The following is a 144,179-nucleotide window of genomic DNA, read 5'->3' as shown; positions in this document are numbered from 1 at the left end:
AGCGGAACGACACGCAGCTGGAAAACAAGCAGGAGAATCCACGCACAGACCCGGGACATCTGGTAATCCCCGCGACCCATAGAAGGAGACGGTCCGCGTCCTGGAAAACGATGCACGTCTTCCCCGAGTGAAAAATAACGACGCAATCAGTGTGTGAAGGGGCGCAACCGACGCACACAACATTTTTCCTCCCGTAGAACGACACACGTCTCCCCGCGTGAAAAATAACGACGCAAGTCCATGCATCTCCTCTTCTGCGAACCTCTGCGGAGATTTTCCACCAGAAACCAGGTACTTTGTGCTTGAAAGAGACTTTGTTTGCTTTTTAAAGACTTAAGGCACTTTATATCACTTTTCAGTGATATCTTTACAAATTCATATTGCAACTTTGATCGTTTTGACCTGCAAATACCCAGATAAATATTATATATTTTTCTAAACACTGTGTGGTGTATTTCTATGGTGTTATATTATGGTATTGTATGATTTATTGCAAAAATGCTTTACACATTGCCTTCTAAGTTAAGCCTGACTGCTCGTGCCAAGCTACCAGAGGGTGGGCACAGGCTAATTTTGGATTGTGTGTGACTTACCCCGACTAGAGTGAGGGTTCTTGCTTGGACAGAGGGCAACCTGACTGCCAACCAAAAACCCAATTTCTAACAGGAACCATATTATTTAATTGTGATTTTAGGGGATGAACAGCTGAAAAACATGATTTGAACCATGACACTATAAAGTTCTGATGTTGCACATCTAGACTGATACAGTTATGTAATTAGAAAAGTGTAGTACTAATTGTCAAGCATTTATATATGTTTATCAACCATACCTCTGAATGTAATCCTTGTAAGTTTTGTTTTCAAGAAGAATTGCATAAGCCACAATCAGTCCTCAGGAGCCAGCCCTTAAAAAGAAAGGAAGAAGGGACATAAGGTATTCAAACTTGGATTATATAAAATAGAAGAGTGAATTATGAATTCCAAAAATACTAAAAGTTGTTTTTTGTATTTCTAAAAAAAAGACACCTAACATTACCTAATGGAAGCTTGGCCTGCTCCTGCTCAAGGTTTGTCTCTTTGACCCTGTGGGACAGGCGTGATTCCTTTTAGGAGTCTACTTTGTTTCGCAGGGAAGCTGGGAACTACATCGGGTCCATTTCACTCACGCGGAAAAGGTACAAGCCTGATAGTGTATTGCCTAACACCAACACAGGCACCCTTGCACCATACTGTAAAGGGTGCCTGTGTTACAGGCAGAATTGCTTTTGTGCAGGAATGGACACCATACTGCAAAAAACAATCCTAAGAACCATTTCCTTGAGAGAGCGTAGCTTATATAATCTATATTAACAAGAAATGTTTATTAACTAATGTACAATAATGCTGCATAGAAACTGTATTAATATGTTTTGCTAAAACGTGCACTTGAAATGTGCCCACAGGGAGTGACCACCAATGTTTGCGGGGACTAATAAAAATGACTAATGTTGATGAATTATTACATTTGAAGATGGTTTTACACTAATTATTAATGGTTATGTTATTAAAGTTTTGCTAATACATCTTTTAGGCCTTAGTTAGCATGAGTTGAGGCCTAGCTGCCTGACTCTCATTTTAAATGTGTTTTTCTCTAAACGTGCAGTGTGCTGACTTGCTAAAGGACATGAACTCTTGTTTTTTTCCAAACTGGAAGCTGAATGTAACTATAGTAGATCCGTTCTCATGTAGCTCGTCTTGCTTGAAGAAATATATTAGCTAAATGCAACAGTGTAGGTTAATGTTAGGTACAAGGTTGCCTAAACCGGTACAGACAATGGAGCCACTGACCGAAGATGCGCAAAGAATTACAAAAGGATGAAATCATACCAGACATTCTACCCCTAAAGACGTCAATCAAAAGGACTAATAAAATGCATGAGAACTGTTATGGAGTGACAAACCAAATGACCTAATGTAAAGTTAATTGGTTAAAGATAGTGGGGTGCAACCTTTTGTCCAATCAAATTTTGGGGGAATGTACAACGAAAAGGGGATAAAAACCCTTGACACAAGGAAGTAAATCAGAACTGGGGAGTAGGAGACTAGGAGAGGGAGAGATGCTGATGCGATTTGCTATCATCCAGAGACCTTGTCACTTTGCTCGGTGACTTGATACATTTAGATTAGAACCATCCTTGTCCTTAGATTGCCCATTTACACTTTACCTCTTTATGAGGGAAGTGCCCCTCTACCTGAGCTGAGTTCCTGACTGATGGCGAATCAACTGATGTCCTGAAGACGAAGACCGCACCTGAGTGCTGCCCAAACTTGGAGGGTAACTATATGACAATGAAATTGTGATTGTCTGTTTGCTTTTCCTTTCTAGGTACCAACTGCTTCTTTTGACAGAGACCATAGTTAGATGTTTTCCAAATTGGTGTTACTAAATTGTTTTGCATGAAGCCCAACATGCCAATGCTAATTCGAGGATAGTTAAGGGGTTCACCAAACTGACGCAAATAGACAAATGACTGAATCAATGCTTTGTTGAATAATATACTAATGTTACTCTGCTAAGGATAGCCTATGTTCACGCCTTGCTATGTTCTGATGTTCGTGATTCTTGCTTTGATGAAATCTTACCAGAGTTGCCATATTGTGACTATGTTAATGTGTTTCTTGGTTTTGAGACTAATAAACTTATTAGGAGAATTGTAATTAATAGGGAATAAATATCACAAAACGTATACTAAACTGGTGTGGTTATTCATGACTGAAAGGTCATGGTGGTGTCTTGAGTTTAATTAAATGTCATTGACTAAGTGGAATGCATTGTGATAAATATTGATGACATTATTGACGTATTGATTGATATGTTGATTAGCTATCTCGTTCTAAGGTGTCTTCAATTAGGGTCAAAAGATTCATTGGCCTAAAATGAGTCCCAATGTATAACAATTAGTCATAAAGGGACGCGTTAGCAGTTCTGGTAGCAGAGCGACGGTTTAGGCCCTTTGGGGCCCTAGGACGGAGGTCAATTGTTTTAAATTGTTTTTTGAGATAATACAAATTGGAGGTATGATGTGTTTCTAAATTCCCCATGACTTTCCCAGAATCTCGGAGCCTGCCTAAGTGAGTTGGGTATGTTTTCGGCGTTTTAGCATGTGTGGTGTAGAATTTGCGCTTGCTCAGCTTATGCATATTGCAGGTGATCTGTGAAGTCTGTGTGTTTAGGCCAGGTAATGTTTTAGTAGGAGTGGGCGTACTCCGTAGCATGAGAGTAGGGAAGTCAGTGTACTTCATGTGAGTGTGGCGCTTTGTGCTAAAAAATTATCCACGTGGTGGGTTGGTGATATACGGACCCGTCGTGGTCTAAGACTCCGGAGTATATTGACAAGTGTAGGAGACACTTGTGTTTATGTTGTAATTTGTGCGGTTTAATAGGTCAATCGGGCGTGATTGACAAGTCGAGTTTGAGTCAAATTGTGTGAGTGAAACCTTCAGTGGAGATTTGGAAAGTTCTAAAGTGCACTAGAACAAACCATTGACAAGTCGAGAGTAGGATTTGCGGGTCGAATTCTGTTTGCGGGTGCGGGAGCTGAGAAGGAGAGAGTAGCGGCCGAGGCTTCAAGTAAAATTTCTGTAAAGTTCTGAAGCAATTGTGTACCCTACCTGTAGTAAACTGGCAAATTTGAGTTATTGTTGTTGTTAAAGGTGCTCGCAATATATTGCATTAGTTTGGTGTGAATCCAGTGTAAGGAGGACAAGCCGCAAGACTTTGTCAGCCGCAGTGTGTGAGTGTGACGTCAGTGGTGCCGCGCTGGGATAGGTCAGTTGCCGAGAGGGGTCGCGCACGGATTGGCAGCCGTCCGTGAGAGGCAATAGGTTGAGATAGGTGGGTGAAGAGTGTTCTGGGAATTAAAGTCACTTTCTGATTAGATTCAAAACAAAATAAGAGACGCAAAAAAAAAAAAAAGTTGTTCAAGGCTTTAAAGAGTGCCTGGACGGGAGATACATACATTAGATCGAGTGAAGGGGAGCCTACACCGCCAGAAGGTACTCCAGCTTATATTGTAATGGAGGAAAAGGGAGTCGTGCCATGTCTTTGGATTAAGCAGTGGCAAAAATTAACAGAGAAGGAGGGATGTTTAGTGTTTCCAGAGCATGAAACATTCAATACAAGAATTTTAGAGAACTTGAGGTGGATGTTAAGTGTACAGAAGCCGCCTCCGAGACCAGCTCAGTATGAGGCATTAGCAGTCTGGGATTTAATGGCCATACAACAAAGACAGCAGAAATTTGAAAAGAGAATGAAAAGGGCAGAAAATACTTTAGCCTAGGCTAGGTGGGACAATAAGAGCAAAAGGTGGAGAAGGGAAATAGTTGGCGGACTTAAATTGTTTCCGGCAATAACCCAGGAAAATGAGACACAGGGAAGGAAAGCCACCTGTAAGACAGACAAGGGCTCTAGCAAGACAAAAGAAACTCAGAGGTCTTGGGTGGATGAAGATGGTTCAGATGATGAGGAGTTTCTTAATCAGTTATTACATGATCACCCGCCACCTTATGCTATAAATGACAATGCTCTGAACACTAGTACGGGTCCTAACGATTCAACACAAAGTAAAGGAATTACAAGTACAGTGCAGACAGACGATACAGTTTTGATACAGAATGGTGTCAGTGTACCCACTGCACCAGACATGCAGACACAGTTGCAACCTCTGTCACAGATACAGAGTATTTATCCAGATGTCCCAGTACTGGAGACAAGTACGAGTCTGATGGTGCCGCCTTATCCGATATATACAAGATCAAAGCTAGTGCAGATTGAGCCAACTCCGCAATTGCTGCCCCAGCCGCAGCAACAACTTATTCCGGGTTACAATCCAGTGGCAGGACCTCAGTCAGTACCTGCACCAGCCACAGTGATTCAAGCTTTAGGAGTTACTGCTCCACGGGGTTTGGGACCAGGTCAGACACCAGCTGCCATATCATTACCAATTACTGTTGGTCCGCCAGTACCGCTGTATGCGCAGGATAAGCCTGACGTATGTGATCAGGGGGTAAGAACCCGAGAGGTGATAAGAGGAGGGTTCACAGGAACTCCTCAGCCAATGACACCAAGGGAACAAGCAGCAGAAGGACTGAGGACTTTGCTAGACCTCAGTCCGATTGGGGCTCCCTTAGAGGCAATGAGACAAGCAGGACTAAGTGTGCTAGCCCCGCAGACACTGAATACAAATACGTCACAGTCACCATTGATGCAGTCAGGGAAAATTTTGTTGCAAGGCTTTTCTGTGCAACAGCTGAATGAGTGGTTGGAGAGGACTAGCGCTTCACAAACTACTACAGTGACCGCAGAGAAGTCAGAAAGAGATGAATACCTACATTTTGTGAGACTGGGTGTAGAAGCTGCAGAACTAGTGGAAGGAACAATGGGGGTGAACAGATTAGAGTCATACACAGAAGTAGAATTGAGGTATCTGTGCCCCAAAATCACTAAAGAAGTGAGTAAGGTGCATCAGAGGTTGGCAAACCTGGCGGATGAGTACAACATTGATATTGAAAATACTAAACATTTGAAAAGAAGCTACAGATTAGACTTTGACTCTAAAGATTTTGATCACATGAGGTCTGCTGGAATGAAAGCACATCTTAAAGAAATACTGCGAAGTGCGCAGATCTGGGGTGCCTTCGAAAAATGGGAAAGGAGATGGGCAAAGAAAAGAGATAAAGAGAAAGGCGATGATCCAGAATCAAAGCAGGCTAAAGCCGCACCGGACACGGGGACAGTAAAGATGCTACCAATGAGAGAAACAGCTGGAGGAGTTTTGGTCCCAGTACCGTGGTCTAGAGGTGACATTCTATCATTTACAAATGATTATCCCAGGTTGAGGGAGAAGCCGATAGAGTGGTATCAACAGACAGACAGATTTGTGAAACTTACAAAATGTCTTTGGGAAGACTTGAATACCCTGTTTGAGATTATAGTTCCACCGGATTTATGGCTTGAGTGCAAGAGAGGTGTGGATTGGCAGACACAAGAACCGGCAAGGGATAAGGTGACTGGAGCACCATCTGAGGAGGTGATGAAGTATTATCATAAAGTGATTGAGTTCTTGAAGCAGAAAGTGTCGCCGAAAGTGACTGATTGGCAGAAAATCGATTGAACCTCACAGGAGGCTAAGGAGTCGATTCATGCTTACTATGAGAGATTGTTGAAAGCGTACAAGCACTACAGTGGCACTGAAACCATAGAGCCGAAAGACATGAATCATCTTGTGTTCAGATTTGTTGAAGTGCTGAGACCAGAGATTAGCCAGATGATTAAGAATCATTTGATCTGTTGGCAAGCAAAGCCGATTGATGAGGTGTTGCAGTATGCATGTTCCAGGCACAGTCGCGAGGCCGAGGTCGAGGTTATGTGAACCGCGGTCCAGACTTGAATACTGTTGTGGTTCAAAATGACGTGCAGGGGATGAAAAAGGTGTCACCATGTCACGTGTGCGGGGGCGTGGGGCATTGAAAGCGGGAATGCCCAATGGTGGTGCAGGATGGTGTTGTTCAACAAAGCAGTGATGTCAGTACATTTCAAAATGTGAGGGGTCCAAAGATGAGGGGCCAAAATCAAAACTTCCAGAATAACATGGTTCAGATGGAGAGGCCCGTGCAGCAAATGCAAATGCCGCGTGTCCAACCAGCACAAATGCAGCAGGTACAACAGCAGGTTCCCATGGTACCTAGACAGCAAATGCAAATGCCATTGGCTCCAATGGGACAGCAACAGGTGATACTTCCTCAACAGGTCACAGGCCAAATGATGAGTCAAAATAACACAGTGCAACAGTTCCCATTGCGTGGTGAGGATGGATTAAACGATGAATGGTCGGATGATTGTTCAAACAGTGAGGATTGCAGGCCTGCAGCGTCCCTAGAAGTAGATCAGAGGGGACCCTATGTAGAGGGAAAGGTGATAGGTCACAAGGTTTCATTCCTGGTTAACACGGGAGCTACACGCTTTGCAGTCAGAAGTGCAGAGGTTCCGAAATTGCCACTTTCGGGGCGTACCATAAGGGTGGTAATAGTGGCGAATCAATATTTGACAAACCCGATTACAGACCCGGTTCAAGTTGAGATTGGAAACTTCCAGGGATTACATACGTTTGTAGTCTGTGATTCTAGTCCAGTATCCCTACTGGGAAGAGACTTACTGTGCAAAACGAGATGTTCGATTACCTGTTCCAATGAGGGAATTGAGGTACAGACAAACAGTGATGATGGAGGGGACGACGGTCAGTCTCTAGAGTTAGAAACGGAGACTGCAAATGAGGAATACCCTTTGATAACTCTATTCCCGATGCGTACAGTGACTGACTTGCCAGCTGAGTTGCAGGGAACAGTGACAGAGAAAGTGTGGGACCTGACGGGTAAAGAAGTGGGACTGATAAAAGGAGTAGAACCAGTTAAATTACAGGTAAAGCCGAATGCAGTGTTTCCCCAGGTGCCGCAGTACCACATGGCACAAAACGTCCTCATTCAGGTATCACAGATAATCGCTGACTTTGTGAAGCAAGGGGTTCAGAAGGAGTTATTGAGCAGCCCATGTAATTCGCCAATAATGGGTTTGAAAAAGCCTTGTGGGAAGGTTCGAATTGTGCAAGATTTGAGAAAAATAAACAAGATTGTAGTAAAATGCTGCCCCATAGTATCAAATCCAGCAGTGATCATGTTTCAGGTTCCGTGTAATGCAGAGTGGTTCACAGTTGTGGACTTGTCTCAAGCAGTCTTTTCAGTGCCTCTTCATGAGGACAGCCAATTTCTCTTCAGTTTCAAATTCCTAGATAAGGTGTACAGTTGGTGCAGAATTCCTCAAGGGTTTTCTGAGTCACCTTCCATCTTCAATCAGATATTGAGGAAGGACCTGGAGTCGTTGGAACTGCCTTTCAGTTCGACCCTGGTACAGTACATTGATGATTTGCTGATTGCGTCCAGAACAAAAGATGACTGTAGGTATGACACAATTGCCTTAGTGAACCATTTGGGAAAGAATGGACATAAAGTGTCCCCAAAGAAGCTGCAATACTGTCAGAAAGAGGTAAAGTACTTAGGTCACTTGATTGAAAAGGGCTCCAGGAGAATATCAAAAGAAAGGGTGATAGCCATATTGCAGATGAATCCCCTGACAACCAAAAGAGATGTCAGGATGTTCTTGGGAATGATGGGCTACAGCCGCCAGTGGATTCCTAACTTCTCGATTATCTCTAAACCATTAGTGAAGTTGACAGGCAAAGAAGTTCAAGATGACCCAGGTACCAAAATCTTGTCCGAGAAAGAGATGGAGGCAGTTATGGAGTTCAGGGAATGTATATGTAGGGCACCAGCTTTAGGTATGCCTGACTACACGAAACCTTTCCTACTGTTTTGTCATGAACGTGTTGCTTGTTCTTTGTCTGTCTTAACACAGGTCCATGGAGGTGCAAACCGCCCAGTAGCAAATGTTTCAGCTACTTTGGACCCAATTGCAGCAGCCTTACAGGGTTGTTTGCACGCAGTTGCAGCAGTTGGTCAAAGCATCACACAGTGTGAAGGCATAGTGATGGGACATTCCTTAACAGTAATGGTTCCACATTAAGGTGAAATCCTGTTAACCCGAACAAGACTCAGCACATGACAAATGCTAGGCTGACAAAATACGAAACAATCATTCTGGGGTCACCTAATGTTTCTCTCAGGAGATGTACTGTATTGAACCCGGCAACTTTACTTCCTGTTGAAAATGCTGAGATTAACAATGCTGAGGAAGTAGAACATGATTGTCTTGAGGTAACAGAACTATGCACCAAACCCAGACCTGACATCAAAGATGCTCAATTAGAAGAAAATGACTACATTATATTTGTTGATGGTTCGTGCTTGAGAGACTCATTAGGAGTACTGCCAGCTGGGTATGCCGTGTGTACAATCACCGGTATCGTAGAGGCTTCCTGGCTCGAAAGAGTGTACTCTGCACAAGTGGCTGAATTAAGTGCACTTACTAAGGCATGCCACACAGCTGAAAACCTGAAAGTCACTATCTATACTGACAGCAGATACGGATTCGGAATTGTGCATGATTTTGGCCAATTGTGGTCACAGAGGGGTTTCATTACCTCCTCTGGTTCACCAGTGAAAAATGGCAAAAAGATTAAAGATTTGTTGCATGCGATTCAGTTACCTCTTGAAATTGTTGTGGTGAAATGCAATACTCATGTTAAGTCACAAGATTTTGTGTCAATGGGAAATGGTTATGCAGATCAAGTGGCAAGGTTTTGCGCATTGAACTGTATATCGTTCAAGGATCAGTGGGAATTGTTACCGGACACTGAAAATGAAACTTGCCTAAACTTTGCATTAAGGGTGGTTGATACATTAGATGAGTTAAGATCACTACAGGGTCGTGCTAGCAGGGAGGAAAAATGTTCCTGGCAGAGAATGCAATGTATACAGAGGTCTGACAACTTATAGGTCTCAGAGGAGGGGAAAATGGTTTTGCCAAACAGTCGCTTGTCACAGTTTGCAAGGTTTTACCATGGTCAAGCACATCTTGGCAGAGACGCAATGATCAGGTTGTTTAAAATCGACTGGTTTAATCCGAAATTCAGACAAGCTGCAGAGGTTATCTGTCACAGGTGCATCATCTGTCAACGGATGAATGCAGGAAAAGGGACTGTGGTGACTTTGAGCTACATAGGGAGAGCTGGAGGTCCATTTAGCAAAATGCAAATGGATTTTATTGAAATGCCTATGTGTGGAGCCTTGAGGTATGTGTTGGTGATTGTGTGTGTTTTCAGTCATTGGATTGAAGCATACCCTACACGTAGTAATGACAGCCTCACAGTAGCAAAGCTGTTGCTCAGAGAACTTAATACCACGTTTTGGATTCCCGATCTCTTTAGAATCAGATAGAGGCAGACACTTCGACAATGAGGTGATAAAGCTCTTGTGTGCTGCATTAGACATTGAACAGAAGCTGCATTGTAGCTATCGCACTCAAGCATCAGGACTAGTGGAACAAATGAATGGTACCCTGAAGTCGAGAATGGCACGAATGTGCGCAGCTACCAATCTGAAGTGGCCAGATGCATTGCCCTCAGTACTGATGTCAATGAGAAACACACCTGACAAGAAAACAGGCTATCTACCCCTGAGATACTGATGGGTCGAGCTATGAGATTGCCCGCAGTGCCTGCAAATGCTCTTGTGAATATCTCAGATGATATGGTGTTGGACTGCTGCAAGGGTCTGGCTGATGTGGTCCGCTCTTTTTCTCACCAGGTGGAGGCTACCACATTGCCACCGATCAGTGATCCAGTTCACACCCTGAAAGCCGTCGACTGGGTGGTTGTCAAGAAACACGTGAGGAAATCATGTTTGAAGTTGCGTTGGAAGGGGCCGTATCAAGTAATACTGACAACAACCACTGCTGTGAAATGTGCAGGCGTTCCAAACTGGATACATGCCAGTCACACAAAGAAAGTGACGTGTCCAACTGATGAGGAACTCGAAGTATCCAGAACAACAACTGCAGAAAAGGAAGTCTCAGGGCCGGAGAGTATTCAAAGGCGAACTAAGACTGAAGGAGAGCCCACTGAGGACGTCTTAGTCCCTCAAACAGTAAACGAATTCGAGAGAGGTGACAGTGAGCCTATCTCAGCGGAGGCAGCAGGAGAACCGAGGCAAAGAGAGGTTCTCCCAGAAGTAGACAGACACAGGTTTGAAGTCGAGCCCATTTCAGACCCTGAAGACGAGGGGGAAGAAGCAGAGGGAGGCCAAAGTGCACTGACTCCCCCTGAGCTACTTGCAGGTCCGTCAGGAGAAAACACCATAGCACAAGAGGAGGGCACTGTTCAACGTTCTGAAAGGCCAAGCAGGAAGAAAACACATAAAGGAGACAACTGGCCGAAGCCACAAGCTGCAATAGAGAAAGTGGTCCCTGGTGACACAATAAAGGAAGAAGTTGATACAACCAGAAGGGAGGATCTTAGTGAAAGAGAGTTGCAGAGTGAAAGCAGACTGAAAAGAAAGAGTCGCAAACAGAAGTTACGCAGGTCCTGAATGGGCGTACGCAACATCAGTTGAAGGGCAACAAGAATTATTGGCATTCTGTTTTGATCGAGAGGTACCAGGCCAATAATGCGGCACCTGAATTCAACTCTAAAAAGAGACTGTGTTAAATTGAAATTAAAATTGAAAGCTGAAAGGCTGAGAAAAGAGACTGATATATTACCGGATGTGCCACTATTAACCTGAATTGACTCTGAAAACCAATTATGACAAACTGAAAAACCTGATTTGACACAAGGGGTCCTGGAGTGAGTGAAACGGTGTAAATACTTGCAAGGAGAGAAAGAGACTTTTGCACAAGAAAAAAAAAAAAGAGTTTGATATCATCCTCAAATTAATTGTTTGTTTTGTGTTTTTCTGCTATTTGATTCTTTACAGATCATGAGTTACATGAAGAATAAAAAGAGTAGGATGTGTGGTTGGTTGAGTGTCATTCTAAGTATTGTATGTGCAATAATAATTATAGGTGTGATTGTGGGAATGCCAATGGAATGACAAGAAAGTGACTAACAATGCTTCAAAACCTGAGACTGCTACACTAACACCGTGGGAGAAGTTTGAACAGGATGCAAAATACTTACATGCAGGAACTAATTCAAAGGGCGAACTGTCTTCTAACGTCTTTTATCGCTTGCTGAATGAGTATGTTGATACTATGGATGCGAGAAACTGTTATGTGTGCACAAAGATTCCTTCATCGGTACAAGAAGGGGTTACTTATCACAGTCTGTCTCTAACATACGGGATAAGCTGTAGCTTGCTATTAACAAGATTCTATGATCAAGAACATGTGCAATATTTTTACTCTAACTTAGATGTAGTGTTTTCTTTTGTGCCTGTGATTGAGTCTCTGAACAAGTTAGCTAAAGAGCATAGCATAAAATAAGTTAGGGGTTTCTTTGAGCCAACACTGATATTTGGGACAGCTTATGCACACCGCAACAATCTAACCTGCTTACTAATACCTGTAGAAAAGAGCTTCTTAGATCCCACTGATGATAGACGCAAAGCATTGAAAGAAAGGCTAGAAAAGGGGTTAGAAAAACGCACAATTGTAATTGATTATGATTACACCGCAATAAAGACACAAGGCAAATTAGCTATAGATGAATTACATGTAGGTAGGCTTTGTATATGTAGGCCGAAATCCGAGCATGACACTTTATTTGTGGGAACAAGTGAATGCAGGCATGTGTTTTTGTTGCAGAGTAAATGGACATTCATGTTAAATGGAAAGGATCCAGCGATCCCTGGGATCTATTATATATGTGGGCTTAATGCTTATTACCGTCTCCCTGAGGGAGGGTACGGGACATGTTATTTGGGGATAGTATTCCCAAAGATTTACCAGATTGATGACTTAAAGCAAATTCCTAAAATGTCTGAGTTACGCCATGCTAGACAAAAGAGAGAGACAGCGGCTGCTGTCGTTGGTGACATATTTGGAGCCATAATTCCTTCAGTAGGGGTTATCTTAAACTCCATAAAGATTCTAAAGTTGTCTACTATTGTGGATAACATGCTGTCAAACTTCACAGGGGCTATACTCCTGATAGATACTGAACTTGCTGCCGAAAGAGCTATGACTCTTCAAAACCAGCTTGCTTTAGACATTCTTTTAGCAAAGAGTGGCGGAGTCTGTAAGATGCTTAATGAGCGCCATTGTTGTGCGTTCATACTGGACAATAGCAAAAAGATTAGAAGTATGCTTACTAACCTAACAAGAGACAGTGCAGATTTGAGAGATTTGAAGGAACCTGGAGTTTAGGAGAAAGTTGGGAAAGGGATTACCAGAGTAGGGAATTGGTTTAGTAATATTTGGAATGGGGTTCTTGCAAAAATATTAGGGGGTCTATTGATTGTTCTGGTTTGCCTATTAGGATTATGGGGATCATGCAAAATTAATTAAAGAATTAAAAGAAATTTGACAAAACTAAATAAGAGAAATGAAGAAAATGAAAGGGAGAAAATGTTTAATGAAATTTGGGAAAGTTCACACAAAGGGCAGGATGTTGACATGCGTGTTATGAGGAAAGTGAGAGGTTGACATGGGAAAGGTTTGTATGATGACAAAGGTCATCAGAGGAGGGACTGAGAGAGTGTAGCTTATATAATCTATATTAACATGAAATTTTAATGAACTAATATACAATAATGCTGCATAGAAACTGTATTAATATGTTTTGCTAAAACGTGCACTTGATATTTGTCCACGGAGAGTGACCGCCAATGTATGCGGGGACTAATAAAAATTGATGAATTATTACATTTGAAGATGGTTTTAAACTTATTATTAATGGTTATGTTATTAAAGTTTTGCTAACAAATCTTTTAGGCCTTAGTTAGCATGAGTCGAAGCCTAGCTGCCTGACTCTCATATTAAATATGTTTTTCTCTAAACGTGCAGTGTGCTGACTTGCTAAAGGACATGAACCCTTGTTTTTTTCCAAACTAGAAGCTGAATGTAACTATAGTAGATCCGTTCTCATGTAGCTCGTCTTGCTTGAAGAAATATGTTAGCTAAATGCAACAGTGTAGGTTAATATTAGGTACAAGTTCACCTAAACCGGTACAGACTAAGGAGCCACTGACCGACGATGCGCAAAGAATTACAGAAGGATGAAATCATACCGGACATTCTACCCCTAAAGGCGTCAATCAAAAGGACCAATAAAATGCATGAGAACTGTTATGGGGTGACAAATTCATTCACCTAATGTATAGTTAATTGGTTAAAGATAGTGGGGTGCAACCTTTTGTCCAATCAAATTTTGGGGGAATGTACAACGAAAAGGGGATAAAAACCCTTGACACCAGGAAGTAAATCAGAACTGGGGAGTAGGAGACTAGGAGAGGGAGAGATGCTGATGTGATTTGCTATGGTCCAGAGACTTTGTCACTTTGCTCGGTGACTTGATAAATTTAGATTAGAACCATCCTTGCCCTTAGATTGCCCATTTACACTTTACCTCCTTATGAGGGAAGTGCCCCTTTACCCGAGCTGAGTTCCTGACTGATGGCGAATCAACTGATGTCCTGAAGACGAAGACCGAACCTGAGTGCTGCCCAAACTTGGAGGGTACCTATATGACAATGAAATTGTGATTGTCTGTTTGCTTTTCCTTTCTAGGTACCAACTGCTTCTTTTGACAGAGACCATAGTTAGATGTTTTCCAAATTGGTATTACTAAATTATTTTGCATGAAGCCCAACATGCCAATGCTTATTCGAGGATGGTTAAGGAGTTCACTAAACTGATGCAAATAGACAAATGACTGAATCAATGCTTTGTTGAATAATGTACTAATGTTACTCTGCTAAGATAGCCTATGTTCACGCATTGCTATGTTCTGATTTTCGTGATTCTTGCTTTGATGAAATCTTATCAGAGTTGCCATATTGTGACTATGTTAATGTGTTTCTTGGTTTTGAGACTAATAAACTTATTAGTAGAATTGTAATTAATAGGGAATAAATATCACAAAACTTATACTAAACTGGTGTGGTGATTCACGACTGAAAGGTCATGGTGGTGTCTTGAGTTTAATTAAATGTCATTGACTAAGGTGAAATGCATTGTTGCGATAAATATTGATGACATTATTGACGTATTGATTGATATGTTGATTAGCTATCTCGTTCTAAGGTGTCTTCAATCAGGGTCAAAAGATTCATTGGCCTAAAACGAGTCCCATGTGTAACAATTAGTCATAAAGGGATGCGTTAACATCCTCTTTCTATGTGTGCCGTACATGAAGCACATGTGGAAAGAGTGTGTTTAGGAGCAAAAAAATATATTTCTCTTAGCTATGCCTCAGTGGGAAGGCATAGCATTTTGATGTATTCCCAGGTTTACAAGTCTTTGTAAATCTGGTAATGCCCCAAGATCCATGGGTGGATGCATGGGAACACCCACACTCCACCCCTGTAACGCCTTCGCAATGCAAGGTAACACAATGCGGATTTACTAAGTCATGCAAAGCCATGCAAATGTGACACAATCCTAATGCAACATTTTAGTAAACATTCCCCTGAATGTAACTTGATGAGGTCTGTTATTCTATTCTGACTTGACATTTTTCTTTCTCCCTAGCTGAAGCTTGCCAAAATCATTGCCTATCAATTTTAAAATTCAGGAAGTGCTAAGTTTAAAATATTCATTTCTATGCATTAATCTAAAACAGAATTTGTCAAGAACACAAACAGACTTCTTTGCTATTGAATGATTTGTCAATGTGCACCTCTTTGACTCATGACTCTGTGCAATGTCATTAGATTCTACAGTCACTATGAGCTGGTCTTCTGAGTAAACTGGATGTAAGCAATTCAGGGAGGCTGTTGGATTTTTTGACCTTTCATGGTTCCATTGCATGCATTGTTCTTTCATCTTGCACGTGTCTCTTTGGGGAATTGCAGGGGCTTGATAATGTATGTGTTTCTTCTACTGCTGTAGTTATGAGGTTTTCCAAATAGATCTGTAATCTGCTTTGTTGTCTGACAATGAATCATTGCATTATTCTCCACATTTCATTGACTGGTAATAGGAAATGCTTACAATTGTTGAATAACCATGGAGGGAAATGTTCCCGATTTTGTGTCTGACAGTGGGACATGTATGCCTGTTGGCTCTCTTATGTGATGTTGCATTGATTTCTATGGACGGGAGCTTGTGGGTTGTTTGTGAAAACTTGCACCTGTTTTAGTCTTTGACCTCGTTACAGTTTTCATGTGCCTCTTATTCAGAGTACATCCCCTCATGTTATCTTACTGGTTGCGATCATCTACACAGTTGCATGGAGTAAAATGACTACAAGGAATATGGTAACCCCTTGTTACTTCTTTGAATTACAACCACCTTTTCCCTGTTTCTCTGAATAACGTATAACTTCCCAGTGTTCTTTAACCTTCTCTGAAACTCATCAAGAGTCAGCAACCAGTCCTTAGATTCAGAAGGCTCTGTAATAATCATCCAAAGAGGATTTACTCAGACTTAAAGTTAACTAAGGAGGTGCAGCTGGGTTGTACCCAAGATGGTCACGCCCTGATTGAGCTCTGTGAGGGGTTGTAATACTAAGCCCAAATTCAGCACACTGAGGGACTGAGGAGAAAATACCACATACTCAGGAGGGCCTGATGGGAACTGAAGAGAAATTTTGATTGGCTGATCTGTGATGATCAATGATGCTAGCCATCTTAGGATGTCAAGGCCTCAGTGCCTATCATGGTGGCAGCAATCCCACAAAGCTCCCCCATCCAACCCCCAAAATTCAAAATAATGCTTCAGAACTCTGTATTACATTAAATGAAAGAAGATTTGCAGAAATATAAAATAGCATTATCTCACCAATTTGCTCCTTTGGTATGCTGTCAGGAGTTTATCATATTGTACAATGGCAAAAGTGGTTCTGTTGGATTTGCCTTGCAGGAACACAGGGCTGTTACTCTACCTCAAGCATTAATCTAACCCTGCGTACACAGGTCAATGAATCTTTGATGTTGACAGAGAAGTATGGAGCTGTGCTCAATAATCAATGTAATCAATCAACATTTCTTCTGTTCAGTCAATAAAGAGATTTTGTAATGTGTTAAAGGGTTTTATTTTTAATACCTCAGTTATTCTTCTTTTATTGTCAAACAATCATCATTAGAAGTTCACATAATCAATCAATCGATATTTAATGATGATGTAACTTAGCACAATTGTAATTGATGCCGTCAGTAGAATAATAATGGAACAAATATGTTCCATAACTAAATTCTCTGTTCTAAATTAAATCAAAATCACATTTTAGAAGGAAAAAACAAGGAGTTCTGATGAGAGAAATCAGTAGCATAAGTATTAAGCTTAAGCAAAATAGTTGGAATGCCTTCTTAACTAAAATAACAGCAGACCAAGAAATGTACTAACACGTCTCATAAAAAGATGTCTAAGAAACTTAATAAAGAGTCTCCTCTCATAGATTTGGGAAAGGAATCAGGGTCTGAGATGCTCTAAGAAAAGGAATGGGTTTGATCAGATTTTAATCAGGCTGGGTCTCAGCTAAAGAAGAGAATGGGGTTTGAAAACGTCTGGAAATATGCAGTAATATAATTACACAAATTCTAAGTTGAAACATTTCTGCTCTTTCTTCTTCATGTTGACCAATAAGACTTCAGCATATTCCTCAGAACAGATTTACTCCCCATCTTTTTTTTAAACTTCTGTTCTATTGGCAACATGCGTAAACAGGCATGATAGAATAGACATTCAGGAGAGCCTGTGTTAATTATGCAGGGATACAACAGCTTTATCAATTCTGCACATTGTTCTCATGTTTCTGGGTTTTGGCTAGTGCTCTATGGATTCATCTCACACTTTGCTTCTGAGTTCATCTCAAGTCTGTGTCTGGGTTACTCCAGGGCCTAGGTGCAGAGAGGTACAACCGGTCAGGAAGTTCTTTAGCGTGTAAAGTGGTGTCAGGATATGAGAACTGTCCAAAGTGGCTGAGTCCCTGGTTTGTGTGTCCTAATCTATCATACCCTTGTGCTGGTCATGGATATGACTGCAGTGCCAGAATGGTATAACCACAAAAACACTAAATAAAAGCAAACCTACAAAGTCAATTGAACATTGGGCAATTGAAAACTTCCGTCCTGGGAGGTGTCACAAAGGCAGCAGGGAAACAGTGGGGGGGATGTATGGAGAGGGCCCATGGGATAGGTGGTGGTATCTGACCTGTAACCTTCAGCTAGTGAGTAAGCAGTGATTGGGTGTGCAGATCCCCCAGTTGGTCAGGGCAGTCTCAGTATTATATCATGTCGCCTAGCAAGGACAGGCCTTTGCCCCTTGTCCCACTTGATCATCATTGGCCTGTTCATCTATGGTCATGGGAAACTTCTTTCATCAACCACTTTGGACCACAGGTCAGCTATCGGCCTCTGTCAGACCCCTTGTGCCTCTTCTCGTAGCAATGGTAGCTCTTCAGAATGGGCCCATAAAGTTACATCTTTAACTTAAGTGTCTACATTGGGACCTACAGGAGACTTCCATGTCGTGGCTATGCACCTTTTTGCTAGGACCAGTGCCAGATCAAGGAACATGTATCTTGCCTTCTTGGGTGCATGTTGAGGAAAGGCATTCAAGAGGCATGTCTCAAGTGTATTCTCAAGAGTCCTGACCAGGTTTGTGTTGAGTTTCAAAAGGACCTCCTCCCAGAAACCCTGGGCAACCCCAAGTCATATGCCCCAAGTCAGCATCAAGTGTCGCACAGCAGGAGCAACCCCTAGGGTCACCTCCATAGATAGCCCTGATCCTGGGTGGTGTTAGGTATGTCCTGCATGTGTAACTATATTGGATGTTTATTTGAGGCGGGTGTAAGGGGATACTTTCTGGGGTTAAGCTAGTGCTTTCTCCCATTCGGCATCTGACAGTTCTCAACCCAGCTCTGTGTCCCAGTGTGCTAAAAGAGGATATAAGGGCGACCATGCCAAGCCATTTAATACTCTATAAAACCATGCATTGAGGTGGCTGCCGGTGCCTATGGTCAGTAGAAGTTGGAGGATGCCAAGTGTTGCAGGGTAAACATCTCTTGTTCCCCAGAGGTCTCAGAACATCGGAGTGAGCACCTCATAGGTGAGGAACTGGCCCTGTGTTAGACCGTTCTGTTCCAATAACTCCAGAGGGGGGGTAAGATTATCTGCTTGAAAGCAGTCGCTTGTAGAGACAATCCCCATTTCAGTCCAGTGGTTTATTTGCCCTGCTTTAAAAAAGGTTATGGAATCACCGTGAGGTAGTCCCACGAATAAGAGCTCAGGGGCTTAGGGTGTTGTCCCCTCCCTGTCCATTTCATGCACCACCACCAGTGATATAGTGCCTAGACAGTAAAATGCCTGGCCGGGAAATACTCAGGGCAGGATTAAGCAGCTTTGAGAGGAGTATCCCCTGATTAGGTTCTGCACCTACCGGGCCAAGGTCTGCCACTCCAGCCTCATCTGGCCACCTGGTGAGCCACTGCCATTGCCCTGCCAGGAAATACAATTCGAAGTTTGGGACTTCTAGTCCACTGTCAAGAGGAGGGCGGGTGACAGAAAGTGTAAAGTACAACTCTGTAGTTGCCACCGTCCCAGATCAGCTCATGAAGGAGGAAGTCCAATTGCTGGAACCAGGGCACTGGAACCTTCACAGTGAGGTTTGCAAAAAAATCAAAGAGCCACAGGAGCATGACCATTTGGGAAAGCGCTATGTGTCCCATGATGAGTAGCTTAAGTACCTCTAAAAAGAGACAAAGACTTGAGTGAACACAGCACCCTCCCCAGGTTTCCCTCACACAGATCAGTTACGTCATGGAAGATCTGGATGGCCAAGTATTTAAAGGTACGTGGTGCCCAGATTATATTGGGAGGACAACTGGCAGGGTGAAGGGCCCAGACAATTACTGGAAATACACACGTCTTTCCCCAGTTCTCTCGCAGGCCTGAGTAGGAGCCAAATTCTTTGAGGAGTTGCAGAGCACAGGGGATGACTCATTCACCATTCCACAGGTAGTTCAGTAGATCAGCTGTGTAGAGGGAGATGATGTGTTCAATATTTTCTATAGTAGCGCCCCATCCTGTTCCCTCCATACAGAACCACTCTGCCAGTGCTCTATGGCAATGGCAAACAGTAGGGGTGACAAAGGGCACCCCTGTCTCATACCCCCTAATATCTCACAGGGTTCTGAGATTGTGCACCCCATTTTTGCTCTTGCCATTGGATAGGTGCATGACAATCTCACCCACTTTTTCCATTTGGCACCCAACCCCATGGTCAGCATGGTGGCCTCTAGGAAATCTCATTTCATCATGTTGGAAACCTTTTGCAGGTCTATAGATGTGACTATGGCAAGTGGGTTACGAGCTAGGTCTCGATTATAGATGATGTTGTATAGCTGGCAGAGATTATGGCAATTATTGCTGGTTGGGATGAACCCATTCTGATCCATGTGGATCAAGTCCTGTATATGAGACAACAACCTAGAGGCAAGTATTTTGCTTAGCATCTTACAATTAGTATTAAGCATGGCGAGCGGCCTAAAGTCAGTGACTGTCAACCTGGAGTGCTGGATTTGGGTAGGGGCACCACCACGGCCCCCCTGGTTGTGACAGGGAGAAACCTAGCCTTGTATGCCTCTGTATACATCTCCTTTAGCCTTGGCTCCAGCACTCCAGCTAACATCATGCAGAAATCCGAGGGGAGCCTGTCTGAGCCTGGGGACCTGCCCATCAAGATGACTTTGAAAGTGCTTTGTATTTCTTGGGTTGTTATCAGACTACCCAGTGCTTCTGCTTCATCCACAGGGAGGCACCTATGGGTCAGTTGGTCCAAAAACCTATACATTTCCGCTGAATGGACAGTCTCGAGTGGCCAGTAAAAGGAGATGTAGTAGTCTCGAAACACTCTGTTAATGTCCTGAGGTGAGAAGATTGTCACCCCTCCTGGGTTCAACATATGAGTAATGTGAGCCCCCTTGCTCTTCGGCAAACAAGCCAGGAACCATTCCGACTTCCCCTCCTGTTCATGAGTACGACTCATGTAGTCCTTGTAATTGTGGCACTGGGAGCACTTCTCAGCCACGTTATATTGTTCCCTAGTTCCCACGGCGCCAGAAGGGCATCCGAGTGAACGCCCTGCTCGTTGTCTACCTAATGTAGGGGATTTTCCAACTTTGTGATCTCATTGTCTAGTTCCCTTTGGATACCCGCCGACTGGCATAAGCAATGTCCCCTCACCACCGCCTTAAAGGCCTCGCACTCCATCCAGTGGTTAGAGGCTGACCAGGGCTCGTAACGAAGTACTGTGCAACCTGGTAAGGGCGGTCCATCCGCTATGGCAGAGGAGTGTTGTCCCACTGATAAAGGCAGAAAAATAAAATGATAATAAAAGTACTTTATTATCATTTTATTTTTCCACTTACAGAGGGTGGGGCGGAGCCAGCAACACCCATGTCACCATGGAGAAGGACTAGTCGTAGTGCACGCTAAGGGCCATATTTATACTTTTTGACGCAAAACTGCGCTAACGCAGTTTTGTGGCAAAAAAATTAGCGCCGGCTAACGCCATTCTGAAGCGCCATGCCGGCGCCGTATTTATTGAATGCCGTTAGCCGGCGTTAGCCGACCGGCGCTGCCTGGTGTGCGTGAAAAAAAACGGCGTACACCAGGCAGCGCCGGCGTAGGGAAAAATGGCGTTTGGGCGTCCAAAAATGGGGCAAGTCAGGCTGAGGCAAAAAAATCGTCTTAACCCGATTTGCGCCATTTTTTTTGGGTGCCCAGACGCCATTAACATGACTCCTGTCTTAGCAAAGACAGGAGTCATGCCCCCTTGCCCAATGGCCATGCCCAGGTGACTTATGTCCCCTGGGCATGGTCATTGGGCATAGTGGCATGTAGGGGGGCACAAATCAGGCCCCCCTATGCCACCATTTAAAAAAAAAAAAAATACTTACCACAACTTACCTTTTCTTCCCTGGGATGGGTCCCTCCATCCTTGGGTGTCCTCCTGGGGTGGGCAAGGGTGGCAGGGGGTGTCCCTGGGGGCAGGGGAGGGCACCTCTGGGCTCATTCTGAGCCCACAGGTCCCTTAACGCCTGCCCTGACCCAGGCGTTAAAAAGAGGCGCAAATGCGGGGTTTTTTGCCCCGCCCACTCCCGGGCGTGATTTTTGCCCGGGAGTATAAATACCACGCACATGCCTGGGAGTCATTTTTTAAGACGGGAACGCCTACCTTGCATCTCATTAACGCAAGGAAGGTGTTCACGCCCAAAAATGACGCTAACTCCATGAACTTTGGCGCTAGACGCGTCTAACGCCAAAGTATAAATATGGAGTTAGTTTTGCGTCGAATTTGCGTCGAAAAAAACGACGCAAATTCTGCGCAAACGGAGTATAAATATGCCCCTAAGTATGCATGTCAGTTTGGCTGGCTGTCCAAGGCCGACCAAAATGACATGCACACTTAGAATGAAAAATTGTCTAGCTTACGCGTCAAGAATTTTTCAATTCTACTAAGGACACGGAGGCGAGGATTATGCTATCTCTTTCCTAACTGTCTTAAAATAGCAGCCAATCAAATACAAGTAAATAGAAAAACTACACATCCCATGATGCTTAACATAATGTCACATGGTCCAATCACCAAGCATGACCTCTGTCCATAATACTGTTGACCCTCGACGTCACTTCCTCTTTCTTTGATCAATCAGATACAGTTCAAATTGAATACAAAACTTCTTACATCAGATTAGTATTTCAGGAGTCAGGAACATTCATTCCCATCAGATAACGGAACTCGAATATTCCAACTTGAAGGGAAAACAGTCCCTGAAGAAACTTATGCCCGAAACTTGTCATTAAGTTGTAAGAATTCAGGAGTTCTTCTGATCAGAACCTATAAATAATAAAACAGATAGGTAATATCCAAAGTAATTTGAATACATTTCTATAAAATTGACATCCATATAAAAAACGGGAGGGTAAAAATTAATAATAATTCAATAACTTTAATACTTTAAGTATTTATTAAATAACAAATATTCTAAGGTTGGGATAATCCTCGCCTCCGTGTCCTTAATAGAATTGAAAATTCTTGACGTGTAAGCTAGATTTTTTTTAATTCTATGTCAGGAATGGAGGCTCCGATTATGCTAGTTTAAAGCTGTTCTAGTACTACAGAGGCTACATCCAACACAGGTTTGTGGTAAAACTTACGAAGAGTATTCTCAGAAGACCAATCTGCAGCCTTCATAATGTCTTCCAAACGGGAACCCAGAGCATATGATTTAGAAGCCATAGCTCCTCTAGCAGAATGAGCTCCAAATATATTGGTATCAATACCTGCTTCATTCATTAACCATCTCACCCATCTAGCTAAAGTAGCTGAAGTGACTGGTTTAAAAGGCTAAATTGGATATGATACTGACCTGTAATTAGTTTTAGTCCTTCTTGTCACCGTAAAGGTAACACCCTCCAGGGAATATACTCTACCAGCTAGGTCTAGTGCTCTGACATCTGAAACTCTCTTACAAGAGATGAGACATAACAGCATAGTCAACTTTGCAGAAGACTGATGGTCCAGTTCAAATGAGACAGAAGTACCTGGGGGGATTGAGCCGTCAGAAGAATATCGTCTAGAAACATTATCAGACGGACTCCTTTGGATCTCAACCATTCCATCACAGGTCTCAGTAACTTTGTGAAGCACCAAGGGGCTGATGATAGGCCGAACGGGAGAGCCAGAAACTCCAGACACTGGCCTTTCCACTGAAATTGGAGAAATCTCCTGTGAGGGGGAAACTTTGGAACTGACAGATAAGTATTTTTTAGGTCCAAGCGAACCATCCAATCTCCTTCTAAAAGAATATCTCTCAGCATGTGGATGCCCTCCATCTTTAAATGTCTGTAGAGCATCCAATGGTCGAATTCCTTCAAATTTAGGACAAGACGGTGTCACCCTCCTTTTTTGTCTACCACAAAAATAGGACTGAGAAAACCATAAGGGTGAGGGGAGGAAAATTGAACGACACCTTTGTCTAATAGCACCTGCACCTCTTTGCCTATAAAAACTTGATTTTCTAGGGAAAAACACATCTGAGGAGGAGGAAAGTGCTGTATGGGAGTACTGATGAACTCTAGGTGAAAACCCATGACTGTTTGGAGGATCCAAGGATCTCCTGTGATCTTTTTCCAATTTTCTAGAAACAAAGCCACTCTGCCCCCAAATACAACGTGAGAAAAGTGAATAATGCTCACCTGTAAAATTTGCATCTTGAATGGCTCCTTGTTGTCCTCTGCGAGAGCCTCTGTGGTAGCGGGGACGTCCTCCTCTGTGATGAGTGGGATAGAAGGTGGAATCTTGTTCACCGTACCATCCTCCCCTGCCTCTGGGGTAATAGTTCTGGGGACTATTGAAAGTTCCTCGGCCGGCCATGCGTCCTCCGTAACGACCGGCCCTGACAAAAAGGCCTTGTCTAAAAACTTTTTTGAGAGACATCTGGGCTTTGTCTAGTGAGGAAAAAGTGGAGCAAAACTTGGCCAGATCCTTGATAAAGGAGGAGCCAAATAGGAGTCCCTCGGCGGAAGGACCTGCTTCCGAAGATGCTAGATCTGACAGTTTAGGATCGATGCGCATCAAGATAGATTTTCTACGCTCCGAGGAAATAGCGCAATTAGTGTTACCTAGTTGACAAATGGCTCCTTGAGCCCAGCCAATAAGGACATCAGTTTTAACAGGAGACCCTGACTTTTTAGCCATAAAAGCCATCTCAAGGATCTTAGTCAGGGGACCGGAAAGGTCTCAAAGTTTGTCCTGGCAATTGCACCATGACCTATCTAATCCTTTTTTAGGATCCTTAGTGAATTTTCTCATGAAAGTAACCATAGTGCAGTCTATATCCGGGGTATCAGCAACTTTACCCTCAAGATCAGGTCTGGGGCATTCTGCTCTCAATCGAGAGCGTACTTCTTTGTAGAAGCTTTTCCTAAGGTTAGACTGAACATACTGGGCTACTTCAGGAGGAGGAACCCAATTGGAAGCTCTTGGGTGCATAATTTCCGTGGGGTCAAAGTCCAAAACCTGGCACTGAGGAACAGTCTTTTTTGCCTTCTTACTGGGAATCCCGGTATCTGAGTCATCTGAATCCTCGGAGGAAGAATCTTTATCAGATGAAGAAGGGGAAAGGGATACATCCTTAGAACTATAATTATGTTCCCCACTATGCTTCTTTCGAAGCTTCTCGAAGGCGTCGGCGTGAGGATCACTAATGTCAGCATGAGACTCCTCTAAATTTTTTGCCTTAGCTTTAGCCTTTTTTCCTTCAGGTTGAAGTTGTTGGCCTTGCACCCAACCTTGGGAGCGAGCGTAATTAAAAAGCTGTCCAGAAAAAGGACCCAAGGCCCTCACTAGGGCATCATTAACTGACTGCTGAACCCTAGTATCAAGGGCTTCTACTAAGTTAACCTCCAGCTGGTTTCCCAGCTCTTCAGTGTAATATTCTGCCTCTTGGTCATCCCACCGAGCCATTATGTAAACTGTTATGGAGTAAAGTAACCAAGTATTGAAGAAAAATATATATATATACTTTTGTCAGTTTTTGTAACTTAATTCACAAAGGGGAGTGCAAAATCCCCTAAACAGGCACAATAATCAGAGCCAATTAAAGTGTGGAGGGAGCTGCCTGAAAAAAGCACTCTAGGCAGAAGCCTCATATAGATTTTACAACCCTCACTATTTTATAGATAGTGGGGCGTTCAGGGGCATGAATGAAGGAATGAAGAGAAAGGAAAGGCACACGCGCGCGTCACACCCCAAAACGAGCCAGCTTACAAGAAGTTCCGCTCGTTACTGGACGTGCGCGCGCGCGTCCTAAAGGGAAAAGGAAAAGAGACTGCGCTATGCTCATGCAGCTCTGCCCAGGCATCCACTCCACCTGCAAAATGGGCTAATGTCGGATAAAAAAGATCCGAACATCAGATAACGCAGAACGCATTATAAGCATACATAAAGCGCGCACAATCGCGACGCTAAAAATACAATAAAAGGCAATTCACAGTACAATAAAAACATACAATATTGAAGAGAATAAAAGTGGGTTACTTATCTGCTGCGAAGCAGCAAAGAAAGAGGAAGTGACGTCGAGGGTCAACAGTTTTATGGACAGAGGTCATGCTTGGTGATTGGACCATGTGACATTATGTTAAGCATCATGGGATGTGTAGTTTTTCTGTTTACTTGTATTTGATTGGCTGCTATTTTAAGACAGTAAAGAAAGCGATAGCATAATCGGAGCCTCCGGTCCTGACATAGAATTCTCTACCCAAGCTGTATTTAACAGATGGATGGAGAGCAAGTGCAGGCTCCCACTCCCTCCCTGAGCATCATTTCAGCCTACTCAGGACCATCCCAATGCTTCCCTCATGGTGTGTGACAGCATGAGAGAAGGGTCTGGATTGGGTAGGGAGGGGAGTAGAGAAGCTCCGAGGCAGTTGGAGCGGCGAGGCGGCGGTGGGAAGCTCAAGTGTTTTTTTATTTTTATTTATCATTCCCTCCTACCACCCACTGCTCTGCGCACTGTCCCTCTGGCCATCCCTGGCAGTGGCTGCCACTGCAACCTGGTCCACCAATGAGGCTTGGAAGGTAAAATCTGCAAGACCGGCTGAGTGGAGCCTTTAAGTAGGTATGGTCTGCTGTGAGCTGGAGTGCCAGCAGGAGTGGACTGTGGTCAGAGGTGGTGTGACCAATATACTCCTTGTAAGTTACACAACTACTCCATGTTATGGAGCAAACAAAGAGGTCAATTCTTGGGTGAACTTTGTACAAGCCAGAGTAGAATAAGTAATCCTTATCTGCCATGTGTTGGGTGAACCATGTCTAAATGAGACATCAAGCTTTGAAGAGTTGCAGATGCTCTATGGGATGGAGCCCCCAGCAGGAGGAGATTGAGCTATCGAACAAGGTGTCAATCACACAATTGAAATCTGCCCCCTAAGAGCTGTGTCCCCCTCCCACCAGTCAGCCCAGCCGAGCAGAGAGAGAGTGCAAGAAGGGGGCATGGTCTTGGTTTGGGGCATATATATATGCCTAGTAGTATCTGCTACCTGCATAGATGTCCCTCAACCAATGCGTATAGGCCCTCCTTGCCAGGGCCTCAAAGCGGACCCCTGTCCTCATACAGATCAGTGCCCCTCTTTTGAAGGCAGGGTGAGCCATGATGTATAGTTGCCCCCACCAGCGGCACAAAGTTGTTCCACTTCAGAACCCGTGAGTGCATCTCTTAGAGCATGGCAAACTACAACCCTACTCTTAAGATACATCAAAATTTTGTGACACTTGGTCACTGACCCCATCCCACTAATGTTCCAAGTCATCAGTTTGTAAGTTGTGTGTGTGGAGAACATGTTGGATGCAGTGACACAAGCAAGATCATGACAACACCCCAGCCCATGCCACCCTCCTGTCTACCCCCCACAGCATACAATTACCTCCAGGGAAACAATACACAGCAAAAAAAAGAAGAATCCCAACCCCCAAACCCAGTTCAGCCCAGCAACGGCTAGCCAGCCAAACAGTTATGTTTATAAGTGCATGAAACCCACTTCACCACCACTCTGATACTTCTGAAATGGCAATAAGGGGGGTATCAAGAACTGGATGAGTTCACAGCCTCAGCTAGCCACACTGGTATCAACACAGTACTTGCTGACCACACTGAGAGATGAGTTAATCCGGTGGAGGGGGAAAAGCTACATAAGGCCCTCCACTGTTTGTGAGGTCACCTTTAGCAGACCCCCACCCACCGTTCTCAGGATGTCAGATCTAGAGTCCTCAGTGCAACTCCCTGGAGACCAGCTTTCATCAGAGCCAGAGGCCCTCGCCTAAGTGAGTGCCGCTGCTGCCTTCAGCGCAGCCCCTTTATCTATGACTGTCTGCATGAGTGTAGGCTTTGTCTAAGCTCCTTGTTGGGACACCAGTCACTTTCGGTGCTTTTGTTGATGCCAGGGCCGTTTATTTCCTGTGTTTCCCTGTGGTCCACCAGCCCCAGCCCAGGAGGTCTCTAGCCAGAACCAGGTGTTGCCCAGGCCTTGAAAAAAGTGTTCTTTAGTTTAGCTGGGAAGATGAGAGAGTAGCAGACCCCCTCCTCACAGAGTGCCTTCTTCACTTCCAAGAAGGAGGCACTCTTGACCTGAATAGCAGCAGTAAAGTCCCGGAACATGGACACCTGGCCGTTCCCTACCCTAAGCAGGGCCAACTTCCCTTGCACATCCCTCTCTTTATATTGCAAAAGCTTGTCAACTACAGGCCTTGGTGAGTGGCCAGGGACCGGTGGCTAAGCAGGGACCCTATGTGCTCTTTCAAGGGCAAAAAACTGTGTGACCTGTGCCAGGACCACTTCTGGGTACATCTGGTATTCCAGAAAAGCTACCATGGCTGTCTGTTGTGTGGCCTAAGGCAGGCCAACAATACACACATTATTATGCCGATTGCTTTCTCTTGCATTTTCAGCTTTGTGTTCTAGCCTGTGAACTCGGTCTATCAGATTTGCCTGCTGCTTTTTCATTGTTTGATGTGATGGTTGTAGGTGTGTTAAAATGGCTTCAGTGTCTTTGACCCTGTCAGACAGTTTATGGTGGTCTACTCGGAGCAGGCCTAACTCCATCAAGACCATTCCAATCTCTCTCTCTTGAGGGTGGTCTTCATATCTGCTATGGCCTCTGGTATGTTATCCAGCTGTGTGTTGAAGTCAGTGAGGGGTGACTCAGGGAACAACTGCGCTTCAGACAGCTCTGACTGTGTGGCATGCAGCCCCTGCTGCGCTTTTACTTTTAGTTATCCAATGACACTTCATAGCATGGTTTCCAGCCACCAGCAATCTCCCCATACTGTATGCAGGGCCTTACTCTGTATGTACCTGCCCTCCAGCCCATCTGGCATGTGCACATCCCGAGGGACTCCTCAACTGTCAATGTGGGTTTCAGGGCGTTAGAAATTGGGTCTCTAGTGGCAGAGGTATGCACCCTGTCCAACAAGGCACCACAATCCTATTCAGGGTAAGTCAGATACACACTTTAAATAAAGCTGTGCTCACATCTGGTAGTTTGAGCAAGAGCTGGCAGGCTTAGTCTAAGAGGCAATGTGTCAAGTATTTGGGCAACACACACACACACACACACACACACTATAACAAAGGGAAATACCACACAAGACTTCACACCAATTTAGAAAAATAGAAGATGTTTATCTAAGCAAATTAAGATAAAAACATAAAAAATCCAGCTAGTAGTTTACAAGTTATTCACTTTTTTATTAAACACTTGAAATTAGCTTGTGCTCACCCTCTGGTAGTTTGGGCAGAGCAGGCAGGCTTAACTTGAGAGGCAACGTGTTAAGTATTTGGGCAACACACACACACAAACACATAATAACACAGTGGAACACCACAAAAAGACTCCACACTGATTTAGAAAAATAAAAGATGTTTATCTGAGCAAATTAGCCCCAAAACAATAAAAATTCAATAAGTATATTATGAGTTGCCCAGTCTTAAATACATCAAAGTAGTGTTTTTTTTAAATATATGAGCGTTTTAAGGTACATGTATTACGGTGAATCTAGAAGTCGGCTCGCTTTTATTAGGCAATTTATGAGCTTGCTGGTGGTTCGGTCGCGCTCTACTTCGTAGAGCATTCAGCTTCTAATGAGTCTCTTTTGGAGGAGTACCAGTACGGCAGTGAGGAGTGCGGCAGTAGAACAACGAAGACTCTAGGGCCTGGTCACCACACAAGGATCGTATGGACATCAAGCAGAGGGAGGAACGCAGCATAGTAACTGAGACCACTTGTGTATAATTGCGCATCAGGGCAGTTACAAGCATGCAGCTGTGAGGAGAGCAGCACAGTGGTGAGAGCTGCTCAGATCCAGCTGCACACCAAGCAACCGTAGGCACACAGCTGCAGGGGGTGCGGTAAAGTGGTGAGGACCACATGGGTCTGACTGTTCTTAACACAAAGGGCCTCATTCCGACCCTGGCGGTCTATGACCGACAGGGTGGAGGCCGGCTGAAGCACTGCCAACAGGCTGGCGGTGCTTCATGCAGTATTCTGACCGTGGCTTTGAAGCTGCGGTCGCCCAGCCGGGTCCGGCGGTTTCCCGCCGGATTTCCCCCGGCTGGGGGAATCCTCCAAGGCAGCGCTGCTTGCAGCGCCGCCATGGGGATTCCGACCCCCTTCCCGCCAGCCTGTTTCTGGCGGTTTTCACCGCCAGAAACAGGATGGCGGGAACGGGTGTCGTGGGGCCCCCTAACAGGGCCCCATACAGATTTTCACTGTCTGCTTAGCAGACAGTGAAAATCGCGACGGGTGCAACTGCACCCGTCGCACCCCTGCAACTCCGCCGGCTCCATTCAGAGCCGGCTTCCTCGTTGCAGGGCCTTTCCCGCTGGGCCGGCGGGCGCTCTTTTGGCGGTCGCCCGCCGGCCCAGCGGGAAAGCCAGAATGGCATTTGCGGTCTTCTGACCGCGGAGCGGCCATTTGGCGGTTCCCGTTTGGCTGGTGGCGCCCGCCGCCAGCCAAACTTGGAATGAGGCCCAAAGTACCTTCAAAGCTTTAGGAAGAGTGGTCCCCGGTACTATGCTCCCGCTGAGGCACTGAGGGACAGTGGGTCAGCTTCCATTGCAAGATGGAATCAGTGAGGTTTAGCTGGGGGGAACACAGCTCCCTGATCTTGTGGCAGTCGGGCAATGCTGCAGTTTCTCAGATGCAGGGGGGGAAATCTAGAAGTAGGTCACAAGGTCTTTGATATCCCTAAGATCTCAGGAAGAACAGGGGACACGCCAGCAAGTCTGTGGAGTCACTCTGGATGTAGTTCCTAGTTCATTTTGGCAGGACAGAAGTCAGCAGGCACCAGAGCAGCACAGTAAAGCAGGGCAGCAGTTCCTGGGAACAGTCAGGTACAGCATAGTAGCAATCCTTTCAATGCAGCAGCCTTTACTCCGGCAGCATTTGAGGTCCAGAAGTGTACTGAATTCAGGGGGTCAGAGCCTCACTATTTATACCCAAAAGAGCTGTTGATGTGGCTAATTACCTCCAGGGACCTCTTTCAAGTGCATAGGTCCCCCATTTTTCCCAACCCTGGGTCCGGACTATCAGTAGGGGGTAATCTGCCTTTTGTGTGTGGACAAGCACATCCCTATTGAAGTGTTAGCATGAGCTCCCCTCCACCCTTACAGCCCTGGAGGACCCATCAATATGCAGATGAATTTAGATTCAGAGTTCCCTGTGTTGTGGAAGGAATGCACAAATGTAGCTGTCAACCAGCCCAGACCAGAAATGTATTGGCAACAGAGGAGCACAGAGCAGTAAAAGCAGAGAATTGCCCACTTTCTAAAAGTGGCATTTCTAAAATAGTAACAATAAATCTGACTTTACCAGTAAAGAGGATTTTTCTTTACCATTCCAATTATATGAAACATGATTCAGCTACTCCTTTCCGATCAGGAATTACAGCTTCAATGTATATTAAGGAATTTCCAATGCTGGCCTATGACAGGAGCAGGTCTCACAATAATGAAAAATGACTAGGAGTTTTTCATTACAGGACATGAAGAACTTAAAGTACATGTCTTGCCTTTTACCTACATGGCACTGTGGCCTGTTGGCTCTCTAGGGCCTACCTTAGGGTGACGTATATGTAAGAAAAGGGGAGTTTAAGGCTTGGCAAGAGGTTTTAAAGGCCAAGGCACAGGGGCAGTGAAAGTGAACACACAGGTTCTGCAATGGCAACCCAGAGACATGTTTAAGGGCTACTGAAATGGGGAAGTCAATGATGCAGGCCCTCTTGTAGCATTAAATGTATGTATGAATGCAGGGTATACCACTCCATAGGGGATTTACAGGTAAATCAAAAATACCAACTGTGAACACACCAATGATACCTTTTTAGGGGAGAAGCACATGCACTTTAGCACTTGTTAGCAGTGACAAAGTGCTCAGAATCCTAAGGCCAACTAAATGATACAGCAACGGAAGAGGAGGTTAAGGGCAGAAAGTCTGTGCAAGACCACCCTAAGGATGCTAGGTCTAACACAGGGGCACTGTGCAGCATCACCTACTGCTATTCTGAGCACAGCAGTGAATTCCCAGCTACCTTGCTGCACTCCAGTGTCCTCACATGGATCCAGCAGCACAGGCGGGCCCACATTAGCACAGGAATCACCAAGAATGAGGGGGGAGAGATGCCCCCCTTGTTTTTAACTAGCATACAGGGAAGGGTGTCCACCGGGCTGTTGTTGGAGTCTTTTTGTATGCCCCCACAGCCACAAATCAATGTTACTACTAAGGACTTGTAGACAGGACAGTGGCAGCTAATACCACCCGTAAATATGGTGGGCCACAGGGGCCCCAGCAGATCAAGGCTCCACTGCTTCTGGTACCCAACGTGTATTGGTCAGGTGGTGAGTTCCGTGAGTTCTAGCACTAACAAGGATGGGAGGGCATGGAAAATGATTTCCTGCATGTGGGGGGTGTCTCACCTGTATCTCCAATGCAGGAACAAGGGGGAGGAGGCGGCCACCTCCCAGGCCAGAGATCTTGGCTGTACGCTAGTGCCCCAGGCCACCCTGGTCCACTGTGTAGGCCCAATGTGATCATTTCATTCCTGGAGGGGGGGCTCTGCTCGGGTGGGTTCCTTGAATATTGTGGTACATCATTATTGTTATTCACCAATTTCTTTCCATGAATCATCCTGCCTGTCTGTATCTTTTGCTGTGAGAACCTTATTATCAGTTGTTTAATACAAAACAAGTATCTAGTCACCAACTAATAAACAGCAACTTTCAAAACTGCCACATCTATAGCAAAGAGAAGAAATAAAGATCTTGCAGAGCAACAAAGAAATGCAAAAGAGGCCTTTCAAATATTCATGTATTCTTTATTTAATATAACAGTGTCAGTTAGACTATACTAAGGAAAACAATTCTATAATTCTATGAGGCCTATAGGATTTAAGTATGGTTACCTGCTACAAATTTTTCATTTAAAATTTTTCATTTTTAAACATATATTTTGCACATTATTTTAATGAAGCATTTTGTCAGCAAATATATTCACGGTTGCAGTTCTCCCCTCTGATGGTTTGAAAATTAATCACAATTTCTTCACAAATGAATCTCTAAAGAATTTAAAGTTTTTGGATTACACTTCCTTTCTATTTTGAGTCTTTCTTTTTGGTTTTCTGTTTTTTCAAGTTCCCTTCACTTCTTGGACTCTCTCTTCTTTTTCTCCTCCATTTCTAATTCTTCTCTAGTCTGTCAATTTCTTTCTCTATTCTCTCTTCTTGTTAAGTACCAACTGTATCCTATATACAAAGCATATAAAGTTATCAAAAAACACCTATAAGTAGTGCAGGTTTCAGAATGACTAAATAAAAGTCCTCCTATTGTTACAAACTAATTACCAATAGCAGAAGTCCTTTCTCTAAATCTCATAATACACTAACAATTTCTAAGAGTTCTAATTCAAGTTCTGGGTTAGAAATGTTCTTTGGAAATCGTTCTATTTCTTTGCTCTTGTCTGGAATATATGAACAGCAATGTTGAACATTCAACATCTTACAGACTCACCTTTCTCCCCAGCAACATATCTAAAACTAATCGATCTTGCAAAATCATTGACTTAATTGCCACTATTTCTGTGTTAACAGCCAGGAAAGCACCAGATGGACTATTATCCACCACTGTTGAGAACTACAAATTTTCTTGTCATTCAAAACTACTCCTACATGTGGTATGATTGCTCCAAAACAGTCTCCAATTAATTGTGTTCAATCATAAAAACTACGTGTATGCCTGTGTAGTGGTGTCATTGTCAAGGCATCTATGACATTTTGAATAATGATCCCTCTCCCAGTCAGCAGGTAACTGGAAACAAGCATCTTGTCCGCAAACAAAATAAACTCCTGAAGCAATTGTTTCTTCTTCTCGCAATATTTGCCATGCTTCTCCCAAAACTTAAAATATGTGTTCAGAATTACTAATCCCTACGGGTCCTTTTCTAAATTGAGTTCTTCTTTTATAAACACATCATTTCCCTTTTATAACGTTTATCTAAATTAAAGTTTGAGTAAATCTGCTTGGGCCAGATATATCAAAGTCCCGGTTGCATTTCCTAAATAGCGATTTTTAAGAAATCGCTATTTAAGAAATGCAAAACCGGATGTATGAAAATTGCAATATGGTAACAGCGATTTCTTAAAAATCGCAATCGCTATTACCGAATCGCAATTAGGGAATGGGACTCCATTCATCTCTATGGGCCTGTAGGGCCATAGATGCGAATGGATTTGCATTACCTAATTTGCGAATTCCTGTTAGGAATTCGCAAATTAGGTAATGCAAACCTCAGGGTGCAGTGTTTATAATGCATTTTTTTAAATTACACATGCTTATTGCATTTCCGAAATGCCCATTCGCATTTGGGAAATGCATGATGCATGTGCTTTGGAAATCGCAAATAGGAATTCCCTATTGGTGATTTCCTATTTAGAGAATCACAATTTGCAATTCCCTAAATGGAGTCACAATTTCAGAGAATTGCTATTTTAGAGATTCCTTGAAATTGAACTGCAAATGCCTTTCACAAATCTTGAAAGGCATTTTTGGATTTGCAAATGGACATATTTTGCGATTCGCACCATTTGCGAATGCAAAATTGTTTGATACATTTGACCCCTTATTTCTGATATAATTTTCATTCTTTTTTCAAACATTTTTTAAATCATCTTCCCCTTTATTATACTATACATAATGTGTTCTCTTCTCTACTCTAATGTCGTAATGAACATCTTTTCTAATGTTCTCTTTAGGCAGGTCAAATTCAGTTCACAAGCTCTCACTGTATCTATAACTGTGGGTGAGCTAAAGAAGTACCAAGCGGTATCCATTTCTTTTGCCTGTGAATGAGGTTTCATGCTCTTCTGAAGAGGAACTTTCGAAAGAATGATATCATAATTGGAAAAATCATATTTAAAGCATTCCTGTTTATATAGCAAGCTCAGCAGAACACTACATGTGGTTGCATATGATAGCGGGATGTGGTGATAAGTCACTTTCGCTGCAACTGAAGAAGGTAAATGTGCGCAAACATAAATAAATGTCACATCTAATGCCTGTGTACATTTCTTTACTAATCTAGAGTATACATTCATCGAAAACACTTTTTGCAAATTTTTAAAATGAACCTTTCAGTTTTATTTCATCTTTTGCAGGTGTAGTAGATGTGGGTGTACACACAGGTATCTCTATCTAGGGTACAAAACTAATTCCTACTAAAAGTTGTGTTATCACTATCACTTCAACTGTCAGTGTAGTGCCTACAATGATCTGACATTTAGCCTTGGTAAGGAAACACATTTTTCTACAGTCAGACCTTAAGTAGTATATAGCAGCAAACAGAATCAATATTAAACTTTAACTTCTACTTGTGCAAATATGCATAACTCTTGATGATTAACTTACAATTATTTCATTTAGCTTATGTACAATGATCTTTTTGATTCCTCCCTAGCCCTGCTCCATCTTCTTCTAAATGTGTTATCTCTACTCTTCTACTGCAACCTCAGCCCTGAGGAATTATCTTAATTATTTTTATTGTGTTGTTAATAATTATTGTTTTTATTTATTTTATCGGGTTCAGTTACTTCAGTCTTTTTCACTGTTTGACTTTAAGCACAGTTCTGTATTAGTTGATAAAGTTTGCTTTCAGTCTCAAGTTCAAATAACAGTGTTCATCACATTCTTGAACGTTTCTTTCAAAATGTTTCTTATTTAATCAACATTGTGTTTCTGTGTGGCATATTATAGAGGTTCAAACAACTTAGAGCTCTCTTCATCTAGACTTTGATTTGAACCTCTTAGCACATTTCATGCATAGTAAGTCCATTCAGGTGCTGAATATTTCCAACAAGGTACTCTTGTACTTAGATCTCCTTGATGCCTCTTGATTCTCTTCTGTTTCACTTATACCATTAAATTCTGTTTTTTTGATGATGGTTTGCTTTATACGTTCTTCTGATATACGTGATTGTATTTGCCTTCTGCTACTTGGCCATTCAAAACACTCTACAGGTCTTTCTTTTTTCACACTTGTTTCTTCATCTGGATCATTTAAGGGCTTTGGTGGTACTCCAACAGTCCCTTTGTTCTGAGCTCTTGATTCTTATTTGTCTTTGTTTTCCACACCACCAGACCTGTACTGTTTGTGAGATCTTGTTGGTCTTCACTCCTCTCTTATCCTTCTGGATGTGGTGTCACAAGTGCCCTCTGACTTCGTATGGGCACCTTACTTTCTGAGTGTGTGATGCATGCACTAATTTTAGGTATCCCATCATATTTGACAGCAGTATGTATGACTGAAATAATCTGATAGGGGCCTTTTCTCCCTGGGCCCAAGCAGAATTTCCACACATGCTTCATCTCCAAAACCCAGTCATGGGGACTAAGGTCATAGCACTGCTCTTGAATTGGATTAGCAGTGACAACTCCAACTTGGGGAGAAACAGAACACACTGCATCAGTCAATCCTTTGCATGAATTGAGTATCAACTCATCTGTGATGGTCACAAGAGCATTTGCAGGTGTAGCAGGCAGTCTAATTTCACGGCCCATGAGGATTTCATGAGGTGACAACCTTGTTCCCCTGTCAGGACTATTCTGAAGGCTCATCAGAACCAATGGTAACACAACTGGCCACTTCAGTGAGGTAGATGCACAGACGAGACCTTAGTGTGCCATTCAACTGTCCAACAATCCCTTCAGGTCAGTAACTGCAATGTAATCTCCTTTCCACTTGAAGAACCATACACAGCATTCTAGGGCTTCATTGTTACAATGAGCCCCTCAGTCTGACTCCAGAGAATCTGAAAATCATAACATAGGTATGAGTTCCTGCAACAACAGTTTAGTTAAAGTTTAGCTACAGTGAGACTGTCATTTCTCTGTGTTGTGTAGGCTTCCACCCATTGAGGGAAAATGCACACTATAACCAGGATGTATCTTAGCGCACTGCAAACACACATTTCAATTAAGTCCAACGGAATTCTGTTAAAAGGACCACCTGATCTTCTTACGTGAGTCATGGTTACCGGTGTTCTCTTCCTTACATTCATCTGTTGACATGTCACACATAAATGGGACATCTCTTTTTGTTAAAACTCTGAATCCGGGATTGAACCAGTTCTGCCTGAACAACCTAACCATTGCATCCCTTCCAATGTGTGTAGGTCCATGGAAATGTTGTGTCATGGGAAACAACAAAACTGGCTGGTTTTCCATCAGCAGAAACTCAAATGCCAGTTGCATCTTTAACTTCTTACAGTGCTCCAATGATGCACTCTGGCTATATTTTTTACCAACTTCATGACTCTTTATGTCTGTGCGCTTCCTGGGTAGGTGAAATGCCTCTCTTCCACCTGTGGAACCTACATGCAAAATCATGTGCTGCCTGGGGGTCCCTTGTCAGCACCCAGGGGCACTTCGCTTAGAACCAGTGGGGGTCTTTATCCAGCATCCAGAAATTTGCTACACAATTGTTTTATAGTTCAACATGTTTATCAATATGTATAATAAAGTTTCAAGTTTTAACTTTGTGTAAAAAATACCAATTTTCCCAAAGTTATAAAGATTCAGCACAATATTCCAGAAACATGAAAATCCACAGTTGTCACTCCCTTGCACCATACCAATACATTTCGGGTAATATAACCCTTCATCAGGGGATCTGTGGATTAAAACATGAATTATTAATGAAGGACTGGTTCTTTTCCAGGACACTATCATTTAACCCCAATATAGAATATGACACATAATTAAACACCTCCACCTAAAATGACAGGTCTATGTGGGTTACACCCCATGCTATGTGCCTGAATATGCTACAACTATAAAATGTGTGCGTTTATCTCAAAAGAATATAACCTTCCAAAACGGAGTGTGAAAAAATCAAGACTAACCACACAGCAGCAAAAAATTGCTAACAAACCAATGTGTGCATTCTCCTCTAAACATTGAGTGTGTTCTTTAACCCCTTCACTTCCAGGCCTTTTCCCCCCTCAGGTGCAAGGCCTTTTTTTGGCCATTTGGGGCAGTTCGTGCCTAGGCCCTCATAACGTTTTGTCCACATAGGCTACCCACGCCAAATTTGAGTACTTTTTTCCCAACATCCTAGGGAGTCTAGAGATAACCAGAGTTTGCGGGTTTCCCTGAAGGAGATCAAGAAATTAGCCAAAATACAGCAACGTATTTTTTTTTTAAATGGGAAAAAAGGGCTGCAGAAGAAGGCTTGTGGTTTTTTCCCTGAAAATGGCATCAACAAAGGGTTTGCGGTGCTAAAATCACCATCTTCCCAGCTTTCAGGAACAGGCAGACTTGAAACAGAAAACCAAATTTTTTAACACAATGTTGGCATTTTACTGGGACATACCCCATTTTTACTATTTTTTGTGCTATCTGCCTCCTTCCAGTTAGTGACGAAAATGGGTGTGAAACCAATGCTGGATCTCGGAAATCTAAACATTTCTGAAAAAGAGACAACATTCTGAATTCAGCAAGGGGTCATTTGTGTAGATCCTACAAGGATTTCCTGCAGAAAATAACAGCTGAAATAAGAAATTATTGAAATTGAGGTAAAAAAATACCCAGCCAGTTTTCTCCACATTTTACTCTGTAACTTTTTCCTACGAATTCAGATTTTTGAAAGCAATATTCTGTTACGTCTGCTGGACTCTTCTGGTTACGGGGATATATAGGGCTTGTAGGTTCATCAAGAACCCTAGGTACCCAGAGCCAATAAAGAGCTGCACCTTGCAATGTGTTTTCATGCTATACCTGGTATACAGCAATTCATTTGCTGAAATATAAAGAGTGAAAAATAGGTATCAAGAAAACCTTTGTATTTCCAAAATGGGCACAAGATACGGTGTTGAGGAAGCAGTAGTTATTTGCACATCTCTGAATTCTGGGGTGCCCATACTAGCATGTGAATTACAGGACATTTCTCAAATAGACGCCTATTTTACACACTGTCTTCATTTGGAAGGAAAAAATGTAGAGAAAGACAAGGGGCAATAACACTTGTTCTGCTATTCTGTGTTCCCCCAAGTCTCCCAATAACAAATGGTACCTCACTTGCATGGGTAGGCCTAATGCCCGTGGCAGGAAACGCAACATGGACACATCACATTTTTACATAAAAAACTGACCTGTTTTTTGGAAAGTGCCTAGCTGTGGATTTTGGCCTCTAGCTCAGCCGGCACCTAGGGAAACCTACCAAACCTGTGCATTTTGTAAAACTAGACACCTAGGGAAATCCAAGATGGCATTATTTGTGGTGATCTCACAAGGTTCTGTTACTCAGAACCCTTTGCAAACCTCAACATTGGGCCAAAAAACACTTTTTCCTCGCATTTCGGTGACAGAAAGTTCTGGAATATGAGAGGAGCCACAAATTTCCTTCCACCTAATGTTCCCCTAAGTCTCCCGATAAAAATGGAACCTAACTTGTGTGGGTAGGCCTAGTGCCCGCAAAAGGAAATGCCCCAAAACACAACGTGGACACATCATATTTTCCCAAAGAAAACAGAGCTGTTTTTTGCAAAGTGCCTAGCTGTGGATTTTGGCCTCTAGCTCAGCCTGCACCTAGGGAAACCTACCAAACCTGTGCATTTTTCAAAACTAGACACATAGGGGAATCCAAAATGGGGTGACTTGTGGGGCTCCCACCAGGTTCTGTTACCCAGAATCCTTTGCAAACCTCAACATTTGGCTAAAAAAACACTTTTTCCTCACATTTCGGTGACAGAAAGTTCTGGAATCTGAGAGGATCCACAAATATCCTTCCACCCAACTTTCCTCCAAGTGTCCTGATAAAAATAGTACATCACTTGTGTGGGTAGTTCTAGTGCCTGAGAAAGGAAATGCCCCAAAACACTATTTGGACACATCAAAATACAAAACTACCTGTTTTTGCTGGGGGGAGAGGCCCCTACGTTTTTGGCCCTGGCTCAGCAGCAACACAAGGAAACCTACCAAACCCAAACATTTCTGAAAACTACACACCCGATGGAGTCCAGGGAGGTGTTACTTGTGTGGATCCCCCAGTGTTTTCTTACCCGGAATCCTCACCAAACCACAAATTTAGCTAAAAAAATGAAATTTTTCCCACATTTTTGTATGGGATCACCGCACCGGGATGAATTGCCTAACACCCAATGTTCCTGTCAGTCTCCTGGTAAAAATTATACCATACTTGTGTAGGTGGGCCAAGTGCCTGTGACAGGGAAGAGTCAAAAACATGTCGAAAATGAGGAGGAGCCAAAGCGGGTCCAAAAGGGCAGTTTAAAACAAAAACATTTTTAGGCTGACAAGTGTGGCAGAATTTTTAGCGGTATATGTGAGACAATGCTGGGTGGTAGGAATTTTGGAGATTCCTGCAGATTCCGGAGGGATCAAGAACAAAAATGCCCCAAAAATGTGTGATTTCCAGCAAAGTTGGAGGTTTGCAGGGCATTGTGGGTAAGAAAATGGTGCGGGTTGCATGTGAAGCACACCACCCTGGACTCACCCAGATGTTTAGTTTTCAGATGTGTCTAGGTTTTGTGGATGTTTCTACATGGTAGCGTCCCAAAGTCCAAAAAGTGCAGCCCTCACCATTCCAAGTAGGACGATTTAGAGAGTAAGCCAAGCTCTTGTGGCCAAAATGTAAAACCAAAACCCAAAATAATCAAATGTCCTCTTGCTTGCTGTGGGACAAGATCTTTTAGTGTGTGGAGAAAGAGCTGAAAGACTGTTACCCCCTTCAATTGGGGTAGGGGCATAACCAGGCCCATACTGGTTGGTAGCCACCACCCCACTATTTTTCATTTTTTTAAATTCCCTGGCATCTAGTAGGTTTTCTGCCCCCCCCCCCAGGTAGTGAATCAGGGGTAATTGCCCCATCTGCCCACCGGTGGGCAGAACAACTTTGGCCCCATTTATTTCCAAAAATAGGCCGATCTGCCCACAAGAGGGCAGATATGCCCAACAGTAATGTGTCCCCATGGAGAGCGACCCTTGCCCAAGGAGCTGCCCCCCAAACAAAACACAGAGATTCATACACACCATTCCCTGGTGCTTTTAACAGAAATAGGCCAATCTGCCCTCAAGGGGAATAGAAATGGCCTCAAATAAATTTTCCACCCCCAGGGGAGCTACCCTTGCCTAAGCAGTCGCTCCCCTTGCCTAAGCGGTTGCTCCCCTTGCATGAAATTGGCACAAAAAAAGTCCCTGGGGCCTAGTGGTTTCTGCCCCCCTTGGGGGCAGATCAGCCTAATAAAACTAGGCCGATCTGCCCCCACGGGGCAGAAATGGCCTAAAATAAATTTTTCCCCCAGGGGAACAACCCTTGCCTAAGGGGTCGCTCCCCTTGAGTGAAATTGATGCAAAAAAATAAAAATGCCCCCAGGGGGGCAGAAATGGCCTAAAGACAAATTGCCCCCCAGGAGAGTGACCCTTGCCTAAGGGATTGCTCCCTACATATAAAAAATAAAATAAAAAATAAAAAGATTTCTGGTGTCTTTAGGTTTCTGCCCCCCGGGGGCAGATCGGCCTAATTACAATAGGCCGATCTGCCTCCAAGGGGCCAGAAATGGCATGAAACAAATCCCCCAAATCAGGGAAGCAACACTTGCCTAAGGGGTCGCTCCTCTCACATGAATCTGCTATAAAAAAAATATCCCTGGTGTCTAGTGGTTTTCTGCCCCCCTTGGAGCCAGATTGGCCTAGCACAAATAGGCCGACTGCCCCCAAGGGGGGCAGAAATGGCTTTAAAACAATTTGCTCCCCCAGGGGAGTGAGCCTTGCCGAAGGGGTCGCTCCCCAAGTGTAATGAAGAAAATAAAACAAATAAAAAAGATCCCTGGTGTCTAGGGGTTCTGCCCCCTTTGGGGCAGATCGGCCTAATTATAATAGACTGATCTGCCCCTGGGGAAGGGAGAAAAGGCCTAAAAATATTTTGCCCCCGTAGGGAGCGGCCCTTGCCCAAGGGGCCCCTTCCTTTATTCAACAACATTAAAAAAACAAATTCCCTGGTTTCTAGTAGGCATTTCTGATGCCCAATCCAGCAGAAATGAAGAGACATGAATGGAGAGGAATGTCCTTTCCTCTCCTTTCATGCCTCTCTCACCCCTTCCACGTGATCTGAGGAGAAATGCTTTTGCATTTCTCCTCCGATCCAAGGGGGAAGCCTCCGATGACATCAGTGTGCAATAGCGCGCTGACGTCATCAGTCTCCACGGACGGGTCAGGGTGGATGCGGGGATGGAAGGGGAAGTGATTCCCCTTCCATCCCTGCCCAGGGGAGGGGGGTGCAAGGCCCTTAGCTTCCCCCCAGGTGCCATAGCAGGACGAGCTGGTCTTGTCCTCGGCACTGGGCAACCGTGGCCAAGACCAGTTCGTCCTGGGCACCCAAGGGGTTAAACAACACCATGAAACAAAAAAGATAAAAAAGATCCATGCTCATGCTGTTAATAAACATGATCATACCTCTTGCAAAGCTGCCGGCACTTACTTTGGTAACCATGTTGTGGCTCATGCAACTCATGCAAAATGGCAGCAGTATCGCTCATACCCTGTTGTTCTGAACACCATCAAGTGAGAGTGAACTTAGCATGTTAAATAGAAAATCCAGAAGTGTTTCCCTAACCTTCGATGTGTTTGTGACTTTAATCAATTAGCAACTATCAGATAAATAAAGGTGTAGACTCATCAAAACATGGAAAGTGAATACTATGATGATGTACGTCAAACAATATATACCGAAGACATGTGCATTGTGATCTGCGCTAAAAAACACAGACAAAACCAATATGAAAATGTAAACAATCCAGTGACAGTGGCCCTTCAGTTCGTAGATATGTCAGTGATCTATGGGATATAACCGGGAAGTCTGTAATCACTGAAAACATTTATATTCCAGCTTGTCCTTTAAACCATTAGGTTACAGAGAATCCAATTTTTGTATAAAAAAAAAATCAGATTGAGAAAGTATTTTTTGGATATCTCTGTCAGGTTGAATAGGGACTGCTTCCAGTATCTGAAATCTCACTTGTGAAATATTATGACCTGCCTCTAACCAATGCATATCTACACTAGACTTTTTGTTTTTGTGTTAGATATTACCCTAATGCTCAGTGGTGACCATCCTTCGAGATGCTTCTTTCTGAGTCTTTGTCAGCAATGTATTCTTGTTGAGTCTTTCTACCAGACTTAAAGTCTGATCAAAGAGGTGTTGGGGATGCACCAGCATCTAAACTCGGCGGTAAATGACTGAAATGACCTGGGAAAATCCTTAGGATCAGAGTTTATGTGTTTTAGGTGGCTGAACTGTGAGAATGTTAAATGTTTCTTTAAGGTCGGTTGACGGAAACTCTTAAAGTGGAGGCTGCTATTTCTGTCACTAGCTTTCAAAAACACACTGGTGTGTAGTACTCTTGAACTGATACTTATCAATATGTCCAGGAATGATATTTCGTGCTTTTGAATAGAACAGGTGAACTTAATGTGATGACTTCTCATGTTCAAAATACCTATCTTCCCCTCTGAGTTTTAAGATCTCCCTTCCATATTAAAAAAATATAATCAATGTAACGTTTGTACACCAGTGTGTCGTTGCCAATGGCCATCACTCAGTATCCAGTCAGCCTCAAATGTTGCCATTAAGATATTTGCAAATGACATTACCCCATGAAAGCCCATAGATATCCCTTTTTTTGCAAAAAAAAGGTGTCCTGCCATTGAACATAACTATGGTAAAGAGCAAAGTGCATGAGTTCCAAAAGAAAACCTTTGTTTGCACCAATATCATTCTGTTGTAATAACACCCATTCAATGGCATCCAACCATTCATTGTGCGAAATTGAGGTATACAAGACATTCACATCAATGGTATTGAACTACCAATCTTGCATGTCCTCAGTGGGTAAGTACCGCCTGATGTTCAAAAAGCTGTATTGTCTTTTATATACGTTTGCCACTTCTGTTCAAATAGTTCTAAAAATCTGTCCAAATAACGCCCGATTGATTGGAGTATAGAGCCACAAGCTGACACAATGGGATAAAATGAAGCATCTTGTGGGTGTTTGTGAATTTTAGGGAGCTTGTACAACTTGGGTCTCCTTCGAAACTTTGTTAGTAAATGTGCTTTAGTACGGTCACTGATCCACTCCATAACACCTGCTTCATTCAGGATCTCTAGCAAGGTCTTTTGAAGTGCTTCTGTGGGATCAGAATCCAGTGACATGTATACCATCTGATCATGAATGTATGAATTCGGCTTATCAATGTAATATGCACTGTCCCTTATTAGCTCCCCCCTTGTCTAGAGATTGAAACGTTATCCTCAAGTCATTGGCCAATTATCTCAAAGTGCTCCATTCTTTGTTGGATAAATTCCTTGATGCTGTAGAGGAAAAATTAATTTTTGACATGTCATTTTTTACCAACCTCTCAAAGGAATCCAAGGATTTATAGGTGACTGGCGTTATGAAGGAGGTTTTTGAATGAAATTCCACATATTCATGTTCGTTGCTGATTAATGGTGGTTCATCTAATGTTCTGAAGAAATATTTCAGCCTAATTGTGCACATGAATCTGAAGAACGATATCTCACTTTCCACGTTGTTGCTTCGGCATGGGGGGAAAAGAAGTACCTTTATTCAGAACTTTAATTTAAAATGGAGCTAAAGAAATGGAAGAAATGTTAATCACTAATGGCCAGATTACGACCTTGACGGAGTGGATTACACCATCCCAAACGTGACGGATACCCCATCCGCCGTTTTACAAGTTCCATAGGATATAGGGGAACTTGTAATACGGTGGGTGGGATATCCGTCACATTTGGGACGTAGTAATCCCCTCCGCCAAACTCGTAATGAGGCCCTAAGTCTTCTTGCTGTGTAAATTTATTCTGTCTTTTCCTTTTATTCTGGCTGGTCCTTGTTTTTTTGGTGTGTTGTTCCAGTTGATTGTTTGCAAATGGACTGATTGACAAAAAAGCAGGTTTTGTTGGCTTGTGAGGAGTACTGCTTGTCATGGGATCTTCCCTTTGGGATGCTTGCCTATTTGGAAGTAAACAGTCCTCAGTAATTTCTCCTTCAATGACAAGGCTTTCTTCTGATGACACTGTAATGGACTTTTTTTGAATTCCCTGTTGATAATACACCTCAGTCCAAGTATACACCTCTTCAAGTTTGTAATCTATGGTGTCCCTTGTGAACTGCATTTCTTTAGCTCAACTGTCAAGTTTTTTATTGACGTTGTCTCAAACAAGCCTCCATTCATCTTTGGGAATCCTCTTGTTGAGATCAGTTTTAATATTGTGAATATCTTCTTCCACTGATTTTAATGCCTTTCCCAGTTCTTCAGTAATGAGTAGGATTAAGTCTAATGAGCACTTGCTTAATACGACAAACTATTTATCTAAAAAGTGTTTGTTCGATTTACCTAGCATTGGTCTCAGGGCTATGTGAAGACCTCTCGGGATCCTTTTGACTATGTGATATTGAATTACTGTGGTGGTGTGCAATCTTTGGTTAATTTCCTTACCACAAGTATATTCCAATTGTTTCATAAGTTGAGTGGTAGTGCCTGTGTCGGTGCTGAATTCTCTTGTGTTTTGGAAAAAATCATTGATTTCATTGGCTTCTTCATGAGAGTAAACTAAGGTTTCAGCTCTGTTTGTGGTCAATAGTGCTAAGCCCTCAAAAGACATGTTTGGAAGTGGGTGTGTCGTGGTAAGGGAGATTGAAATCCACTGCTTACTGTGTTCCAATAATGCACTCTGGCTATGTTTTTTTTCCCAACGTTATCACTACTCATGCCTTTGTGCTACCTGAGTAGGTGAAATGCCTCTCTTCCACCTATGAAACCTACATGCAAAATCATGTTCTTGTCAGTGCCCAGATTAGAACCCATGGGATCCTTATCCAGCTTCCACAAATATGCTACAGGATTGTTGAACTGCTATACAACTGTGTAGCATATTTGTGGAAGCTGGATAAGGAGCCCGTGGGCTCTAAGTGAAGTGCACCTAAGCTCTGACAAGGGGACCCCACTGGCAGCACACAATTTTGCATGTGTGTCTTTAACACATCCTTCTTTGATCCATCATTGCTGTTCTGCTTTTGAAATATCTTCCTGTAATATTTTAAGCTCTTCCCAAGTATCAGCTACTGACAAACAACATAGAAATTGTAATGTCCTTATCAGATTAATTTGCATTTTCTCCGTTAAATGTGCATGCTACAAGCGCACAGCATTGAGAAACTTCATCTGCATATTGATTTCCAACAATGACATAATCATTGCCTGTTCTGTGAGCTGCGCACTTATCTACACCAATTTCCTGGGGCAACTGCAAAGTATTCAATCATTCTTTCACATATTCCCCATTCCTAATTGGGGAACCTGATGTTGTCATAAATCCACTCTGTGACCATAACTGTCCAAGGTCATGTACCACACCAAAGACGTACTGACTGTGTTTAAGTATAGTGACTCTCATTTGTGCTGAAAGGCAGCGTGCTCTTGTAAGGACAATCAATTCCGCCACTTGTGCAGATGTATCACCTTAAAGCCATAAAGCTTCTACCACTTCTTGAATTGTGCAGACTCCATAAGCAGCTTTCAAAGTTTCCTCATTGTCTCTTAAACATGAGCCATCCACAAAGATGACATAATCAGGCTCATCAAGAGGTTCATCTTTTATGTGTGGTCTTGGCTTGGTGCATAAATCTGTCACATCTAGACAGCTTTGCTTTACTTCATCCCATCAATTTCATTTTGAGGCAATGGCAGCATATTTTCCGAACTTAGCATGCAACATCTCTTAAGATCAATATTCACAGCTGGAAGTATCTGTTTTTCATAACTTGTAAGTCTGCTGTTTACATGTTTCGTTCAACAATATTTCTATGGAGTGAAGGGCCATAATTGTAAGAGGATGTCCCATCACTACGCTCTCACATCAATACTGACACTAACTGATGCAACAGCTTTAAGACAGCTGGGCAGTCCTGCAGCAACAGGGTCATAAGTAGATGAAAAATATGCCAGAGGTCTTCCAGAATCTTTGTGCATCTGAGTAAGCACTGGGAGAGTTTAGCCCTCCCTCTGACTGCAAAACAATGTAAACATTTTACTTAAAGAAAGCATTCAAGCAGTTGTTGTCCCATGGTAGTTGATCAGGCACATATTTGTACGCCAGCATCAGTAATGGCTTGGTCACAAGGAAAAAGTTTGTTATCCACTATCTACAGTAGCCAACCAGTCCCCAAACCATCGTGACTTCTCTCTGAGTTCTCGGTGGAATCAACTCAAGAATATTTTCCACTCTCTCTTCTTGATATGTCCCATATATTGGAATTATTTTGACAATACTGCAATTTACTGGGAGACACCTTCTGTCCATTCTCAGCCAAATGATTCAGTAAGGCAATTGTATCTTGTCTGCAAGCTTCTTGTGTACTTGATGGTACAAGTAAATAATCAATGTACTATATAAGAACTGAATTGTAAAGCATATGCAGAGTCTTCAGCTTCTTGTTGAAGATCTGATTAATGACTAAAGGACTCTTTGTATACCCTTGTCGAACTCAGCACCATGCCATCACTCTATCTGTGCACATGAAAGAGAAGAGGAACTGGCTACCTTCATGCATTGGAAAAGAAGATTTTGCAGAAATTCACAACTGTAAACAATTCTGCAGTGCAAGGAATCTGGAAAAGTATTGTTACTAGATTCTGTACCATGGGACAACATGAACAACTATGTTTTCACTCTTTCGAAGATCCTGTTCAATTCTGTATTTCCCACCGGGTTTTTGCAACCCCATAATAGGAGAATAGTAAATATATTTTTAAATCCCTTGTTTTAGCATCTTTTCAATTACTGGTGTTATTCCAGCCACTGTTTAAGGCGCTAAATTATAAGGTGGAGTTCTTAGAAAATTTGTATTTGATTTTACTATAATTCAGATCAATTCTACACCTTTGAATGGTGTGATATCTTTTCCTGAAAAATTCCATACTTCTGGATTTACTGTATTCCCTCAAGTCAAGAGGTGAATCTTCTACTGTTCTCAAAGGATGCAATCCTACAGCTGTTCCTTGGCGAGCCATTTGAAATTAACATCTTCATCATACATTTGATATTCACTACCATCTGGTGTGCAGTAAATAGTGCAATTTAACTTGCACAAAATGTCTCTTCCTAACAGATTTACAGGACTTGAATCACATACTACAAATTGATGCTCTTACTCAAATCAACCTAAAATGAACCTATTTTTACTGGCACATTCTCTAAGACAGGATTACTTATTTGTTTATTCATAACAACTACAACATGGAACTTCTTTGCCAAGAGAAGTACGTCTGGGACTTCTGCTGCTGTAACAGTGGAGTTGGTAGTTCAGGTGTCAATAAGAAATGAGACTTGGTGGCCATTAAGTTCTCCTTCTACAAATGGTCCACTTTGGTCTCCCTCTAAGATCGCACCAATTACACAATCTTCCTCTCCCCTCAGGCACAGTCATTGGAAATTATCAGAGTCAAAACTCTTCTTCTCCAACCTGAAGAACTGTTGAAAATGGCTTTGGGTTTGAAATAGGTTTGGATTTCCTCTTGGAATTTGATTTGTATTAAACCTAGGATTTCCCATATTTTGTTGGACCACTGAAGTTTGTGGAACCTGCATCATAGGAATTTGTGACGGTATTGGCATTTACATTCATTAAGCAGGCTCCTGAACTAGAACATTCTGAATTTGTGTCCGACTTATCCCCTGCATTTGCCCATTGACACTTAGGGGGTGATTCTAACCCTGGCGGTCGGTGTTAAAGCGGCGGCCAACCCGCCAACAGGCTGGCGGTCCAAAAAATGGAATTCTGACCCTGGCGGGAACCGCCAACACAGCCCGCCAACTTAACACTTCGACCGCCGCGGCGGTACAGACAAACAGCGCGGCGGTCACCGCCAACAGGCAGGCGGCAGACAATGTACCGCCCACACTATCATAACTCACCAATCCGCCACCTTTTCCGGGGCGGGAGCACCGCCGATAAAAACACGGCGGAAACAGACTACGAATGGGAAAACGCTCACCAAAACACACTCCACGAGTACGGAGGACAGCATGGAACCCGAATTAAACATCCTACCTGCTCTCGTCTACCTTCTCATCTACCACGAGTACGAAGTCCGGCGCAGACGACAACGGTGAGTACTGCACCTACGACACACGGGAGGGGGAGGACGAAAGGTTACGGGCACACACATATGTGACCCCCCCCCCCCCCAACTATGTACTCACCAATGCAGAGCACCAAGTCACAGTGACACCACCCAAACACCCCTGAAAAATGCTAGGACATAATCATATTTGGAATAAATATTTATGTACCAAAAAGCTCCAGAAAATTAGCGTACAACCATGAAAGATATCCACAACAAAACAAATGACATACACATCAGTGTATAACTGAAGTACCAAGTCCTGCACATCCTACGAATTCAGCATGTCCGTGGGCCAAAGTCTTGAGAAACAAGGGCAAAGCCCACACAGGAGACCTGAGTCCTTTGGAGAGAACACTGCAGGGGCATCAGATGTAAAAACTACAGGCACCTCAGGGGGAAGGGAAGGGGGGGGCACCACAGCCACATGAGTCCACGACACCAGATCCACGAGGAGCCACCATGCCCACTGGACCATCCTGGGGAGTGCAAAGCCACAGTCTCTCAATGTCTCTACAGTGGGTGGCCTGCCCACTGGACCATCCTGGGGAGTGCAAAGCCACAGTCTCTCAATGTCTCTACAGTGGGTGGGCTGCCCACTGGACCATCCTGGGGAGTGCAAAGCCACAGTCCATCAGGTGGATGACAGTCTCCACTGGTCAAGGAGGAGGCATGGTGGGCACAGTGAACCATCAACGGTGCTTGAGACGGCGGTGCCCTGTTCAGCGGTGCTTGAGACGGCGGGGCCCAGCGGAGCGGTGCTTGAGAGGAAGGGCCCAGCGGAGCGGTGCTTGAGAAGATGGGCCCAGCGGAGCGATGCTTGACAGGAAGGGCCCAGCGGAGCGGTGCTTGAGAAGAAGGGCCCAGCGGAGCGGTGCTTGAGAAGAAGGGCCCAGCGGAGCGGTGCTTGAGAGGAAGGGCCCAGCGGAGCGGTGCTTGAGACGGCGGTGCCCAGCGGAGCGGTGCTTGAGAGGAAGGGCCCAGCGGAGCGGTGCTTGACAGGAAGGGCCCAGCGGAGCGGTGCTTGAGAAGAAGGGCCCAGCGGAACGGTGCTTGAGAAGAAGGGCCCAGCGGAGCGGTGCTTGAGAAGAAGGGCCCAGCGGAGCGGTGCTTGAGAGGAAGGGCCCAGCGGAGCGGTGCTTGAGACGGCGGTGCCCAGCGGAGCGGTGCTTGAGAGGAAGGGCCCAGCGGAGCGGTGCTTGAGACGGCGGTGCCCAGCGGAGCGGTGCTTGAGAGGAAGGGCCCAGCGGAGCGGTGCTTGACAGGAAGGGCCCAGCGGAGCGGTGCTTGAGACGGCGGGGCCCAGCGGAGCGGTGCTTGACAGGAAGGGCCCAGCGGAGCGGTGCTTGAGACGGCGGGGCCCAGCGGAGCGGTGCTTGAGAGGAAGGGCCCAGCGGAGCGGTGCTTGAGAGGAAGGGCCCAGCGGAGCGGTGCTTGAGACGGCGGTGCCCAGCGGAGCGGTGCTTGAGAGGAAGGGCCCAGCGGAGCGGTGCTTGACAGGAAGGGCCCAGCGGAGCGGTGCTTGAGAAGAAGGGCCCAGCGGAGCGGTGCTTGAGAAGAAGGGCCCAGCGGAGCGGTGCTTGAGAAGAAGGGCCCAGCGGAGCGGTGCTTGAGAGGAAGGGCCCAGCGGAGCGGTGCTTGAGACGGCGGTGCCCAGCGGAGCGGTGCTTGAGAGGAAGGGCCCAGCGGAGCGGTGCTTGACAGGAAGGGCCCAGCGGAGCGGTGCTTGAGACGGCGGGGCCCAGCGGAGCGGTGCTTGACAGGAAGGGCCCAGCGGAGCGGTGCTTGAGCCGGCGGGGCCCAGCGGAGCGGTGCTTGAGAGGAAGGGCCCAGCGGAGCGGTGCTTGAGAGGAAGGGCCCAGCGGAGCGGTGCTTGAGACGGCGGTGCCCAGCGGAGCGGTGCTTGAGAGGAAGGGCCCAGCGGAGCGGTGCTTGACAGGAAGGGCTCAGCGGAGCGGTGCTTGAGACGGCGGGGCCCAGCGGAGCGGTGCTTGAGACGGCGGGGCCCTGTTCAGCGGTGCCTATCTCCACGGCGGGGCCCTGTTCAGCGGTACTCTTCTGCACCGCGGGCCCTGTTCAGCGGTGCTCATCCAGCAGGTCAAGGGAGCCAGACCTGGCCTGGACTCCCTGTTCAGTCGCCCTGGGACCGTGACGTTTCTGGACCCTTCGGGGACGGACTCCTGGCCTCCTTAGTGTCCTCCTTCCCAGCTGGGATGTGGCATGTGGGGTCCACCTTCTCCGCGCTCCTGCTGCCGTTCCGCTCCTTTGATGGGGCTCTCGGGCCCTTGCCTCCCCTAAATGGTGTGGGTGGTGAAGTGGCCGCACATTGCTCCTTGGGGGCAGCCCTGTCGGTCCTCGCACGGCGGTCCTTGTTTTGGCGGGTCCTCTTGCCGGGGGGGGGGCTGGACGTGTCCTTGCTGCTGATCGATGTGTCACTGCTGGCAAAGGGTGGGCTCCAGAACCCAGGCACAACAGTGACACCCGAAGCTGGGCTGGTGGTGGCTGCGGTGCTCTTGGGACTCTTTGAAGATGGATGGGGGAGGTCATCGGGGGGAAAGAGGTTAAGGTTAGCCAGGAAAAGTTTTTTAGGGCCAAGGTAAAGGGTAGGAGAAGTGGAGATGGAAGTGGAGGTAGAGGAGGTGGTTGTAGGAGAGTCAGGTGTGCTGTCATTGGGTGAAGGTGCTGGTGCTGTAGGCTGTCGTGAGGTGGATGGCTGTTGGGTGGGTGGCTGCCTGCGTTTGTGTGTCTTGGAAGAGGGGGTGACAGACACAGTGGGAGAGGACACAGGGGATGTGTACATGGCAGTGGGGGTGGTGACTGCACGAGTGTGGACTGTACTGGAGGGTGAGGTGGTGATGGAAGCACTGGCTGATGTTGGGGTGCATGCCGGTGTGAGTGTAGACGTCACAGGGAGGGAGGAGGGAGACGAGGAGGAGGGGGACACAGGGGTGGCAGTGGCTGTTGGCATGTCTGCATCTGGGTGTTGCTCGGGTGAGTGTTTGCGGGATCTGTGGTGCTTGTGTTTGGATGAGCTGCTCTTGGGTGTTGAGGTGTGTGCAGGCTGGTCTGATGGTGTGGATGGGATAGGCTGAGGGACAGGAGACAGAGAAAGGCTGGAGGCAGTAAGAAGAGGGAGGCTGGAAACAGGGACAATGGCTGCCGTCAGTGCTGAGGCCAGAGCAGTGAACGCTCGTTGATGGGCAGCCTGACCCGAATGAATGCCCTCCAGGTACGCATTGCTCTGTTGCACCTCCCTTTGCACACCCTGGATGGCATTCAAAAGGGTCGTCTGCCCAACAATGAGCGTCCTTACCAGGTCAATGAGCTCCGCACTGAGGGCAGCAGGGGCAACAGGGGCAGGGGCTGAGGTGCCTGGGGCGAAGGAGACGCGCGCCTTCCTGGGCGAACCGGCACGGAGCGAAGACTGAGGGGCTGCTGGGAGGGCGGGGCTGGTGCGCTGGGTGGCGGCTGTACCTGTAGAGGCGGGGGGCACGGATGTTGCCGCCACCCCTAGGGAGCTCCCATCCGAGGACGTGTCGCTTTCGCTGCTCTCACCAGCGGTCCCCGTCGTGGTGCTCCCCTCGCCCTCCGGATCACTGGTGCCCTCGGTGTCTGTTCCTGGGCCCACCGGGGCCTTGTGTCCTGCAGCTCCCTCGTGCTCCGATGCCAAATCTCCTCCGCCTGATGATGCTAATGCACACATGCACAAGAAGATGGAGAGAAAGGGTGGGGGGAGAAAAAAGAAGACCAGGTTGAGTGCATGCAATGTCAACACCGTTGGCGGAGAGGACAGACACAGGTGCCTAATGCACTAAGCCGCGCGTTCGGGGTACACTACTCAGTACTACTGACTAAGACAACAGGCCAAGAGACGTCAAACGCGCACATGGGAGATGCTGGACCTTCAATGGCTGTACTTGTCACCCTACCGAGGTGGGGGCCGGGGGCACAGGGCCATGCCTAAGGGAGAGGACTACACTACAGAAAGCGCCCTGGCCTAATGTCACCCACAGCCCTCCTCCCCCACCCAGATGCCTCCACTGCGCAGAAAGATAGGAGAATGTGCTGATACTCACCCCCTTGTGTCTGCTGTGATGTCTTAAAGCGCCCATCCAATTCAGGGTAGGCCACCGCCAGGATCCGGGACATCAGGGGGGTCATGGTGCGACTGGCACCCCTCCTAGGTTGGGACGCCATCCCCAGCAGTGTTTCTGCGGTCTTCCTTGTTCCGCGGCGGATGTCCTCCCACCTCTTGCGGCAGTGGGTGCCCCGTCTGTTGTGGACCCCCAAGGTCCGGACTTCCTTGGCGATGGCACGCCAAATCTCGATCTTCTGATGGGCGCTGACCCATTAGACATGTACAGGGTGGAAAGGAGGAAATCATCAATGGCCTGCATGTTAGATGTAATTGGCCCCCCCCCACCCACTTTGCCATATGGCACATGCTCTCATCTGTCGGGCGTTGCACTCCTCATTCGCCCCCCACCCCACCAACTTACATCCACCCCAATCCACACAGGCATAGCCCATTCCATTAGCACCCGGTGTACTCACTTGTTGGTCTGGAGGACCGTAGAGTAGCGCATACTGGGGGAGGACCCCATCCACGAGCTTGTCCAATTCTTCAGACGTGAAGGCAGGGGCCCTTTCCCCAGTCGCAGCAGCCATTGTATCTTCCAGACCGAGGTCACAGCAGCACTTGCAGTATAGGTCCTCTCCTGTGGATGATCAGGTCTCGAGTGATTAAGCAGATAGAAAATGGCGGTCACGTCCGCGGCGGTGCGTACCGCGGCGGTGCGTACCGCGACCGCCGGCGCACTTCGTTATTGGCTCCTGAAACCCATAGGCTTCAATGTTAACCAATGCGGCTTTGCGCCGCGGTCTTCGACCGCCTACCGCCACGGTGTGCCCCGCCAGCGCAGTGACCTCACATCCCATTGTCCCACTTCACAGGTCAGGCAGCCGCCATTTCAAGGGCCCACATGGCTTAATTTTGACTGCGACACACAGGCCTAGGCCTTGCATTGCCACAGATACACGCCTTTCAACCCATTGCCATTCTTTAACTGTGCAAGCTGTCTGTACGTACCTGTGGTTTGGCTGACTCTGTGCTCCATGTTGTCCTTCCTGGGCACCGTCCGCTGGGACTTGGGATGAGAAGGAGGAATCCTCACGTGTACCGACCGCTGGTGGACCTGTCGACAATGGAAGAACGCCATATAATACTTCGATACCGACTTGACCGTGCCACTATCCATGAACTGTGTGCCCAGCTGGAGCCAGCCCTGATGTCCCCCATCCGCCAACCCACAGGGATTCCCTCTCTGGTGCAGGTTTTGTCAGTCCTCCATTTTTTGGCCAGTGGGTCATTCCAGACCACAGTGGCCATGTCATCTGGAATGTCTCAGCCTATGTTTTCTAAGATTTTGAGCAGAGTGTTGTCTGCCCTGATGAAACTCATGCGGAGCTACATCATTTTCCCCGAGGAGGGTGACTTGCCCACAGTGAAGTGTGATTTCTATGCCCTTGGACATATCCCCAACATCATTGGTGCCATTGATGGGACCCATGTGGCTTTGGTACCCCCAAAAGACGATGAGCAGGTGTACCGAAACAGAAAAAATTATCATTCGATGAATGTCCAGGTGGTCTGTTTGGCTGACCAGTACATCTCCCATGTAAATGCCAAGTTCCCAGGGTCAGTGCATGACGCGTATGTGATGCGAAATAGCAGCATCCCCTATGTGATGGAGCAGCTACAGAGACAACGTGTGTGGCTAATAGGCGACTCTGGTTACCCCAACCTGCCGTGGCTACTGACCCCAGTAAGGAATCCCCGGACAAGGGCAGAGGAACGCTACAATGAGGCCCATGGGCGTACAAGGAGGGTGATTGAGCGAACCTTTGGCCTCCTGAAGGCCAGGTTTAGGTGCCTGCATATGACTGGTGGATCCCTAATGTACTCACCAAAGAAGGTGTGCCATATCATCGTGGCGTGCTGTATGCTTCACAACCTGGCTTTGCGACGCCAGGTGCCTTTCCTGCAGGAGGATGGTCCAGATGGTGGTGTTGTAGAAGCCGTGGAGCCTGTGGAGAGTGAAGAGGAGGAAGACTCTGAGGACGACACAGACAATAGGAACAGAGTGATACATCAGTATTTCCAGTAACACCCAGGTAAGAATCACCCACGCCATTTCACAATTGCTTCTAGCCTCCTGCATCTGTACTTTCTGTAGTTCCCCACAGATGTATTTTATTAATTTATGCCTTTCCCTTCCCTTCTCAGTGCTGTCTGACTCAGTACCTGACTTCTGCTTGGTTCGCCCATGAAATACAGCGTATTGACATTGGTATGTTGTCATGACTAATTGACAGAACAGAAATTGAACAGTAATATGTTATCCATTTGTTAATAATACAGCATGACTCAAAACAGGTTTGTGTGCAAAATGTGATTTATTTACAGTGCTAGATATCGGTACATGTGATTCTAAGGGTGATGGGTGGGGGTGGAGGAATATCCATGGCAGAGTCCAGTTCTCAGTCTCACAGGTGCATTGTTCTTTTGCCTGTGGAAGGATGGAGCATAGGCAGTTCATGGTTGGACAGGGTGGCAATGTGGGACAGTGGGAAGACTTGAGGGGGTATGTCCTGCTGGCGGGGGTCTTGACATCCTACTCTGTCTTTTTCTTTGGTCTCAGGCTCCTCTTACGGGGTGGTTGTTCTTCAGCAGGAGGTGGGGTTCTGGGGGGCTGTCGAGGTGTTGGGACCTCCTGTCCACTAGCGCCGGCGGAGGTGGTAGGCTGTTCCTGGTCCGGCCTAGTGACAGGGGCCCTGTGTGGTGCACCATGGTCCCGCAACGCGTCCTCTATCCTGTGGAGGGCCAGGACGATGGTCCCCATTGCGGTCCCGATGATTCTCAGCTCCTCCCTGAACCCCATGTAGCGTTCTTCCTGCTGTGCCTGGATCTCAGTGAACCTGGCCAGTACCGTCGCCATCGTTTCTTGGGAGTGGTGGTATGCCCCCATGATGGTGGTGAGGGCCTCTTGGAGAGTGGGTTCCCTGGGCCTCTCCTCCCCCCCCTGTCGCACAGCAGCCCTCCGAGCTGCCCGGTTTCCCCCGGCCTCTGTCCCCTGGCCGGTGTGCCCGCTCCCACTGCCCCCAGGTCCCTGTTGTTGTTGGGGTGTCGGGTTAGCCTGGGTGCCCTGTAGTGGCAGACACACCGCTGATTGAGCTGTCCTAGAGACAGAGGCATGGGCCCGCTGGGTGGGAGCTGTGCTGGTGTCGGCAGAGGGGGTCGGGTCTGGTGTGGCCTGTGTCTGGGTGAGGGGAACCGACTGCCCAGAGGTCCCCGATGGTCCGGGCTGGTCATCAGGTTCACTGTCGACAGAGCTGCTATCCTCAGTGTGGGCCTGTTCCGGTGGTGGGATGGACACTTCTGGACCCTCCTGGCTGGTGTGTTGTCGTTCGGGTCCTGCATGGGGTAAGAGAGTTTGGTTATTGTTTCTGTGTGTGCAATAGCATGCGTGTTGTGGGTGCCCTTGTCCCCCAGTTCAGGCATTCCCTGGAGGGAGGTGTTGTGAGGGTATTTAGTGGGGGGGAGGGGTTAGTGCAGTGGTCATGCTTAGGTGATGGGTGCCCATGGTTTGTGTTGGCATGCAGGAGTTGGTGTTGGGATGGGTGGGTTGTGCTGGTGAGACATTGTCAGGAAGGATGTGTGCTGGGGGGTTGGGGGTGAGGGTGGGGGTGTGGGTTGGCATGCTGGTGGGGTGGGGGGGATATAGTAGTTGAGATGGGACTTACCAGAGTCCATTCCTCCGGCTACTCCTGCGAGGCCCTGAGGATGCAGGATGGTCAAGACCTCTTGCTCCCACGATGTAAATTCGGGAGGGGTGGGTGGGGGTCCGCCGCCAGTCTTCTGGACCGCAATGTTGTGCCTGGAGACCATCGATCGGACCTTCCCCCGTAGGTCGTTCCATCTTTTGCGGATGTCCTCCCTATTCCTGGGATGCTGTCCCACCGCGTTGACCCTGTCCACGATCCGCTGCCATAGCTCCGCCTTCCTGGCTATACTGGTGTGCTGCACCTGCGAGCCGAAGAGCTGGGGTTCCACTCTTAGGATTTCCTCCACCATGACCCAGAGTTCTTGGTCCGAAAATCGTGGATGCCTTTGGGGTGCCATGGGGTGGTGTGGGTGAGGTGTGGGGTGGTGTATGTGATGAGGAGTGTGTTGGTGAGTGGTGCTTTGTGCTACTATGTGGTGTGTGTGATGGTGTAGTGTGCCTCAGTGTGTCTTGCTTTGGATTGTCTGCTGTGTCTCTCTCTCCTTCTCTCAGTAATTGGGGTCGCAGAGGTTTGTGGGTGATGTGGGTGTGTGTTTTATAGTTGGTTGATTGTGTGGGAGTGGTGTGTGTATGTGTATCAGGTGTGTGTTTTTCAAATTGTCCAATGTGGCTGTGTTTTGGTGATGTGTGTGTATTCTGACCGCGGCGGTGTGTAGCGCCAATGGAATACCGCGTTTGAATGACCGCCGTGTGGATTCGTGGGTCGTAATGGCATGGGCGTATTTCTGTTGGCGTGACGGTGGAGGTTTGGTCATCTCCAGTTTATCGCTGCCCGCCGATGTGGCGGGCTGCAGTGGAGGACGGATTTTTGGAGGTTTGGCCGTTGTAGGTCAGAATGACCGTGGCGGTTGACCGCGGCCGCGGCGGTGTTATGGCGGTCTTCTGACCGGCGGTAAGGGCATTTTACCGCCGAGGTCAGAATCACCCCCTTAGTGTACTGTGCACCATGGTGGTTGTCAGGGGACTAGCATCAGAATTTTTTACACTAGTCCGGTGCTTTGCAGGATTAGCGTAAAGATTTAGCAAAGCTCATTGAGGCCCATTCTAATCAATGGTGTGCCTCCTTCTAATGCCTGGTCTGAGCAGTCGTTAAAAGTGCTGAAAAAAATGACCAAAAGAAATCTCTCAGGCGGGGGAACCTCCTCGTTGCATACATTATACCTGGTGCAAGGATAATGAAGTGCAAAGGGTCACAACATGGTGCAATGCATGCATTGCACCACGTTGTAAATGGCGTGGGATTTTTGCCTCGTTGGGCCACACTAGAGTAAAAAAAGATGACGCTAATGTGGTGCAAGGAGGCGCTAGGGGCTCTTAAATATGCCTGTTACCCTATTGGGATTCTGTCTACACTCGCTCTTCCAGTGCCTGAGATTATTACAATAGTGTCAAAGAGTTGGTTTCTTCAATGTTGCAACATCTATTCCAGTATTCAGATCAATCAGAACATCTTTACCCTGTGAAACACCTACTCCTTCTTGAGCAACCTGACGTCCTGCCTGAAATCCAACACCTTGCATTTGACTAATGCTTCCTCCAAACAATTGATTCTGAAAATCCTTTTTATCCAGCTTCGTTTGTGCAAGCATACATTTTTCCTCAAGTCACTTCTGCTTCATCTCTTGTTCACCGTTACACCATTTTGAATAACTCAAGATCTCATCTAAAGTTTATGTCTGCCAGCAAATCACATTCTGTTGTATGTGCATACTGATCTCTCGTTGAAACCCAAGAACAAACTATGACACAAAACTCCCCATCTCACTTTTCTCAGGGTTTTCTTGCCCACTGTGTTTATTAAACACCTGTAACAATCATTTGTAGTAAGCGTGCACTGATGTTTCTGCTTCCTGACTAGTTCTGTTAATTTTCAACCAATCACTATCTCTCAATGGAACTTTTCCTTTCAAAAAGATATATTCTGTCATTAGAGGAGGTGAGAGTGCATGAGTACTCTCTTCTCTCGGAGGTTCAGAACTCAGCCATTGCACAGCTATTTTACATTCAGCCCACAAATCACTTGGTACCACAATATCAAAGAAGGTATAAGAATCGGTCCACAATACCTTCCAAATCTTAAAAAAACTGTCAACATGTGTATATTGCTGTGCAGAATTTGCGCTCAATTTCAAAAATTACTGCAAAGTACATTAACGTATCCTCCACCTTGTATTTCTCTCTTTGGGAAGGCTAAAATGTCATTTTCATCTGGCGTGCTGGTGGCTTACAATTGCCTTCTTCTGTATCTGTGTGTAACTTCTTATTTTCCCATTTGTTTGCCCATTTCTTCTCTAATCTTTCAAAATCACTCCATTTGCAGATGCATTTTACCAATTCCACCATATGTAAAGTCATCTCTGAAGTTCACTTTGCTGCAATAGCCTTAACATCTAATGGTGCCCTAAAACCCCTCTGTAGGAGAACACACTTTGAAAGAGCCACTTCATATTTTCTTGCCAATTCAGTTAAATTGTCATGTGTAGCAAGTGCATGCCTTCACTCAACTATATCAGTTCATTTTCCTGATAATGACACAAATGTGAAATATCTAAACATCCCCTAATAATCTCTTCTTCTGATTCCACCTTCAGTTTTGGGACATCTAAAGGTATCTGCCACTCTTGACTAATGGATGGTCTTTCTGCACCTAATCCTTTTATCTTCTGAGGCTTCTTCAAACCATGGGGGAAATATTGCATCCTTAAATGGTCTGTCTCTCCTTGCACAGCTGCTGTTTTAAAGACAATTCTCCCTTCCAATAATGATTGAACATTTTGCGGTGCTGTTCGGACAAGAATCTGTGAATTCTGCAATGTCTGGGTGAACCCTATCACAGCTACTCCTCCTACTGCATCTGGAACTACAGTATTTGGAACAATATTTATTGCTGCATCCCAACACGCATCTCCGATGTCATTGTTGATTCTACTTGTGACACTGAGGCAGGAACAGTCACAATTGAAGCATTAGTACCTGGAGTTACTACTGTAGGAATCACTTCAACAGGTGCTGATGCAATTTGATGTACTGGAAGTAGTCTCTCAATCTGAACTTTATTTGGGTCAACATAAGCTGTAGCCACTATAGCACTAGAAGTTATCCTACTACCGGCATTAGTCGCAGGGCTCACTTATGGTGGCGGACGCAAAGCCAACAAGCCATCCAAAATATCATCCCAAGTCAGTGTCTGTCTTTTTTGCTGCTTTAACCAAAATGAGAGAGAGGTCCCCTCACACCAAGGGCCAGGGCACTGTAATCAACAGAAAGTATCAAGAAATCTCTTCTTGGGAATGGACATCCCAACTACTACCACACAAACACACTTGATCACTTTTCACATGCTTCTCAAATGTACCATAGTTTTCACAAAACCAGGACCACAACAATATAGGAGAATGTACATCAGAATCCCACACGTTAAATTGCAAATAATTCATCATGTGATCAAAACTGCACACATAAAGATAGCAAGGATCAATTTAGAGAGTTGCTAATCATTAGGAAATACATACACATTTTAAAAAATCCAACTCCCCAAAATACAGCCCAAAATAAAATTAAACATCAAAGTAAAAATTAACAACAAATAATACTAAAAGTGAGAAAACATTTTAACAACCATCAGATACACCAATACGTTACTGATCTACTACCTCATTATGCCAGATACAAGATGTAATTCACAAACAACCTTCAATAGGACTGCTGGATTTGGGGCGGCAGCACCTCTGCATTGTAGGTGACTGAGTCACACCCACACAACTTTGCAGCTGTCGGCCCAGCCCTCCCGGCTCACTAGCAGTAAATCACCAAAACCTAACCAACAAAGGTGATTTGTGGCAGCCTTCCATGGAACTCTGAAAAAAACCCTCAGGGAAAATCGTGGTGAAACAAGTCTTACCCTTTTTCCTCCACATACAAGTCTCTTACACACATCGAGGCAAGAAAAGAGATGCAGGACAGTTTTCAACACATGTATTAAAGAGACTGCAATCCACAATAAAATGAATGAGTTGCAATGATTAGGATAATGAGGAATAACAAAATCATGATTGTGAAAATTAGAGATGTAATTACATACAACCCCAACATACTGTCATGACATGAGTAAACAATCCTTACCTAAAATCCTACTCTCTAATCCCTAAGCAAGAGCATGGTGATATAAGATAAATCTGTCTGTACAGTGTCAGTGAGAAGCACACCCCCCTCCGCTGCCTTTGTACAAGTTCAGGCAGCCAGCCTCCAGATCAAGATCCATGGAGACACAGAGGCAGAGGTCTATCCAAAACCAGTATACATCGTGGATGGAAATTCTGGATGGAACCCCCTCAAATGCCCTTTGTCCTAAAAGATGTTTTTATAGGGGACATGTTTATGTTCATGCAGAAAAGCCTGACCCAGGTATGTACCTAAGTGCTGGACTGTTTAAGCAGTCTTGGGGCCAGCAATACAAAATATTATTCTGTGTGCCTCGCATTCTGTTCTTTGAATTCAGAGGAAAAGAACATGATGCAAAGTATGTCATCCATAGCACTGATAATGACGCTTTCGCAGAATAGCAGCTGATAATTAAGTTAAAACACAATCACTAAAAGAAGCAATAATAAAATGATTACAATTGAATACAGAAATACAGAGCACAATTACTAGGTAAAAGGTCACAGACTGCTAACCTAAGCTAAGCCATCACTGTGCCAAGTGACCAACTAACATGGACACATGAGTTATAAGTCCCTAGTAAAGTCCACTATATGTGTCCAGGAACTGTACATTAAATGCTACTAGTGGGCCTGCAGCATTGATTGTGTCATCCACTTAAGTTGCCCCTTTAATATGTCTCAGTCCTGCGAATGCAGAGTCTGAATGCGCAGTTTCACTGCCATGTCAACCTAGCATCTAAAACCCCTTGCCAAGCCTTAAACTCCCCTTTTATTGCACTTAAGACTCCCTTGAGGTAGGCCCTAGCTAGCACATAGGGCAGGGTGTGATAGAAGTAAATGGCAAGACGTATACTTTTTAGTTTTACATGTCCTGGTAGCGATAAACTCCCAAATTTGTATTTTACTACTGTGATGCCTACTGCTCTCATACATCCTTAATACATTTATTGAGTGCAATGCCTGATTGAGAAGGAGTAAAAGCAGCCAAAGTGCTTTAGTAATGGAAAAACACATAGCCTGTTTTTTGCATTTCTTTATTTTTCATTTATCAGGGGTATGTATGAACATTTCCAAGGCAAAGTAGTTTCCCTCCAATGGCCTTAATGCTTTGCAATTATGGAGGTAGCCGCAATAATTAAAAGGATCCTTAAGTACCAACCAGTCATATACTAAAAACTATTGCGTGTGTTGAGTGGTTGTAAAGAGTGTTACTCAATTTCCAAGTAATATAAATGATCTGTTTTACATTTCACAACACTTCAACATGCGTTCACGTTGTCAATGGTGACACAGTGTTCAGAGGATGCAGGAACATACCTATCAGCTTTCCTCACTCTAATGGTTAGGGAAATCTGCCCCATTGAGCTCCTCAAATATATGAGGAATTTTAGATCCACTGAGGTCTTTGAAGAAAGGGACCTAGGTACCCCCAACAAAATATAACAATGTTCTCCTACCTAATAGGAGCAGTGAATTTATCATTTTGCCCTGTTGAGGAATACCTTTTAACTATTTTATCCCTGCAGTTGACTACAATATACACCACTCGATTCACATACTCCATTGTTTGCTACATATGTGTGCACTGCTTTTCATTACCGAGCTCATCTCCTTGGCAGGTCCCAGGAACACCCTATCCCACATGTTCTGTGACCACAGCCTTTTTTTGATAAATATATTTTTCACATTCATCCCAGATGCACAACACTGAAGATTTCCTTAATACACCCAAAACAGTTCTAACATATTGAAAGCTGAAATATTTCTGGTCAGCTTTTTAATGGTGCCTTAAGTGCACCTATGGCATGAAAAGTTAAATGCTGTTTGTGGCTGCTGTGTATAGTTACACCACCCTCATATGTGACAAATATATTTTTCTGCCAGGAAAACCAATGTGTTTTGACTAATCTGCAGTTTAAATGCACTGCAGTGGAACGTGGCAGGTAAAATTGACTTTGCTATGTAGGAAAAGCCTATTGTTTATACTCATATGTCATCCCTAAAGCATGCCTTGATAGCCCATAAGCAGAGTGGTAATATACAAAAATAGGGCATACTATATATTGGACTTAGTGTGTCCTGACAATAAATAAAATCCAAAAGATATTTCACTCTATAGGCCTGTCAAGACTTTTAGGCTGAGGTGGCATTAAATCATTATTTTCTAACCTGCACATAGAAAACCGTGAGAAAAGTAGTTCACAGTATTTCCAGCTTAGTTTTTGAAACGTTACTTAAAGGTGAAATCACATATTAATATCTTAATCAAAAAAGTCATTTTGTTGTAATGCACTTTTGGCTGCATGAGCCAGAACAGGCTTAAAACCTATTCTGCCACCTATTGTAACTCCAGAACTGAATCACACATCACCCAATGGGTGTTCACATACCTGCTTACCTGCTGACCACATAGCAGGGGTTAGTTATCTGTGAGTGGACAGGAGCAGCTGGTAGAACAAAGAACAGCTTTACCACTAGTTCTTTTGACTTTGGGATGCGAAGGAGAGTGCCTCCTGTTCATTTCTAGAACCCTCTTGAATTGGAAGTCTCTAGTCACTGTGAGGGGAGAGGGCGGGAAATGGCTCTGCCACCTATCACAATCTCCAGAGTGGGAATACACAATGTTGGCTTGGAGAGTTAATGACTCAGGCAAAGGGGAAACTGGCTTGCCTTTTGAAACAGGAAAGGTCAAAGGATGTTAACTGATGGCCACTTAGAATAGATTAGCTGTCTGTGACTGAACATACACAGTTGACAGATGAAAGGACAGCTTCAGCAATACGTATTTCAACTTAGAAATGTCAGTGAGGAATTCTCTTCTTTTCAATGAACTTTCTAGGCAGGCTCCTGCCACAGTAGGAGCAAAACCCAGTTTTGACCCTATCCGTCACCGGAAATGGGCAAGATACTGAAGACAAGCTTGCCTGGGAGCAGCTGGGTCTTGTCATGTTCAAACAGGAGATCCCAGGTAAGGCAAAGAAGAAGTGCTGAGAAAAGAGGTGGAGGCTGCAGAAAATTTGTTAGGATTGGGTGATGCTTTTTTCTCCAGTCACCGATTAATGCACATGATTCCACTACCCCTCCAAACATTTGTGGAATTGAGAAGACTACACCTGAAGACGAAGACCCTGGTTGAAAAAGTAACTGCTTCTGACTTTGGGCTCATGCTGGAAGAAGAGGACTCACAAAAGGATTCAAGGACTCCTGTATCCTGATGGCACCAATGAGCCCGAAGCACTCTCCAAGGTCAAGTGGTTGGCTTCCTGCTTACCTGCTTCAAAGACATAAAAGCAGAAGTACAAAAGTAGAAGCACTCCTGACTCCAAGAGGGCCCAGTTGATTACAGAGGACTAGACCTGGCTGGAGAGAGACCTTGTGCCCAGAAGCCCGTCCTGAGGAGATAGGGTGCTACAAGACTGACCAGACTAAACTTTGCCAGTAGAACGAGTTTAAGTTTGAAGGTAAAACCTATGACCGGGACAACTTGCTTGGTTTATCTGACTTAGACTCCATCGTTGCATGCCTGAAATTGTGCCTAGGTACTGGCCCACCACAATCTATTGTTTTCCATAGTGCTTACATTTTTCTATGTGCTTTTTGGCTCAAAACTTTCACAATATGGCTGTCTCACACTATAGCAATGAAAACAATATTGACACATACCAATAACACACCAAAAATATTGAAACCTAAAATGTTGTCACCCTATACCTAATTAGTAAACACTAAAATATAAATGGCAGAAATATGGTGTTAAAATATATAAAACAAAATAAAAAAAGCTGTAAATAAAGCCTACACCATTTTTTTCCAGTTTTTACAGTTAACAAACAGGACCAGATTTATTAAGGTTTTGCATCATCCTTGCGGCATGCTAGGGGTGCAATAGTGATGCAAAATCTAAGTGAGATTTATCACCCCATGGAAGCCCATGTTGTGTGGCCCTGCATAGCTTCATAAACCTTGAGTATGCAATGGCAGCACAAATCACTGACTTGTTTTATTCTGCCCCCGGGAGGCATTGCACGGGTGGATTGTGGATATTCCCACTCATCCACCTGTGTATTTTAGTTCATTCTCATATTTGCCATTAGTGGTAGGTCTGGAAATGCTTCAAATTCCTATGCCTCTCCATGAGAGGTATAGCAAGAAGAAATATGCTTATTTCTCCTGATTTTTCATCTTTCTACATGTGCTGAATTCTGCAGCACGCGTAGAGACAGGGAAATACCTCTGAGGATTGTTTTTATGCAGGAAGGAGTATCCTCCTGCACAAAATCAATCCTGCCTACAATGCAGCTACCCTTGCACCATGGAGCAAGGTTGCCTGCATTGGGGCTAAGCAACCAAAAGAGCACCAGTGATGGGAAAGAACAGGAATGCATTGTGCAATGTTAAATGTGGCAGATTGCTTCCCTTTCACGCAGCACATCACAGTAAGTTGGCTTGCTGCATAGCATTGTGTTAGAAATGGGGCCTCTAGTTGGCAGTCAGCTTGTACCCTGTCCAACTAGGGACCCTCACTCTAGCCAGGATAAGGGAGATAACCCTTGCTCACCCCCTTGATAGCTTGGCACGAGCAGTCAAGCCTATCTCAGGAGCAATGTGTAAAGCAGTTGCACATGACACACAGTAACACAGTAGACACACTACAAAAGGACACCACACCAGTTTTAGAAGAATAGCCAATATTTATCTGTGTAAAACAAGACCAAAACAAGAAAAATCCAACATACAATAATAAAAATATGAATTTGCAAGAATTAACTTTAAAATAGAGTTCCTAGAATTCAATAGCTCCACCTTGGGCTATCACGGCATCGTAATCAACAAACCGAACAGTTCAGGCCGGTCGTGGTGTCGCAGGTCAGCTACGGTGTTGGGTAGCCCCACAAACAGTACCTTGGACTTGCAGGGAATCGTGATCCTCGTGATGCGATCCGGAGAGCGGTGTCGCTGGCGTAGCGGTGTCAGTTCTATAGTCGGTGCGGGGGTCATCGTGCCCTTGAAGTCACACACACACTGCGGATCCAACTGATGAAGTCAGGCGTGCTGGCGTGGATGGCATCAGGGCTTCGGTGCAAAGTAGGATGATGCGACGTGCGGTGCCCACAGGTCACGGTGCAGGCAGCGGCTCAGTGACATTGTCCAGCAGAGGTGATGAGACCAGAGTTACAGTGTGAAGCAGGGCGTTGCAACATGTGGTATCACCAGGTCACGGTGCAGGTAGTGGCGTTGTCATTGCTGAAGCGCTGTCGTCGGTAGGCCCAAGTCAGCAGTGTGGGACCGGTTCCGTGTGGCGTCCATGGGTCGCTTGCAGACAGGGACGTCTGTTGAGGACACTGGAGCCAATGGTACTTGCACCGGAGGGCCGGTGGTGCAGTGCAGGATAGGACGGTGCTTCGTATACCTCATGAACGGTGTCTACAGGCCACGATGCAGGCAGTGGCACTGGTGTCAGCAGGAGCAGCATCATCAGGGATGCCCAGGCTGTGGTGTGAACAAGGCGATGCCAGAGTGCGGGCGCACAGGTCATGGTGCAAGCAACGGTTCGGTGGCGGCGTCAGATGGTGGTGCCGGTGAGACCAGGGTTGCAGTGTGAAGTGGGGCAGTGCGGCTCCGTGTGGCGTTGACAGGTCATGATGCAGGCCAGTAGCGTCATTGGTGGCGTTGCAGGGTTTTTTCTTCTTGAACAGAACCAAATACACAGTTGCCAGTGCTGTAGGCAGATGAAACTGAAGTAATTAATATCCCTGAGACTTTCAACAGGAGGCGAGCTCTACTCCAAGGCCTTGGAGAACTCTTTCAAGCAGGATACACAGCAAAGTTCACCTTTGCTCTCTTTTACGGCAGAAGCAGCAACTGCAGGCCAACCCAGCAAAGCAACACAGCAAAGGGGCAGTACTCCTCCTCCAGCTCTTCAGCTCTTCTCCTTGCCAGAGGTTACTCTTGATTCCAGAAAGATTCTAAAAGTCTGGGGTTTTGAGTCCAATACTTATACCCCTTTCTGCCTTTGAAGTTGGCAATCTTCAAAGGAAAGTCTCAGTTGCTTGCAAGATCCTTCCTTGTCCAGGGCAGGCCCCAGACACACCAGAGAGTTGGAGAATGGATTGTGTGAGGGCAGGCACATCCCTTTCAGGTGTGAGGGACCACTCCTCCCTCCACTGAAGTTCAGATGGCTCATCAGGATATGCAGACTACACCCCAGCTCCCTTTGTGTCGCTGTCTAGAGGGAATTCACAACCGCCCAACTGTCAAACTGACCCAGACAGGGAATCCACAAACAGGAAGAGTCACAGAATGGTTTAAGCTAGAAAATGTCTACTTTCTAAAGTGGCATTTTCAAACTAGCAATCTAAAAACCTGTCAGAGTCACCAGATCCTCGGGGTCTGTGCACGTTCCTAACACGTCCACCACTGAACAGCTCCAAAACTCTGATAGATAAATCACAGAGGCTAAGAGAGTTCAAGAGGGGAAGAGGGAAACATCTGGGAAGGAGACCTGTAGTAAGAAAAAGGTTAAAACACACAATATGAAAATTATATCTCCTGAAATCAATATTAGACTATGATTCTAAGCACAGTCATTCTGAAAACATAAACAATCTAAGAATTATGTTTAAAATGACTAAGTTTCAAGATGGCTGAATACCTGTAAGGGAATCAAGATGGATTAATTGAAAACTTTCTTATTCAAGTACTTTCCTTTACATGAGAATCAGAAAAACATTCTAACTACATTTTATACCTGTCATATAAATCCTTTTTTGAGAATGCATACTAGGACCATACAATATTGCATCTAGAAATTCTGATCTTCTGGGTACTCTTAAATTGTTTCAACACAAATTGCACATATTGTAGATTTATATATATAGTAAACACCATAAAAGGATTGTGCACCATGAATAACACAATACGGATTCAGGAAAAACAAATCACATAACTTGTCAACTTGAATATTACATGATAAATATCTTAGAATAGTGGCATACAATAAACAACATGAATTAAACTCGAGGAGAGAATCGTGCGTCATGCCGATTCGAGTGTCACCATGTAAAAAGCCAAGAAATGGTAGTACGCAATGAATATCATAGTCAAATCATCATTAAGCGAATTGCGCGTCTTGCCGATTCGTAGAACACGATGTAAATGCCAAGAAATAACAGCTCACAATGAATAAGAAGATCAAAGTACAATGAAACGAATTGCGCGTCTTGCCGATTCTTAAGCCACCATGTAAATGTCAAGAAATGGTAGCGCGCAATGAACAACAAAGTTAAAACACCATAAAACGAATCGTGCGTCTTGCAAATTCTTAAGCCACCATGCAACTGTCAAGAAATTATAGCATGCAATGAATACCAAGATTAAATTATCATGAAACGAATCGCGTCTTGCCGATTTGCAAGTCACCCTGCAAATATCACAAACACTCAAGCGCATATTTCACACGCGCAAAGTACTCTGTCAAATCATAAAAGAATTAGGCCCAAGAACATGAGAGTTCTCGATAACGGCGTCGGGAGGCCAGCTCAACCACCGTCTTACCGCCCAGAACAAGGATCTCCAAATGAAGAATGAAAGTCAGATGTCTGGAAGATCAAATAGGCCACCGGGACAGGAGCTCAGGAAGTATCTGCTGCTCTGCACCGGGACCTCTGAATAGTGAGCACTTGGAGCTGGGCTGGCTCCTTTTTATAGAGTCTTGGCCCAGCCCACAACCACACCCAGGCATGTTGCAGGGAAAGTCTCTAGAAAGGGACCACACCCTAACACACTCTGAAAGCCTGCAGCAATACATTGCAAATGAACAGCATTTGTAAGCACATTAAAAATAAATCTTCAGGATTGAACTCTGCAATGCAAAAGGTTAAACAACAACATATCAGACAATGCATAAATTACGTTGTTTTGAGAGTGCTAGGTTTTTGCATTCTAGTCGCCAATAGAGCGCGCACTGCCTTGGTGTTGACAAAACCCACTTCATTAAAAGATATATTTCTACATTGTGAGTCCAGAGACCGTAAACTCCATATTTCTATCTGCTCTCCAAGGGAAGCTGCACTTTAAGAATAAAGGCAGCCCCCATGTTAACCTTTGAGAGAGCTAGGCCTTGCAATGCAATGGTGACACAGTGTTCAGAGGATGCAGGAACATACCTATCAGCTTTCCTCACTCTAATGGTTAGGGAAATCTGCCCCATTGAGCTCCTCAAATATATGAGGAATTTTAGATCCACTGAGGTCTTTGAAGAAAGGGACCTAGGTACCCCCAACAAAATATAACAATGTTCTCCTACCTAATAGGAGCAGTGAATTTATCATTTTGCCCTGTTGAGGAATACCTTTTAACTATTTTATCCCTGCAGTTGACTACAATATACACCACTCGATTCACATACTCCATTGTTTGCTACATATGTGTGCACTGCTTTTCATTACCGAGCTCATCTCCTTGGCAGGTCCCAGGAACACCCTATCCCACATGTTCTGTGACCACAGCCTTTTTTTGATAAATATATTTTTCACATTCATCCCAGATGCACAACACTGAAGATTTCCTTAATACACCCAAAACAGTTCTAACATATTGAAAGCTGAAATATTTCTGGTCAGCTTTTTAATGGTGCCTTAAGTGCACCTATGGCATGAAAAGTTAAATGCTGTTTGTGGCTGCTGTGTATAGTTACACCACCCTCATATGTGACAAATATATTTTTCTGCCAGGAAAACCAATGTGTTTTGACTAATCTGCAGTTTAAATGCACTGCAGTGGAACGTGGCAGGTAAAATTGACTTTGCTATGTAGGAAAAGCCTATTGTTTATACTCATATGTCATCCCTAAAGCATGCCTTGATAGCCCATAAGCAGAGTGGTAATATACAAAAATAGGGCATACTATATATTGGACTTAGTGTGTCCTGACAATAAATAAAATCCAAAAGATATTTCACTCTATAGGCCTGTCAAGACTTTTAGGCTGAGGTGGCATTAAATCATTATTTTCTAACCTGCACATAGAAAACAGTGAGAAAAGTAGTTCACAGTATTTCCAGCTTAGTTTTTGAAACGTTACTTAAAGGTGAAATCACATATTAATATCTTAATCAAAAAAGTCATTTTGTTGTAATGCACTTTTGGCTGCATGAGCCAGAACAGGCTTAAAACCTATTCTGCCACCTATTGTAACTCCAGAACTGAATCACACATCACCCAATGGGTGTTCACATACCTGCTTACCTGCTGACCACATAGCAGGGGTTAGTTATCTGTGAGTGGACAGGAGCAGCTGGTAGAACAAAGAACAGCTTTACCACTAGTTCTTTTGACTTTGGGATGCGAAGGAGAGTGCCTCCTGTTCATTTCTAGAACCCTCTTGAATTGGAAGTCTCTAGTCACTGTGAGGGGAGAGGGCGGGAAATGGCTCTGCCACCTATCACAATCTCCAGAGTGGGAATACACAATGTTGGCTTGGAGAGTTAATGACTCAGGCAAAGGGGAAACTGGCTTGCCTTTTGAAACAGGAAAGGTCAAAGGATGTTAACTGATGGCCACTTAGAATAGATTAGCTGTCTGTGACTGAACATACACAGTTGACAGATGAAAGGACAGCTTCAGCAATACGTATTTCAACTTAGAAATGTCAGTGAGGAATTCTCTTCTTTTCAATGAACTTTCTAGGCAGGCTCCTGCCACAGTAGGAGCAAAACCCAGTTTTGACCCTATCCGTCACCGGAAATGGGCAAGATACTGAAGACAAGCTTGCCTGGGAGCAGCTGGGTCTTGTCATGTTCAAACAGGAGATCCCAGGTAAGGCAAAGAAGAAGTGCTGAGAAAAGAGGTGGAGGCTGCAGAAAATTTGTTAGGATTGGGTGATGCTTTTTTCTCCAGTCACCGATTAATGCACATGATTCCACTACCCCTCCAAACATTTGTGGAATTGAGAAGACTACACCTGAAGACGAAGACCCTGGTTGAAAAAGTAACTGCTTCTGACTTTGGGCTCATGCTGGAAGAAGAGGACTCACAAAAGGATTCAAGGACTCCTGTATCCTGATGGCACCAATGAGCCCGAAGCACTCTCCAAGGTCAAGTGGTTGGCTTCCTGCTTACCTGCTTCAAAGACATAAAAGCAGAAGTACAAAAGTAGAAGCACTCCTGACTCCAAGAGGGCCCAGTTGATTACAGAGGACTAGACCTGGCTGGAGAGAGACCTTGTGCCCAGAAGCCCGTCCTGAGGAGATAGGGTGCTACAAGACTGACCAGACTAAACTTTGCCAGTAGAACGAGTTTAAGTTTGAAGGTAAAACCTATGACCGGGACAACTTGCTTGGTTTATCTGACTTAGACTCCATCGTTGCATGCCTGAAATTGTGCCTAGGTACTGGCCCACCACAATCTATTGTTTTCCATAGTGCTTACATTTTTCTATGTGCTTTTTGGCTCAAAACTTTCACAATATGGCTGTCTCACACTATAGCAATGAAAACAATATTGACACATACCAATAACACACCAAAAATATTGAAACCTAAAATGTTGTCACCCTATACCTAATTAGTAAACACTAAAATATAAATGGCAGAAATATGGTGTTAAAATATATAAAACAAAATAAAAAAAGCTGTAAATAAAGCCTACACCATTTTTTTCCAGTTTTTACAGTTAACAAACAGGACCAGATTTATTAAGGTTTTGCATCATCCTTGCGGCATGCTAGGGGTGCAATAGTGATGCAAAATCTAAGTGAGATTTATCACCCCATGGAAGCCCATGTTGTGTGGCCCTGCATAGCTTCATAAACCTTGAGTATGCAATGGCAGCACAAATCACTGACTTGTTTTATTCTGCCCCCGGGAGGCATTGCACGGGTGGATTGTGGATATTCCCACTCATCCACCTGTGTATTTTAGTTCATTCTCATATTTGCCATTAGTGGTAGGTCTGGAAATGCTTCAAATTCCTATGCCTCTCCATGAGAGGTATAGCAAGAAGAAATATGCTTATTTCTCCTGATTTTTCATCTTTCTACATGTGCTGAATTCTGCAGCACGCGTAGAGACAGGGAAATACCTCTGAGGATTGTTTTTATGCAGGAAGGAGTATCCTCCTGCACAAAATCAATCCTGCCTACAATGCAGCTACCCTTGCACCATGGAGCAAGGTTGCCTGCATTGGGGCTAAGCAACCAAAAGAGCACCAGTGATGGGAAAGAACAGGAATGCATTGTGCAATGTTAAATGTGGCAGATTGCTTCCCTTTCACGCAGCACATCACAGTAAGTTGGCTTGCTGCATAGCATTGTGTTAGAAATGGGGCCTCTAGTTGGCAGTCAGCTTGTACCCTGTCCAACTAGGGACCCTCACTCTAGCCAGGATAAGGGAGATAACCCTTGCTCACCCCCTTGATAGCTTGGCACGAGCAGTCAAGCCTATCTCAGGAGCAATGTGTAAAGCAGTTGCACATGACACACAGTAACACAGTAGACACACTACAAAAGGACACCACACCAGTTTTAGAAGAATAGCCAATATTTATCTGTGTAAAACAAGACCAAAACAAGAAAAATCCAACATACAATAATAAAAATATGAATTTGCAAGAATTAACTTTAAAATAGAGTTCCTAGAATTCAATAGCTCCACCTTGGGCTATCACGGCATCGTAATCAACAAACCGAACAGTTCAGGCCGGTCGTGGTGTCGCAGGTCAGCTACGGTGTTGGGTAGCCCCACAAACAGTACCTTGGACTTGCAGGGAATCGTGATCCTCGTGATGCGATCCGGAGAGCGGTGTCGCTGGCGTAGCGGTGTCAGTTCTATAGTCGGTGCGGGGGTCATCGTGCCCTTGAAGTCACACACACACTGCGGATCCAACTGATGAAGTCAGGCGTGCTGGCGTGGATGGCATCAGGGCTTCGGTGCAAAGTAGGATGATGCGACGTGCGGTGCCCACAGGTCACGGTGCAGGCAGCGGCTCAGTGACATTGTCCAGCAGAGGTGGTGAGACCAGAGTTACAGTGTGAAGCAGGGCGTTGCAACATGTGGTATCACCAGGTCACGGTGCAGGTAGTGGCTTTGTCATTGCTGAAGCGCTGTCGTCGGTAGGCCCAAGTCAGCAGTGTGGGACCGGTTCCGTGTGGCGTCCATGGGTCGCTTGCAGACAGGGACGTCTGTTGAGGACACTGGAGCCAATGGTACTTGCACCGGAGGGCCGGTGGTGCAGTGCAGGATAGGACGGTGCTTCGTATACCTCATGAACGGTGTCTACAGGCCACGATGCAGGCAGTGGCACTGGTGTCAGCAGGAGCAGCATCATCAGGGATGCCCAGGCTGTGGTGTGAACAAGGCGATGCCAGAGTGCGGGCGCACAGGTCATGGTGCAAGCAACGGTTCGGTGACGGCGTCAGATGGTGGTGCCGGTGAGACCAGGGTTGCAGTGTGAAGTGGGGCAGTGCGGCTCCGTGTGGCGTTGACAGGTCATGATGCAGGCCAGTAGCGTCATTGGTGGCGTTGCAGGGTTTTTTCTTCTTGAACAGAACCAAATACACAGTTGCCAGTGCTGTAGGCAGATGAAACTGAAGTCATTAATATCCCTGAGACTTTCAACAGGAGGCGAGCTCTACTCCAAGGCCTTGGAGAACTCTTTCAAGCAGGATACACAGCAAAGTTCACCTTTGCTCTCTTTTACGGCAGAAGCAGCAACTGCAGGCCAACCCAGCAAAGCAACACAGCAAAGGGGCAGTACTCCTCCTCCAGCTCTTCAGCTCTTCTCCTTGCCAGAGGTTACTCTTGATTCCAGAAAGATTCTAAAAGTCTGGGGTTTTGAGTCCAATACTTATACCCCTTTCTGCCTTTGAAGTTGGCAATCTTCAAAGGAAAGTCTCAGTTGCTTGCAAGATCCTTCCTTGTCCAGGGCAGGCCCCAGACACACACCAGAGAGTTGGAGAATGGATTGTGTGAGGGCAGGCACATCCCTTTCAGGTGTGAGGGACCACTCCTCCCTCCACTGAAGTTCAGATGGCTCATCAGGATATGCAGACTACACCCCAGCTCCCTTTGTGTCGCTGTCTAGAGGGAATTCACAACCGCCCAACTGTCAAACTGACCCAGACAGGGAATCCACGAACAGGAAGAGTCACAGAATGGTTTAAGCTAGAAAATGTCTACTTTCTAAAGTGGCATTTTCAAACTAGCAATCTAAAAACCTGTCAGAGTCACCAGATCCTCGGGGTCTGTGCACGTTCCTAACACGTCCACCACTGAACAGCTCCAAAACTCTGATAGATAAATCACAGAGGCTAAGAGAGTTCAAGAGGGGAAGAGGGAAACATCTGGGAAGGAGACCTGTAGTAAGAAAAAGGTTAAAACACACAATATGAAAATTATATCTCCTGAAATCAATATTAGACTATGATTCTAAGCACAGTCATTCTGAAAACATAAACAATCTAAGAATTATGTTTAAAATGACTAAGTTTCAAGATGGCTGAATACCTGTAAGGGAATCAAGATGGATTAATTGAAAACTTTCTTATTCAAGTACTTTCCTTTACATGAGAATCAGAAAAACATTCTAACTACATTTTATACCTGTCATATAAATCCTTTTTTGAGAATGCATACTAGGACCATACAATATTGCATCTAGAAATTCTGATCTTCTGGGTACTCTTAAATTGTTTCAACACAAATTGCACATATTGTAGATTTATATATATAGTAAACACCATAAAAGGATTGTGCACCATGAATAACACAATACGGATTCAGGAAAAACAAATCACATAACTTGTCAACTTGAATATTACATGATAAATATCTTAGAATAGTGGCATACAATAAACAACATGAATTAAACTCGAGGAGAGAATCGTGCGTCATGCCGATTCGAGTGTCACCATGTAAAAAGCCAAGAAATGGTAGTACGCAATGAATATCATAGTCAAATCATCATTAAGCGAATTGCGCGTCTTGCCGATTCGTAGAACACGATGTAAATGCCAAGAAATAACAGCTCACAATGAATAAGAAGATCAAAGTACAATGAAACGAATTGCGCGTCTTGCCGATTCTTAAGCCACCATGTAAATGTCAAGAAATGGTAGCGCGCAATGAACAACAAAGTTAAAACACCATAAAACGAATCGTGCGTCTTGCAAATTCTTAAGCCACCATGCAACTGTCAAGAAATTATAGCATGCAATGAATACCAAGATTAAATTATCATGAAACGAATCGCGTCTTGCCGATTTGCAAGTCACCCTGCAAATATCACAAACACTCAAGCGCATATTTCACACGCGCAAAGTACTCTGTCAAATCATAAAAGAATTAGGCCCAAGAACATGAGAGTTCTCGATAACGGCGTCGGGAGGCCAGCTCAACCACCGTCTTACCGCCCAGAACAAGGATCTCCAAATGAAGAATGAAAGTCAGATGTCTGGAAGATCAAATAGGCCACCGGGACAGGAGCTCAGGAAGTATCTGCTGCTCTGCACCGGGACCTCTGAATAGTGAGCACTTGGAGCTGGGCTGGCTCCTTTTTATAGAGTCTTGGCCCAGCCCACAACCACACCCAGGCATGTTGCAGGGAAAGTCTCTAGAAAGGGACCACACCCTAACACACTCTGAAAGCCTGCAGCAATACATTGCAAATGAACAGCATTTGTAAGCACATTAAAAATAAATCTTCAGGATTGAACTCTGCAATGCAAAAGGTTAAACAACAACATATCAGACAATGCATAAATTACGTTGTTTTGAGAGTGCTAGGTTTTTGCATTCTAGTCGCCAATAGAGCGCGCACTGCCCTGGTGTTGACAAAACCCACTTCATTAAAAGATATATTTCTACATTGTGAGTCCAGAGACCGTAAACTCCATATTTCTATCTGCTCTCCAAGGGAAGCTGCACTTTAAGAATAAAGGCAGCCCCCATGTTAACCTTTGAGAGAGCTAGGCCTTGCAACAGTGAAAAGCAAATTTGGCAGTATTTCACTGTTCGAACATGTAAAACAAACCAGTACATATCCCACCTTTAAAATACACTGCACTGTGCCCAAGGGTTACTTAGGGCCTACCTTAGGGGTGCCTTACAAGTATAAAATGGAAGGTTTAGGCCTGGCAAGTGGGTCCACTTGCCAAGTCGACCTGGCAGTTAAATCATTCTTTTGTGTTGCTAAAGTTGCCCTTAGTGGGAAGGGTATGCCAGACGTGGGTCCCGTGATTACTGTGCCACTTGATTCAAACTAACCTGGCTGATGAAGGGTGATACCCTGAAACCAGTTCCAGAATGCTTGTTTCCGGTCCAGGGAGGACCTGGCCTGGCAGTACGGGCTGGACTGTTCCCATGACAAACAGGGTCAAGACTGATTTGCATATGGCTGGGTCCAAACTAGGGTGGCATGGTGAGCAACGGAACAATGGATTAAACCCAGGTCTGTGACTAGGGGTGAGTGTTTGCATTGTTCAACACTCAGTCCATCATCCTTTCGTGTTGCTAAAGTTGCCTTACGTGGGAAGAGTATGCCCAGATGTGAGCCCCCTGCTCACTGTGCCACTGGATTCAAGCTAGCCTGGCTGATGAAGGGTGATACCCTAAAAACGGTCCCAGGATGCTTGTTTCCAGTCCAGGGAGCATCTGGCCTGGCAGTTTGGGCTGGATTGTTCCCATGAGGAACAGGGTCAAGACTGATTTGCATATGGCTGGGTCCAAAGTGGAGAAGCATGGTGAGCAAAAGAATGATGGATTGAACCCAGATATGTGCCTAGGGGGAGTGTTTGCATTGTTCAACACTCCGTCCATCATCCTTTTGTGTTGCTAAAGTTAAAAACTGCACACAGAGACACTGCAGTGGCAGGTCTCAGCCATGTTTACAAGGCTACTCATGTGGGTGGCAAAATCAGTGTTGCAGGACAACTAGTGGCATTTGATTTACAAGCCCTGGGCACCTCTAGTGCACTCTACTATGGACTTACCAGTAAATCAATTATGCCAATCATGGATGAACCAATCAACAGTACAATTTATAAAGGGAGCACTTGCACTTAAGCACTTGAATTGCTAACCATCAAAGGAGGTTTGCAGCACTTTGATGAACCAATAAATAATACAAACTAAGTTTAGCTATAATTTAAAGCTAAAAATACAATAAATATCAAAATGTTTGTCAAAAGAACAAATAACTAAAACTATGCTACATGTACATTTATCCAAGTGATAGGTGGATCCTTTACAAATATGAAAAAATGCTAATAGGAAAATAGAGGCACAGCACTTACTTACATAGAAAAAAAAGACCACCTTGAAAGTTAGCATTCTACCCAAAGCATAAAACTCAAATTAAAATACAAATAACCTTTTAACATATTTAAAAAAATAAAATGAAACAAACACTCCCCTTCCCTAAAATGTAGATAAAAAAATTAACCTAAACAACTACAACATTTTCTCTTAATGGACTGGATCAGAAGAAAACTGTGCCAAGAATAACTCCATACAGGCCCACAATGCAAACATCTACAATTCAAATGAAGGAAAGACTGCATTCTAAATGTAAGTTGCAATATGCACCTGCAATCTAATAATGTTAAAATAAATATAACATCAACTATTGTTTTTAAAGGAATAATGTATATTGTGTAGACTCTAAAACCCACAGGTATATTTGAAAAAGGGGAATTTGTTAATTAATTATAGAGGAGCACCACCAGTAAGAAAACACAACTGAAAGGTACCAAATATTATTCAGACACATGCCAGGGCAGGGTTGCCACTAAAACTATAACTACAATAGTTGAAAGAGTTAGGAAACCTAACCAGCCTCCAATATTAATGAAATAGAAGTGAGAAATATTTTGCAGAACATTAAAGAGGCGGGTATGTATTGTACCAAACTGTCCTGTATGTGCAACAGGCCACCTTTCTGACATATCAACTGTAAAAAGATTAATTATGATAACAGTCTTGGAAACACAAGTAGCCTAAAAATATGGCAATAGGGACAGAACTCAGTGCTTACTAATCACATTTAAAAGACACGTTTTAGCTACATGACAAGCTAAATAATTGTTTGCACTAGCTATAATAATTTACTAACCTTAGCACAATATACCAAATAAATTATAGATGGCACTTTTAAATTGTGCCCTTCACTAGTCAAATATGTACAATATATGGTCAACATCAAAATGCAAACATCCCAGTAGAGTATGGAGTGATACCCAATGTACAATAACACTTTAACACACATAAAAAAGCAAACTAACAACTATTACACATAAAACTCATCATTGAATTTGCAATGATTTCACTTAACCTAAAAACTGCCCACACACTGCAAATCAGGGTTGTCTCTATCACTTTAAGCAGAGCGTACAGAGGCACATACAAAATTTTACTAAGAGAACATATTATGCATGAACCTAGAATTCGTACATGAAATTAAAATGTTAATACTTTTAGAATACCTCCCTGTTGCATAAGTCATTAAATACTATGAATTTCTAATTGCATTCTCCCATTACCAACAGCAGTAAACAAAACTAGCTCTGTTACTTGCAAAGATACTTGAATTGGTCACCTGCACTGATGAGGCCTCAGACACCAACTCATGTATCACATTCCATAGTAGAATGTCTATGACAGCACCATATATTAAGAAGCAAAGTCAAATAACACAGTGAAAGGGTGGCACAATACCTTCGATAGGAAACTTAGAAAGAAGTAACACACCAGTCTATCAATCCCTAGAAATGACCCAACTCAAATAACCTATCTCCAAATATACAAAACAAACTGGTGAACTTGTACGTTCAAAGTAAGACTCTTTGCTAAGAACCCACGCCTACCAAATTTAGATTCAACCACAAAAAACACAGCATCATTTCACTTCCCTAAAACATGCTAACAAATACGTTTTATTAAAGCAAATGTACCACTTGAAGAGGTCAAAGGCCTGAGTGTGGAGAGGTGTTGTTGTCCGGTTGACAAGATGACCAGTGAGATTGGGACCAGTAACTGGATTTACTTTAAAGCGGCATCCCCTATCACCGGCCATTGTTAACTGACAACTGGACTTGACACTTCCTTTGTCCCCAAACAGATAGGCTCCAATCACAGTGGACCTCTGTTTTGACATTACAGTATCAAATCCTGTTGGATTGTTACATCCTACTTGACAGACTCCTGTCTCTGGGTTTACTGAGGTTAAAGTAACTGCCTCAAACTGGATCTTAATGTTAGATGTTGGAGGACACGAGGATTACCATAGGTCATTTCAACACACACCCTAGCCCTCAGAGTCAACTTTTCGTGTGACAGGAGATTTCTGCCTTTTTGAAAAAACCCAAAGTGGGTAGAGTTGGCAGCAAGAACTTTCCCCCATAGAATAAGGCACGCCAAGGACTCATATCCACCCACTAGCTCAAGCCAGGCATAAATATGGCACCTCCAGACACCCATTTCAGAACCATCCTAGATCTGAGGAAGGTCAGAAGCAGATTGAACCTTTTTCTTGTAACCAGGACAAAGAAGTAGACTCCAACGGCCAGATGCATCAAATGATTTTACCCATTCTATGTCTATGGGAAAAAGCTTTCGTACATATGGCCCCAAGAGTCATATGACTGACTTACTTTTTAAGCTACAGGGACACAATAAGCTACAAGAGATCTTTCTTGCAACTACCCAGCTGACCATTGACAATTGGCCCTCGATTCAACCCTGCTGTTAGACCTCTGTCTGACACCCTGTGATTTTCTAAGTGCCTCCCCTCAGGTCTTGTTGGGCTTTAGAAGTCTACGTCTGTAGTAGATTGGGATTTATGTGAGAGCGTAAGATCTTTGATCAGGTTACACCTGCTTGGTGTACCAGACCTGCACTCCCTCGTGGTCAGTGCCAAGTTGCACCGAAGTTCTGATCAACCACAACCATTGACTTTAATTCACTTCATTAATGCTTCATCTGGCTAATCTTAAAAATTCACATCTCTGGCTTCCTTTATGGGATTTTTGTCATTATGGTCTATTTTTGAAGAATTGTTTTATTCTATTTTTCTAATACGGTTTTGGGGGTATTCATTTTCATTTTGACCTTATTACTGTTTTGGTACTTCATAAATACATTACACATTGGCCTAAGTTAAGCCTGTCTGCTTGTGCCATAGCTACGAGGGGGTTGAGCAATTTCAGGTTAAATTAGTGACTTTGAGGGTTCACCCTGACAATGGTCATGATTATTCCTTATGGTGGGTAGGCACACACCCCGAATAATATTCCAGACTCGTACACTATTCCATCACCAAACTTCACCACTTTGGGAAAGTGTGAATCTTTTTGGGGGGTTCACATTTACTATTCCCACTTCAATCTTAAAGAAATTGAGGAAAATGTTAGATTTGGGTTCTGGTTTATTATTCCAACTTCAAGCTTTATTTATGTAGGGAAATGGTTGGACTTTGGAAGGAGCAAATTTACTGTTCCCACTCCAAACTTAACTAAACTTAACCGCATTGTGGAAAGTGTTGGAATTTGTGACGAGGTGCATTCCAAGTCCAATCTTCACCACTTTGGGGAAAGTGTTGGATTTTTTGTGTTCCAAAGTTCATCATATTTGGGAAAGTGTTGGACAATGGTGTGGCAAGTTATTATTTCCACTTGAATCTTAACCACAATGGGGAAATTGTTAGACTTCATCACATTATCACATTGTGGGGTAGGTGTTGGACTTTGGGGAGCTGGGATTTACTATTCTAACTCTAAACTCAACCACATTGAGGAAACTGTTGGACTTTAGAGGGATCAGATTTACTGTTCCCACTCTAATCTTAACCACACTGGGGAAAGTGTTGGAGTTTGAGTTGGGGTCGGTCAAATTGACTATATATTCCACACATAAAATAATAAAATATATATCATGGTGGAACTGCAGATTTACAGTTCGGTCTTGAAAATTATTTGATGAAGATGCTTGAGGAACAATCACATGGAGAAAGTTACAAACACACAAGGTCTATGGAGATATTTGCTCACCGTCCTGTAGTATAGGAGATGCACTATGCATTTACCCAACAAGGTAGAACTTACTAATTAGCTAGTAGAAAGTGTTCCAGTTGGGTAGACATTTTGCACAAAACAGAGGCCTCTTGTCGGATAAATACACATGGCAGGATTCATTCTGGTACGATGGTCATTTTATGAAAATTAAACCTAAGCAGCAAGCCCTCAAAGATACAAACTAACTAGGTGCCCAAGTTGAAGCTCCACTTCTAAAAAGTACTAATCATCCCTAACTTCAGTGCCTAATCCTGACCTAGCAGTCTACTCTTTCCTAGCCAGTCCCTGTTTGCTAGCGCTAGGATGCTTCTCTGAGAGCAGATGTGCTCTCTATAAATGTCATTAATTACTAATTTTGGCGCGTGGCCAAGGCAAAGCAAGCGTGTTTTCTCTGTATTTCCACCTTCAAACCTTATCTGGAATCCTTGATGGAGGTGTTTGCATCCTTGCATTTTTTAGGCCGTGTGCGACACAAGTTTGGGTAATTATAGTGGGTTAGTGGGAGGGACAGGCCGCAAGCTAGGCCCTGAGGCCAACGTCCCCCGTGCTTGACCAAAGGCCGTGTGCAACATTTGGTTGGGTGTTTATAGGGGGTTGGCCGCAGGGACTGGCCAGAGGTCATGCATGATGTGGGGTTGGGTGATTACGGGGGTTTGGCTGCTTTGAATGACCATTGGCCATGTGTGGTGGTAGTTGAATTAACATGTAGTAATTAAAATTACTTTACTTTAAAAAAAACATGAAATTCACTGAATAAAGCAAAGGTTACAGGGATGTTATATTTAGGTTCAGGTTTTAGACACACATACCCATAGAAATTCAGCAGATATAGTTAAAGTTATTGCCAGTAACTATAAATTGTGCACCCCTCCCTATTACTAACACAGCCAGGCCCCAGGGGATGGGGTCCCATGGGTTGAAATAGGCTCAAATAGGAGGGCTGCTCTCCCTCTCTCCCTTTTCATCTATGGCCAGTCCCCAGGGGATGACTTCTCTGGGGCAAAAAGCAGCACAGGAGAGGGCCACAAGCCCCTTCCCACTTATTTTCATCCCTATGCCCCAGGGAATGTGGGCCCCAGGACCAAAATAGGCCAGAGGAGGGGGGTTATGCAGCCCCCTCCCCCTTAATTTTGGCCAGGCCTCTGGGGAGGGTGGCCACATATGCCACATATGCCCCCTACCCTATATAAAATGTAAAATTCCCACCTGGGACCTGGCCTACCCAGGTGAGTCCCAAGACCTAAATTGACTGCCACGACTTCCTGGTTGAAGTGGTGGCACCCAATCAGATCTCACCATTAGATTTGTCGGATCTGCAGATCCTCCATTTCCCTAGATACAGATTTCTTTTTTTAATGTCATACAAACTATAGAACAGATTATACCAAATTACTAACAGCAATCTTTCTGAACCATGAGCTAGCTTTCTGCCAAATTTTATGTAATTCAGTTCGGATGTTCAGGCTACGGTCGTGTTAAAAATCCCCATGGAAAACTGCACGGGGAAAATGTGTTTTTGGGACCCCTTTTGCCTTCATCCCTATTTGAAGAATCACCCCAAAACTTTCCAGACAGCAGCTGAATTGGCTGGCATGCTAGTTTTGAAACTTTTGTGAAGATGTCTCATATTTATATATATATATTTGTATATATATATACACATATATATATATATATATATATATATATATATATATATATATATATATATATATATATATATATATATATATATGCCATTAAAAGATTACCTTACCCTCAATATTCTGACCAACAATATCTTTGACATCCTGATAAAACACAATATTTGTGCCTCATGATATTTGTTCCACATTACTTTCTTTCACCGTTCAATTTGATTTTCATTTTAGCACAAACCTCTCTGTGTAGTGCCTGCTAACTGTGCCACAGCTACCAGCTACCAGATTCTCTCAGAATAGGTACATTTAGTAGGGGCTACTCTCTTATAATCTCATTTCTGACAGTGAAAAAATCCATCTTCTCCTTTAGTTGTTCAATGCAACTTTGCAATTTGTCTGCCCAGATTCTTGAAGACAATGCATTTAATTACAATCTTGAATCATGAAGAATCTTGGGGTAGTATCATCATCTTCCACACACAACTAGTTTCTTCTGAAATTCAACTATGGTGACTCTTTGTTTTATTTCTGTGAATCAGCAGAGCTTTAATAGATTTTCATGCAAAGTATTAAGATGATGTGAATTCCCATTTGAGATATGAAAATATGGACTTTTCAAAGCATCCACACACCAATGTTCCCACTAGTGAGATAAGGCTTTTCTTATTTAGCTTTCAAAATATAGGAGCATGAGTTCCATGTTAATGTCAGTGTCCTGGGCCTACCAGCTCAATGCCAGCCTCACCAAACCTCTCTCTGGTACTTCAAACTTGAGGTTCTCTAGCCTGTAAAACAATATTAGCAAAATCTTGTTTAGTACCAACTGCCAAATTTTGAAGATCAGGGCACCCATCAAATACTAATTTAATTTTATGCAATCCCAGCACACATAATAGAATGCCTTCTCTTTACCTAATGAAACAATGGTGCCTCCATTGGCCAATCCTTAAATGTATCTATTGCATGCTTTACTCATCATAGGTGCATATAGGTATTTGTGAACTGCTTAAAGCACCATACCCTTGGCCCATTTATGTAGTCTTGTGACAATAAATTTGCTCAGGAATGTACAACCTACATTTAACATAAATGGGGTGATAAAAGAAGTCAAGTCTCACTGGATGGTGGATCTTTACTCACCACCTACATGCTACTGGTAACTGCCTGTGCAACCGCAGAGCAAGTGCAAAACAAGTGGAATTTGCTTTGAAGAACTAACTGAGCAAATTTTAAAATTAATGCAAATGCCAAGTGCACTAATTTCAGCACTTACTCATCAGTGTAAAGGATCTACTTAATAGTTTTGCCCACTGCCTGAGAAGACTGTCAGCAACTTGCCTCATGTGTAGGTAAGTGAGAGGCCTCTTGTGGACACATTTCTCTCTGCATTATGGTAGCTTCTCATTTCTTCGAAAACTGGTGAATTCAGATGTTCATATTTTACAGCTTTATCCTCCCCTGGGACAAACCTGCCTTTCCTTTACCTTGGGGTACTTGTGTTTCCCAAACAACTGTGTAATTCTAGTATTACAGATAGCATTGTTTTTAACCAAATCCCCACTCAATGTTTCAATAATGTGAGATAATGATGCTTCTTTAAGGTATTATCACTATTTCGTAACAAATTACAAGACAAGGGGCAAAAATAGCTTTTTAATAAAGTGACAGTGAGGTTCTCTGATATATCAAAATGCATATTGACTAAATATATACAAATCCTTCTGTTACACCTGATCTTTTTCTATTGTGGCTCTCATTTTCTCAGCCATGTTTTTACTGTAAATTGCTCTAAAGCAGTTGGCCAGGCTGACTGGGCTAAAAGCCTTGTGACTCCCAAGTAAGCTCCCATTTATCTGCTGGTACGCTCTAATGAGCAATAGTTCTGCAGAGATTGGGGATTCCTACCAGGGGATGGTTGTTGTTGAGTTGGTGTTTCCCCACCTCGATAGCTGTGATGCCTGTGACTGGTCCTGCTTCTCTTTGGCCCATTTTCCTACTGCACCTGAGCATGGAAACCTTTCAGTCAGCAGAATAACCCTGGCGGAGGCTTACCTTAGAGTGTGAATTGGGGGTGATACAGGAGTTCCAATATTCCCACTTGTTTTCTAAGGGTGGAAAAGATATTGCAGTTTGTAAGGATTACAACAGTTAAACTGGTAAGTCCTAGAACACTTAAATGGCATTCAGGAGAGGGTTACGATGGAAGAGGATAGAAGTACTCCTGCTGCCTCCACTTAATGGCAGTCCAGACCCTGGAGAAGGGAAGCAGTTGAATCTACTCTGTTGAGTCTACATGCAATTCCAGCTCTGTTTGCTATAATATAGGAATGACACTCAGTAAGCCAGATATGCTGCATCATTGTCTTTGTTGGTTAAGGAGATTCCCAATACCACCTTGGTGGATGAGTTCCTGGTGTAACCTGCAGTGTATTGTGTGGACTATTGACATGTCAGGAAGGTTCAAGAAAAAAAGGACTTATTCATCCTACGTACTCCAACACATAAACAAGACACGTGAGAGGTGAATGATGGGATCCCAGAGGAGGGAAGTCAGCATACGCAGAGGAAATAACAATAAGAAATCAAGATATTTTTCCTCGTTACACCTCTATTGGGAAGGCATACTATTTTGATGCAAAATTACATCTCTTAGCAAATATAGGACTGCATCAAAATCCACGGGTAGATGCATGGGAATGCCCATCTTCCACCAATGGAATGCCTTTCCAATGCAGATGAATGCAAGGCAGCGATTTGAGCTAACTTCCGTTGCTCTGGATTTAACAAGTCATACAGAGCTTGGCTTAGTAACTTTCATTTCAGCCCTTGCGTTGCCTTACATCGCATTGCGCAAAGCAACTGTGATGCAAGGATTTAGTAAATCTGTCCCTTTGTTTCTGTTATCTCAAAAGCAATAGTAGGGTTTCACATAACTGTAACTCCACAATATGTCTACAGAAAGTGCATTAGTTAAAAGAAATAATTGTCTTTAAAACAGAACACTAAAAAATAAGCTCCAGAGACAAGCTGTGGTGGTCTCAACTGAACTGTCCAGTGCAAATGTCCATATTGCCCGTAATTACCATTTAACCAGAGACGCTGCATGTCATCAAACATGGTGGATCCTGAGCTGTCTATAGTTAGTTTATCTCAGGGTAGTATAAACAATATCAGCTTGTCACCAGGATATTGGCAATATTGAATCATTCTTGCTTTATTTGTTTTATCCTGATAGGGTATTGAAGGATCACCTAGCCCATAGAACTAAATCAGTACACCTTTCCCAAAGACAACCTCTGTCTTAACAAAGAGGGAAAGAGACAAAGTGAACAAAATACCTCTTCCTTTCATCATAATGGCTAGAGATCACTCACTGGCAAACAAATATTGTATTCATCATCCACACATGCTCTTCAGTCATTCTTCTGCCCTACCTGTTCTGAGAGCAGTTAAGTCATCTTAGTTCTGGTTTGTCAGCACAGCAAGATGTATTGTTGCTACTTCTTTAAAATGTACATAAAGCGACTTTTGGTTCCACCTGGAGTAGGGTCACAGTCACATCTAATTCTATTGGCCACCTGTTGTGTCATGTTGCTTTTCAGGACACACTACCATTGGAATGCCTGAAAAGTATTCACACAGTTTTTTCATCATTTTCTAAACTCCTAAATGCATTTTAAAATTGGAAATATTTTTTTACACTTTTTCCCAGCATGGACAAAGCCAGTAGGGTGGACTTTAATGTGATAAGCCACATTTGTGTATGCAAAGCTTATAAGCTGTTTTGTAATTACTATGTTTACATGAGTTGGCAAATTAAAGCCAGACTTATTGCCTTTGCCAGTGCATGTAGGATTGCTTAAGTCAACCTCCAGCAGACATGAGGCCATGTCTCACTGTCTGACATTCCTCATTCCTGAGACATAGCACCTTGTAATTTTCTCCTAGGGCAGCATAGAAATGGTTCCAGGTTGTGTAATATCAGGCTCTGGAGGAGCACTCCAATTAGCAAGCCCTTGCATTCTCTGTCAGTGTCAGGCTCCTAGTACTGCAAGCCAACACTTTTTCTGTCAGTCCCCAGCACTCTAACACATTTAACAGATTATTTTTTGAGAATGATATTCTGCTGTGATACTGTATGCAACAACCAATTAAACCACCAAGACTGCTGTCCCTACACATGCACTCTCTGTTTGATCACAATCCAGCATTATGAGGCAGGCTGTGACTTCTGTCTGATGGTTGTAACGTCCGCAGGAAGCTGCCCACACCAGCCATCAGACAGAACATATTGTCTAGCGCAGGTGACTACCCAGTACTGACCTAAGGCTACTAGTACCACATCTCTGCAGGGGCCAGCCACACTTCTGCATCACTGCTAAAGGTAACCACTGGGTTTTAGGCTTAAGCCCTGCAGTGCTTGGGCTACATGGCAATCAGCCTGTCATCCCACCTTTTACCAACTGATCACAGAGTTAGGAAATGGTGAGCTGAAATTGCATAAGGCTGAAAGGTTGGAACATGCACTGTGCAGATTAGAACTTTCAGTTTTCTATTTCAGCTGAGTGTCTGCACTTAGGCTCAGTGGAGCATCAAGGAACTGAAACGTGTCCAGCAGAGGGAGCTGAGCTCAGTAACAGCTTTCAAATCTATGTTCTGGTCATGCATCCTGATCAGAGACTGTGTGTGTGAGAGCGAGAGAGCATGTACATGTGTGAACATGTTTGTGTTTGTGTGTGAGCAGAAGTGTGAGTGAGAATGAGTGTGAATGAGTGATTGTGAATGAGAATATCTAAAAATGAGTGAAAATGAGTCGGTAAGGATAAGAGTGGGTGCACATGAATAGGAGATAATGAATAAGTGTGAGGAAATGTGATTGACAGTGAATGACAGTGAATGATTCTAACTGTGAGTAAGAACAAGTGGATGAGAATGAATGAGTGCAAGTGTGAATGAATGAGTGAAAATGCAAGAGGAAGGGTGAGTGCATGTGTGTGTGGGTGACAGTTAGTGAGAATGGGCGAGTAAAAGTGAGTACAAATAGATGATAGATTCAAGATGAATGTGAGGGATCAGGAGCAAGAGTGAATGACAATGACTCTGACTGAGAATGACTGATACTTAGTGAGCAAGAATTAGTTAATGCAAGTGAGGATGAATGAGAGAAAGTGCAAATGAAGAAGTGAGAATGAGTATGAGTGAAGACGATTGAGGGTGGCAAAGACTGAGTAACAATGAGTGAATGAGAGTGCAGATGAATGAGTGAGATTGAGAGAGAACGGGTGTGACTGAGTGCATTTCAGTGAGCATACCTAAGTGAAAATGCAGATTTGTCTTATTCATGTGAGTCTGCGATTGTTCCTAGCACACTGAGGGTAATTCTCAGTATAGGGCAAACATAACAGAATGCAGGACCTTACATCAGTGGTTCCCAACCTTTTGATGTCTGTGGACCCCCATTTTATCATTACTGGAACCCGGGACCCCCACTGACTAATTATTGGAATCCGGGGACCCGCCACTGAGTCATTAATGAAAGCTGGGGATGTAATCTGATAATGGGAACCACTGCCTTAGATTATACTTGGCATAGGGGGCACCCATGGCAAAATGCTGCCTCTGGCTTAATGGAGGTACTTAACTAGATGTGAAGCACTTTTTAAAAGAAAATGCAAGCCCTGACACAGTACAGGCAATAATTGATATATCGGACACCTATGGCAAAATGTTGGTGCTGTCATATTGGAGATAATTCTCTACTTTCATCAGTATGTCAATGATACAGAACTCTACCTAAACATTGCCTGCACTTCTGCACCTTCCTGAAACTCAACCCAACCAAGACAGACTTTCATATTATTTCCAAGAATAACAAGAAAAACAAATAATACAAACATGGCTCAATGGCTTGAGCTCTGATGACTTTGAACTACAACTTTCACCTAATGCCAAGGGACTTAAATTCACCTCGGACACCAACCTCAGCCTCAAGGAACACATTGCCAATAAAATAAAGGCAGCCTGGTTGCAGCTCTCTCTTTTAAAGGAAGTGAAACCATTTCATTCAGAAAGATACTCCTGAACTGCTGTTCAAGCCTCCATACTCTTGCGTCTGGATGGTGATAAGGCCCTGCACCATGGCCTCCTAGATACTACACTTGCAACCCTTAAGGGCATGCTACATGCCATGATGTATTTCATGCAGGGCAGGAAACAATATTATCATGTCATCCCCAGCCGGATAGAACCCCAATGGCTCCCCTTACTGCCCACACAACCTTCAAAACTAGCTGCATCATTTAAAAAGCCATCACAATTAGCAACCCTGTTTACTTTAGCTAACTGTTCTTTCGCATAGGAAAGCATTAAATGTCTTAGCACAACATTCTATTCACTTTGGGGCATATTTATACTCTGTTTGCGCCGGATTTGCGTCGTTTTTTTATGCAAATCCGACGCAAAACTAACTCCTTATTTATACTTTGGCATTAGACCCGTCTAGCGCCAAAGATCTTGGAGTTTGCGTCATTTTTTAGCGTGGACACCTTCCTTGCGTTAATGACATGCAAGGTAGGCGTTCCCTTCCAAAAAATGACTCCGAGGCATGTGCGCTGTATTTATACTCCCGGGCAAAAAATGACATCCAGCCGCTTTTGCGTCATTTCTTAACACCTGGTCAGGGCAGGCGTTAAGGGACCTGTGGGCTCGGAAGGAGCCCAGAGGTGCCCTCCCATGCCCCCAGGGACACCCCCTGCCACCCTTGCCCACCCCAGGAGGACGCCCAAGGATGGAGGGACCCATCCCAGGGAATTTAAGGTAAGTTCAGGTAAGTATTTTTTTTAATTTATTTTTGTGGCATAGGGGGTCTGATTTGTGCCCCCCTTCATGCCACTATGCCCAATGACCATGCCCAGGGGACAGGAGTCCCCTGGGCATGGCCATTGGGCAAGGGGGCATGACTCCTGTCTTTGCTAAGACAGGAGTCATGTCAATGGAGGGTGGGAGAAAAAAAAATGGCGCTAATCGGGTTGTGGCAGATTTTTTGCCTCAGACCGACTTGCCCCATTCTTTGACGCCCAAGCTCCATTTTCCCCTACGCCGGCGCTGCCTGGTGTGGGTCATTTTTTTTGACGCACACCAGTCAGCTCCGACGGCTAACGTCATTCCATAAATACGGCGCCTGCATGGCGCTTTGGAATGGCGTTAGCCGGCGTTAAATGTTTTGACGCACAACTGCGTTGGCGCAGTTGTGCGCCAAAAAGTATAAATACGGCCCTTTGTGCTTTCCTCAAGGCTGCAGCGAGATAGGATTGCCGGCACAAGTGGTATACTGCGTCTCTAATGTTCAAAGAAACATGTGTATCCTTATGTCAGGACATTTCTCAGAACATTAGCTGTTTTATTATAAAACACTTCTCTGTCCCATACATGTTGGAGGGCTGTTCCAGCCAGATGACCACAATCACATGCTGTCTGACTTTGTTACAGCTGCTTGTTGATATCACCGGTTCCCTAGCCCGCATGGGGATGATGTCTCTATAAATAACAGGCATCTTCACCACTGTCATATTCAGGCATGAGGAATGATGTCTTCACAGGGGGGGAATCCTGAGGGGCAAATTAGAGCTTATCCTGCTGTGCTCTGACATAGCTTAGGTAGTAATCTTATATAGTATGCATTGTGACAGTATGACAGGACTTTTCCTGTGTTTTACTTTCTTTGTCACCATTTTGTTCTAGTTTGTTTCATCATTCTAATTATTGCATTTCATGCCATTTTATTTAAGATGCAGCTGATTGAATAGATCTAATTGAACCATTTCCTGCCTCTGTTTATCTTTGCATGTGTGATACTAATGTAATTGAGTGAAAAGGATGAGACCTGATCCACCACAATTTCCCTGAGAAGTCATTTTGTTATCCACCCGGTTGCAAAAAATCATCCCTTCTTTTGGGCAGAGATGAGGTACTGCTAGTTTCCTGTGAACGGATTAGGCCGACAGTTGTCACATGGTGTGGGATTGAACTCAGTTACCCACAATTCAGGTGATGCTCCCGCCCGAATCCCGCACCCTCATTAAGTTGACGAGGGCCCATATGACACCTGCATCCAGACCACTATCGGACAGGAGACTAAGGCCCTCATTATGACATTGGTGGTAAATCCCACTTACCGCTATGCTGACTGCTGCCAACATAACGCTGCAACAGCGGATAACCACCAACCGTATTATGACACACAAATAGCAATTCGTAACTATACAGCCACACACACAAATCCGCCAGTCCAAAGTTCAGTGATAAACTGGCGGTAGCAAAACCCACACCGTTATGCCAACAGAACAACACCCGCAACATTATGACCCACAAAGCACTGCAGCAGACATTCAATGGCGGTAAATCATTGGCGGTACATACCGCCGGGCTCAAAATACACATACTCAAACAAAACAACACCACATTGGAAAATTCAAACTACATACACCTGACACACATACACACACCGCACCCACATCAATATCAAACACACACCCACACTACCCACAATCCTTTATGACTGCAAACCATTGCCAACAGAGAGAGAGACAGCAAGAGCACCCCCACAACCAGAGCCGCATACCACCATCACCTATGCACCACACACGCATCTTGCATCACACACTACAACACATCACCCCACACACCTTCACCCATACATCACCCACAGCACACTCATGGCACCACAATGACACCCCAGCTTCTCTGAGGAGGAGCTAAGGGTCATGGTGGAGGAAATCATCCGGGTAGAGCCACAGCTTTTTGGATCACTAGTGCAGCAGATATCCATTGCTAGGAAGATGCAGCTATGGCGGAGGATCGTGGACAGGGTCAACGCCGTGGGACAGCACCCCAGCACAAGGGGTGACATCAGGAAGAGATGGAATGACCTACGGGGGAAGGCACGTTTCCGTTGCAGCAAGACACCAACTGGCTGTACAGAGGACTGGCGGTGGACCCCCGGCTCCTCCCCCACAACTTACAACATGGGAGAAGCAAGTCTTGGCAATCATGCAATGTGAGGGCCTGGCAGGAGTAGGAGGAGGCCCAGAATCTGGTAAGCCAACCCTCTATTACTATCACCCCCGACCTGCATGCCATCACATACCCCCCCCACCCTCACTCCAATCACTCCACCACCTCCCACATACCCAACCATCACAACCCACTCATCCCAATTCCAAGCCCTGCATGCAACACCAATGCATGGACACCCATCACAGACCTGCATGGACACCTATCACCACAGCATGCACACTAGAGAGAATCACCTAGCCCACCAAATTACAACTCACACAAGGCGAAGCTGCCAGGGTACTAACAACCATAGAGGGCAACACACCCATGCACAATATGTCACACATAGAAACAATAACACTGCATTTACATCCCCACAGGTATACCAGCCAATGTCACTGGTGAAGAGGTGCCAGCAACATCCAGTCCCCCCACAGAAGAGGCCCAAAGTGATGACAGCAGCTCTGGTGGCCTGCATCTGGATGACCAACCTGGCCCATCAGGGACTTCCAGACAGTCGATTACCCTGGCACAGTCACACACCAGCACAGAGCCTCCCCCCTCAGGAAACACCACCACAGCACCCACCCAGCGGGCCCATACTTCTGTCCCCAGGACACGTCATTCAGCAGTGTGTCCACCACTACAGGATCCAGGCCACCCCAAAAACACAGGACGATCAGGGACTTGGGGTCAGTGGCAGTGGGCACACGGTTCAGGGGACAGAGACACAGGACAACAGGGAAGCTGAGAGGACTGCTGTACGACTTGAGGAGGACAGGCCCAGGGAACTGACTCTCCAGGAGGCACTCACCGCGATCCTGGGAGCATACCAACATTCCCAGGATACACTGGGCCAGATACTGGACAAGTTGCAGGAGAACATGTGGCTGCACGAGGGACAGCACCTCGGGATCAGGGAGGACTTGACGGACATCAACAGCACCCTGGTGTCCATTGCAGGGGTGCTGGCAGACATGGCCAATAGTATGAGGGAGGCAGTAGCACACCACCGGGCCCCTGACACTAGCCAAACCACCTAACAGCCCTCCACCTCCGCTGCCGCTAGTGGACAGGAGGCCCCGCCTAAGGAACAACAGGTCACCAGCACCCCTCCCCTTCCAGAAGGAGAACTACCCCGCAAACATTCCCTGTGATCCTGGCAGAAGCCAGAGACTATTGCCAAGGCCCCCACCAGGAAATAAGACTCTCCTGATTGTCACCATTGTGTCCCAATATGTCTCCCTGTCCACCTTGAACTGCCATTGCTCCCCTTTCTATGCCCCCTTGGAAAACGCACCTGTGATACAAATAGACTGGACTCTATCCTGGACTTTCCTCCACCATCACCCCAGCCCATTGCACTACCCCCTCTTCTTCATAGCACTGCAATAAACACACTTTGATAAAACACAAGTATGGCATATGTCAGATTTTTTCATAAGGTATTCGTTTAACAAAGGCTCAAAGAATGCAGTTCAACTGTACAGTGATGTTTACATTGGAAAGACCTGTAGTTTGCTGCACTGAACACACAAGGAGCAATAGTGGAACACTAACATCTGCAAACAGAGATGCCAAAGGGTACATTGAGTGGACACAGAACTAGTAATACGCAGCCTGCCAGTGACAATGTCACACATCAAACTATCATTTATATGTGTATCAACACTGTCTTGGCTTTGTCTCATTGGAAGTATTGACGAATAATTGCATTTTTGTTGTCCTCATCCTCATCTTCTGCCTCCTCATCTTCACTGTCCACAGGGTCCACTGCTGCCATACAGTCATCTCCAGCCTCCTCCTCCTGCAGAAAAGGCACATGGCAATGCAAGGCAAGGTTGTGCAAACATGCAGCATACCACAATCATCTGGCAGACCTTCTTGGGTGAGTAGCACAGGGATCCACCTGTTAGATGGAGGCAACAAAACTTGGCCTTCAGGAGGCCAAAGGTCCTCTCTATAATTCTTCTTGTTTGCCCATGTGCCTCATTGTAACGTTCATCTGCCCTTGTCCTGGGATTCCCTACAGTGGTCAGTAGCCAAAATAGGTTGGGGTAACCAGAGTCACCTGCGAATATTGAGAGACAACTGTTAGCCACACACTAACCCTTAGGGCCCACACCCATACACCAACATATACTGGGTGGGGACCAAGGCTCACCTATTAGCCACACCCTGTGCCTCTGGAGTTGAGCCATCACATTTGGAATGCTGCTATCCTTCAGGATAAAGGCATCATGCACAGACCCAGGATACTTTGCATTGATGTGGGAGATGTACTGGTCCACCAAGCACACCATCTGCACATTCATGGAGTGAAAACTCTTTTGATTTCTGAACACCTGTTCATTTCGCAGGGGGGACAAATGCAATATGTGTTCCATCAATAGCCCCAATAATGTTGGAGAGATGTCCCATTGCATAGAAATCAGCTTTCAATGTGGCCAAATCCTCCACCTGCGGGAAAGCGATGTAGCTGCACATGTATTTTATCAGGGAAAACAACACTGGTCAGCACTATTGAATACATAGACTGTGAAATTCCTGCTGCCAAGCCCACTGCCACTTGGAAAGAAGCAGTTGCCAGGAAATGGAGCACTGCTAGAACTTGCACAAGAGGGGGAATCCCGGTGGGGTGACGGATAGCAGAGATTAGGTCAGGCTCCAATTGGGCACACAGCTCCATGATTGTGGCCCTGTCTAGTCTATAGGTGAGGATAATGTGCCTGTCCTCCATTGTTGCCAAGTCCACAAGGGGTCTGTACATGGGGGATGTCTCCATCTCCTATTCATCCGTAGTGGTTGAAATCTATGGGGTAAAATAGTGAGCAGCTGGTCATTATCTCTACATTCCAACCACTACAGTTCAATGCATGTTGTGATTGTAACAGTATCTTGTTGGAGATGTCCAAATGGTGCATTTGTGTACTGTGACGCAGTTAGGATCCATGCCCTGCACCCCCCCTGAACTGGCATCCACCTGTCCTGGATGGAGGGACAGGTGGAAATGAGGTAATTCCGCTGATGTTGTGTGCCATTGCGGGAGGCAGTCGAGAACCACTGTACAACTCCTCATTGGTTAACATTGGGCTTTATGGGGTACAGTGGCCAATGGTGATGTACAGACGTGACCGCCATTTTCTATCTGTGCTCTCACTTGCTTCCTGACCTTCAACAGGAGAGGACCTACACTGCATGTGCTGCTGTGACCTGTGTCTGGAACTGACCATGGCTCGTGTGACTGGGGAAAGGGCCCCTACCTTCACCTCAGTGGAGTTGGAGCGACTGGTGGATGGGGTCCTACCCCAGTACCGACTGCTGTATGGGCCTCCAGACCAACAGGTGAGTACACCGTGAGCATGATGCATTGGGCATGAATGCATGGAGTGCTGTGTGTGGAGGCCTCATGTAGGGGGAGGTGGTGGATGGGCCCTGGGCAGCGTGCAGCATGTATGGTGGACCAAGTGTCTGCTAATGGGGATGGGAAGGGGCATGGTGGGCCATGAGTGTTAGAGGCAGGATAGTCGGACTAATAACTTTCCCTGTGTCTATTTCCCCGCAGGTCAGGGCCCATCAAAAGAAGGGTATATGGCTTGCCATCGGCAAGGACGTGCGGACCCTCAGGGTCTACGGCAGGCGGGGCACCCACTGTCGGAAACAGTGGGAGGACCTGAGACGCTGGGCATGGAAGATGGAGGAGCCATGGATGGCCTCCAAACGAGGAAGGGGTGTCCATCGAACCCTGATCCTCCTGATGGCCCGCATACTGGTAGTGGCCTATCCGGAGCTAGATGGGTGCATGGGGGCATCACAGCAGCCACAAGGGGGTGAGTACAGTGCCCTAATATACAACTTGTGCCTGGTGGAGTGGTATCCGGGTGGGGGGGTGGGCCCTATGGATGCCTGGCATTCGAGGGTAGGTACCATGTTGGGCAGGGTTCTGATGTGTAAGTACTCCAACAAAGCTACTAGGCATCCACTACTGGGCAGGCGTCTGTGGGTCTCGGGTATGCTGCAATTGGCATTAGGTGTCCCTATCCATGGGCTGGTGACTACCATTGTAACTGGTAGTGCATTGCCTAGTGCATAGGGATGTTACCTGCGTGTGAGTGTGTTGTGTACGCCAACGGTGATGTTGTTGGTGCCATTGACCAAGTGTATCCTTTGTCTCCCCCCCCTTTTTGTTTTGTCACCCTATCCTTCTGTGCATTAGCATCATCTGGCGGAGAAGCAGAGGCACCAGCGACAGAGGGAGCTGCATCCCACAGGATCCAGGAGGCCAAATCCACTGACGGTGATGGCACCAGTGGGACAGAAGGCGAGGGGAGCACCACAGTGGTGACAGGAGGGGACAGTTCGGACACGGATACCTCCTCCGAAGGAAGCTCCCTGGTGGTGGCGGACAACTCTGTGCCCACCCCAGCTACAGGTACAGCCGCCACCCCTGTATCATCACCGCCCTCCCAGCAGCCCCTCAGCGAGTTTCATGTGCCCGCTCAATCAGGAGGCTGGGCAACTCATTTGCCCCAGGCACCTCAGGCCCTGACCCAGTGAGCCCTGCTGCCCTGAGTGAGGAGGCTATTGACCACCTGCAATCCATCTGTGTTGGGCAGTCAACCTTTGTGAATGACATCCAGGGGCTGGCAGCCCAAATGCAACAGACCAATGCATTCCTGGAGGGCATTCACACTGGCTTGGCGGCCCAACAGAGATCAATCTAGGCTCTGGCCTCCTCTCTGATGGCAGCCATTGTCCCTGTTTCCGCCCTCCAACTTCCTCTACCAATCCCATTCCCCTCAACCCCAACCTATCCCAAGCACACAGGCAGACAAGCATGCACCCAGGACAACACACAAGAGTGGACATGGCAAACACAAGCACCACACTTCACCCAACAGGCACTCACACAAACACCATCCAGAATCAGACATACCAACATCCACTGCCTCCACTGTGGCCCCCTCCTCCTCATCCTCCACCTCCCTCCCAGTTGCATCTCCACTCACACCTGCATGCACTACATCCTCATCCACTACCTCCATCACCAGCACACCTATCAGTACACACCCCTCACTGGCAGGCACCCCCCACACATCCATGCACACGTCCCCTGTGTCCTCTCCCACTGTGCCCCCTCCTCCCAAAGTACACAAATGCAAGCACTCAGACACCCAACAGCCATCCACCTCACAACAGCATCCAGCCCATGCACCTGCACCCAAACACAGCAGACAGACACCTCCTACCACCACTCCCTCTTCCTCCACTCCCAAACCATCTCCCTCTTCCCGACCCAATGTCCCTAAGAAGCTTTTCCTCGCCAACACTGACCTTTTCTCTACCCCTCCCCCCATCCCTCACATCAGCCCAGGGCGGTCAAAACCCAGGCAAGCACATCAGCCAACTAGTCCATGGGCACAATAGTGTCCCCAACTACTCCAGATGGGAAAGGATCCCTGCCACCAGCCAGCCAGACGGACAGGGTGCCAGTCCCAAGTGCATCAATGAAGGGCAAGGAGTAAGCCCCCAGGGTGTCAAGGAAGGGCAAGGAGCCAGCCCAGCTGCAGAAAGGAAAGACAAAGAGGCAGCACCAGCTGCAGGAAGGAAAGCCAAGGAGACAGCCCCAGCTGCAGGAAGGAGGGGCAAGAAGCCTGCAGCAGCAGGCAGTAGAGACAAGGGCCCTGGTGAAGGGACTTAGTCGGACCCCCCACACCTCCAACCACGGGGGTGCAGTCATCCGAGGCTGCAGGGGAAGGGCTGGATCCTCCCCCCACCACTACTAGCACTGCCACCAGCACCACCACCAGCAGCCCCAATGGCAGCTATCCGAGGCTGCAGGGTAAGGGCTGGAGCCTCCCCCAACCACCGCCAGCACTGCCACCAGCAGCAGCAGCCCCAGTGGGCAGCCATCCGAGGCTGCAGGGGAAAGGCTGGAGCCTCCCCCTACCACTACTAGCACCACCACCAGCAGCAGAAGCCCCAGTGGGCAGCCATCCAAGGCTGCAGGGGAAGGGCTGGAGCATCCCCCCACCACTGCCAGCACGGCCACCAGCACGGCCACCAGCAGCAGCAGCCCCAGTGGGCAGCCATCCGAGGCTGCAGGGGAAGGGCTGGAGCCTCCCCACACCACTACCAGTACTGCCACCAGCACCACCACCAGCAGCCCCAATGGCAGCTATCCGAGGCTGCAGGGGAAGGGCTGGAGCCTCTCCCCACCACTGCCATATCCACCATTAGCAGCACCACTGCCACCACTGAGCAGCCGTCACCACCAGCGGACAGTGTGTAGTCCTGCATCCATGGGCTGTTGGGAGGCCTGGTCCCTGCAAATCCTGTGGGTCTGACTCTCAGGTGAGACTCTGTGACCTTGCACTCCCCAAGATCTGCATCACTGGGCACAGTGCCTCCTACAGAACCAGTGGAAGAAGCCATCAACTCACTCCAACTCACTCCATCCTCCACAGGATGAAGATCACTGGGCAAAATGCCCCCTCCAGAACCAGTGGAAGAAGCCATCCACTCACCCCATCCGCCACAAGATGAAGATCACTGGGCACAATGCCCCATCCAGAACCAGTGGAAGAAGCTATCCGCTCACCCCAATCCTCCACAGGATGAAGATCACTGGGCACAATGCCCCCTCCAGAACCAGTGGAGAAGCCATCCACTTGAGAACCTGTGGCCTTGCATTTCCCAGGACAAGTCAGTGGGCAAATCACTCACTTGAGGGACTGTGGCCTTGCACTCCCCAGGACAGAGTAATGGGCATGTTGCCACCTCCAGAACCAGTGGGCAAATCACCCACTTGAGAGACTGTGTCCTTGCACTCCCCAGGATAGAGTAATGGGCATGTTGCCCCCTCCAGAGCATGTGGGCAAGTCACCCACTTGAGAGACTGTGACCTTGCATTCCCCAGGACCAAGCACAGGGCATGCTGCCCCCTCCAGGACCAGTGGCGTTGTACCATCTTCCGGCTAAGGTGCCCCCCGTTCCCCATCCCCCTGAGGTGCCTGGCTATTTTCGACCTGATGCCCCTGCATTGTTCTCTCCGTGTTGTTGCATGAGTGAGGTGGGGACTTGGACTATGTTGATGTGGGCATGTGGCCCACAGACATTGAGGACTGGGCAGTGTCCCTACATTTGTAAATATGTATATACTTGTTGATTTGGATGCAGGTATTTATACTATTTTATCTTATTACACTCACTTTATTCAATTCATTTTGTCCTTGCATTATTCCTGAGGGGTACGGGGTGAATATGTAATATTACTGCATCTGCTTGTGTGTATGGTGTTGGGGTGGGGGTGTTGCGTGTTGCATGTGTGTGTCACTCTCTTTTTACTCCACCCTCTCCTGTGTGCTAGGCAGCAGTACTCACCATGGTCGTCTTCACCGGCATTGGTGTTCGCAGTGGAGAAGTACGTAGAAGAGCATGGGGAACACATGCAACTCAGGCTCCATGGTAGCGTGGTTCTTCCTTGAGTCTCCAGAGGTGAGTCGTTTCCCTCTTGTGCAGTGTTTCAGCCAGGCTTTTGATGTCATTGGTACCGCTCCAGAAAAGGTGGCGGATTAGCCTCTCATTATACAGTGGGCGGAACATTGTCTTCTGCCTGGCTGTTGGTGGTTACCGCCATTGTGCCTGTTGATTTCGCTCTGGCAGTTGGTGTGTTAAAGTGGCTGTCTGAGCAGTTTCCGTTGTTGTCATAATTTCATATTTATTACCGCCGGCCTGTTGGCGGTATTACCACCACTATATCACCGACCGCCAGGGTTGTAATGAGGGCCTAAGAGTCTGGTTTAGAGTGTTATAGATGGGTACTCCATCAACATGGACATCATTTAGGGATCACGGGGTCGCAGCTGTGAACCTTGATTTGCCAATTGAGACCCCTGGCACTGCCTTTGTGACCCCTGGCCTTCGAGTGGTAAAGTCACTGTAAGGAACACAGGGGCAGCCTGTCATTATGGAAGTTGGTTGGGGATCCAGTTTCCTTGTTTTTGGTCAATTTGTTTTTACACTAATAGTGCATAATATATTATTCACTATTTAGTGTAACAAAGAATGGGGTACAGTAAGCTGGAATATGACACTCCCTGGCAGGTGAGGCAAGTAAAACATGTTTTTAAATGTATGTTGTGTGCCTGCTTGCGGGTGCAAGTGTGTGTGAGAGAGAGAGTGGTTGTGTATGTGTGAATGTCTATGTATGTCTAAGCATGTGTGTGTGAATGAGAGTAAAAGTCAAATGGTGCATGATGTCACTTCTGCTCCCCCTGGCATTTTGGTGAATAGATGTTCATGCCCACCAACCTCTAAATGAGGTCCTAAGAAATGTAAACAAAAAAAAAGCAAGGCAGCAGACCTTTTCCATCTAAGCACAAAGGATACAGAACAACATTTCCTGTCCACAAGACCCGCCCCAGTGCTGTTCCAATTTAGGAAAGAATTGAAAGTGCAGCTCTTTAAAAAACTTGACATTGCAATGCAGTAATAATCCAACAATTAGCTACTCCTTCCACAACTTATACACTCTGCACTTCTCTTTGAACCTGTTTAATGCCCACAACCTTTTTGTCTACGTTTTCACGATAACAATGCCACACGCATATTTAAATACATACAAAATTGTCAGCTTACAAGGCAGCCGTGGCATAATACATGCCCTTGAATAATTCAGGTAATACTTAACATGCGGGGCACCCATGACAAAAAGTTGGGACTGGCATATGTGAGGTAATTCATGGCATAATGGGCACAGGTGACAAATTACTGGCAAAAAAATATGAAAGGCAGTTGTTGGGATATGGGGCACCAAAGGTGAAATGCTGGTGCTAACATACTCGGGGCTCCAGGGGAGCACCCCTTAAACCATGAAAATAGGTTGTAAAGATGATAGTTGGTGTACAGATATAGAGGCACATGCAAAGGTATACACCAGGAAAGAATAGACACAAGCAGGTTAAGGGACTGGAATAGGACAAAGAAAGCAAAACAACCCGAATAGAAACAAACAGGGAAAGAAGCCAATAATGGACAAATCCACTGGATTATCACTACGGTTGTATACATGTAAGGTTCAGACCCTCTCACAACAAAGGGGAAAGTCATAATCTCTGAACAGATTAATTTTACAGGCAAATACCCTGCAAAACTCTTAAAAATGCAGCAGTAGAAGTAGTTCTACCTCCATACCCAAGGGAACAACAATTATTGTACATTTATGCACAAGACAAGCCTAATGGTTCCAGCGGGAGACCATTAGAGATGCCTAAAAAAGTTGAAATGATACACTGTCATGGTTAAGGCACTTAGGACCACATGCAACACAAGACAAAAGGGGGGCAGGAAGGGCCCCCTGGAAACCAGGAGCCAACCCCTGTGCAAAAGGTATTTACATATACACAGGTGGGGAAAACTAGTGCAATTTTCAGACACCAAGGGGCAGATATATGGAAAGTGGTGCAGCACCGAGAGCAGCACCACCTTCCCTGCGCCCCTTAGGACCCCCCTACTGCCACCATGTGTGCAGCGAATTTAAAATAGGGCGCACCATGGCACAGGGTAGGGGGCAATAGTGTAATTTCTCATGACGTTATTGATGTAGTCTGCAAGAGTTGTGCCAAGATATTGGCGCTACTCCTGCATAGTACATAGAGACCCATTCTAAAGAATGGAAGCCCCCTTTCAACACCTGTTCTTGAGCAGGTGTTAAAAGTGCTGTAAAAAATGGTGCACGGAAATCTCATAGATTTCCTTATGCCATTTTTTACGGCTCCCTTAATGGGGGAACGCCCCCTTTGCATACATGTAGCGCAAAGGTTTACAGAGTGGCGCAATGCATGCATTGCAGAGATTTTGGCCTTGTTGGACCACATTAACGTAAAAAATAATGACGTTAATGTGGTGCAGGGTGGCACTAGGGCATTATAAATGTGCTCCAAGAGTCCAAGAAGAGTATGAGGTGAACAGAGAGTAAGCTGCTGCATGTGAACAAGCACAGCTAGGCAGAGGAAAATGGAATGGAAGCACAGGAACTAAAGGGTGATGCTGGAGCAATGAATCAAGGAATAACTGGAGAACAAAGAAGGCAGAACAAAATAGGAATTGTAGCCAACAAGAAACTGGCACTGCAAGGGAACTCTATACTGTAGAAGAGAAACATCGAGAAATGGCACACAAGGTGCAAAATCAAGGAGGCTGGCAACCCAGACATAAGAGCTAAGACAAAAACAACAAGATTTAGCAAAGTAAAGTAATAGCAGGAACAGAACAAACATACTAGGAACACATTAGAAAGGTACCAACCCAAGGAATGTGTCTGACTGTTAACAAAAGTCAGAAAGGACAGTAAGCAAAATGCAAAGCAGAGCTAGGAGAAAACCTACAGCAAGCTGCGCTGGAACAGAACACGTTCTGTGGCTGGAGCTAAGCATATGTTGTCCAGGAAAACAAGCATCATGAGTTCCAGAACACGGAGGTTCAAAAAAAGAATGCATGAAAAGGAAGTTTTAGGCAGGGTCAGCTTTTAAGCAGTTCCAGGCAGCAGCAAGCCCTAGATGGAGTAACATGATTGGGCTGCACAAGACTAGTCACAGGTGTGTGCAATACCCATCTCTCACAAGTCGTGGAAGAGAGAATCCAATATTGAGGGGCAACAAGGTTAGTCCCGGTGACACCATTGCACAGTGGATGCCTGGCCTTTCTGAACAAGTAGTAGTGTAATATGGGTCTATAGTCATTAACTAGAAATGTAGTCATTTCACTGTCATGGTTTGAAATGGCATACATCCAGTATTCATATCAGGACTTCGCATGAGTTCTGTGATGATTTCCAGGTTGCAGTTTGTTAATATACAGTGTCCCACTAGATTCGGTACTATAAAATAGTAAAATGGCATATGTGGCATCAAGGAAAAATGCTGTTGCCGGGTTATTGGGGGTTAATCTTGGCATAAGGGAAGACTACCGTGACCAATGGGGGGAGTGAGGCAGGCAGCCGTGACAAAATGTAAACATACCAGAAATACTCTTTGATATATGGGTCAGCCATGGTTCATAGCATAACAGGGCACCAATGGCTTGTGGGAGGCATCTATGCCAAATGCTGGCCCTGGCACAAAAGAGGTAATTATTGAGATACAGGTGGCACCCACAACACATTTTGAAAATGGAGAGGTCCAATTTTGGGGATAATCAAGCTTCATTGGCTCGGCTCTCCAATGGCTTTCGAACAAATGTATGTAACCACTGTGCTCCACATGCACTATTTGATCTCATTTTTTTCGGCCTTTTCTCAGGGGGAACCTTCTTCCTGACCTCTTAGAAGAAGCATTGCAGTGGTAACTTGCTGAAATTCAGGGTAAGTATTAGGCCCACCAATTTCAAGCATCACCAGCCACAAATGGCCTCATTTTATAATTTAGAACAACGTTTTGTGACCAAGAAAAACAGGAAGCATAACCCATTTAGTGAACTGCCCAGCCACAGATGTGAGTGAGGCTCATGAATTCAAAACAGGAGGACCTGTTAAAATTGTGTCATTCTATCAACAAACATCCGGCATTATATTTAAGGGTCTTCATTAAGGAATTAAGGACATCTGCATTTGTCTATAAATAGCAATGTTGGCCTTTAAATACTCTTTGACGCGGGACCCAGAAAAGAATGCTCGAGTGTGTGTCTTTTGTGAGTCTAATTTTAGCAGTGAAAGCCTGCGGGTGTTATCTAATTATAAACGGTTTGGTAAATGCAGAGGCAGGCTTCTGTTTAAGGAAGAAGTTAAATGAAGTCCTGTGCTTCTACGTTTAGTAACAAAAGTGACACAAAACACAGAAACTGGTTGTCTTATGAACAGTGGGTTTTGGTGTGTAGTGTTCTCATTTTCCAAAAGTACTAGAATGATCTATTTGTTCAGGAGCAAAAATGACCTTCGGTTATTTTTATTCAAACATTAGCAACAAGGATATCATTGTTTAAAGATGATCGTTTGTTCATCTGCGTACAATACAAATTAAATTACGCCTTGCTAATGGAACGGCATAATTTCATCTTTCTGGAGGACTTTAAAGTTTCTTTGTTTCTTCTGTCATGCTATCCGTGTTTGAAAGTGGCAGAAAGGCACTCTGATCGTGGGGAAACAGAAAAATGTCTATTTACTGGCTCTTTTTCGAAGGTTGTATTTCTAAATGATGTTTTCTATCATACACTGTTCCGAGTTGGTGGACATGTTGAAGTTTTCCTTTTCTCAGATTCTCTTTAGCCGCCATAAATTATAGAAACGTGAATAAATAGTCACAAATGACTGCCGCTTCATGGTCATGCAGAACTCGAGGAACAGAAGAGTTAGTGATTGAACATGGTTGGATTGGGCCCCAGTACAAGAGATGCAGAACCTCCCCCCTCCACCCCCCATCTTTTCAGCTAGGAGAGCATGTCATTCCCCGCTTGGAGCATGCGTATCTCACTGAGAGCAAATTTTGGATCTCTCTGAAAGAGGAATATGATTCTCACTGAACGAAGATAATGTGTCTCAAAGAGAGGAGCTACTGGAACTCACAAAGTGGTGTTTGTGCCTCACAATAAAGAAGTTGGGCGTCTTAAGGCAGCCTGTGACTCTCACTGAGGAGCACATGTGTACCTCAGGGAGGGGAACATGCACATTTCGCTAACGAGAGATTATCTACCTCACTGAGGTGTTCCTGTGCAGTACTCAGAAAGAGGTTTAGAATCTCACTGAGGGGAATATTGAACGCACACTGAAAGGAATCTGTTCCTTTTTGTGAATGTTTCATGGGAAATGGCAATTACCTACCTTTTGTTGATTGGAACTTGTGCATTTCAATGCAGAGATGCTGATCCTCTCTCAGAAAGAAAAATGTACATCTCACTGAGGATTTCTTGTGTATCGCACAGACAAATGCTTGTGCGCCACTTTGATGCGAGTGTGAACTTTCACCAGAGGTGATTTGTGATCACACGAGATGGACGTTCTGTGTATAAGTAAATGAACTTGTTAATCAAACTGATCAATGCCTTGCATGGAGCATGTTCACCTCATTAAGGAGGGGTTGGGCATTTTATTATTGGTATTCTGTACATTTAACTGAAAGGACACAGAGCATATCACTCAAGCTAGACTGTACATCTCACTGAGTGGATGGTAGAATGACCATAAGATTAAGTGCATCATTACAAGTTTGGCGGTCTACGGGTTAGACCGCTGTGATGGTGGCCGCCAAAAGATTGCCAAGTTGGCAGTCATACTACCGCTGTATTATGAGTCACAACATAAATACTGCCAAAGAGCAGCCAAATTTCCAAAACTGCCAGGACACTGGAGGATGGAAATGAGGCAGTTACACCACCAGCACTACCAGCCTGACAGAAATCCTTCCATCCAATTACGATCCACAAATCACGACAGCAGTTCTTCCATGGTGGAAAACCATTGGCAGTGCGAACAGCGGCGGACTCAACTCACTTCCAAGCCTTAAATCTTCCCTTTTCTTTAATGTAAGACACCCCTAAGGTAGGCCCTAGGTAGCCCCATGGGCAGGGTGCAGTGTATGTTTAAGGTAGGACATATACTAATGTGTTTTACATGTCTTAACAGTGAAATACTGCTAAATTCGGTTTTCACTGTTGCAAGGCCTATCCCTCTCATAGGTTAACATGGGGGCTACCTTTAAATATGATTAACGCGTAGATTCCCTTTGGGAGCAGATAGACATATGGAGTTTGGGATCTCTGAGCTCACAATTTAAAAATACATCTTTTAGTAAAGTTGATTTTAAGAGTATGTGCTTGAAAATGCCACTTTTAGAAAGTGAGCACTTTCTTGCTTAATCCATTCTGTGACTCTGTCTGCTTGTGGATTCCCTGTCTAGGTCAGTTTGACAGTTGGGCTGTTTGCACCTCTCTCTAAACAGTGACACAAAGGGAGCTGGGGTGTAGCCTGCATATCCTGATGAGCAATTTGTGCTAGGAGGGAGGGAAGGAGTAGTCACTTACACCTGAAAGGGCTGTGCCTGCCCTCACACAATGCAGTCTCCAACCCCCTGGTGGGTGTCTGGGGCCTGGCCTGGGCAAGGCAGGATTTCACAAACAAGAGAGACTTTTCCTTTGAAGTAAGCCTACTTCATAGGCCAAAATGGGTGTAAGAAGGGCACCCAAAATCAAATGAAAATCAAATCATAAACATTTATAAAGCGCGCTACTCACCCGTGCGGGTCTCAAGGCGCTGGGGGAAGAGGTTACTGCTGCTCGAAAAGCCAGGTCTTGAGTAGTCTCCCGAAAGCGGAGTGGTCCTGGGTAGTCCTGAGGATGGTGGGGAGGGAGTTCCAAGTCTTGGTCGCTAGGTAGGAGAAGGACCTCCCACCCGCCGTGGAGCGGTGGATGCGAGGGACGGCGGCGAGAGCGAGGCTGGTGGAGCGGAGAAGACGGGTGGGTGCGTAGAAGCTGAGACAGCGGTTGAGGTATTCTGGTCCATTGTTGTGGAGGGCTTTGTGTGCGTGGGTGAGGAGTCGGAAGGTGATCCTTTTGCTGACGGGAAGCCAGTGCAGGTGTCTCAGGTGTGCGGAGATGTGGCTGTTGCGGGGTATGTTGAGGATGAGGCAGGCGGAGGCATTTTGAATTCGTTGCAGACGGTTCTGGAGCTTAGCGGTGGTTCCTGCGTATAGGGTGTTGCCGTAGTCCAGGCGGCTCGTGACAAGGGCGTGGGTCACGGTCTTTCTGGTGTCAGCGGGGATCCAACGGAAGATCTTTCGGAGCATGCGGAGGGTGAGGAAGCAGGAGGATGATACGGCGTTGACTTCTTTGGTCATGGTGAGAAGTGGGTCCAGGATGAAACCGAGGTTGCCTGCGTGGTCTGAGGGGGTCGGTGACTTTGGATCACTTCTGGACATCAAGAGGAACATCTGCCTGGAGAAGAGCTGAGGAGAAGTGCTGCCCTGCCTGAGACTGGGCTTTGTGGAGCTATCCTGCAGTTACTGCTTCTGCCTGTGCTAGAGGACAAAGACTGGACTTTGTGTACCTTCCTGCTTGTGAAGAAATCTCCAAGGGCTTGTCCTGAGCTTGCCTTCTGTTGTTGAAGTCTTAGGGCCATCAAAGACTTCTCCTGCCAGCACCTGGACTCTCTGCTGAGACTCTCTCCCTGTCAAGAGGTGCCCTATCCAGTTCCTGGGGCCTTGTATGGTGAAGCTGGCAGACCAAGAGTGAAAATCCAAGCACAGATCGCCGTGCGGCAAAAAATTTGACGCACCTTCCGAGACGCGGCTGAATAATGACACGCCACCGGCTGTGCGGCAGAAATCGACACTCCACCCGCATTGCGGCTGGAAAATCGACGCACGGACCTGGAAGAACGAGGCGCAGCACCCGCTGACGGAGGCTGTTAACGTCGCAACCCACATTGCGCGGTTTTGATGATACCGTGCTGCAGGATTTTCTACGCAAACCTTGCTTGGCACGGAAAAACTACGCAATGCCTGACCGGACCCGAGTGCTGCCCGGATCGACACATCGCTCCCCTGCGGGGAGGAAAAACTAAGCATGCTGACCCGACCAGAGAAGGAGAAACAACGCATGGTCTCGCTTGCGGGTGAGAAATCGACGCACCCCTTAACTTTTTCGAAGCAAACTCACCAGGAAGTGTAATTTTGACGCTACCCAGGTACTTTCCAACGCTAACAGTGTTTTACCTGTTTTCTCAAGGATTTAAGACTCTTTTGCTTTTAAAATTAATAACTTGACTTGTGTATGTTGAATTTTTGTCGTTTTGGTCTTGTTTGTATAGATACATGTTACCTATTTTTCTAAACCTGTGTTGCCATTTTGTAGTGTTTTCACTGAGTTACTGTGTGTTGGTACAAATACTTTACACCTAGACTCTGAATTTAAGCCTGACTGCTTATGCCAAGCTACCAAGGGGGTGAGCGGGGGTTAACTGAGGGTGATTCTCCTTTACCCTGACTAGAGTGAGGGTCCTTGCTTGGACAGGGGGTAACCTGACTGCCAACCAAAGACCCTATTTCTACACTAAGTAACAGAGGTGGACAGTCACATCCATAATCAGACAATATCAGATGCTATCAGCAGTACAATCACTACCAACCTAGTCTCAAAACTCTTTACAGGGAGCATGGAAATCAAGCCACAGAGTTGCATAAACAACTAAGGTATGCTGTGCAGCAGCTGTCAATGCCATTGCAGTGAATCATGTTAAGGCACTGTCTGGATCTCACACCAAAGTAACAATATACCAATTTTAACCTGAACTCTGTGTTTCACTCCCTCCACAGGTAACTTGCCATTGCCACCATGGAGAGGATACCAGACTGTCATTCCCCCTCTGGATGAAGGCACCAGAGAGGACAACAGCCTTGGATGTCTGGACACTGACGAACAACCTGGCCCGTCTAGGACACCTGGTCAGTAAAACACTCTCTGCCTCACCCTGCCCACATCAACTCCTCCCAGGCCTGTTGCATATATATCCTAGACAACAATTCACCTCTAAACCTGTGCCCCAAGAACTATAACATCTATTGTGTGCCCCCCATTACAAGTACCTGAGTCTAACCTTGTCATCACTGACAATAATGGACCAGCAACCACTGGGAGTGGACACACCCTGCCGGGGGCACAGGCATGTGCGAGTAGGGTGTGTGGGAGGGATGCTGTGGGCCAAAGAATGGGGCCTCCAAGGGACACAACTGACTAGGAAACCATCTCTCAAGTCTTGGGAGCCTACCAAAGTTCCTACAGCATGATGGGCCAAGTCACCACCATGTTGGGGGAAATTCAAACACTGCAGAGAGACCACCACCAGGAAGTCATGGTGTGGTGGCAGATACAAAATGCCCACCTGGCTTCTATTGCAGGGGTGTTGAGGGACTTGAATATCCTGAATATGTTTTGTATCCCACACATGGCCCCTTCCACTAGCAATGAAACATCAGCCCCTTCCACATCTGCGGCTCCTAGTGGAATGGAGGCTCTGCCTGGGGAAGGGCATGCCACAGACACCCCTCCCTCTGTAGCTGAAGAACCACCCCCCCCCCACAAACGTAGACATCCAGCCAGACATCCAGCAGGAGCAGATGCCAAGACCAAACCCACTGCCAGGAAGTGAACCTCTCCTGAACTGTTCCACTTGTGTGCCACAGATACACCCTGTTGACTGTTCTGAGACCTAACTTCATTTTGCTATGGTACAAGGGCACTGTACTTGTGTATCCAACTGGTGTAGCAGCTACCCTGATTATGTCACCCACTATGACGTGACCCTTCACATTTTTTTCATTTCGTTCATTTTAAAGTCACAGATAATCTTTTGATATTCACAATAAATGAAACACAGGTCCTGTGAATGTGTCTTGTATCATCCATGTATAATAATCATGCATGCCAACTCTGGTCTGATTATACCCATTGGTATGGACAGCGACTCCATCAGCAGGAGACTCATTCCAACAGAAATGTAACCCGACAGATTTCCAAGCAGTTGATATATTGTTCTACACACATTTATAGGTAGAATGGCAAACAGTGCATAGAACACGACTGAGAGTAGCATCAGGAAGTATGCTAAGGTATCACACATTGTCACACATTGCCAAAACACAGGCTACAGAAGTCAAAGTCATGGTACACTTAATACAAGGCAGGAGCTACACTGATAGGACCTCTGTATCACCTGGTTTAGCCTCATCAGATACCCATACCATAATTTCAAATTCACATATCCCACGGAACATACAGATGTTTACTGAAGTACCCCATCCTGACACCTTTCACTTACATTGGTCCCATACCTGTAGGATTGTCACTCACCTATGTTAGTCTACAGTGACGTGGTCTGCAAAGTATGAACACAATGACAGCTAGGTACAATGTAGCTCACAACAACTAAAGCCATTGTGACACATCTCCAGACACAATATACACCACTTGACACCCTCCTGTACCCAACAGGTGAAATAAATGGGAAAACACTGTTCCACCCCAGTGTCCAGACGGTCTAACAATCTCTGTTACACCCCTATACATAACACAAATGTCATCTCATTTCAGGTATGTCCACTTCTCATGTCTGTCACCAATTCTGCTTCTGTCACTGTCTTATATTAGCCAAGGTTGCAGTGCCAAACAGAATCAAGGGCAATCTGTGAGTGGAGGGAAAAGGGATAAGACATAGCACAATACAATCCTCGTATCAGGTCAGAGAAGGCATGTCCAGAAGTGAACATTTCATCTGCTGTTAAAATACACAACACTGTATATCACTCTGCCCTGTACCCAATGCAAACTTTCAGTCTGCATTCACAACTAACTCATAGGCATTGGAGCTCACTACACTCCCACAGAAGATGCAAGAAAGGAGGTGACATGCTACCCATCAATATCTGCTAGTACAGTTACATCAGAACAAAATGTCAATTTCACACAACTATTGGTCAGTTGAAGTACTGATTGAAGGGATCAGCCCTAGAGTCTCCTGCTTCATCTTCCTCTGGCTCTTCATCACCTGGCATTTCTGCATTTCCACCCACATGTACTGCTGCCTCCCCCTCAACTGGTATTAATGGGATTTGACGTCTCAGGGCAAGACTGTGATGAATGCAGGAGGCACATATAGTTTGACATACCTTGGTGGGTGAGTAGAAGAGGGCTCCTCCTGAAAAGTCCAAGCACCTAAATTGTGCCTTCAGGAGCCAAATGTCCATTCAACTACATTCCTTGTCCTCCCGCAGGCCTAATTGTAGTGGACTTCCCCTGGTGCGGTTGGGTACCTCACTGGTGTCAACAACTAAGGACGGTCTGGATAGCCAGAGTCACCTGTGAACAAAATGGTAGAACAAGACAAACATGTATGTGGGACATTCAACATTGTGATGGCAGGAAACATACATTGCAAACCACACATTCCAATTGTAACTTACCAACCAGCCAGGCCCTCTATGTGTAGAGTTGTGTCATTAGCATTGGGACATTGCCGTTCCGCATGATGAAGGAATCACTGGCTGATCATTGAAACTTTGCTGTGACTTGTGAAATGCACTGATCTGCCAAACACACCACCTGAACGTTGATGGCGTGGTAATGTTTCCTGTTCCTATACACCTGTTCATTGGCACTGAGGAGAACCAAGGCTACATGGGTGCCATCAATGGCACCAATTACATGTGGAGTGTGTCCCATAGCATACAACTCTGCCTTCACACAGGCCAAATCAGTTCTTTGGGGAAACCTGATGTAGCTGTCCAGGTGTTTCAACAATGTGCACAGTACATCCTTCAAAACCAGAATGAACATGGGCTGAGACATCCCTGCAGTGAGAGCCACTGTATTCTGAAAGGATCCAGTGACCAGGAAGTGTAGCACTGACAAGACTTCAACTATGGCATTTATGCTACAGGGATTGCAAATAGCAGGCAACACATCTGGCTCCAACTGTTTACAAAGATCTATGATAGTAGGATGTTTCAGATGATATGTCTGAATAACATGTCTTTCCTCCATGGTGTGCAGGTCTACTAGTGGACGGTACACTGGTGGTCGTCTTCCTCTCCTTATGGCATGGTAACTATGTGGAAGCGTGTAAATATAGTATGTGACATGCAGCATGCTCACATGAAGTAAAGTTTCAAAATTACTTACACATAACAGCTGTTCAGGACGGCTACTATCTCTGACATATACAGTGCCAGATTACACCCTCATTGGTCCACATTGCCTCAACTACATATGGGATTATACTTAATAATTCACCTGTTACTGTGCATGTTGTAAGACAAACCATTTAGACATGTGTCACACATATATATGGACATTTCTCACAATTTGGAAGCACATAGGAACCTATGAGTAGTTAGACATTACTGTCACCACATGTCCTCCAACAACATTGCATTGACAGCACAGATGCACAAAAAATCACCTAGGCATGGGGGCAGGACCAACAGATGTACAGGACAATATGGGGCATAGTTAATGACGCAGATCATTTTACACTTCTATACATGAAATGTGTTCAAAATGACAGCCGCCTGTCTTACTGTACTGGACATGTGGAAGTGACCTAAGTCCGCCGTCGGAAGTCCTCATGGCGGTAGGTGGTCACAACCGCTGCATTATTTGCCATTGGAACACATTGCTGCCTTTGGCGGACTTGGGCTAGTGGCAACGTCTGTCGGTGGTGATGGTCATGTATGTGACAGGCATGGCCACCATATTTTGCAGCATTACTCACTTGACTCCTGACACTGCTGCCAGCAAGACCTCCATGACTTGAGCTGCTGTGTACTGCCTTTGGGAGCTATCATGCCACATCCTGCAGGTGATGGGGCCCCTGCCTTCACCCCTGAAGAGCTGGAGAAGCTAGTGGAGGAGGTCCTACCCCTTAATGAACAGCTATATGGTGCACCAGAGGAGCAGGTGAGTCCAATGTCATACCAATATGTGATAGGTGTGGTGAATGAAGGTGTACCTTTTTTGTAGACAATTGAAGGTGTTGATACATGCAGATGGTATTTTGTGAAGGAGTGTGAGCTGAGAGGACGGGATTGTATGCCCACTTGCTGTTACTGAAGTGTTCTGTCCACTACTATTGCTATGGTACATGTGGACATGAACTTCTCCCTTTTCTGTGTCATCCATGCAGGTCAATACCAATCAGAAGAAGGGAATCTGGTGTGTCATTGCCGAGCAAGTGCGGACCCTGGTGGGAGCATCCACTGTTGGAAGCAGTGGGAGGACCTGAGACGCTGGGCCTGGAAGACTGCAGAGGCCCAGCTGGGGATGTCCTCCCACCAAGGCAGGGGGGGCCTGTCGAACCTTGTCCCCCCTAACAGCCCACATTTTGGCCTACCTTGAGGTGGATGGGTATTTGAGGGCAGCACAGCAGCCACAAGGGGGTAAGTACTGACAGAACCCATGTACTTTCATCTGATAGTTTACTGTATACTACATAAGAATTGCAGCTGTGTAAATGGTGTAGGTGCTACAGGTATGTTGAATGCCGGGAATACATGGTACTCAGGTAGATAATGTGCAGACACAGATGTGGCCATTGTAATGTCCTGATTATAATTTGTTGCATTATTTTTCCCAGACGTACCTTAACTGATCTGTGGCTGTTTGGACAGTTATGGTTATGGTCATTTCTGCCTGTCTTTATATGTGGAGCAGGTGTACCATATCACATACACCTGTAGCTCCTGTGGAATATGTTGTAAGTATAATAGCTCACCTCTGGGCGGATGTGTCATTCATGGGCACCCTAGTTATCAGTTGAATAAGTATTAACTCTGTACTTAGTTAGTGAGGATCACATGTCAGGACAGTTGTTAGTGATGTAGGTGTTCTTATGTTAACTTGTAGGGGCTTCTATACCGCATGTCTGGTGGAATTGTATGAGCCCTTCAAGCACAATGCATGGTGACCGTAGTTTTGTTGCTGTATCTATGCGCCATGTGGTTGACTGTGGATGTATGCTGTGTGCTAGGTAGCCCCCATTTGCAGTACATAGAGTTGGGGTATATGTGACTATGCATCTGATTAGTGGGTGCAGATACACCTGATGTATCTATAGCTAGTCTTTAGATCGGTGTGACATGTACTGTGATTTTGTGAGGCCACTGTATGAAAATAATACATGTAGTGTATTCCACAGAAAATTGTGCCATTCTGTAAGTAATGTACAGAATGATCAGTTAGACATGTGATTAGGAGTCAAGATGCTGTGTCCTATGTGAAGTGTGATGACTTACCTTTCATGGAACATGACTTCTGGTGTTGGACTGGGCAGGTGTTGAGTCGGAGTAGGCATGATATTGTGTTATCAGTCCCTTGCATTTCCTTAGATTGATGTTATGATGGACAGTGTTGTCCTGCATGGGGATACATGTTTTGGTTTAGCCAACCCATCTAGTGCATGATGCTTTGAGTAACAGGTGATTCGATGGATGGTCAAGTAGTGGTCAATGATTGGCTTATGTTGTTGGTGAGAGATGTCGTCAAATGGGAAAGTTGGAGGTATTGTCTTGTGACATGATGTAGGCTATGAAGGGTATTTGACTCGGCCTTTCCTAGCAGGAGATGTTTAGCTACTGTTGTCCATGTTTTAGTGCTTGTGTGTGTGAAGAATGTGATGACCCTTTCTCTCTCTCTCTCTGTTTGTGTGCATCAGCATCAGCAGGTGAAGGAGATGGGGCACAGGCGAGTAGGGAAGCTGCCGGCTACGGGACCCGGAGTGCTGAGACCACCGTCAGCGAGGGACCAAGTGGCCAGTAGGGCAAGTGGAGTGCCACGACGGAGACAGGATTGACGTCATCATTCTCGGAATCCTCCTCCAGTGGACACTCCCTGGCAGTGGTGGACCCATCTGGGACCACCACAGCACCATCTTTGTCCACCACCTCCTTTATGCCACTGCCCACCCTGTAGCTCCCCACCCATTTGGTCGTGCCTGTCATCCAATAGTGTGGGTCCCTCTTTTACCGCAGGCACCTCTGCCTCTGCCCCTGTCAGTCCTGCTGCCCTCAATGAGCAGGCTATTGACCTCCTGAGGTCAATCTCTGTGGGTCAGTCGACCATCGTGAATGCCTTCCAGGGACTTGCAACTCAAGTCCAACATAGTAATGCGTTCCTGAAGGGCATTCATGGTGCACTGGCTCTCCTACAGATATCCTTTCAGGTTCTGGCCTCCAGACTGACAGCAGCTAGTCACCCTTTGTCTTCAGTCTCCCCTCCACCTTCCTCTTCCTCTTCCAAATCCCAAACCCCTCTTCCTCGTCCCAGCCAAAGCACACAGACAGACAAGCATGCACCCACCTTAACATCCAAGGGTAGGTCAGACAAACACAAGCACCACAAGACACACCACCCGCATACACACAAACAATATACACCTACAGACACAGCAACAGTCACAACCTGCCCTAACACCCCCACCACCCCCAGCATCACAGACAGTACACCAGACACACCTACAGACACCACAGCATCATTCACAGATCCAGCCACTACACATATCTTACCCACAGACAGCACAACAGCAGACCCTCAGACATCCACCCCAGTCACCACATCGACATACACCACAACCACTGACACACCTACATGCAGCAAATCCACCATACCTGCTGTCACCATCCCAACAGACAGTCACCCACCCAATAGAGCATCCCCCAGCACCTCCCCCCCAGTCCCACACACATAAACACCCTCACTCAACCACTCAACAGACACCCACCACCACAGGCATACCTCCCACACACATGCATTCATGACACCCATACAGACACATCAGACAATCACTCCCTCACCCTCCACTCCCAGACCCCCTTCTGATGACCGTCCCGTGTGTTCCTTTCATGTTTTGACCTTTTCCCTACTCCTCTTCCCCTGTGATACCCCAAAATCCTCTGTTTCCCTCCCCAGATGCATCCCTTCACCTCCAAGACCTCTCCTGCCTCCCAGCAAGTATCCATGCCCCTCTCCTGCTAAGAAGTTTACCCCTCTCAAGAGCACCCAACCCTCTCCTAAGCCTAAACCCCCACTCCACAATCCAAAGGTCCCCCTCCCAAACCAAAGCCCAAACCCCCATCATACCCCAATCCCTGAGGTGTCTGCCTGCTCCCTTGATTCCCCTACCTGTGGAGTTGGGGGCACACACATATGTGCATTTGCGCATGTTGCACAATGTATTTTTGGACTTGCTTCTGGCCTTGGCAATACTTAAATGATTTTTTCATTATTATGAATATAATTGGGCCAACCAGTTGTTGGTTTGGAAGTTACATCTGTGTCCTGCGTTTCTTTTCTTAAGACATATCTGTTCCTGGCTGGCATTGATTGTGTGTGCATATTTGTGTGCGAGTTGTGGTTGTGCTATCCGTTTTGTCTGGGCAGCATGTGAGTTTGTGTGCAGTGCATTTTTCCCCCAGTGATGGGTGTGTGTTGTATGATGGGCATTTGTATGTTGGAGACATGTTGTTGTAATGGTATTGAGTGGTGTTTGTGTTGACATGTGTTTGTTGCAGTGTTATGTGCCTTTGTGTGCTTGGACTATGTGCATGTGCGAATGTGGTGAAAAGTATGTCAGATACGTTGTGTTGTGTGTTTGTTCCCAGGGGTATGTTGAATGCTGCATTGTATGGTTGTGTGATGGTGTGTGTTTGTTCCCTGTTGGCGGTATGTTGTGTTGTATGTGTGAATTGACAATGAGTAGTGTCTGTTGTGGGTGCTTGCCAATGCTTTGATGGTGTTGTGCTTGTGGTGTTGTGGTGTCGTTTTGTGGTGTTGTGTGTTGCTGTGTGTGACTATGCCGGTATTGTGTTTCTGGGGGTAGGTGTGTGTTATTGATGTGTGTGTGTGTGATGGTGGTGGTAGTGTGTGTACTGTGTTTATATGTGGCTATCTATGAGTGTGCATGTCAGTGTGAGGTTACTTGTGTGTGTGTCGCCCTTGCCCCCAGTTTCCAATTGGTTTATGGTGTGTGAGTAGGTTACAACAGTGACAGGTAAGTGTGTGTACTCACAAAAGCTCATCGTTGCTAATTCTGTAGTCGTTGTGTGAGTAGGAGCAGCAGGAAGACATGTAGTTCAGGCTCCATGGTGGCTCTGGCCGAGTATGGCTTCCTGAAGGTGAGTGTTGCCTTTTATACAATTGATTTCTGCCTGGGTTTCTGTGATGGGGTGACTGCGGCAGAAACATTGGCGGTGTGCAACTTCATGATCTGTTCAGCTGAAACATAGGCCCTCATTATGAACATGGCGGTCCGTTCTGCACCGCCGGCGGTGGCGGTAGAAACCGCCAACAGAGGAGCGGTCCGGACCGCCAAATAATGAACCAAATTAAACTCTTGCATCCCGCGCACCACCCACCGCCAGGAAAGGAGTCCCGCTGACGATGGCAGAGTCCGCCCACAGGCCGTTGGAAAGGCCCAACTGGCCCATCAAATTATGAACCACCATTCCGCCGCCAGTTCCGGGGCGGGAACCACCGCCACACAAAGCCAGGTGGAAATGAAACAAATAGAAGGAAACACTCACCGGGGTACCACAAAACGTGCAGCGGCCACCATGGACACAGAACTGTAGATCATGCCATCCTTGCTCCTTGCCATATATCTACACGACCGAGACCGCCAACGAAGACGATGACGGTAAGTACCACAACCTATGACACAAGGGAGGAAAGGGCAAACTTACATACCCACCCACTACACCCACCCCGCAAAGCCCCCCCAACCATTCACAGCAGCACTAGTCAGACACCCCACACCAAGAGGGACGTACCTGACCGGAGGCCACTGCAGCGTGGCCATAGGACATACAATAGCCCCATACACATAAATCATTTAAACAAACACCAGGGTGGAACTGCGTGCAGCCCAAACACAGGCCACACAAAAACTTTATTAACTCACTCAGTGAGCTAGATGAAGCAAACAGGGCCAATGGCCAGTCCAACAAGCTTCAATTGTCCTTGGCCACAACTGGCCACACCTGATTACCACAAGTGCTGGGTACTCCACAAAACAGGGCACCATAGGGGGATCCAGCCACCTCACGGAATGGGGGTGGGGGAGATTTATGACGGGGGAGGGACTTAGACTTGCAGGAGGAGGTTGGAGGGGGGTGGGCTTCTCCTTTGAAGGGGGTGGAAGCATTTTGGCTCGGGTGGAGCTGGATGCCTTAGGCTCCGAGTGGGCCTTATTCTTCACTGGAGAAGGGGCACGGGAATGGGAAGGCTGGACCGGGGTGGGCTGCGATGTGGAAGGTATGAAAGGGCAAGGAGGTGGGCACGTTTCGGGACAAGACGGGGTTGGCCAGTGGGTTCGAACAGGTCTGCACAGGAGAGGAAATGTTTTTTGGGAGCAATTGGGGTGGACGTGGATGAGGGCGTGGGAGAGGAGGCAGAGGGAGTTGATGTATGGGGTGTAGGTGTGCATGTAGTGGGTGCCGGTGACTGCTCAGTATGCTGTGGTGTGGTTGATGTCTGATGGGTGGGTGTCTTGCTGCGTTTGAGTGTTTTGGGAGGTGGGGGTGGACACAGTGGGAGAAGACAGACAGCTAGTGTGGATGTGTGTTGGGTGGGTGTCTGCAAGTCGGGTGAGTGTGCTGCATGTGTCAACTACAGTGGAGGTGGTGAGTGCAGGTGTGGTATATGGGGTGCATGTATGGCTGTCTGCTATTGTGGTGAGTGCAGGTAGAGGAGCAGTAACAGTGAGTGAAGGTGCAGTGCATGAGGGTGTGCATGTAGAAGGGACAGACAGGGAGGCGGAAGAGGCGGGCACACTGGGGGAAGTGGATGTTGTAGTGTGTGCAGGTGTCTGTTGGCTGTGTGCATGCTTGTGGTGGGATGTGTGGTGCTTGTGTTTGGAAGTGTGTTTCTTATGTGTTGACATGCTTGACTGCATGTCTGAATGTGTGCCTTGGACGGGTGAAGGGAGTGGGGTGCTGGAAGAGGTAGAGGAGGTTGGAGGGGAGACAGAATGGCCAGGGAAACTGGCTCCCGTCAAAGAGGAAGCCAGAGCCTGAAAAGATCTCTGTAGGCCAGACACGACACTGTGAATGCCATCCAGATAGGCATTTGTCTGCTGCACCTCTGATGCTTAGCCCCTGGATGGCATTGATGATGGCTGTCTGCTCTACAGAGATGGTTCTCAGGAGGTCAATAGCCTCCTCTGTGAGGGCAGCAGGGCTGACTGGGGCAGGGGAGGAGGTGCCTGGGGCGAAGGAGACGCCCACCTTCCGGGGTGGGTGGGCACGGGCAACTCGGTGGGGAGCAGAAGGGAGGGCGCTGATGGTATGGGGGTGGCGGAAGATCTCATGGTCGCGGTTTGTCCACTAGTGTCCGCCACCGCCGGAGGACCCCCATCGGAGGAGGTTTCAGAGTCGCTACCCCATGTGGTAGTAGCTTCCCCCGTGGAAGTCCCCTTGCCCTCCCACCCACTGGTCCCCTGGGCGTCCATTGTCTCTTCCTCCAAGGATCCGTGGGCCGCTGCCTCCCCACTTGCCGTTGCCTCAGCTCCCTCGCCTGATGTTGATGCTGTACCAGACAAACACAAGAGAACAGGGATGGGGGGACAAAACAGGAGAGCCACTTGTAAATAGCTGAATGCTGATACACAATGGCCAGACATACACCTACCCAGCAGACACACACAACAGGCAGCACCCTGCACTAGGCCCATGACCATGGCCCTGACTACTGAGCAGTAAACTGACCCACACCCATATCCTGAAATTGTATGTGAGTTGAGGTTAAACCTGACAGGGACACCACTACACCCTTTGGGGATCAGACAGTAGCTGGACAACAGTCAAAATGTCAATGCCAATGTGCCCTATTCTGGTGGGCGCTGACCTAGTAGGGAGACACAGAAATGAAACACAGAGGTCAGGCACCTGCACAATGGCAACAGCTGGCAGATTGTCAGACTTAGGACAGACAGTACTTCCAGATAGGCTGGACAGTGGCACGCAGCATTCCATGCACCAAGCCCCATTCTGGCTCACAGGGATACACATCTGAGCAATCCACTCCATCCATTACACACACAGTGCCCCCCAAACCTGGACTCACCTGTACCTCTGGCCGGCCGTAGAGTCTGCCTTACAGGGGCAGGACCCCTTCCACCAGTTTCTCCAGTTCCTACTGGGTGAAGGCCGGGGCACTTTCCCCTGCACCACGTGGAACATCCATAGCCAGAGGCATGCCACAGCAGTACACAGAGTGGAGTACTTGTCTGCACAGGATCAGGGAGTCAAGTGATCAAACGATGACGAACGCTTGTACGTTCTGCGGCGATATGCATGTCACCGCTGGCGGCGATCATGATACGCCAGGATTCCCCATGGGCATCCATGTTATCCAATGAGGGTGCGAACAGCGGTCAACACCGCCGTACATTGTGGCGTCAACCGATAGCGGTCTTAGGTCACTTCTGCAACGAAGGGGCAGAACTACATTGGGCAGACAATTTGCCATCACCTACGCATCTTGAAAATCTTTTTACTCACAATGCTGGGCCTACTAGCCATATGAAGCACCTATGGCTCTATCCATAGAGTAAAAAATCACACATGATTTACTACGTTACCTAGTAGTGATGTAAATGTACATCTGTCAGGTTGCAGTTTTTGTACAGACACTACTATGAAGAATGCAGTGAATGTTTTCAGCAAATATGCCAGTGTATGTGTGCACATGACTCCTTTTTCTTAGCCCTCACAGATACCGACCATTGTGGCGAGGAAGGGCACCATCAGTGTACAGACTACTTGTGAATATGGGGACCATGGTGGAGCGTCATATTATAATCACCTACAGACTCACACGTGCAACTATTCAGGACCTATGTGCATTACTGGATCCTGCACTGACTCCAGGAAATCGTAATCAGCTTGCCATTCCAGCTGAGGTGCAGGTGCTCTCTGCACTCTATTTCCTGGCCACAGGCTCTTTTCAAGTGACAGTGGGCATGGGTGCTGGTTTCTCACAGCCAAAGTTCAGCATGGTACTGACCAGATTTCTGAATGCATTTGTACAACATCTGCAATCCTATGTGCGATTCCCCCAAAGTGCTGACCTCCCTGCCATCAAGTCTGACTTCTATGCCTTTGCAAACCTTCCCCATATTATTGGTGCCATCGATGAAACCCACATTACCATCATCCCTCCAAGAGTCATTGAACAGGTGTACAGAAACAGGAAGAACTTTCCCTCCATGAACATCCAATTGGTATGTACTTCAGACCAGTACATATCCCATGTGAATGCCATGTTTCCGGGTTCTGTCCATGATTCATTTGTGTTGAGGAACAATAGTGTGCCACAAAAGATGGAACAACTACAAGAGGACAGAGGGTGGATCATAGGTAAGTGTGCCTGTCACTAACTGACACATTGCAATAAACCAGCCTGTCTGACTAAGGACATTCCAATGACGACTCTGTATTGACCATTTTGTAGGTGATTCTGGCTATCCAAACTTGCGTTGGCTCCTGACACCAGTGAGGAATCCCAGGACGGATGCAGAGAGGAAATACAATGAGGCCCATGGACGTACTAGGAGGGTGATAGAGCGTACTATAGGTCTCCTGAAGGCTAGCTTCCGGTGCCTACATATCTCTGGGGGTTCCCTGGCCTATGGCCCTTGATAAGGTGTGTAGAATAGTGGTGGCCTGCTGCATGCCGCACAACGTGTTAGTGAGGCATTCAATCCCCCTTTTGGAGGTGGAGGGTGCTATAGGTCCTGATCTGTTACCTCAGAGAGGTGAGGAGAGTGATGGTGATGATGAGGAAGGGGAAGATGTAAATTCCAGAAACCAACTGATACAACTCTAGTTCCAATAACTGCGTGGGACTTCAGTCTGTCTATGTGGTTAGTAAATGATAGTGTGAGTGTGCCATGTCATTTAAGGGGAATTAGTCATGATATGCGAGACATGGACCTCTACAGCATGATACAGACAGCCAATAAATGCTTTTCCTTCTTGACTATTTTGAAATACACCTTACCACCACCATGCACAATTTGACAATAAAGTTGATTCCTGCCTGGTGCATCCTTACTCCACTTTATTCAACATTGAAGACAGGGGACAGTGTTACAGGTGAGATAAGTTGTTTATTGGTGGAATACAGTGGAATGTGCTATGTACAGTGATGGAATTCGTAATGGTTGGGTGTCCTCAAAACCGACTTGGTGGCAGCCCTGTTTGTTGTCATAGGTGGGTCCTATTTGTAGTTGACTATTTTATTTAGCCCTCAGCTAAGTGCAGTTGGTGAATGGGTGGGATGGTTGCTTGGCAGTAGTACCGTGTCAATTGTTGGAGGGGGGCTTGTTCTTTGCTGGGTTTCCAGTGCCTTATCTTGGCCTGAGACTCCGTTTGGGCGCCTGCTGTGGAGCTTCTTGGGGTGGCATGGTTGGGCCTTGTGATTCCTGGGAGGGTATTTCCTGTGCAGTTTCTGCTGCTTGGGTCATCTGTTGCTGGTTGTCCAGGGCTGTTATGGGGGCCTCTTGTCCGGTGTGGGTGTCTGAGGGTTTGTTGACCAACTGCAGCAGTGCTCCAGCAATGGTGGCCATTGTGGCATTGTGTTCTCTCCACTGCTCCATGGCCTGTTGGTGTTGTTCCAGCTGCATCCTCTGACTTTGCTCCAGGGTGGTTACAATCTGTGCCAACCTGTCTTGGGTATGTTGGTATGCCCCCAATACCTCTGCAATGATGTCCTGGGCTGCTGCATCTATCTGGTGCCCTGCCCCTGACCCACTGGGGCACTTGACCTTGCCCTGGCCCCCAGTGCCTGTGTCCCCTGCGCAGGTCTTGACGTGCCGCTAGTACTGGGACCCTCGTCTTCCTGCATGTTGGGGGTGGGAGACGGTGGCCTTGTTGCTGTGTCACACCTGTTTGTGCCCTGGGTCCACTGGTGTGGGTATGCCTCCCCTAGCCTGCTGTTCATGACTGGGTGTGAGGGGTGACAGTGTTTTCCTGGGTGGGGCTGCTGCTTGGTGAGCATTCAGGGCTGTGTGAGGGGCCTGCCTGCTCATCAGGGTCCAGGTATCCTTTACCAGTGTCCTGTGATGTGCCTCTGTCTCTCCGGAGTCCTGTGGCACGCCTTGTCCCCTCCATTAGGGTTGCATGGGTGGCGGTGCCTGTTGGGGGACATAGAAATGTATGTTACATAGGCATGAGGGTTTGAGGTGTACAGAACTGTGCTATTTTGTGCTAGTGTGCCTTTCAGTGGCCTTCCAGGGTGCCTTTGTGAGTTGGGCATTACATTTAGTGGCAGTGGTGGGGTTACATTGTGGTGGGGGTTATTATTCCAATGTGGGTATGTGCAGGGGTGGGTGGCTGTGCACAGCAGAGTGATGTAGGCCTGATAGTGAGTTGTGGGAGTTACAGGGTGGTGGATGTGGTGGGTAATGGCTGGGTGGGGTGTGGGTCTAGGTGGGTGTGGGTATGGTGGGGTGGTGCATCCATTACAATCAATCAATTTGTAAAGCGCGCTACATACCAGTGAGGGTTTCAAGGCGCTGAGGGGAGGGTGCTGCTACTGCTCGAAGAGCCATGTCTTGAGGAATTTTCTGAAGGAAAGAAGGTCCTGGGTCTGTCGTAGATCCAACGGGAGGGTGTTCCAGGTCTTGGCGCAAGTTACGAGAAATATCTGCCACAGGAAGATTTGCGCCGGATGCAGGGGATGGAGGCGAGGGCGAGGTTCGTGGAGTGGAGATGCCGGGTGGGGTTGTAGAAGCTGAGTCTGTTGTTCAGGTATGTTGGTCCGGTGTTGTGGAGTGCCTTTTGTGCGTGGGTGAGGAGCTTGAAAGTGATCCTCTTGTTGACGGGGAGCCAGCGAAGGTCTCTTAGGTGGGGGGTGATGTGGCAGTGGCAAGGGATGTTGAGGATGACTCGGGCGGAGGCGTTTTGGATGCGTTGGAGGCCTTGTAGGAGTTTGGATGGGATACCGGTGTAGAGGGCGTTGCCATAGTCGAGTCTGCTGCCGACGAGGGCCTGGGTTAATGTTTTTCTTGTTTCTGTTGGGATCCATTTGTAAACTCTGCGAAGCATGCAGAGGGTGTTGTAGCAGGAGGAGAAGATGGCGCTGACCTGCTTTGACATGGAGAGAGAGGAGTCGAGGGTGAAGCCAAGCTTTCGTGCGCTGTCGGTGGGTGTCGGTGGGGGACCCAGCGTGGTCGGCCACCATGAGTTGTCCCAGGCGGAGGGGGTGCGCCCAAGGATGAGGACCTCTGTTTTGTCTGAGTTCAGTTTTAGCCGGTTGTCTCTCATCCAGTCGGCGATGGCTTTTAGTCCCTCGTGGATGTTGGTTTTGGAGGTGTGCGGGTCCTTGGTGAGGGAGAGGATGAGTTGGGTGTCGTTGGAGATGATGTTGAGGTTGTGCTGATGGGCCACTTGTGCGAGGGGGGCCATGTAGATGTTGAACAGCATCGGGCTGAGGGATGAGCCCTGGGGTACGCTGCAGATGATGTTGAAGGCTTTGGATTGGTACGGGGAGGGGGACTCTTTGGGTTCTGCCGGCGAGGAAGGATGCGGTCCATTCGAGGGCCTGGTCCTGGATTCCTGCTGCGTGGAGGTGGGATTTTAGGGTGTGGTGACAGACGGTGTCAAAGGCGGCTGATAGGTCTAGGAGGACGAGGGCTGATGTTTCTCCATTGTCGAGGTGGCTTCTGATGTCGTCTGTGGTGCCGAGGAGGGCGGTTTTGGTGCTGTGGTTGCGTCTGAAGCCAGACTGGGAGGGGTCGAGGATGTTGTTGTCTTTGAGGTACCAAGTGAGCTGAGTGTTGATGATTTTCTCAATGACCTTTGCCGGGAAAGGAAGCAGAAAGATTGGCCGGAAGTTTTTCAGGTCCTTGGAGACCGCCTTTGGTTTCTTGAGAAGGGCTTTGATTTTGCCGTGTTTCCAGCTTTCCGGGAATCTTGCAGTTTTGAAGGAGATGTTGATGGCTTTCCGTAGGTGTGGTGCGATGGCTGTGTCTGCTTTGTTAAAAATGTGGTGTGGGCAGGGGTCTGATGGTGATCCGGAGTGGATGGAGTTCATGGTCTTGCTGGTTTCGTTGTCGCTGATGCTGGTCCAGAAGGTCAGTCGGCTGGAGCAGGTGGAGTTCGTGGTGGGTGGGGTAGGAGCGTCCGGAGTGTGAGGGGAGTTGAAGCTGTTGTGGATGTCCGTGATTTTTCCTTGGAAGGCAGTTGCTAGGGCGTCGCATAGTTCTTGGGAGGGGGTGATGTCGTTGACAGTGGCGTTTGGGTTGGAGAGTTCTTTTACAATGCTGAAAAGTTCTTTGCAGTCGTGGGCATTGTTTTCTAGGTGGGCTTTGAAGGAGGATCTTTTTGCTAGCCTGATGAGTTGGTGGTGTTTGCGTGTGGCATCCTTGAGTGCTGTGTGGTTGTCTGGAGTGCGTTCGAGTAGCCATATTTGCTTGAGTTTTCGGCAGTGGCGTTTGGAGGCTTGGAGGTCGTTGGTGAACCAGGTGGCTTTTTGTTGATTTGGTTGTTGGAGGGTTTTCTGAGTGGAGCAAGGCGGTCGGCGCAATCGTTGATCCATAGCTTGAGGTTGTGTGCAGCGATGTCAGGGTCGGTGGGGTTGACGGCGGTTTCTGGTCTAGGGCGTTGATTAGTTGAAGTTCGGTGACTCTGCCCCATCGTCGGCGGGGTGGCTGTTCGGTGAGGTGGTGTTCTGTATGTTTATTGAAGGTGAAGTGGATGCAGTGGTGGTCTGTCCAGTAGAGTTCATGGTATGGTTGAAGGTGACGTGGTTGGTTGTGGAGAAGATGGGGTCGAGGGTGTGACCGCTGTGTGGGTGGGTGTGTTGATGAGCTGTTTGAAGCCGAGGTTCGCGAGGTTTTCGGTCAGGGGGGTGGAGTTGGTGTCATTGTTGTTTTCGCAGTGAAAGTTCAGGTCTCCGAGGAGGATGTAGTCCGTGGAGGCGAGTGCGTGGGTGCTGGCCAGGTCGGCGATGGGGTTGCTGAATGGTGCCCTGGGTCCTGGGGGTCTATAGATGAGTGTTCCTCTGACCGTGGTGTTGGGGTCGGTGCGGACTTGGAAGTGAAGGAATTCAGCGGCGCTGAAGGAGTCATCCAGGGTGGTTTTGACTTCGTGGGTGGCTTTGTGGGCTATTGGTATGCCTCCTCCAGTTCTGTAGGTGCGGTCTCGGCGAGCAACTTTGTATCCATTCGGGATGGCTGTGGCGATGTCGGGTGCTGAGGAGTCGTTCCACCAAGCTTCGGTTAGAAAGGCCACGTCCGGGGAGGTGGAGTCGAGCAGGTACCCGACTTCGATGGCATGCTTACATGTATGGTGTATATGGGGTAGATGTAGACGACTTACCCGAGTCCATTCCCCCAGTGAGTCCCTCTGGGTGTAGGATGGCGAGTACCTTCTCCTCTCAGTCTGTGTAGTTGGGTGGTGTGGGTGGCGGTCCTCCCCCAGTCTTCTGCACTGTGATGTGGTGCCTGGATGCCATGGCCCGGACCTTCCCCCGCAGGTCGTTCCATCTCTTGCGGATATCATCCCTGGTGCCCCACTGCATTCACCCTGTTGACAATGGTCTGCCACAGCTCAATTTTCCAGGCGATGGGTGTGTGCTGCACCTCAGAGCCAAATATTTGTGGCTCCACTTTTAGGATCTCGTCCACCATAGTCCTTAGCTCCCTTTTGGTGAAGCGTGGATTTTTTGGGGGGACAGGGTGAGGGTGGTGGATGGCATTGGGAATGGGTACAGTGTTTGGGTGCTCCTGTGTGGGTCGCTATGCGTGTCCAGTCTGCTGGCGTTCTCTGTCTGGCTCTGGTGCTCTCTTTCTTCTGGTCGTGGTTTCCTTGCAAGGGATTGTGGGGTGTGTCTTGGGGTGTTTTATGGTGTTCAGGATGTGTGTCAGGTGTGTGGGTGCTAAGCCTAGCCAATGTGTGCACTGGTTGCTGTTGGGCCCACTTGCCGCCCTTGGCGGTCGCAGCCGACAATGGTCGTCCGGCCACAACTGTCCGCTGAGGTGATTTGTGCATCATTATTTGGAGGGCGGGTTGTGGGTGTGCTAGGCTGGGTGGGGTGGGCCGGGATTCCTGCCGACAGTGTTCTGGCGGGGAGTGGTGGTGTGGGAATGTTTGGCGGGGTTGTATTTTTTTGTTCATTATATGGTGGGTTTCCAATCGCCGCCGCTGGCTGGATTCTGTTCACCACCACGGCGGTCGGCGGTCTTTACTGCCATGTTCATAATGACCACCATAGTCTCTGCCAGCCTGCAAATCGCTACTGTCTTCCGTGGTGGCATAACCGCAGTGGCGGTGCCGGTGGTGGTTTGGCTGTATTCTTTTGTGAATACCGCCATGATCATAAGTTGACGGTCTTCTCTGCCAGACTGTTGGCAGTACGACCGCCACTGCAACATGGAGATCCTCAGTCTGCCAAACTCGTAATGAGCCCTAATGTAATCGGGGCACCCTTTTTACCTTTGTTTTATTTGATTTGACAAACAAGTGTGAAAGTTTATCTGACAAGAAATGTGTGCTTTATCTGATTATAGCTACTGAAACCACTGTTGGAGTCTTTGTTTCTTACCAAAAGTGATTCTGTATCTTGCTGGGGAGCAGTATGTGCATCTCAATACACAGGACCTGTATATCTCACTAAAGGTAACATTAGGAGGAACATCAACACCTAATTGAGGGGAGAAGTAGCACCCCACTGGGTTGAGGCTGTGCATTTCCTTGATGAGAGGAGGTAAATTGCACTGTGAGGAGTGTGTGCATCTTAGTTAGACGACAATAAGCATGTCACTGAACGGGAGTTTCCGTGTAACTGGCTAAAAATCTGTTAATATCACTGAAGTGGGAAAGACAGTGTGCATCACATTAGGAGAGCATGTCCAATTCACTGAAGATAGCATGTGCACATTAAGCACACTGTACATTTCCCTGAGTAAGTTCTCACTAAAGCAAGCTAGTGCATCTAGTTAAGTTTACTTTATTTACATGAATGTTTGCAGTCTCTCTTTTCTCTTCCTCTCTCTATTTCTCCATCTTTTTTCCCGCCCATCTTTCACTCAATACCTCTGATACTTCTCCATCTTTGATCTATTTTTTCATCACATTGTCTCAATGATCCCCACTCCTCTGTAACCCAACCTCCTCCTCCACCTCATGAACTTTATTACATCCCACTCCCTTTTCTGTCACTCTCTCTCTCTCCATCTTTTTCTTTCCATGTATGTATTTGTACACATACACACACAATACATGGATGTGTTTTTAGTGCACAAAACACAATGATATAAAATCCATATTTCACACTAAACCGTGCAATATGTAAAATATTTCACGGTTCCATGTGAAATTTATATATTTCATCATCATGATGACACCCTCTAAGGTACTCTGCAGAGCTTTGCTGTTGTCAGGGATACTAGAATTATGCAGCATGGAGGGCTAAATTATGGAGCAAGGGTATCAAAATTATGCTGAAAATGATGTGGCATTTTCTGTTTATAGTATTATTTTCATCCATTTGAGCTATAAAACAAGTTTTGCAAAATCTGAAATGTATTTAAGTAGTTTGGCAAAGTATGTGATATGGTGGAAAATGTATAATTATTCAGTAAACACTGTTCCCACAGAATTGCATAATCCCCTGTCTCTCATCATTTTCATTTTTTATTAAACACTTATTCATGGGAGGGAAATAAAAACTAATCTTTCTCAACCCATGGCTAGCTGCATAATGTATAATTATTCAGCAAGGGTATCAGCAAGGGTATCAAAATTATGCTGACAATGATGTGGCATTTTCTGTTTACAGTATTATTTTCATCCATTTGAGCTATAAAACAAGTTTTGCCAAATCTGAAATGTATTTAAGTAGTTTGGCAAAGTATGTGATATGGTGGTAAATGTATAATTATTCAGTAAACACTGTTCCCACAGAATTGCATAATCCCCTGTCTCTCATCATTTTCATTTTTTATTAAACATTTATTCACAGGAGGGAAATAAAAACTAATCTTTCTCAACCCATGGCTAGCTGCACATTCAAAAAAAGAGCTGACCACAACTAAATAAAATGTGATATAAAAATCCATATTTGAAAATGTGTGATAATAAGGCTCTATATTTATATCTTTAGCTTCTGAGGACATTTACAAACAACTCAGCTTCGTGGTTTATAAAGTAAGCAGCACACCTCAATGACAATAGTGGCCCAGGTTACATGGTCCTTCACCCATTATGTATCATATATGTTTACCTTTTTTGTCCTGCATGAAAACTTGCATATCAGACGTTAACTGCATACACTGAGTGCCAAATTTTTTGTAAATCTGTCTGTGGGTTACCTTGTACTTTGTCAGATCAACTTTCACAGTGGTTCTCCCCCTTCGAATGCACTTGTTTGTCAAAGGGCTTTTCTCAGAAAGGCTGCTTTTCATTGGTGTAAATCCATTTTGAAGTTTTTTAGGTATTCATATTACTGAAAGGTACCAAGTAGCCTTTCAATGGGTTAACCTTTAGTATACAAATTTTCCTTTAGACATAAAACATTTTTTTTAATTCATCATATGCACGTTTACCATTATATTTAAATTCATGTAATCTCTCCTGAAGGCAAATTTGAAATTCTGATCCCGTCTTGAGCCCCAGGTTTTTTGATTCCAGATTATTCATCCAAAATGTTCTACTTATACTAAATTTAAATTGTCCATTTCCACCTTTCACGTGCGGTGTGATACGTACAATATCTGCAAATCTAATACTTGCTATATGTTTACGCTTATGGTATGTATCTAAAAATATCAGTATTGTATCCTTAATCATTCCCATTATTAAGCTTTACGGATCTGAGATATTCTAGCCATCTTTCTTTAAGCGGTCATTTGTAGACCATACATAGTTTTTTTCAGAGGTTGGTAACTGTATGGACACAGTAACTTGTATTACAATTAATGAAATTTGTAATGTGGAAACTCCTCTTCATTTCACAATTTGCAAATGTTAGCTGTTTTTTTTTTCTGTTCGTACAACATTTACATTGACTACATGTATAAACACATTTTGCACTGGTGAGTGCCAGGGTCTTCTAACCTCTAATGTCACATACTGTATTGTATCAATCAGACATTGTATTTATTTAAGTTTGACATTGCCTCAGTGTTATTTTAGATCTATTTGACATATACTGTTTAATATGTAAGTCCAAATGAATCAAATGAAAATGCTTGTTAATTATTAATATATTTAGCTACAAATTGCAGTGTTTTTGGTGAAAAATAGCATGTCATTGATCACATTTTTAGTTCATATGACATTGGTGCTTTGACAACTCTTCCAATGCACTAGGAGTTCTAGCTGATTTCTCAATAATTTTGTCTGAATAACCAATTGGTTTAAATATTTGTTTGAGTTTACTTTCTTCTTTTTGATATGTTAGTATGCACAGCCTATTGGGTTTTACAAATTAACTCAATGGGCTGTAATCTTTTTGATGTTGAGATGTCCAGACTGTTTGCGCAGAAAACTAGTAGATTGTGTAGAACACTGTTTCTTTTATCTGTAGTTTACTGTGCAATGTACCGTTGGCCTCTGTTAGCAACATCACACCTCACAGAACTCTGCAACGACCTGTCAAACTTCTTCCACAGAAAAATCACAAACAATCAACAGCAACTTCACACACCAACATGACCCCCAGCGATCTCATCACTAACCTACCCATGACAAACCAAGATGGCCACCTGACCAAATGGACCATCCTTACCAGAGATGACACAGAGACAATCATATGGATCATTCTCTCAGAGGCCCCATCGGATCCATGACCCCACCATGTCTACAACCTGGGAGCATCACTAATCAGCAGTGTTCTCACTCAAATCATCAATGACTTCATCACATCCGCCGCATTCCTGGAAAACTGTAAGCATGCAGCAGTCAACACCATCCACAACAAATCATTATCTGCCATGACCCAATTGAGCAACGTCTGACCGACCCCCCCTGCTTCTCTACAAACCATAGTGATACAGGAGACCATCAACAAGCAATGCACAACCCACCTCGACTACACCACAGACTGGACAACACTCAATCAGGATTCAGAAAGAATCACAGAACTGAACCAGCACTCATTGCAGTCACTGATGACATGTGGACCATCCAGGACTGAGGAGAAACAGCGGGCTTCATTCTGCTCGACAACTCCACAGCATCCGATACAGTATCCTACAACACACTCATCAGAAGACTCCACAAGAATGACCTCTAAGGACCTGCACTCAAGTGGATCTGTTCCTGCCTCACGGGAAAAAAACAAAGCGCCAGACTGCCATCCTTCACATGGAGATCAAGAACTTGATCTGGGGAGTCCTCCAAGGACTGCCCATCAGCCCCAGTCTGTTCAACGTCGACATGATGCCGCTCACCAACATAATCCAATTTCAGCGCATCAACATTGTGGCCTACACTGACAGCACACAACCCATCCTCTGCCTGACAGATGAGACAACCACTATCAGAACCAACTTCACCAGCTGCATGACTATGATAGCAGAACGGATGAGTACTAATTGATTGAAGCTCAACACCGACTAGACAGAAGTATTGGTCTGCAGAAACAAGACCTCATCATGGGTTGCCACCTGGTGGCCAACAGAGTGAGGACCAACACCCAACAACCATGCCAGGAATCTGGGGATCATCCTGAATGACAAGCTGAACATGATGGCACAAGTCATTGCTCCTTCAACATCCTACACATGCTATGAAAAATCTTCAAGCTGCTGCCACAGAACACTGGTTGTACCATCACACAAGCATTCATTACTAGCAGGCTCCACTACTGCAACACACTCTATGCTAGAATTACCAGGCAACTCCTTAACAGACGCCAGACCATACAGAACACCCCAGGAAGTCTCATACTCAACCTCTTACACTAAACCCATATCTCACCCCACCTCAGAGATCTCTACTGGCTACACATTTCCAAACACAGCCAATTCAAACTCCTCACACATCACATACAATGCATTACACAACACTGGTCCAGCATATCTCAACAACCACATATGCTTTCACAAGCCTTACAGACACCTATGCTCATCCTCATTCTCACTCGCACATGTCCCTCACATTCACAAGAGCTGAAAAAGAGGCTGTTCATTCTCATACATCACACTAAAAACAAAATATGGAATGGTCTTCTTGAATTCTGCAAGAAGCTCAGGACCTGGCTCTTAGAATTACTTTGAGGGGACACTCACCTACACAACTGTTCAAGTGCCTGGAAACCCTCACGGGTGATTAGTGCTCTATACAAATAGACCTAACATAACACAAAATATTCCTTTCACAAAATAAACACATAAATATTCCTGTTATTTTATGCCAAACGTAACACACTGCGCTTTGATGTTTGTTTAACAGTTTGTGAAATTTCTTTAATTCCACTTCATTTTCCTTCCAAAGTAAAAACAAGCATCAATAAAATGACATCAATTAATTATTGGATGTTTCTATCATGCTACATTGTTCATCAGCATTATCTACCTCCCATATATCTCCAAGAACAGGTTGGCATACAAGAGCCCCTTTGGACCCCGCAAATGTACCACTTTCTTGACCATATAGAAAATAAACATCTTGAAACTGGAAAAAGGCATAGCTAAGTACAAAAGCAGGCATATCAAATAACATTTCATTGTGTGGCTGTTACTGTGTTGGGGAATGTTCTCATAGCTTCCAATCTAACTTTATAGTCAGGTCAAGGATATAAGGATGTGACATCCATCACAACCGTCATAAAATCATTCTACTGAGGAAAGGCACAGATTCTGGTTAGAAACTCTTTGGGTTACATTAATGGAATCAGAAAACTATTTAAGTTTAAGTAGTCGGACATGCATTCTGTAAATGATCCTATACCTTATATAATTGGTCTACCTGGTGGTAATGAGATGTTTTATGTACAATGGTAAGAAAATAAAGTATACATGATTTAGACACATCCTTTTTTTTAATACATTTACTCCTCATGAGTTGAGAATCCTCTCCCTAACCATTTTTTCCACCAGAGAATACAATTTTGTTTTTATTTCCTGTAGACAGTTCTGACTGCCATCTCATTACATTCAGAGTGATTTAATTGTGACAATTCTTCCTTCTCATAATCCTTAAAGTTTAGAATGACAAAATTACCACATTTTTCTGATTTGGTATTAATAACTAGCTTATTGGTTCTCAAGTCAATTAAAAAGTTATTCTCTCCCACAGTCCTATTTTTGTGTGATTACAGCTGATGTCATCAATATCTTTGAGGGCACTTTTTAAAAGACATCTATTGTATACTGATTTGACAATTTCTGAATAATAATCAATTTTAATTTTAATTTTAAGCCACTGTCTATGTCACTTTCTAATAAGGGTGCACAATGAATGATTAACAGGCGAGCTGGTCATGATTTGTTTGTTATTCGTCAATCATTTGTATTGATTGTACTTCTATTACATCTTGCATTGTCACGTCTGTATTCTGATTAGTTATATTAACAATCCATCTATTGCTCCTCCTACCCTGCACAGCTAATTACCGCAGGTCGAAATGAAATAGAGGGGTGACACATAACACAAATAAAGGATGGGCAACTGTGGCCAACAGGAGGAGAGCCAGAGATCCCAATGGCAAGATGGCCACCAATTTGTGAGGCTACACCAGCCGAGGATGATTTGCCTGCATCTATCCTGTCCTTTTGGAAACATCGACTCCTGATTGGAAGTGGGCACCCTTTCATTTTTTGGTAACTCAGGGGAACCATGCAAATTGTTCATTATTGATACTGAGCATGCCTCCTGCTTGCGGGCTGTGCTCTGCCGGCAGTGAGGTGTGGCCTGCCTTGCTGGAGGGTCTGCGGTGCTCAGAGCCTGAGCATACACCGGCAGGACACATAGACTGCACCTAGCTGTCCTGCATTATTGCTCAGTAGGCACTGTTGCTGTGAGAGCTGGGCGTTATTGCTAGGACCTGTGGCTGTTGAAGTGGCCCAGTCTACTGCACTGGAGCTGGGTGGAAGCCCCTGGCGTACCATGGCTGAGGACGTCAGCTTGTGCAACTACCCATCATGGGACTTGAGGCTGCAGAGGAGACCAGGGAGCCACTGCCCAGCTCACAAGTATGACTCTTTTGTGTGGTTTTCTGCCTCCGATCTGAGGTGATGTGAGGACAGCAGTTGACTGATTTGGAGCGGCCTCCTGGAAAGATGTTGGGCGTACTGCCTTTGCAGAGCAAGACTTGATGAGACTGCAGTGACTGGAAGTCACCCCACTTGAAGGACTAGCATTACCTCAGCCTTGCCATATGACCTGGCTCTGCTGTCAACATTGGGTGAGGCATTTGAACTGTCTTTCCTTGACTAATGACTGTCAAGAGGAAAGTCTGGTGGACATGAACACAAGGCCCCACTGCTCATATGATCAACTGCTTCTGCAGCTCCTTGGCCATCACGCTATGGTGCTTAGCTGCCTAATGTGCAGGGGGTGACTGTCGCTGTTTGCCCTTGTCTCCCTTGCTCCCTACATTTGTTCTGGATATTTGCAGCCTTGGGGACCCCTGAAGGTTGCATTATGCTGATCTTGGCATGACCCTCATGGATGGCTCGTGGGATGTTGCCGGGCAGCTGCCTGTCGGCGGCTTCTCAACTGAGTCTTCTGCCTCCCTCTGGGAGGGCCCACTGTCTGAATATCACCACCACCAGAGGTTCTGCCCATGAGAGGCCTGTGAGGTTTGTGGTGACTGGTCTGCTTGTGCCAGCCCGCAGGATCTGCGCAGAGGTTGTGAGAGGACTGGCCCTGACACTTGTATCTGGACCAATGTTGCTTTTAGCTGCCCTTTTGTTTGAGTGTTCCTCACTTTTACAGAACCACTGAGGTGGGGAAGGCTGATGCTAAGCAAACTAAAATCAACTCCGAGCGCCCGAAAAAGGTCAGGGGCTTGGAGATGCCCCCTGAGGGCCCCTGCCAGGACCCATTTGAGATAATACCTTCTCCTAATTGCTGACCATCCGCTCAATGCTCCTAGACCTCAAATACAGCTTCACTTCCATTGACTCCAAAACTGACAAACTAACTGAAAGAATGCCTCAAAGAAAAAAGTAGAAGGGCATGGAAGCAGACTAAACCAGCTGGAACGTCGCATCTCGGATTTTGACAATGAACAGCATTCCATGAGTAAAAAGATGCTACAGATGGAAAAAATCTTGGAGGTTATCTGCAACAAAAATGAAGACTTAGAAGAGAATCTAGAAGAAATAAACTGTGCATTCTTGGCATCCCGGAATCTACCTCCATGGGTTGCATGGAGGATTATGTTGAAGATATGCTGCATACGCTCTTTGCTGATGCTCTCTCTGCTCTCTTGGTAGTTGAACAGGTGCATTGGTTTCTTTGTTGATGACCCTCATCGGGAATCCTGGCCCACCCAATCAAAGTCAAATTACAAAATTACAGAGACTGCAACATGGTCCTCAAGTTGACCCGGGACCATAGGCCACTGATGTTTCAGAATAATAGCGTAACCATTTATCCGAACTACATGCCTGACATTCAGACTGCACATTGAGACTTTTTGCCAGTTAAACATTGGCCGCCAAGTTTGTTAAAACAATCCCAAAATCTGGTGGAGATCATAAGTCCGGCAACCGAAATGCAGTGAATGCCTAGATGAATGAAATAATTGAAGTCTGCTGACCACACCTGGGACCCCCACTTTTTGCCTCCAAGCATGTTATTTGACTTATAACTGTTCTGCTTTCTGTCTAGATGTTGGCCTTCTACATTGTTTATCTTCTGCCACTCAATCTTTCTCTCTAGGCTGAGAGAAGTTGGGCCTCCGGTTTGTTCTCAAGGAATGATGCCCATTTTCTGGCTCTTGATTTCCTTCATTGGGATGTTATTTTGGTTGTCACTGAGTTGGGTCATGGCAGTCACGCCTGATTGGGGGGCTGACGTGGGAGGGGGTGGGTTCAATGTTATTTGGTTTGTTGCCTATTGTTTTGCTTGTCTTGCTGTGTTTCTCCTCTTCCCTGCCTACCACATTTGGGCCTACTCCAACCATTTTGCACCTCAGAACTTCTGTCTATGCGCCTACTGCTTCCACAGCATTATCAGACCTCATGATGAGTAGACTTACCTAATTAACTCGGAATGTTCAGGGCTTAAATAAAGCAGGTAAGGCCCGACAGGTTGTTGCACATCTGCAGCGCCATAATGCAAATGTATGCATGTTTCAGGAACTGTACCTTACTGCATCCACCAAGCCGTGCCTGAGGGCCGGATGGTTTGGAGAATGCCACACTGCACTCTATTCCAACTGTGCTTGGGGGGATGGCAATTATTATCTGAAGGGAGTTACTCTGGCTTACTCAATCAGTTTTCTGGAAACCCCAGGGTTGCTATTTCCTTCTAGCTGGCACACTTTTTTACTGTTCTATGTTTGGCACCTAGCTGGGATACTGGGCTCTGGTGCACTCCTGTAGGGTGGGGATTTCAACGTAGTACTCAACCCCAACATTGACCCCATAGCACAACCAATCATGTCAGACAACTATTTGGTAGATCTTTGGCGCGATAGGCATAAGTCAGATAGGGAGGGTACCAGCAGTACCACCACGCATAACACCTGGTCCAGAATTTGACTTTTGGCTGACCATATGGGATACTGACTCATGGACCCATTGCATAGATCAGCTCCCATGCACACTTTCTGATCATGCCCCTATCCTTTAAGAATTGACAACCCTTATAGTATACAACATGCATTCACCTGGTGCCTACAAGTGGTGCACTCAGAGATCAGGTGTTCAGAGAGGAGGTGCAGGAGGCTATAGTTGATTACTTTGAACACAACAAATCATCTGTGCAGTTGCATGCCATCCTATGAGAGGCATTCAAGGTGGTCATTAGGGAGGGTTTGCATAGCAAAGCAGTCTGAAATCTTGTGACGCTACAGAGAGACTTGATCACCCTTGAATCAGGGCTGTGTGAATTTGAGCAGCAATATTTGTTTTACTGCTGACCTGACTATTCTTACGCAGACTAGTTCCAAACTAAGCAAATTTGGGGAAACAGCATAGAGTGAGGTCTCTTATCTTGGCTCTGAGGCCCACACCCATCACTATGGTGAGGGTGATGTGACAGGTAAGATGCTGGCTAATCTCTTGCATAGCCTTGGTCCAGCAATTATGTGGTGGAAATTGAAAACCACCAGATGAATCTGCATGTTGGCACAGAGGCAGTTCAACATGCAATTACCTCTTTTTTTTCTTGCTCTATTCGTCCACCCACCTCCAGAGGCATTCACGGCTTACTTTGATGAGATCCAACTGCTGTGTCTAGAGGAAGGCTACAGGCATTTTCTAAAGGCATCATTTATGGTAGTAGACATTATTTAAGTCATTAAAGAGCTGCCAGGAGACAAAGCGCCGGGTTTAGATGGCCTCACTGCCACTTTCCATAAAGTTACGCACTGCTTCTGGCCACTCATCTACTTAAAATGTATGCAGAGTCCTTGGAGGTGGGGCCTCTCCCTCCTTCCTTTCAGGAGGCGTTAATTGTTACAATCCTGAAACCAGACAAGGATCCACACCACTGTGAATCTTATTGTTCACTCTCAATGATGAATGTTAACAATAAAATCCAGGCCAAACTGATTTCCTTCTGACTGTTATCACTACTGCCAACCAGTGTTTGCCTGGATCTATCCGTGTTTATTCCTGGCAGATCCACCTCCAATAATTTGTTTACCTATTTTGACATAGCCCAGATGGTTGACTCCTCCTGCAGGGTTGTCACAGTATTTTTAGATGCCACCAAGGCATTTGATTTGTTTGAGTGTCTCTATTCTTTTGGACTCCTTGCTTACCTTGGCTTAAGCCCTAAGTTCCTCTGACTGATTGGCCTTCTTTATGAGAAGCCAACTGCCCATTTGTGTATCAGTGGGACTATTTCCACCCATTTCCAAGTGATGAGGGAAACCCCCACAGAGCTGTCCCCTCTCAACCATACTGTACACCATAGCCATGGAGCCACTGGCTGTACATCACAAGCATGGGGGTTTGAGTTTTACTCCTAGGACAATCCTTGTATCGATGTATGCAGATGTTGTTACACTTTACATAAACAATCTGCAGGACAATTTAGATGCCCTGATTAGGGAATATGTTCGCTTTGGCGGTCTTTTCGGCATCACAATCAATTGAGCTAAATCCATTATCTTCCCACTTATGGATGCTACTTCTCGATCTGTCTTTCCACTCTGCTGGGCTGAGGAACCAGTGCAATATTTGAGGATTTGGCTAAGCAGGGATTTTGATGAACTGTGGTGAGTGAATCATAGCTGTGCAATCTCCTGGTTAGAACGCTTAGGGAGGTATCGCTTTTTGCCTCTCTAACTAAAGGGTATACTAGCTATTACCAAAATGATGGTGCTTCCTAAATTCTTACACTTGCCTATTAATCTATCCCCACTCCTGCCACTCTACTTTTACAAACTCCTACACTTCTGTTTAATGTCACAATTATGGGCTGGTGAGCAGCTCAGAATTTCATGTGAATTGCTTACCCTTCCTTTTCAGCAGGGTGGCCTCGTGCCCTCAGATATGGAACTCTGTGACAACTGTGCACAAGAGCAATTCACGCATTTCTGGGTTCATCCCATTACGTTGCAGCCACACACAGCTCTGGAACATGATCATATACTAGTGTGCCCACTATCCATGACATTGTACTTTCCTCTTCACCGCCCAAGAGCTCGAATTGATACAGTTGCTTGTACGATATAGGCATAGGATGAACTCCAATCAGGACCCGTGTGGATCACCTTTTTGCCCCATCTATCCCTCTCTTGGATAACCTTTCCCTGCTTATCACTAGAGATGCAGGCCCCTGTGCACGGCTCTGTACATTGCAACTTACTAACATGGGGTCCCTGTATCAAGACAACACCTTCATTGAACCTGAACAGGACCTAGAGGGCCCTGCTAACTCCCTTCTGAATACACGTAGTTACTACCAACTGCGGGTAGTGGTTCACTCATATCATAGGCCAGATATACCAAAGGATTTCACCCATTCTGTGTCTATGGGAAAAAGCTTTCGTACATATGGCCCATAGTTCCTTGCCGAAAGCCCCTGAGGCCCTTCATGCACTAGAAGTTCTCTTGGCCACTCCTTCCCTGCACCGTATAATTACAAATTAATGCCTAACAAGTCAGGGAAATGAGCTTCCAGATTTATCTAGCTTTCGAAAAGCATGGGAGTCAGACTTGGGCTGTCCCATCCCAGTTGAATGTTGGAAATAAGTCCTTTCTTGGAGGAAATCCCTTCCTTATCTTTACACTTATTGACTAGTGTTACTGTATGTTTTCTGTGCCATGCTGGAGAAATATTTTGCATGTTGTGACTATTATCTACAATTACTAACAAGTGCTATGGAACGTCCTTTTTGATATCCAACTATGAGAATTCCTTTTGCTTCTGAACATATCGATACACATAAAGGGGAGTTCAAAATACAAATGGACAGTACCTGTTTTTCTTCCAGATTTTATTTTTTTAACACTTTTATTTTTTTATTTTTGCACAGTTACAGAACAGAATAAATATAACATAATCCCCTATCAACATGTTGTTTGCCAATCGTCTTCCCACCACCCCGTAGATCCCATAGGATCACTGTAGGAACCGTACATTGCAGAAAGCATGTCTATCAGGAGTCTAATGCATTTTTTACTCCTCTTTTGATAATTGCAGGTATTACACCTCCTGAAGTCGTGATCAGGGAGTTATCACAGTCTCACCTTCCCTGGGGACTGAGTCGACATACAAAATAGTTTCTCTGTCCCTTTAGACTTGGAAGGAATTTAGCACTCCCACCCAGGTTGCAATATCCTCTTGAGCCTTGTCTGTCTGTCCTAGATTGTCTGATATGCTTCTCTTCGGCCACTGCCCCTTCTAGGACATCTTCAGCCCACAGGTGGAGTGCGGGAGCAAATCCAACCTATGACCACCCTCCTTTGCACTAGTAGTAACTCCAACTATAGGAATCTGTGGAGCATTTTACTGCCTCTGGGTGGCTTCACTATTCCCAACAGGCACACCTGTGGCGTGGTTGGGAATTCCAGTTCTTAATTTAAAATATACATAACAATGACTTGAAAATTAACCTCTGTCTTCTCTGAACTGAGTTCTCCTGAGATTTTTCTAGCATTACAAATTATTGAAAACACTATTGCGCAGATATGCATTATGGTGACACATTTTGAGAAGAACAAGATCACCACATCGTTATACTTATAATCTATGTGTCTTTTTATGTAGTGTTTGACTACAGGGTGCTGTTCCCTTGTTAATGGCTTTAGTGAGGGTGTCGGCCACTGGCCGATGCCCACACTACCTCTCTGGTGCGGGTCACGACCAGTGGGCAACAACAGGGAGGAGGTTAAAAAATCTCCCAATATCCAGAGGTGAGAAGTCCAGCGCAGTACGTAACAGGTTCTTGATGAACCTACAAGCCCTATATATCCTGGCAACCAGAAGAGTCCAGCAGACGTAACAGTATATTGCTTTAAAAAATCTAACATCACAGGGAAAAGTTACAGAGTAAAACATGGAGAAAAATGGCTGGTTTTTTTTACCTCAATTTCAATATTCTTTTGTTTCAGCTGTTATTTTCTTTAGGAAAACCTTGCAGGATCTACACAAATGACCCCTTGGTGAATTCCGAATTTTGTCTTCTTCTCAGAACTGTTTAGCTGTCTAGGATCCAGCATTGGTTTTATACCCATTTCTGTAACTAACTGGAAGGAGGCAGAAAGCACAAAAAATAGTAAAAATGGGGTATGATTCAAGTCTGCCTGTTCCTGAAAGCTGGGAAGATGGTTATTGTAGCACTGTAAACCCTTTGTAGGTGTCATTTTCAGGGGAAAAAAAACCACAAGACGTCTTCGGCAGCCCTTTTTTCTCATTTATTTGAAAAAATGAAATTTTTACTATATTTCGGCTAATTTCTTGGTCTCCTCAATGGGAACCCACAGACTCTGGGTCCCTTTAGAATTCCTAGGATGTTGGAAAAGAAGGTCACAAAATTGGTTTGGATAGCTTATGTGGGCAAAACTTTATGAAGGCCTAAGTGCAAACATCCCCAAATAGCTAAAAAAGGGCTCAGCACTGGGGTGGGGGGAAGACCCAGCAGCTAAGGAGTTAACCCTGCGTTAAGAACAACAAGTTTATTACTGGGTAAGACTGGCTAATTTGTTTTCAGACCATGAAACTCAATTACCAGCACTTTGTTCCTCACATTTGTGTGCACTGTTTCACGATTTGATGTGTGTCATAATTTAAGGGTTGTTAATAATTTACAAATTGTGTGTACTGTGAAGATTATGAAAAGAATTTCATGTGGAGGTTCCAAAACCTTCTGATTGTATTATTTTATATTCAAGAATCCCTTGCAGAAGAATATTCCAGCGTTGCACATACCACAAGTATCACCAAAAAAAACAAAGGTTACAGGGACGTTATAGGCAGGTTCTGAATTTACTCATAAAAAACAATATAATTACTATGCTGAATTTCTATGGTTTTGTACGAGTAAATTCAGAACCTAACTATAACGTCCCCGTAGCCTATGCTGAAGGCTGTGCATGGCACAGGGGGTGTGCACATAGGAGGTAGGCCGCAGTTCAGGCCCTGTGGCCAAACTCCACTGCACATTCCCAAAGGCTTGTGGGGTTTGGTGCTTATAGGTAGTTTACCGCAGGGCTGGCTAAAGGCCAGGCCCTGAAGGCAACCTCCACTGTGCACAGTCAGATGGCATGTGCGGTGGTAATTGGATTAACGTAAAGTAATTAACATTACTTAACATTAAAAAATGTGATCAAGGCCATGTTGGTCAAAACACGCTATCTGGTGGTGAAATAAAGCATACTCTGCTTTATATTGGTGCTTAGATGCAAAAATCTCTTTATGCCTCCTGAGAGTGCTCTGTTCTCTAAATAAATTGTTTTTCTGTGACATTGTTGTTTTTTCCAGCTTACCCCCAGTGAGGAATGTCTCACTACAGGTTTTTCCTGTAACTATACTGAGACCCATAAGGAGTGCTCAGAAGGGGTAAGGGGCATCCCAAGTGTCCCCTGTTCAAGAGAAAGGCTAATTTCTGCTCTACCCAGCCTTTGTGGCACTGTGATAAAAGCATGGTTTATAATGGCCTTTTTCCTTCATGGAGTGATGCCTGGCACATAATATATGGGTCAAGTTTGAGTGTGAAGGCTGTATTTTTATCTGTCAGAGTTCATGGTGGAATATATTTTGCAGTCTGCTTGTGGGCAACCTAAAAAGCTGGAATGTTTTTTTGTGATAGAGTGTTCGGATCATTGCTGCCCTGCGGGTCCACCATTTGTCTGTTACTTTTGCACCGCACCCCCGCATAGTGATGCCATCATCCTGTGGGTGGGGGTGTTGTAAGTAATGGGCTTTTTGCAGATTCACCACACTTTGTGGACCTATTTGTGGGATCTAGGCACTGGTGTAATGATTCAGGAATGCACTGAGCCCTGCTAATCAGGAATCAGTGCATTTGCTTTGATCATTAAAAGTGTATATTTGATTGGCAACACCCAATTGGTATAAACTAACCCACTTATGAGTCCTCAGAACATGGTACCAGGGTTACCCAGGGCCTGTAAGGTAAGTTGTCCCTCATGGCTGTCACTCCTATTGTGCCACCCTGAATGTGACAAAGTAAAATATGTCTCCCAGCCTGTCACAGCAAACTGGTGGGGCAGTTTTAAACTGCTAACTTGACTTTGTCATTTAAACTAATGAAAAAGTCCAGACCTCCCTTTCTAAAATGTAGAAATAACTCCTATAGCGGGTCAGGATGCTGTATTTTAAAAATCAAGACATATATCTTTCTCCTAACAGTAAAAAGCACCAAATTGTCATTTTCACTGTGGAAAGGCTACTGGCCCCATTGGTGATTGCAGGGTTACATGCTGACAACTGAGCTTTGCCAACTTATGAATGGAATACTGAAGTTTGTACTTCAAGATATCAACATAATTGTTACATAAAACAAAACTTCATGCCTAAGTCGAATTTAATGTAACTTTAATGTAACTTTTAAATATAAGGTAACTTTGGAAAGTTGCTACTCTGTTGTCCAAGTTTTCCAATGGTCATTCACTGATGCTGGCCACAAGACAGACTTCTGCCCTTCTACAAAAACATGTGAACAACTCCCAGGAAAGGAAGCAATAGAGGCCTGATGTTAAAAGAGGTGTATCCTCTTCCTAGCTAGAAGCCACGCAGGGTGTGCGCCCAAAATGTGTGCTGCGAAGGGGAAGACACCTTTGAAGGGAAAATAATGGACACACATTGGAGGGGCTACTCTTTTGTTTTTTAGACAGGTTGGCATCGGGGATTGACAGGGGAAAACAGTTGCCAAACCAGTTTTCCCCTGGGTGAGTAGCCTTCAGGTAACCACCTCTCTAGGGTGGGCTACCAAACTACACACACCGAGAGAAGTGTCCTGCCATCTTGGGAGCAGAAAATGTGTTGCACTTTGGGATAGCTTGGATGCCACACATTGCAGAAAGTCTTCATCAGGTGGGAAGGTGTCTTGTAGCCAGTTGCTAACCAATTATAAATGCATCCCCACAAGCACTTTCTGGGCATAAATATGGCATCCCTGGCATTCAGATCTCAGATGACAGTTGCACTGGAGAGAGGACTGAAGAAGGGAGGCAGCTGATACTCTTGGGCTAGCAAACAGAGGATTGGGCCTGTGCCCCTGGCTCATGGAAAAGTCAACCCGAGCCCCAGAACTTCAAGATTCAGTTGACTGACTTTCTGTTACAGCTAAAGGGCACAAAGGCTGAGGTAGCTCTCCTTTGTAAGTCAGTAGCCACAATCACTTGATCACACTCAATGCTGATGTACAGCCTAGAAGACCAACTCCTGACGCTCACAATTTGAACCAAGGGCCGTTGGACCTGGGAGAATCATTGGAGTGCAGTTTAGTTACCCAAAAAGGACACCAGCCTCCACCAAAGGGAACCACTGGTTTAGCTGTGACCAGAGACCAGGAAAACTTGTCTTTTCTGGACCTACCAGGACTTAGAGCGACACCTACCACTGTGGCCAAAGTCACCCCGCCAAAACCTTGGAATGAGAAGTAGCCCCAAGAATCCCCCATTGACTACACTGCATCCTCAGCATTCTACAGCATCTTCTGCATCGTGTATCCCTTGCATCAGGGCCACTCTATTGAAGTCTATGGCAATTCACCCATAGAGCCTGGGACTGGAATGGAGACTGCTTTGGTGATGAGGTAACTATCCTACAACTCCTTACTGGCCCCCTTGACCTGCTCCCTGCTAGAGTTGGTTACCCAAAGTGGGCTGGAGAACCCCAACAAAACTCTTCAAAGGATTTTCAAAGATTCCAAAGATTCCACTAATCTCTGTAGTTATCAATGCTTGTTCAAATTTTGAGTGAAAAGCTATGATTTGCTTTCTACTTAAAAATCTATATCTCCTGAACCCTCCAGGCGATTTTGGCCGTTTTGGTATCTAAATATTCATACAAATAGATCTATTTTTATAAATTGGTATCACATTTCTTTTGTGATATATGTCTTTCTTATTTCAATATTTTGGCACTTCTCTACACACGTTCCTTTGTTTAAGCCTGACTGCTCAAAGCCACAGCTACCCAGGGTTGAGCCAAAGTTTTACAAATCAGCCTAAATGGATCCAAGATTGTATTGTGACTGTATTACACTGTGAAGACCAATAACCACACCATATAATACACCTCTTTTCTCATAGGTGTCATGGTCTCTTTCCGTGTGGAGCAATCTGCAGTGCCCACCTAGTATCAAGATAAGCATATCCCCCTTTTCTGAAGGACTGGCAACAGGCATTTGTGTGGGTTTGCA

Source organism: Pleurodeles waltl, chromosome 8 (genome assembly GCF_031143425.1).
Source record: "Pleurodeles waltl isolate 20211129_DDA chromosome 8, aPleWal1.hap1.20221129, whole genome shotgun sequence".
NCBI lineage: Eukaryota > Metazoa > Chordata > Amphibia > Caudata > Salamandridae > Pleurodeles > Pleurodeles waltl.
This window is presented reverse-complemented; position numbering follows the sequence as displayed.